The sequence below is a fragment of the Onychostruthus taczanowskii genome, unplaced genomic scaffold (assembly GCF_017590055.1).
Source record: "Onychostruthus taczanowskii isolate IOZ18803 unplaced genomic scaffold, ASM1759005v1 scaffold52, whole genome shotgun sequence".
NCBI classification, from domain to species: domain Eukaryota; kingdom Metazoa; phylum Chordata; class Aves; order Passeriformes; family Passeridae; genus Onychostruthus; species Onychostruthus taczanowskii.
The window spans coordinates 1,672,795-1,794,476 of record NW_024502791.1 but is presented as its reverse complement, the minus strand read 5'-3'; the positions used below and the strand labels follow the sequence as shown (position 1 = coordinate 1,794,476).

General features: G+C 38.9%; 1 protein-coding gene across 3 annotated transcripts; it reads right to left on the bottom strand.

Annotated features, from left to right (window-relative positions):
- Window positions 1-35,655: 35,655 nt before the first annotated feature.
- TTC39B (tetratricopeptide repeat domain 39B) lies at window positions 35,656-107,246 on the bottom strand. Of its 3 annotated transcripts, none has more exons than XM_041416541.1 (19): window positions 107,082-107,246; window positions 86,390-86,424; window positions 60,447-60,551; window positions 59,053-59,184; window positions 57,180-57,256; window positions 55,989-56,056; window positions 53,968-54,032; window positions 53,699-53,804; window positions 52,284-52,349; window positions 50,631-50,739; window positions 49,724-49,791; window positions 49,577-49,636; window positions 49,115-49,276; window positions 47,950-48,041; window positions 47,545-47,665; window positions 45,544-45,655; window positions 42,199-42,316; window positions 40,989-41,105; window positions 35,656-39,962 (listed from the first exon to the last, which is right to left on the bottom strand). In XM_041416541.1, the coding sequence occupies exons 1-19, from the start codon at window positions 107,130-107,132 to the stop codon at window positions 39,866-39,868; spliced, it is 1,761 nt and encodes a 586-aa protein (XP_041272475.1). In that variant the 5' UTR covers window positions 107,133-107,246; the 3' UTR covers window positions 35,656-39,865. The 3 variants fall into 3 exon arrangements, with proteins under 3 accessions (XP_041272475.1, XP_041272476.1, XP_041272477.1); XM_041416542.1 differs by lacking the exon at window positions 107,082-107,246 and adding an exon at window positions 90,169-90,318; XM_041416543.1 differs by lacking the exons at window positions 49,724-49,791; window positions 50,631-50,739.
- Window positions 107,247-121,682: the final 14,436 nt, after the last annotated feature.

Below are 121,682 nucleotides of genomic sequence, written 5' to 3'. Positions count from 1 at the left end.
CACCAGTAAGTCTCATCTTTAATAACTAAAACTTAACTGAAATAACTGCAATCACAAGTGACTTTGAGCCATGTCTCAATGACACCCAAAGCCTTCATTGGGATTTGGATGAGACTTCAAGAGTTTCTCTGTGTGTGACAAAATCTCTGGTTACCTGGGATGTTTCCCTGAGCAGATGGCTCAAAATTGCCCTAATCTTTTGCAAAGCTGGAAGGGGATAATGGAGAATGATTGTTGTTGGAAGTTGGATTGATTTGTTTTAATGAATACCAGAAAAAGTTTGCAAGAAACAGAAAGAACATACAAAATTTTCTGAGGACAGGTTTAAAGAAAACAAGTAAGGGCTTTCCATGATTTCTACGAAACAAGATGAATATTATTACAGCAATTAAAATCTAGCCCAAGGCAATGAAAGGATTATGAGCTATTAAATCAGGGGATTGTCATTTCAGAACGTACACTTGGACTGTTTGCTGTTGGGTGCTTGGACATGTACCCCTTGGACTATTTGCTATTTAATGGTTTTGTTCCATGCACTACAAACAAGAATCGAAGGTCACCAAGAAGCTAAGTATTTGGCAAGGTATTTGCTGAGCTAAGGAATGGCAGATAACACCCTGTAAGTAGTTACACCTTGGACCCATGCCAACAGCAGAGATGAATTTTGCCTAAAGTAGCATGCAATCCTGAGTTAGCTGAGATTATGACTAGCAGAATTCTCTGACTAGAAAATATGTAACTTGAAAAATCCCCTTTTAATAGCCATTTGAAGAAACAATGTATAATTATCTGCAGAATTTGTTGGAAAATCTCAGCAAAACACAATAAAAGCAACTTATTCTTAAAAGATGATGATTCCAGACAAACAGGTAGAAATCAGCAGGAAATGTAAAACCTTTGTAAGCACACATGTGTTAAGGGACGACATAAACTTTTATGCATGCATATGAATAATAAACCTCTGCCTAGTTCAGTTGAATCAGCTGTCTGAATGAACATGAAAATGTAAAAGTGCTGACAGATGCCTATTGCAAAATAAGTGCACAATTTTAAAATATGCATTTTAAAAATAAGTTATCCCAACTAAATGAAATATAACCTTTTTAATGACTTACTAGTATCAAAAGTTTTTAGCATATATTTCAGTGCTTTTTATCACATTTTTTCTAGTGTCTCATTAATAAGACAACTCTAAGCAAACAAATTTTATTTAATTAATTTTTATTATATCTGATGAAAAAAGCCAGCATAGTTGAGAAATTTATATCAACTTGATTAGAATAAAGTAAGCTGTTTAGAATCCAGACTTTCACATTAACTTCTACTGAACCACTGGCAAAACCAGTGCCTGCTTTCCTCCAAGTTAGAACTGAGCTTTCATCCATCTCGAGCTCAAAAATTACTGTCTGGCTGCTCTGCTGCAACATTCAGCAACAAACTGAACTCTGCAAGCTGTTAAGCACTACTACAACCACAAACACCACAGCATTTGTACAACAAACTTGAATAAGATACTTACAGGTAGCAGTGTTTCTGCTGGAGGCTGAACATGAGATCATACTAGAAAAAGAGGAAAAATGTATGTCACTGACCCAGTAATTTCTGTTTTAAAAGGCTGGCAGAGAAAGAAATCCAATGAGTGAGCGACAGAGAGAAAGCAGAGAGGGGGAGGGGAGAGAGATGAAATTCCAGTCTTTCTGGTCAGTTTGGCTGTAGTTTTCTCTGTACCGAAAATCCACAATAAACACTCCTTGCTTGCAAGACTGCTCCAGACTGTAGAGTTACAAATTACGAATACTTTCAGGCTCCGTAGGATAAAAGCACTGAGATGCCTTGTAGTGTTTACATTCAGCAATGTTTCTGTGCTAGCCAGCCCCAGATCTTCCCCTTCTGCTAGTTAAGTCTGTTGGGACCAGAAACTAAGCTGCTGTTACTCATGTTTGCTCTTTTTTTTATTCCCCCCCCCCCTTTTTTTTTGTTTTCTTTTTTCCTTGGTTTTTTCTTTTTTTTTTTTTTTTTTTTTCCCCCCCCCCTTTTTTTTTTTTTTTTTTTTTCCCCCCCCCCCCTTTTTTTTTTTTTTTTTTTTTGTCCCCACTTTTGCCAGTTTATTTCCCTTGAAATGCACACAAGCACACCGCTACAGTAGTATTCAAATAATAATTTTATTTTTTTCCCATTCAGAACAGCAAGAAAGACAAAGAGTACAGGCAAAATCCTAGCAATTATTACATATCTCATAGGATTCAAGATATCTCTCCAGCTTTCTGTCATGAGATTCACATCAGATTTAACTGGCTGATGAGATTCTAAGTAAAATTTGCTATCGTGCAGTGGGTCATAAATGCACCCTGAGGAGTAAACCTGACAGCCCTAATTTTCAGAGCACAGAGACTGTGTTGCAAAGTCCCAATACAGGGACAGACTTCCCTACATCCACCTCAGCACAGGGACCTAAGGAGTTTTTTAAGTGTAGAGGACAAAAACTTTTTCAGCCCAAGACAGGGCATCGTGGCAAGGGCAAGAGGGACAGCACGGGGAAGAGCTACTGACTTCCAGGTTGCTTGTGTAAACAGGAGTGAAACCCAGCACAAGTGTAGTGCTGTGACATTGTCTCCCCTTGTCCTTTGAATAAGCAAGCTGACTTTGACCCTCATATGAAAACAAAACCACAACATAAAAATGCAAAACTGAAGTCAATGGGAAGAAGAAAAAAGAACCAGCAGATGTTCCTATGGCATGACTTATGTACAGATGAAGAAAACAGATGACTGTTAAAAATTAAAATTAACTCAAAACTACACAATGTGTATGATACAATCTGGCCTATATTTCCCTAGGAAAAAAACACCATGCAAAAAAAATTTCCTTGAGGCACATAGCTTGCATTACAGTAATGTACTGTCCTGGATTTCAGACCACACGTTTTTTCAGGTTCCAGAAAAACTTGCAATAAATATTTGTCTCCTCTGAGATGTGGAGATGGCTGTGGGTTAGCCTGTGTGTTTCTGGTTTTGCTTGCTGAAAATTAGCTTCTAATTCAGTGTGATGAATGGCCTGTCTATATTGTACAGTGGTCTGATTAGAAGCATCAGCATAACTGTCCTTACAGGCTGATTAAAACACTGGCAGCTTATTTTAAAGTCTGTGACACATTAATCAATAATATCATTACAGAAGCTGTCTTCAAACAGGTTTTATTACTGCAGCAATGAACTTAGCATCCCATTTCTTATTGTAACAAGATACAGTCAAAATCAACCACTCTTTTTACAGGCTTTTATTTGAAAAATAAATAAAAAGACCATACTTGAGGCACAAAGCAGGTAAGAGCGTACACACACACATACAGAGCCTGATCTCTGGTCTTTCATTTTGACTTACATTGATAAGCAAAGGCCAAAACCCACATTGTCTGATATCTGCACATTCAGGCAATGCTCCTGTAAGGAAGATGAGGTTCTCAAAGGAACAAAAGAGTTGTTGCTGTCCTAATCTGAAGGCTGTACAAGGAGATCTGCTGCATTTTGAGGGGAAAATACAATTATTTTCCAGGTATTCACTACATTACATAAACTTTACTGTGTGAGCAACAATACCTGATAGCAGCAGCCCATTCTTCACACAACTATTAAAGAAAACATTCTAATGAATCAGTGTCTTACATGGAGCACAGCTGTCAGAAGATCAAATGCACTGGGTCATTGCCAGCTGCTTCACTGGCAAATACATGCAGAGAATATATAATGGAAAAGTTCTTGACCAAAGACAAATTATTCAAAATTTTGACTGCAGAAGAGCATTAGGCATAGAGAAACGCATTACAGAAAACACAACAAGGCCGCACAAAAGTATTTGGTTTGTGTTGAGCAGATCAAAATTTCAGAATGTTGCCTGTCTGAGACAAATATGAGTGGCATTTCCAGTATAAATGAGTAGCTTCTTTGAGAAATCCATATTTAGTTTTATTATCTCTAATTTTAAAGACTTTGATATTTTCCCAGAACATTTTGCATCTTGGGCTAGACCCTCAGATGTTGCAGAGGACAGTGAAGGGACATCTTCAAAAACTTCGGCATCTTGGCAACCCCTGAAGTCCTTTGCCTGAATGTATCTGGAGCACACCACCACTGTAGCAGGCACAGGGCCTGCAAGGCCTCCTTAGAGGCCAGAAACTGAGCTAGGAAATACCGGGTCACGATGACTCAGGCCTTAGAAGCCCCTCTCTGCCACCTTTCGGACCCTACTTATCTCTCTGTAAGCCTATAGGTCACTTTTCCCTGACCCTTTCTATTGGACAGTTTTCAAAACCCCTATAGGGTATAAAAATCCCTAATTCTGCCTGGTTCGGCAGAAGAAGCTGTCACTGAGAACCTTCATGGGACACCCTAATAAAGAATCCTGTGGAACCTTACACAGCACTTCTCCTCTCTCTCCCTGCGTCTGCTGCCACGGCCACAAGCAAGCCAAAAGAGCTGATAATCACTAAGAGCTGAAATCACCTGAGCTTGCTTGGCTGCCTGCAGCTAGGAACGGCTTGGGAGATCGGACCAAGTCTGAGCCTCCGCTGAGACTATCCTGGCCTTGGCAGTCCACCGGGCACAGCCCGGCTGGAGCCTACCGGGATACACCACCAGTAAGGTTTCTTCAAATTATACATCCATAGGGATTAGCATACATGCTGTCAATCATAAAAACACCTCTTCATGGCTGTGGTGTTCTTTTCAGAGAAGAGGGGCTAGACTTAGCTGGATAGAAAGCAGTAAAATCTTCCCTCCAAGCTCTCCAGGCCTCACTGCAGCATGCATGGCCACTGAGGTTGTGGGACTATGTGACCAGAGAGGCTTGTCCCACAGTGGACCAGGGTAGTAGAGACACATTGCAATTTCGTAGGAAGAGAAGCTCAGCTACCACCATTCTGCAGGACACTTTCTGCAGCATTAAAAAACATGTTTGTGTGTGTAAGCTTCATCACAGAATTTCAATTCTAGAAATCATGAGTATTTCTACTTGTGCTTCCAGTGCCTATAAAGGTATTACTTCTTTGTCTTTACAGCTGCTGCCATATCCTTCTCATCTGCAGTAAAAAGTTTAATGTTAGGCTTTTCAAACCTTCAGGTAATATAGTATGAAATAGGTGGCAGCAGCTAAGATGATCATCAGCATTTCTAGCTTTTGAGGGTGGCTGGGGTCTGGTCTGTCACACAAATGTGACACATGAGGTCACAATAAACCCTTTCTACCTCTTCCTGGTCACAGAGTTCCTAGACAGGTTGAGCACCACGAAAATATTTAATTTGGTACCGTTGGAGAGCAGCACTCAGTGAAGACCTTGGAGGAACAGCAATGTCTCTGTGGTAGAGGAAATAATTATATTCCACTTGCAAAGAGCTGGCCTGTTCTTTAATGTACCTAACAAGGGATAGAAAAAGGAATTTTTCACACATAAAGAAGCATAGGAGGGAAAGGGTAAACACTATATGCTCAAAATATAGGCTCAAAAAAGGCTAAAAATAATCCCAAAACACATGAAGGACTGGCCCATGCTGGCAGTCTGCCCACTTCTTGCAACAGTGCTTACAACTGGGCTTCAAAATGCATGTTAAAAATGCCCATGTTTTCCCTCTTTTTCTTTTAAGTCTGTTGTTACATGTCCAATCATTCCACCAAAACCCACAGACCATGTGTCCTCATTAATGCAAAGGATGTTTCAATTGCAATTTACTTCAAACTGAAAGATTTTTAGGAATATTACCTTATTGCCATTAAAGTAGTTTGCACTCAGGAAATGTTCCTTAGTTGTTTTAATTAAGATCAATCAAAATGAATTTAATGAGACTCTGGGGATTTTTATCCAGTCTTTGAAAACTGAGCCTTTTGTGGTGCAGGGCCTTTATTTTGGCTTCAGGCTACGTATGGATTTAGACCACAGCTGGTACAAATGGATTTTCATCTCATTTCATGTTTCTAAAGTTTCACTGACTTTCCTTATTTAGCTCACTCTACCACTGACTATGAAAGATCTGAGAAAAGAGTTCTCCAAACAATGTCACAGATTTTATTTTTGTATTCTATAGAAGGGTGTAAGTTCTGCAAAGGCAGAATACATTTCAGAAGAATAATATGGCAGGTCTAACACATAGCAGATACTGCCTCTGACCTTAAGCAGTAGCTCCAGAAAACCCTTACTTTTTAGAATATTGAAAACATTCTATGCTTATCCTTGCACATCCTATGCAGAGCATGCAGGCTAAAATCCAGGAACGTTCATCCTTCTGAAGAACCTCTCTTGCCTATGAAGTTTTTACATACAGCAGTGCTCGTAGTGTGACAGCATATTCCTGAAACCATTTCAATCCCCAACCTTTCAGAACCATTAGTGGTTTAAGCTGCTATAATCCTCTAAAAAGATTACTTCTGAAGAATTTTCATTTCTTGGCATTCAGCTAAGGTATTATTAAAATGAGAGGTTAATTAAAGAAAATTGAAAGAGCCTTCTGAGACAGTAGAAGAAGAAAAGAAACCACACTAGTTTGCACCTGCTGAGAACAACTTAGGGAATTCTGTGAAGACGTGTTATTTTAATTCTAACAGCATCAGATCTCATTCTTGCTTGTAATGAATGAAACATAGCAATGGGAAAAATGGAGACTCCTCCAATATATCCCCACTGTACATGTGGGTATTCCTGTCATCTTTCTACTTTGTTATCAAACCCAGCTGTGGCACAAGCAGTACCCACTGTCATCTGGGCAGAGGCAGACCTAAGGAAGGTAGAACAGAATGGGCAACATGAGAGGTTTGAGAGACAAAGCCAAAAAGAAAAGAGGAGGAGAGAGTAAAGACTGGAAAGGAGAGCCTGAAACCCAGACTCCAGCTATGGCAAACAGCTTCATCTCACACAGCCGAAGGAACACCTTGGTTTCAACACTCCCACTCAACAGCACATTAGTGTTAAGACATGATCTGTTGAGGCCAAAGAAATGCTTCCCCATCCTGACACAGATCTGTATCTTTATGTGTACAAGCAGATACAGCTCAGCAAAAATTTTTTAAGAAATTATGCAAGTAATGCAATTAAGTTTGGTCACTGGAAGCAATGAATCCTATTTTCCCTTTCTTTTCAAGAACTCAGGATTGCAGTAGATAATACAAAGAAAAGGAGAAAATTCTTAAGCAAGAACCTCTAAATGTCTAAGAAAAAATCTTGAATAGGTGTTTTGAGTTGTGTTAATTTCATGAACTTCCAAATCTGAAAAAGGAAATGGCCGAAAATCTAAGAGTCCAGACTCATCCTTCGCAATCGCAGCCGCCCAGAACCACCTCTCTCCATGTCGGGGCAGAGACACATAACAGAGGACCCCGACAGCAAAAGACATCACAAAACACCTAGACATGCTATGAAGAACAGAGATTTTCTAAAAATTCAGCACCTAGTGACTGTAGCTGTTATATTTTTTTTTTAAAAAAAAAAAGTCAATTCTACCTTCTCTTTCTCTTTCACTATTTGCATTATTTTTTGCAGTCTTTCTTTTCTAAATCTTCAAATGACCAAATGTAGCTCCATTTCAATTACACCTGGCAGTGCCTAGTTTTTATTCACAGTGTCTGCTTCTTGCTTGAACCATCCTTCCTGCACTGGGCAGAGGATGAGCCCAGTAAAAAAAAAAAAAAAAAAAAAAAAAAAAAAAAAAAAAAAAAAAAAAAAAAAAAAAAAAAAGATGTAAATATACTTAATCTAAAATCTCTTTCCAGCTGAGGTTCTTTACAGAGTTACAGTGAATGATAATGTGAGGTGTCTTTTCTCTTGGCAGTTTGTCCAAACAGAATTTTAAATTAGCCAGCCTAGGTCTGAGTGAAAAAGCACAAAATCTCTTGAGGAGTGTAGGGTGTTGGCCAGAAAAACAGATGCTTGCAGAATGAGTGGGACATTGTTAAAGAATTGAAATATGAATGAGGGACAAAGAAAGTTGTCCTGTTTTCTGAGTTTCCCAAGACAAAGGTACTCAAGGCTAGATACAAACTGTGAGAGCACTAAATCACATATACTGAACCAGCTGCAGAATTTCCAGGCCACCAACAAGCCTCATGGAATTACAGGATGACAGAATGTTCTGGTTTGGAAGGGACCTTAAAGATCATCTATCCCAACCCCCCTGCCATGGACAGAAGTGTCTTTTACAAGATCAGGTTGCTCAAAGTCTCATTAAACCTCATCTCATAAGATAGATTGGGGCACATCTCAAGTGTTGTTAGACTGAGATATACAATAACTTTATTAGTGCAGACAGAAGAGAAAGCCTAAGAGAGGCTAGGCAGAGTGATTAGAAACCTACTCAGCCTTAACCTACAGTGTACATGGCTGTAATTAGGAAAATAAGAGATACATGCACCTATATTTGGACTGTGTGTCTCAGTTGCTCACAACTTCGGAAAATGGCATTTTCCAGACTGAATTAGATGTCACATTGAATGATCTGAAAAAAATAACCTACCTTAAATTCAAGAATGCTAAATTCTTTGAAGATGTGTGTGTCTGCAAACCCAAAGGAAGCTTATCCTGTGGGATAGCACCGTGCTGAGCAAACACTGCCTGGCTGGTGCAGGAGGGGTTCACTTTACACCCACTGATTTGTGGCCATGTCAACAGGGACCTTTGTCCTGGAGGATGTAGCAGTACTGAACTAAGGCACCACACTAACACTCAGGAGAGCTTCAGGGGCATCTGTTTGACCTCAGCTCCACTAGATAGTAATTATATTTGTCCAGAGCTCACTGGCCCTGAAGCAGGGTCATCAGAGGACGTGGCATCAGAGCTCCTCAGCAACTTCAGCGCAAGAACCGAGACAGCCACCAGACTGTTTTCAGCAACCATCTGAAACAGCTGAGGGTTTAGAACTGTAAAACAAAGGAATTAAGCTTTTATTCAAAGCAGGTAACTCTACTTGAATCTAAAAAAACCCCAGGGTTTTGATCTGACTCTGATTTAACCCTTACCAAAAAAAAAAAAGTAGTATTTTGAGTATATACAGAGTTTTTCAGTGGGTGAATCTTGGTTCATTTTCCAGTGAGATGGAACTTCTGGACTTAATTTTTTTATAGTTTTTGAGGAGAGATAATCCTTTCCTCTACAGATGTAAGAACTGACAGGATGTACTTCCTAGCAGTTTAGCCCATCACTACCTGCAGCAATATTACTGGATACTTAAGGAGACTTCAAACCTGAAAAAGACATCTTTTAAAATACAACTCAGTTTAAAAAAAGAACTTTTAATGTCACAAATGTATAGACTGCACTTCAAATTGCCTGGGACAATTACATAATTTTAAATTGTAAACAGACATATTTAAATGTGCATCATAGGGTCACCATTAAAAAAGTGTACCAAACTCCTCTTCACTAATGTTCACAGTTTGAACTAGGACACCAGCACTTACTGAGCTATTCAGTTTTGCAGCAAATTGCTTTATTATAACAAGCCAATGCACACATCAACAAAAACCCTGTTAAGAGCCTAGCCAAAAACTGTAGCTTGATCCTTTTAAGTCATGTATTCAGGTCACATCTGTAATCACACAGAAGGGAATTATACAAGCAGTATCAAAGGCCTCTTACCATGGTGACAGATATGATCTTGACTTATGGTCTTTACATTATAATGAATTTCACTATGTTGAGGCTATTTTATTCTGCTAATTTCTCCTTCATCCTAAGAAAAGGTAGAAAGAATGGTTTCAAAAAGACTTATTGATGTAGAAGAGTTTGAAAGCATAACACAAGAGAAGTTTGCCCTATTTTTAAAATAAACAAACATGCTCTTCTTTCTCTTCCCATTCAAGTAACATGAGAAATTTGAGCCTAGCTGCTATGTTGAGGAGAGGAGAAATATGTTCATAAGTGAGGGGATTCCTCAGTTGAAGCCACTTGTATGGCCATGCAAACACATGTTCAAGTTTACAGGAAAAAGCCAGGCAAACACCATTCAAGGATCCTTCTCTTGCTGACTGTTCAGACCACAGGGGTGCATCCATAGTGTATATCCTCCAACACTGACTTCACAGGGAAGTAGCACTGTTGGGTCCCACTGCTGGAAGATATTTTGTGCAGTGCCTACATCCTGGGAAAGCCCAGAACATGGCTGCTAGGGCAACACTTCAAAGAAATCAGACAGAACCCTCCTCCCACATGTGCTGCATTGGCTACAGACCAAAGTGGGAAAATCACTACCTCTGTGTTCACCAGATTGGGCACAGAGGGAGCTGGAGCCCTGTGATGAATACAGACATGGTGCCAGCTAGGTAGGACCTGGGGGAGCTCAAGGTGGAGGAGCAGGATGCTAGCAGAAATCCCAGCTGTGGCAGACCTAGCTCCTGTGAACGCCTGCAAACAGCATTCCTTCCTCAGGCATGGCTTGGGCTGCTCAGACTCCACAGCATGACAGGAAACCATTCTCTTGGGAACTGGCAGGTCTAACTGGGATGAGAGTGGAGTATGAGGAAACAACGAACAGGGCACATTTCTTTCCTTTCCCCAAGCCTATTCTCTCCATTCACAATACTGCCACAGCAGTAAATGCTATATTTTTCTTCTATATTTCAGCTCAACAGAAAATTGAGGTGTCAGGGAGACCTCATCCTACAAACATTTAGCTCTGATGTACAAGCCACGAAATGATATTTTGCTTGTAGCCAAAGAAGGCAATGACTTACATATGCTGTTAACTAGTTTGTGCTATGGTCTGAAAAAAATAGTGTAGAACAGTATGGTATTTAGAACCAAATAGCAAAACTACTGGATGGAGAGAAGGATCATTAGTACAACTGAGGGATGCATTGGTAAACTGGTAATACCTCTACATTAGCAAATTTTGGATTTTCCATATTTTTAAGAAAATTTTATTCTTTCCACATTTGATCTCTCCCTACTACTGCATCTTCCTAATATAGTTGACTTCCTCCCCAAAAGAGGCACTTGCAGAAGCAGGGAATTGCTTAGTCAAGCTTTTCTAGCCTTCAGGGAAGTATAACCAATTACATTTATGAGCAATGTTTAAGAGCAGGTCTTGAAGTTGAAGGGCAAGTTCTTGACCAGACCTCAGTGTTTAATGTAAAATATATGTTGACTTCAACATTCAAAGTAAGTTAGTGTTGGACAGCAGATACCCCTCACTTCCCTCACGTGCCTTTCCATTTTTCCTGGCTTCCCTTTTCTCTCCAGCACAATGCACAATACTGACCTACAAAACAATTGACAAAAGGAATCGTCTGTCTGAGAGAAAACATTATCTTGTCTCTACTACTGTGCCTTTATTCCCAAAGCTGACCTTATCAGGAGTGTTATAAACAGGGGTACAGGAAAGCTACAAAACCACAGAATTCTGGTCCACTTTGAGATAGAAGACCATCTCTGCTAAAATCAGTAAGACCTGCTACAATTATATGAGTTATTTTTACCTTTAGGACCAGGCTTTATGCCTTAGGATCCACAGATTTTTACTGAGCATAGAGAAGGTAATCTTGCAAATAGAAAAAAAAACTTTTAAACTTAACCAATGTTTTTAAAGTCTCTATATAAGACAACAGTCTCAGCCAAAACACATTTTAGATTGTATTTTTAAACTATTTGTATGAATAGACCAAACATGTTGTACCAATAACAGAAAGTCACTGTGCTTCAAACCAAAAAGACAATGGGGAAGATCTTACTGAAGTTATAATTTTAAAAATTAAAAATTCTTAATCCAAATTGATGACCTGTTTCTTCGTATTAATGTGTTCAGCACATGTTTTCTCCTTCCCAATCTTCATTCAAGTCATGGATTAAATCCTCTGGTGCCTCATTCCTCTCAATCCTGAACCTGTGTCCTGATAATTTTTAACATCTTCCTCTTTGCAGGATCTTGTCACAGTGAATCCTGCTCAGTTGTGTCAGTACCAGAGAGGGCCAGGAAATTCCCATGTATATGGCAATTGGCTGCCTGTGTTTGGATGTCCTCCTGCAATATACTGATCTGCAGAGGTGCTGAGCATCTGGCATCCTCCCCTTGCTGGTGCTAGCTGTTAAGGATTTCAGGTGACGACAGCACACCATCAGAGGCCAGACAGTAAGATCAGATGTAGTATTTTTAACAGTATACTAATTTCAACCATATTCTATCAATGTGCTTCAAAACCAGGAAACCAGGAAATCTCAGTTCTCTTGATTTTAAACACTAGTCAAAAAGCTACTTACCCTGCAGGCCAAGTACCCAACCTGTAATCCTGCAATGAATTATCATTCTGTAGGTGGATCTTTGAGCTCCCATGGAGCCTCACTGAAATAAATCTTGTTCTCCCTATTCAGAGTTTACCAGGGATCCAAAATTCATCATTTATCAACAATTCAGTAGAAGAACTATTAGCAAACAAAGCAGAAATACTGCCAGTGCCAAAACCCCTGCCAAATGGATTGTTGATTGCATTTAAAAATTGGATGCAACAACACAGCACTGTAAAACAGAAATGTCTACTTTCCTTTTCAGAGTGTGTTGAAGGATCCCCTCTATCCTAGCTAGCACTCAGCCAGGTCCCAGCAATGCAACAGTATATTCACTGCTCTCTCATTTTGCTAGGCTGAGCTCAGGCATGCAGGAACTTGAAACTGGAAAGGTCACCCCTTTCTGAGTTTGTTTTACAACAGATGGCTCCAATCAGCTTTTCCCGGTAAGCACAAATGAAGAATGATGTTTAAATTCTTAGCATCCTCTAGATAACATCTCATGTAAACAGAAGTAAATTGCATATAAGAAATGTCTTTAAATGTATTTAAAGGGACTACTGCCAGGTCAGCATTGCACTCTGAAACCAAGACCATGACTTCTTGAATATCCACAGTCCAAGGGGCCCCAAGTTTGTGTTCTGCTGTATTAGCCAAACCAGTTCTTGCTACAAACACTGCCAAATACTGGAGACAACAGGATATGGAGCAAGTATATCTCCCTTCATAAACAAAGTAAATGCCAGAGTTACTATTCACACTGGCTTTGCACTATAGAAATTCATTCTGTAATGAGAACACTCTCTCTTCACTACCTATACCAAATATTGTTAAAATCAGGAGGCCTGTGTTACCTCCATATGACTACTTAGCATGCCATTCTCAGCCTTGCTAAAACAGGAATACAAGGATAATGAAAACCATATTTCTGAAAGATAGGAGGTGGGAGGAGCTGGACAGGAATGTTCCCAAAAATAACAGACTGCTAATAATGGCAGGAGTCAAATAGTTGACACCTGTTACATCATTTACAGTTTAACAGCAAAAGGAACTGTTTGTTTAGAAAATTAAACATAATGCTACTCACTGCAAACACATTTCTTTGCTAATGCTGCTTTATAACCTCCTGCTGGCTACATTGCTGAAGCATTTGCTTACTTTGGAAGAAATTTCCTCCTTCCCCATGAGAAAAGTATTTCCTATAATTTTTGCCATGGGCAGAGGGAGCCCAGGGGTCAGGGGCCCATCCAGAATATTTTTGTAGGAAAAGCCAAGTAGTATTTTGCCTGCTAGCTTACAACCTTATTTTCTCTGTCTCTTTGTTCTCATCTTCTAGCTCAAATTTCCTTTAGGGGAATGTGGGAAAAAAATAGGAAGTTAAAAAAAATTGAGTTTTGGGATATCCTTTAACTAATACTGCAAAGATGCAAGTGTATAAGAGAGAAATAAATCTATTGCAGCAAAAACTCTTTTTTACTTAGGTCAGAACATTAAATCTTGACCACTTCAAATATAAGATATAGGGGAAACTGGGAAAGTTGTTTTCTCACTGGAGTGAAGAAATGGAAGGCAAAAGATATGGAGAGCCTGGAGAAATTCTAAGGTTGGGGTTTTTCTAAGCTTTTGTTCACAGATTTTTATCCTGATTTTAATAGTGGTTTGGCTAGCACTTTGAAATGTCTTCCCATCAGTCAAAGAATACATGCAGAAAACACATATGGTAGCCTTCTTCTGTGTCAGGACATCCTTCACCTGAACCAGCACTGAGCAGAGCAGCTACTTCTGATGCTTATCAGGAAAGAAAACAAGCAAAGAGACTATTCTTAAAATCAGAGATTTTAAGGTTGAGTAGAAAAGGCCAGCTATTTCTAACAGCCAGAAAAGTCAAAAAAGCAGATTTGAAAGCTCTTTTATCGGTTATATTTTGGTCCACCACAAAATAATATAATGATTGTAGCGTCAAACCTTTTGTTTCCTGTTCAAAACAATTAAATATTTACTAGTCAGATTTCACTGTATAGACTCAGTGCATTTTGTGTTTAAACACACAAAAATTCACTTGACTGAAAGATGCTTGTTTTGCAGCAAGAAAAATTTGTAGGTTGATAAAGTGACATGTTGATAACATGGCATGAAAAAGTAACATATCTCCTTTGTGTTTCTGAACAGTGGATGGATCTCTTCTCCCATAGAACAGGAAGAGCAGTTGTGTTAATTCAACACAAATGTGTAGTCTACCCTCTTGAAGAGAAAAGAAAAAAACACAAAAAAAAAAAAAAAAAAAAAACCACACAAAAAACCCACCAAAACACTTGCTAATAAGATATCCAGTTTAAGTGTGTACCTGCATGATACATGTGTTTCTTTTTTCAAAACCATGAGTAGGTTGAAGGAGTCATCATGTTCAATTAATTATTTCTATAGTAACCCTGGAAGTTTGAGCAAAATAAGCAGGGGGACAAACCTTAATCTAGGTGGTAAAAATGCTTGTATTTCACTTTCAGCAATGCTATTAATTGTTTCATCTTGATTCACTTTCCTGTGACTGGAAATTTCAGTTCCTGTTGAATAAAAAGACTCCTCCCATTTTTTCAAGTCATGCCCAGTTTGTGTGATGGACGTAGCTAGTCCTCCCCAGGACCATGGTCTGTCTCTCAGGGCATTGTATTGGTTGCAATATCCACATCTAGAGAAACATCTTCCTAAAAGTCTTAGCAAGTTTTAGAAGTCTCAACATACACCATGACTTACCTTGCCAAAAGATGAAACTGTGAAAAGTCACCCTATGTACCCCGAGCTACTAAGACTTGTCTGTGGCACAGCCACAGACAGCTGGAATTGAACAAACTGCACCGAGACCCGCTCTCACAATAGGCATCCAGTTAAGCATAATTTTATTGTTTCCCAGACAATTCCATGAAATACAGATAACCATGAAACATCAAGCACATCTCCCTTAGACCTTACATTAATCTGGTTTAATTGTTTTAGTCAAAACTGGCAGTTTTCTCAGTGTGACTGAACACATATGACTTCCCTGCATTGTTTTTAACACACTGCCCATTCACCATTTTCTCCACAGGTGGAAGCCAATGCATGTGTTTGGTAAGAGTGACACAGAAACAGCGTTACAACCTCTGGGGTAACTCAGCATACTGCGTCTGAAGGGAGTGAAAAAAGTTCAGATCCTTTGTTCTTCTGACAGACACTAAAAGTCTCATGATGGTCAGAAAATGTAACGAGTAAAACCTCCTTCAGTAATTTTCAGTGCATTGCATTTTATTAATAATCTTTTGTCCCAGGCAAGCATTTAAGTGCTGAAAAAAATATTCCACATTCTCTAAGACTTAACAATATTTATTCAGAGCTTTGTGCATACAGGAAAAAAAAGCTAAAATAAGACCCAGCACAAATTAAAACAAACCACAAACTGTATTCTCATCTAGACATTAATCAGGTAGAATTAGTTGAACCTTAATCCTATATTAATGAAGTACTGAAAGAAAGCAAAAGCCAACAGTCAATAAAATAATTACAAATTAACATTTGTCAGACTTACAGAAGACAATTAGACATACATGTACACTAATATAGAACACATACCTGTGTAAGCAATTATCTATAAAAAGTAAACCGCAGGTAACACAGAGACAATGCTGAAACCTTAAAGTGGCCAGAATCTGCCAATACAAGTACTCTTCAATACATGGAGTGGTCATGTCAGTGGTTAGACATGCTCAACAAGAGGATCCTTCATGATCCTTCATTAGCCTACATGAGCAATTGTCTCTCTTCCCAAACCTCCTTGTAGTTAAACACAAGTATGGCACAATGGTTGGTGGGTGTTCTGCAAAATGATTGCTGTTTTCTTTCTGAAACAGTAGAATTTTTAGTATGTTGGATTATTTTTGAGCTCTTAGGACTTTGCTTCCATGGAAGTGGCAGAGGCTACTGGAAATGGCAAGTTCAAGTAATGAAATTTGGATCTGAGTCTAGTCTTGGAGCAATGCAAAGCTCGTAGAGAGATACAAAGTTCATGTGGTCTCCAGCAGTCTTTGACTTACAGGGCAGAACTTCAGAAAGGAAGCTGAACAGGGAAGCAGCTGTCTGCTATTCTGTCCTTGGGAGCTTCATACCAGTTCCAGAAGAGACAACTGCTTTCCATGCCAACAGAGAAATCTATTCACATGCAAAGATTTGCTATTTACCTCCTATTACGCATGACATTTTTAGTCCATTCAAGCTTTAAAGGGGAGGAAAGAAATACAACAGAAACCACTTAGTTATCGCTGGGGAATGTGTTCCTAAAATATGGCTACACCAGTACCATACCACCAGCTGTGTTTTTAAGGAGCTGATATGTTCCTTCCCTGAGGAGATCACCACATAGGGGCAAACACAAGGGCTATATTCTGCCATCAAAAACTGCTAATCTACTATGCTCACATGGAATCTCAGTGTCTTCACTGGCTCTCTTATTCAAGTGCTTTATGTAGTACTACATAGATTTCTTACTGAGTTTATGCTTGTACAGAAATTCAACTTTTCTTTAAAGAAATTAGATGGAATGCTGCCAGTTTTAGTAGCCCAGTTCATTCTGACCCAAAATTGCTTTCCTCTACAATGGATGATAAGAAATACTATCCATTCTAATGCTAAAATGCAGCACTGCTACCAAAAAAAAAAAAATAGTTGACACAGGCTTCTCATTAATAACAAAAAATCCAGAGTAAGCATCCTAACACATTCTATGCTTAATGATCCTGAAGGCCACTAAATAAATCCTGTGAACTGATACATTTGCTTATATTTTGCTCAAATTTACAATTAAAGAAACACTTAGGAATACAAGAGTGAACCAAAGCTAATAGTCATAAATTGTCTAAGGCAGTTATATTTTCATCCCCTTTCACATGAATCTACATACATACATGAGATTTTTCAAACATGGACTGTACAAAAGCATATCAGGTTGACATTTCTGCCCATAACTTGTCTGGTGCAGGGGTAAAGCAATTTGTTGAGTGTCAGTAACAGCATTCATGGCTGATAAGGGAGCCTAGGATGTGATTTATTCCTAGAGCAGCTGAAGATGAAATTCCAGCTGTGTTACATTCTCTTAATTAAACCAGCTGTAAATTACAGCCAAATCCCTGCAAAAGGCAGAGAGATACTGAAAAGATGAAAAAAGGAAGCATCTCCAGAGACAGTACCTCGCAGGGTCCAGGGCACTTGGCAAAAGGTTTGGCCTGGTTAATGATCTTCTGTGTGATAAGGAACATATGGCTTTCACACTTAAAAAACTTTTCTAAAAAGCATCTCAGAGAAAGGAATATTGAACCTCAAGCAGCTACATTTGGTGGAGGGCAAAGGGAGAGAAGTGCAGTATCTTAGCCGGCAAGAGCTAAAACAACACCAAAAACGCTTACTAGATCTGGAAACTGAAAATTATAGATAATGGAAATAAAATGTTATTGCACTGGGCCATATATTCCCACTCAGAGAAAAATTCTTCCAAGAGTCATAGAGTTGGCAGAAAAAATCCTCTGACCCTGTGGTGGGTTTTCACACCTTCCCAACCTGGTCAACTCAGGCATAAAATTATCGTCTGTTTATCAAAAGTATATGGCCACACTGCCTTTAGGAGCTGCTAAATATAAGACAGAATTTGCAGTTGTCAGTTATCCATGGAAAGCTTGAACACAACAGAGGGCAGGAAGAGGAACAAAAAAGGCTGAAATGTATAATTGCCTCTCTTTTCTACCCTTCTTCCTCAGCACCCGCTTTTGGCACTGTGGGAAGTACAGCTGAGGATGAAGCCCTTCAGAGACTCAGTGCAGATTCATTGTAGTTTTGCAATCTTTTGTAAAATACACATTTAAGATTAGAATGAGAATAAAAATATCTCCCAATAATGGCATTTATAACAACAATTCTATTCGTTTTTTATTAAGGTCAGAGTTTGTTCTGTTGTAGAAAGAGGAACTTCAGCCTGTGTCTTTTAATTTCAAAAGATTCATAAGATTTCATAAGTCTTGTCATTTTTATGGAGATATTTCACATCTGGAGATGTAGCTGCAAAGTCACATAAGCATTGTCTAGTTGCAGTAGTTATCCAATACAGAATTTCAGAACTTTTTTACTCTCCGAGATGAAAATAATTAAAACAAACAAACAAATGAAACAAAACAAAAAACAACAAACAAACAAGCCCAAATGAACAAACAAACAATTTAAAAAACAAAAACAAAAAAAAAAAAAAAAAAAGAAAAAAAAAAAAAAAAAAAAAAAAAAACCAACACCACCAAAAAACCCTTCACAACTCAAGTAAATTGCAACTGAATTATTTAACACACTGCTTTTGGCAGTGTTTAACTGATTATGCTCATTTTCAAGATTCTTTTAGAAAAAAACAACAATTTTTCTCTCAATTTCCTGTTAATCTACTCGTCTCCATTCTCCAAGCCCTATTTCATTTCAAAAATTATCTGCTGAGGTTAATCACAAGGAAAATCAAACTGACAGAAAATTACTAAACTGGAACTACAGAAAGATGTGCTTTTATATGCAAACCTGAGTACCATTTCTTGTCTCTCACCATTATTTGACCAGTGTCAGGACATGTTCATTTGCAGAACTGGCTACATTTAACTAAAACTGCTCCAAAACATGAAGGATGCAGGAAGCAAATGCAAGAGAAGATTCTTGGAATCTCAACCCCACCCCACCACTCTTGTTCTCTGTTTTGTGGACACGGCCAGACACAGTGGTAAATAGATTCCAGTATTACTTAAGGGTAATATTTTTACTGTAATAGGTTCAAATAACCCCAATGTATGTTATAAAATTTAATGCTATTGCCTTAAGTTTTTCTCAGCTTTTCCAGATGGGTATCATTGGCCAAGCTCTGAATAACAGGTACTATGCAAATACCTTGAAAACCCCAATCTCAAGCTTGCTCAGAGACAGCTAAGAAATTGCCACTGAAAAATCTTGTTGTCCTGAAAATTTCTGCATGAAAACTCCAGTTGCCACTTTATCTTCTGAAGGCATAAGTGAACAGTGAAATATCTGCCATTAATAAAAGCAACCATCGGTGGCAGACCTTGGAATGAATGTGTTTTACTTGATATTATAAATTTTGGTAGGCCCAATAATAACTTCTGTAAAAGCACCTCATTGGAGGGTCAAGCTCACTATATAGCAAAGATTTCATCAACTGATGAACAGATCCTAACAAAATTACAGGGCACTTCCTAGAGGCATGCAGTGAACAAAGCAAGAACTCCCACCTTACCCAGGAATTGGGAAAATGTGTGAGACAATAACACCTCCAGATTGTAATGAAAAAACAATACCAAGACTTCCTCCTCCTCCACTCTGCAGACCAGAAATTAGCTAATCAGCAAGACCTCAGTGGGAGCTGAGGGAGTAAAAGCTGCAAAATTGCATTGCCAGTCTTCCTGGATGCCTGAGCTTGACTGCTTAATAGCAAATGGAAGTCTGATTAAAAGGAATGAAAGACTTATGGGTAAACAAGTTGAACTCTGGCAAACAAAAGGCTTGTTGGCTATAAATGTTGTCTTCATATCTGTGTTAAGGCATACACAATGGCAGGACGTCAGAAAACTATAAGCAGTCAAATCTTACAAAGTCATTATCCTGCATTTTACTATGGCAAACTGGGTGCATGTTTTTCCTTCATAGCAAATTTCAAGCAAAATATACTGGTCAAAATCAGAAGGATGAATAACACTGAATGTGAGTTTTATCTCACTAAGGCACACAGGTTAAAAGCTCCAAAAAAGTGTTCATATATTGACTGTTAATTTGTGAAACTATGATTGTGAAGTTTTTCTTGCAGTAACTTCCCAAACTGAAAGTGCAGCTAGGCAAATCAAATTAATATCATAGTGCACCAACACTAGTTTAGCATTTTGTCCATAAAAAGCACCTGTACAAGTCTGCCTTTTGAGTAGTGATCCCTGATATACTCCACCTGATACACCTCTAGTTCTAAGTGTAACATTAACTCTATTCCCCAGGTCTTTCCATTCAAACCTGCATATATTTTAAATAATTACTAATTTGAATAATTACTAATTATGAAATTTTTTTTCAAATTTTCTAAATAATCTAGGGAGGTTCACAAGAACTGATGCAGACAATTCACACAAAGGTTAACAGCAAAAAGTGCAACACATGGAAAACTGTTGCTTTTTACCAAATGTGTGCTGAACAAAGCCATTCCAGCGGAATTAAGTTGCTAGAACTCCTCTTCCCAGTGAAGAAATTACTGGTATTCATGGGAAGACATTTAATTATGTTCTTTCTGAATTTATATGTACTTCCTAATTCCTCTACAGATTTTCTGCAAAGTGACTTTTTCTGGTCTTTGTATGAGCGAATGAAATAATTAAATCCCACAGACAGCTAAGAATGTTGCTTACGAGCCTTCTATCTAATAAATGACCAGCCAGGTGCCTTGTGAATGTTTTCATTAGTTGAATGATGCATCTTTTTCACTAATGGATGAAGAGCAGTCAGTTGAGCCATGGATAATAACTACAACTCACAAGAGAAATTACAACCAGACTAGCAATAAGTTACTTGCAATTGTGCTTTCATGCTTTAAATTCCAACAATGTAGCCAGATCAGATTTCCAAGTGGGAGAGGAAACAGGATCATGAAATCCCAAGAATGCCACAGCAAAGGACAGGAGGCTTTCTTGATACTCACAGGGAAAATTTGCAATCAGTTACTTGCTGAATTTGCAGATACTGCACAGCTAATAGATAAACTGAAGGATGAGGATTATCTATTAAAAACAAACAAATAACACCAAACACAATAAGCCAGACAAAATACATCAGAGCTTCTGAAAGTCATATAAATTAAAAATACTACTTTGAAATATATTTGAACAAACATCATAGATGGTAGAAGGCAGATACAGGTATATAAATATATTCATTTCCACTGTTTCTCTCATACCGTAACACACAGAGTGGAAAAGAAGGCTTAAATACCTGGGATACCACTGAGACATACATGAAGAGACTATCTGCGTCAGAGACAACAGAGTCGTCCAGCTATGTGTGGCATTACACACTGCCAATCACATGGCCACAGTAAGGCAGAAAAAATCCTCACTGTAGTGCTAGTTGCATTTTCTGTGTTTAACCGCCATGGAGCCAGGCCTAAGCATTCCATTTCTCCAGCAGGGACCTTGTCAGATTGCACAGGACGTCAGTAAACACCCGTCAGCATTTCTCAAATGTTCCTTCCTTTGGTAAACACTTGGCTTCACCAGGACAGCATGCAGAAGGAGATCCTGGCCTGTGGGAGCAGTGCATATTGCTTCAATTTCTTCCACCAACAGGCACAGGTTGAATGGGCAGGAACCACACTGTTGATGTCAGCTGTAACAATCAGCCCAAAGCCTGTACCACAGTAAAGGGAGACACAGTGAAGCCAGCCCTTTGTGAAGCTCTGGGTGTCTTGACCAGTACAACAGATCATGGTCAGTGTGACAGGAGACATACCTAGACCCTTGAAGCCTGATATGGCTTCTCATACGGCAGGGAACATGGGACTTCAACTCTGGAGCAGTCTAGGTGTGCTGATGGCTCCTGTAGCCATGAGGACTATGCCATGAGGAGCTGGGGCTGCAGCCTTGGCACTGTGCACCTCCCTTGCTCCCACCACTGCCCCACAGCTGGCCTGTGTGCAGCTCAGTGTAGGCACATGTGGTGACGGTGGCTGAGCTGGGGTAAACCTCTAGTCAGCACAGTCCTCAGCCCAGCCCTCTGAGGGACCTTGGGCTGTGCCTGAAGGGACCAGAGAGGGAGAGAAACCAATTACTTTTGGTTGGATATCAATGGGCAGGTGAGTACACTTCAGCTGACTCCTCAGGAAAATGTCCTCTACCTCCAATGGTCCCCACCATCTCCTTCCACCCTATAAATCATGTTGTATTTCCCAAGACAATCACAGCTGGGCTTCCCACAGGACATGGTTCTCTTCAGCATGAGCTCCACAATGGATGCGCCTCCTCACCACCATCTTTCTCAGCATTCTGTTTGACACATGTACCTCAATCTTCTTCCACCCTCCCCTGAAATTTACCCCAAATATTTTTCCAACTCTTTGCCTTTGATGCCCATTTGCCTCGTGCCTCTTAAGCATCCACTTCGTCTTGCCTGACAAACTGACTGCATGTGCTAAGTTTGAGCCAGATGGCCCTCCTTTCTTCTTCTAGAGCTGGCTGCAAGGGATTGCCCTGAAAAGGACACAGAGTCCCTTCTGGCTTGGTGTCCCAGAAGCTTGTGGACATGTCAAGCCCTTGATATTCAGGCATCATCTCTGCTTTCCACTTTTTCCCCAGGTGGTGAGTTATAAAGTTCAAGCTTTCTCATTCTTCTAACAACAGAGACAGACCTTAAGGACCATGATTGCAGAACCTTTCCCCATTTCTGTGCTTTGAGTCTCTCTAATTGATTAAGAGAGGAACATTTCCTTTGCCAATATTATCCTGCACTTGTATTTCACATACAATACTGTTTATTCCTTACCGGAATGCATCTTAGTCTTCCATTTTAGCCCCAGTAGAGCTAGTGTGCTAGCACAGACCCCTGTGCCTCCTCAGGAAGGCTATGAGCTCCTACTATTTTGCATTGCTTTGTTATAGGGGCTGGTTTTCCCCCAGGACATATAACTGCCACATCCTAAACTGAGGGCATAAGTGAAAATATGAGGAGTTGGTTGTATGCAGAAAGTACATGGGGAAAAAGAGAAGGAAACAATAGGGCCAGAATATGGAGAGAAAATCTTACCTTAAACCTTGGAAGATAACATGATTAAGATGAACACAAATTCAGACAGGACCAAGAGGTTATATGGGGAATATGCATCATATAGAGAGAGCACAAATGAGGAGATAGAAAACAGGGTATTGTATAGTGAATATGATCACACCAGGTGATTATGTTAATAGATCTACTGAGCCTGCTGGTTAAAGGATGAAGAAGTACATAGTGGAGGAGAAGGAGGGGGCAGACGAGGGCTGCAAAGGAGAGTAAAGGCTTGATCCAAGTATGAGAAAAGTATTAACAGAGTTCTCCCACAGCAAGCCAATATGCTTTCCTCAGTTTAAATGGATGCTGTAAGTTTGGGTTGTCCAGTCCAAAAAGCAGATGTTAGGTTTTAAAGCAACTCCCATCATTGCTTCAGGATCTCATGGTTGGAAACACAAATAAACATGCACAGAGTAATGAAATTATCTGCCACTAGATGCATGGCTTGTCATCATTACCACTCAGAAGAGCAAATTCCAGCTCAGACCAATGTGACTGTTTTCAGTTTTTTCCTCCCAACACACTTCATTCTTGCTAATGAGGAAGCAATCTCTTTTCACAGACCCAGAAACATTCCCACAGAGGACTTGCTTGCAGTGGAATAGAGGGCCTTTGTTCTTTGTCTAAATTCAATGTCGTTAAAAACAAGCCGAACAGCTGCAACAACAGTTTCAACCAAACAGTCATCCCAGGGACTGAATCTCCCTGATTCTTTTCAGATCTTCATTAAAATCTCTCTATTGCTTCTTGTTTCTTTCCATAGTTTTCTTCACTGCCTCTTCCTAGTGAAGAAACACCAGAAAAAATAAAATCCACAGAAAAAGTATGCGCATTACATGCACAATGTCTTATACTGTGAATGTAATCACAAATATTTCCAGGATGTTTGAAAAGAGCCAGGTCACAGCCCTTTATGCTTTCAGCTCTTTTCTTGGTGTTCCTGTGCGTCAGATATTCACTTTTTTTCCTTCCAACTGCTCCTGAGATGCAAGTTGCTCTGCAAAGCCCATAGATGGTTAGCAGAAATGTCACTGGTCCATCCCAAGGCATACCCTGCTCTCTATTTCACCTTCCTACTTACTCTGTGTCACTGCTTAAATTGGATTCCAGGGTTCCTGAGACACAGGAGTCATTTTTGTTATATGCCAGAGGGACCTCTTAAGTTTCTTGAACATTATCCTGGTTTCTGTAATATGAATAATTTCATGTGCTCCCTCACACTTAATGATACTAAAAAAAAAAATTGGTAGCAACAGAGTATACTTATTATTAAAAAAAAAAAGGCAGTGCTTTTTTCTTATTTTAACTAATGCTTCATCTGTCATATCAAAAAACCAACAAACCAGGCCTGTATTTCATATGGATATATTGTTTTTCCTTTTAAATAATGAAAAGGGGAAATTTTGCCAGTTGCTTATTTACTAATCTCAAAAAGCAGTACACAAAGAGGGTAAATACTCCATTGCAGCAGCTATACATTTTTTCACAGATCAGTTCAGAAAAGAAAATGTTTGAATTAGGAGCAATAATGGCTCCTTTTTGGCAAATGAAAGAAGGCAAATATTATTTGGATGAGGTCCAAGCAAAGCTTTCCCAGTACATGTTATTTTATCTGTGGTTAAAGGCCTGCAAAAAAAAAAAAAATCCACCCAGCTACAGCTTGTGAAGTTTGCCACCTACTGAGGAAAGTACAGCACAGCAATACCAGAAAAAACAAGGTGAAAAAAAAATTAATTGTGCTGAAGCTATTAGATATTATAGACATATTTGCTGTCATAGACTATTCATAAAGGCTTCTTGATACTTCTATACAGCTTCCAAAGGATCAAATAAACAACAGAAATACTTCTCCTCCTTGATACATAAAGCTTTAGTGTTTTACCCTGAATCAGTCCTAGATTTTGCCTTACAAACCTAGAAATTACTAAAAAAAATTACTCCCAGCTTCAGCAAGGAACATAATTTCTCAGCAATCTGAGGTGCTGGCTTAAATATCTTAAGTCACAAACTGCTAGGTAATAAAAAGTTATGCTGTAGCCATTTCTAGAATTATATTGGTAATTTCTATTTACCTCACAGGCCCATTAGAAGTACTCTTGAGAAACTAAGAGTCTGCATTTGCAGCAGGAGCATTGAGAAATACTACCTGTTAACAAGTCCAGAAAGATCTGTTGTGGTTTGGAACGATCTCTCAGTGTGCTTTAGTGTGAAGTGCATAGAATATAACACAGCCCTGGAGCAAGGCAGAGAGTGCTCATACAGGATGTGGACACATCACTGAGTGTGACAGGGTTGCTTTCATTTCACATTCACTTAGGTAAAATATGTATAAACACAAAAATGCTATTAATAACCTTAAGAGCCATGGGAAAAAAAATCAGAATGTAAAAGGTGCAGAAGACTCAGAGTCCATCTTAGTTTTCCTTAGCACATGGTCATGAGGGTATAAATAAAGCCTCATCAAAATATTATCTCCCTGCTAACAGATGAGTTCGCTGCCTGGCACAGCAGAGAGCAACATCTCCACAGCAGATTTCATCTGCCTCCTGTTGGCACAAATCATCAGCCCTGGCTGCTCACAGGTGGGTGTTGTGGGTGAAGTGGGAGCTTTAGGCAAAGTCTATTAAAGAAGCCCTGCCACTGAGACACAAGGTGCCAAGAAAACCCCCTTGCATTCTTAACTCCACCTCCGAGAGAGGAGTCTTGAGGCAGCTGGATCTCATTTTAGCCTCAGACTGTCAACAGGTTTTTTTTTGTAACTATGTCCCACAAGTTTTAAAGGTGGCAAATCAGATATATTTATAAAAGAGGAGCTATTTATTAAAAGAAATTAACAGACAGAAGATCTCTATCAGAATTATTTACAGTACAAAAGCTAAAAAAACTAGTAATCTATGACATAACATGGAAAAATGCACTATATTAAAGCAACTATTCATTAAAGCTAGCAAAAGAAACTTTAAGTAGAAGTTTTGATGTATCTCACCACAGTTCTTTTCATGGAATACTTCTTTCTCTTTATATAAATCTCTGGGAAGCAACCATGAAGAGGCATCCCAATCCATGGAAGAAACTTCATATACTTCACATGGAAGAATCTAAGTGAATGAAAGTATGCTGGACTTTTATAACATAAAGCATTTGGCTATGAGACATATGCCTTCAGGTCAGTTTAGCATCTTATCCATCAAACCTTACTTCAAAGCATTTGAAGACAATAAGCCAAGTAGGGCTTTCAGGACATCCAACACCAAAAATTACTGGCAGCTCCAGTAGCTCACCACAAATAGTTTGCATTGTTTGTATCTTCTGACTGGATTCCAGGCCAAGCAGGTAAGCTTTGTCAGGGTGAAGTATTCTGCCCCAAACGGCACCTGTTTGAATCTAGAAAGCAGAACTGCCAGGGTCATCCTGCACCAGAAGCAGTCACACCTCATCAACAGCAAATAAGTCCCTCTGCCTTAGCACGTGGCACTGACCCCACTGCCCTCTCAATGGAGGGAGTCAGCTGGGCTCACCTCCCACATCAACCTCTCTGTGCTAGTGCCTGTGCTGCAGCTGCAGAGCAAGCATCAACGCAGGAGAAGTGTTCTCCCAGCATACAGAAATTCATAATCCTAAAGCTGACACTGCTATGGGAAATCGTGCCTAAGTGGAATACTTATTAATTAATTTTAAATGAATGTTTAAATAGCGCATATATTTATGCACACATATATATGTATATATCTGCAAGAATGTGTATATATACACCATGGCAACCAATGCCAAACAAATACATTTTAATAGAGATGTACATGAAATACGTGTACAATAAAACAAAGATGCTGAACAAAGTCCCAGATTCTGGTAAATGGGTAACGTCATTCAAAGTCTTCACCTCTGACAGAAATGACTCTGCAGAATAATACTGACATGGATAAATATGGAGATATATTTCATCATACACAGATAGAAAATCTGCGTTTGGCTGGTACAACTTAAAACCCAGAAATACTTCTTGACAAAAAAATTGTTACTACTGCAAGGCTCCGGGAATGGCATATGCAACTCTACCAATTACTGCACACTCAGTGTTCTTCTAGCCCCACACAAAGGCTAGCTCACTACACACTGAGCTGGTGTCCACTGCTGTCACCTTCTGTGTCAGTGCTCTCAGAGCCCTCCAGTCATCAGGGCACTCATCAGGGCTGCACAGAGCCTATGGGGCTCTGACACACGCAAGGCAAGAGTACTCTGCTTGCCAGAGCACCAGTAGAAAAGAGTAATTGCTGATCTTCCAGCATATACGTTGAGAAAGTGACTGGTTGAGTGAATGTCTTACTTTTTCAGGAGGCAAACTGAATCCCCTGCTAAGATGTTCCTAGTCAATCAAACTGTAATGCCAGAGCAAAGCTGACATACTCAGATCTCTCATACTCATCTCTTCAGTGATGAAGAGAGCAGTGGTTTCTGGAAAACTTGCTCTAAGGAAAATTTATAACATTGGTCCTTAATATAAAAGTAATTAATTAAAAAAATTATTGGTTTCAGTGCAAGATTATGATATAGATTTGTACATGCTACAATTCTTTGGATTTCTTCCTGGTGGGATAATTAAGTTAGGGGAGAATGTTTTGGTTTTCAAGTGCATTAAAACCTTTTATGTACAATTGGAAGCAATTTACCACAGAACATCTCATAAAATCAGCTGCATGCCCATCTGGTTGTGGTGCTTTATTAGCTAAGATTTCTTGTAGGTCTTCTTTATTTCTTCCAAGTCACACAGCTTGGTTCTCACAGCAAGAGCAGCAAAGAGCAGTCAGGAGATACCACCTCTCTAGTTACTGCTATGCTGCCCTCCATGCCCACAGCACGCACAGCTCTTTTCTCAGTAGCCCGTTTTACATTCCTTTCTCATTTTCAACATCTATCTGCAATGCCTCAGCAGGAAAATTGCAGATTTGAAACTGCAATGCTTGCTTTCTCTTCAGTGGGTGGAGCAAGACATCTGTGCATCAGGAACCTTAATCCCAGTGACAGCCCCAGGCTCAGTCTCTATATGTCCACCACAGGTGCACTCCTGCTTTTCTCCAAAATGGGAACAGACCCCAGGTGTGAACCGCATGAGATCCAAACAGGCAATGCACAAGATTCAGAGAGGTCTGACAACAATTAACATCCAACTGTCTCAACGCCTCCTCCAAAGTTATTTTACCCTTCCACCCTGAATGTCCAAAGGATGTCCAGCCCCCCATAGCAGCTCCATGCTTTGGATGTCATGTACTGTACCTACGGACCTCCATTTCAAAGTGTCCTCTCAGCTGGTATTTTGGCTGTCTGTCATGCACCTGCAGGCAACACAGCCAAAAAGGCAATGATCAATTTACCAGTTTCTGGAACCCCAAAGCCATGACACCAGTTTTTAAAGAAGTTTTGATTGATTGATACCAATAGCAAGCTTTCAGTCTCCAAATCTTGCTTTTTGCCTTTGAGACTACTGTTTCCTCTGTGAGTAACCTTTCTCAATAACCTTCAGATGTCTGTATTCAGTCCTCCAACTGATTCTCCAGCAATTAGATTGTCCTCAGTAACGCTGCAAACATTTCTCAGTTTCTGCTAATCTTATTAGAGCTACAGCTATTTCTTTCATATCCTGGAAAATAACTCCCACAGCATTTTGTATTCCCAATTTTAATTAGCTCCTGTAAAGAACACACCCTTTTTTTGGTGTAATTTCAGAATCCTGTGTCGCTTGCATTGTCAAGGGCGAGGTTAGCTTCTGACAGCCAATGCCCTCCCTGAGGAATAGAGTCTTTCCCTTCCAAGAAGTGCAGATCTGGTCATTTAAGTTATTTTCTTGGAATAATATAAAGTTAGTAGAGGGGAAGAAAAATCAAGAGGTTGAAAGATCCCATTATTATTTATTCCAGAGTTATTCCAGAGTCCCTGCCCAGTCACTGCAATTCTGGGGCACCACAATAAGCCTGCAGTTTCTGCTGTACTCATACTGAGCAGCATGTGAAGAGGTCTGGAACATCTTAAGCTCAAGGCTCTGTTTTTACACACATGAATGTGCTTATTATTTTCACATAACCATCAGTAAATATTCCAATTACAACCAGCTCCACCTGCAAATTGTGAGCAGGGATCAGCAAGGATGAACATTTTGTCATTGAGGACGCTGAAACTGGGCTCTGCTGCTGTCTTACTGTCCTGGACACAGAGCTGAGGGACTGTGACTAGGTTATTCTCACCAGTGGTGGCTTGTCTCACATTCACCAGGAAAGCTGGTTTTCTCTGCTGACCTATGGTTCTGGCCATCCTGTATATCATGCTCTGCAGTTGAGCAAGCTCAGTGTTATTTTTTGCTACTGCATTCTCATTTTAAGTGCTGACTGTGAGAAATGGCTTATGTGATGCACCTCACCTCCAGGCAGGTGCCAAAACAGCAGTTCAAGACTGGAGAGACTGCCAGCCTAGGGTGCTCTAATTAGAGGAAAGTTTCCCCGTAGAAACCACTTAGCCCAGCTCCCAAAGTGCACTTTCTAGCCAGCAGAAGTGACTGTGATCCCCCAGGTGCTAGAAGGCTCACTCGATACTAAGGTTTGCAGCAACCTCCCTGACAAATAAGCCAGTCTTGCACATGTTGCTGCCAAAACCAGGTCTGTGATGGAGAACACAGGGTTATTGTTTGTTGGGTTTTTTTCTTTTCCAAGGGCACCTTGCAGGGTTTGGCAACTTCTTTATCTTTCCACTTGTCCCTGCTCATGTTCACCATGTAAGGCTGCCATTAACCAGGGTCACTTCCACACACAGTCAAGCCAGAGGTAATGTGAGCCAATAGCAGGCAAAGCCCAGGATACGGGCTGCTCCCCTGGCTCTACATGGTACCCCTGGTGCACCCATCTTCAATACACAGCACCATTTCCCTGCTCTGCGAGCTCCTGGACTGTGCCACTGTCTGCTCCCCCCATTCACCTGGCAAAGAGGAGAGAGAGCTAGGCGGAAACCAGCTGATGAAGCCGAGTTTTCACGGAGTTGGGAGAACAGAGAGAAGATAAACTAGGTCCTGCTAAGGGTGGGCAAAGACAGTGGAGTAGAGGAGCAGGAAATTTTCTTTGAGCAAGACCACCACCCCTCCCAGCTTCTCTTTTCCAGATCTGAACCCTGGAAGATCCATAAAAGACACCAGGTCAAAAAAGGGTGAAATCTACAAGTGATGAAGGGCCTGTTGTCTGCTACAGAAGATGGACAGGATGCCTACAAAATAAGATTGAGTAAAGAAAATTTTGTTCTGTAATAATTATTTTCCTGCCAAATACTTGTATCCTTGTATCTTCTGTGCAGTCTGGTTGGATTGAATTGCATAGTGCCCAAACTTCCACCTCAAGTCTCAAAAAGAAGGATTTTATGTGGCATGTGTTCCTGGTCAGCTACCATTATGGCAGTTTCACATTGCAAATAAATAAGAAGCAATGAACACTATTTCCACTGGTGTTTTATCTTACTTTGTTTAGATCATACATGCCTTTCTCGCATCTATGAGAGACAATTTTAGCAGTTTTGAAGGAATCAAAATGCATATAGCTGTGACTTGAATTTGGTCCTTAAAACAGTCCTAATTGGGCCCCTAAAAATTCAGACACAGTATCATGATAATTAATAAACAGCTGTTTCAACAAACGCTGTTGGAATCAATCCAATATAAGAAAGCTTTTGCTGATGGTATATTGTTTCCTAGGGCCTGACTGCCAGCAGGGTACTAAGGGAGGAGAAAAAAAATCCTACACCAAGAAACTGCTAAATGGCACATAAGGACACTCTGGAACTCCATATGATGCCACCACTGCAATGGAAGCTCCTGGTTTCTTCACAAGACATTGCAAGATACTTCCTGGGCCTCTTTAGTAACCAAAACCACATGTGTGTTTTGCAGTGATACAGTACAGCTGATCACAGAAGACCAGTTAACAGGATCAGATAGTCAAGCTGCACCAAGCACACTGAAATCCATACGGACACACTGGGTAGACAATGGTGGATTGTTTGGCACATACAGACTAGGAGTTATAATGCAGTCTTTTCTGTGAGATCTGACAGGGCTAATGACCCAGGTTACTACCACGCAATTTGGGTAGCAGCTGCCAATATTTAGTTAGGACAGTTTAAGTGTTCTCTAAATGCTCCCTAAGAAATAGCTGGGAGACAGAGCCTACAGCTACACTGATCTATTGTCTCACAAGCAATGCTTTTGATTATAATAGTTAACAATAAAATTGCTATAAATTTTCATCTATTGTCAGAGCCATGCTACAAAAACAACATTGTAACTTAAGAACTTCCAGATGGAAGAGCTATTTCTGAAATTGTGTAACACCCCTGCAGGTTCTCCCTATTGCAAAGTGAGCAGTCTGGGGCTTTTTGGTTGGTTGGTTTGATTTTCTTTTTGGTTTTTGTTTGTTTAGGACATCACCATCTCTGGATAACAGTGCCTCCATTCAGTTAGCAAGTGAGTACTCTGCACTATAATTTCTCTTTCTAGACACCTTTCTGTCAATCCTTGTGATAGAAGTCTTTATAATTTCATATTATTTGGTCCTACAGTCTAAGGTGACATCAACTCCTACCCAACACATTCTTACTTATCCTTCACACACGAATTTCTCTTGCATTTTCTCCCTTTCCTAGTGGCTCTCCTCTTTCCCATCTGAGCAGGGGCAACTGCCACACAGCCAGCAAAGACAAGCAGGTATCTCAGGTGCACATTATTCCAGGGAAGCATGGAGCTAGACACTCATGAAAAACAAAAGGTTTTTCTTTGAAGACTCTTACCAATTTCAGACAGTCTAGCAAAGAGGTGAGAGTAGGAATCCAACTTGCTGTCCTAGGAAAGCAGTAAAAAATTCAACAAAAAAAAATAAAGGAAAGTTCCCTTTTCCGCTGCAGAATTCTCCAGAAGGAAAACAGATGCTGACAAATTCTCACTGGGATTTCATACACCAGAAACACTGGGCATGTAACAGTTTCCAAAGTCCACCAACACAAAATTTCCAGATGACACATTACAGGATATTCAGATTGGTAGACTTAATCTCATTTAGCTGGACAGGTAAGATTCCCAAAGTTAAGGAAACTTGCTTGTTTCAGAAACCAGAATTCTGGTCAATCAGTAAAATTTTAATTCAATTCTGCAGTGAACTCAGTACCAAAACTGCTATCTTTATTGCAACATGTTCTTTGGTAACATATCAAATACACAGAGAAGCTCTAATAAAAATTAACAACAAAAAGGAAAAAAGATAGAAAACAGAACATTCATAATGTAAGGCCCACCAATTTACCAAGCAGCAGACAACCAGAAGTGTTTAGACAAGAAAATATATAGCTTGATTTTAAATAGATTGCTTGACTCCAAACTCCCAAAGGTATCAGTGGAGACAGAGATCTCCTAGGGAGAAAGACGTGAGGGGATGGTTGACGAATAACTTAGCATGAACTGGCATTGTGCACTTGTAGCCCAGAAAGCAAACCAACCCTGGGCTGCATCAAAAAAAGCCTCCTGGCCAGCAGGGCAAGGGAGGGGATTCAGGACCTGTAGTGACAGAACAAGGAGGAATGAGTACACATTGAAGGAGGGGAAATTTAGGTTAGAGATTAGGAAGAAACTCTTTACTCTGATGGTGGTGAGGCACTGGAACAGGTTGCCCAGAGAAGCTGTGCCCATCCCTGGTAGTGCTGAAGGCCTGGCTAGAGAAAGCCTTGAGCAACCCAGTTTAGGGTGAGGTGCCCCTGCCCAGGGCAGGGGATGGGACTGGTGATCTTTAAGGTCCCTTCCAACATGTAACATTCTATAAGAAACTTTTCATACATAGCACATATCCAACATCTTAAGTTAGCTTATCTGGATCTTTCACAGATTTCCTTAAAAGACTGACTTGTTCAGTAAGAAGAACTGTTATTACTCAATGGCATATAGTATTTTGGGTTGCAGGTTTTATTTTTCAGGCAAGGCTTATTTATTTTTTTTTTCTGCCTAAATTATTAAAATCTTAGCTTGTAGAAAAACAGCCCATAATTTGATATTCATTAGATGTATTCTCATAAGCCTCCAGAGCACACTGCATTTAAAGAAACATCTTGATGAAACTGTTCATCTTCTAAGGCCCCTCTGATATCCCCACAACACATTTCACTTTCACCTTTTTTCCTTTTCAACTCACAAAAATCTTATTTAAAGCAGCTTCTACTTCAAAGATTCATTATGAAGCAGACACAATGATTATAGTATTATTAGTATTATTGCTTGCAATAAATGAAGTTGCTTCCACAGCATATGAACAGTCTAATAAAATTAATGTGAACTACAGGAGGAGTACTTTCCATTTGGGTTGTGAAAAGAAACTGATCTTGAATTTTATGCATATTACAGAAACAAAATCTAAATTTTCTTCAAAGTGTAAGAACAATTAATACTAGGTGATGGAACATCTGACATTCTTTCATTGGCAACAACAAGTTTTCAATGTTCCTATGTAAAAACTATTACAGATGGATTTGAAGCAACTTTACCAGTATGACTAAAATTTGGAGATTTGAGTCATGCATCTTTTCCAAGTAAAGCTTGAGCACGCATATTCTACACCACATGAAATTTTTAACTACAGCTAGATTCCTTTGTAGAATACTGCTTGCATAAGTTCATCAATGCATGCAATACAGAACCTCTCTAAAAAGAGAAAATCTAATCAAGGTGAGTGGGGTGTTACACATCAAAGTTTCATATCTGTACCAAATATATGTAGGCAATGTGTTTTGCCTAGATGTAAGTTCCATGACCTTGAGCAAATCTTTAATGAAAATAAAATCATACTTAAATTCACATTGCTCTCCTTTCTACAACCAAGTGTAATTCTGAAGATCACCTAATGCTCTGGAACAAGTAAAGCCTAACATAAGCTATAAAAATAGCATTAACCTAATTTTACATATCCTTCCACCCTGACTAAATACTGATGTAACATGTCATTTAAGCACATCAATAAAATTATCCTTATTTACTCTTATATCCACTGTACAGTAAGAATATTGAGTTTTGAGGTCCACATTGACATGCTCAAGCAGGTAAGACCATTAACTTATTGTCATGGTTTGACCCGGAAGTAAAGTTTTGGGAAGTTATAGTCAAACCAATCAGTGGCCAAATTTCAGATTGGCACTTAGTATGGCCACTGGGGACTTGAATACGCCTCTGAGAACACACAGGGGTTAAAAGCAGAGCACTCCTAGAAAAACTTCCTATTTAGAGTTTAGCAGGTGAGCAGATCGGATCCTCTCCCCTGCCCAGCTGCATCTGGGTGGGGAAGGGGGGAAGGCCTGCGGCCTGAGGAAGGGAAGCCGGAGCCACTGCAAGATGCAGAGATGGAAGAGTTCTGGGAGAGGCGGTTGGCCAGACGCCAAGAATGATAAAGCCTCAAGGAGAAGCCGAAAAAACAGAGACTGAGGGAGAAGGGTGTGTTAGAAGTCTCGGCCTTCAACGAAGAATCTCCGTTCCTGAGCCCCAAGCCCCAAGAGAGTGAATATGAGGGAGACAAGTGTCCCTAATGGTAAGAGGTGGCCACGTCTTAAAACTAGGCGAAAAGCATTCTTAAAAAGAACCCAAGGAGTAGTTCGGATCCTTGGACAGTGGTGAGAGCACTGGACATGGAAGAAAAATAGTCACCATAGCAGATTTCTCTTCGAGCAGCTGCCGTGTGTGACATGGAAGCACAGAAGTTCTGCTGTGTTTCCGAGAGGAAGCCTATGGCACAAGAGGGAGGCTTCTCTCTCTCTCCTGATAGACTGAGGAGTGCTTGTGTGAAAGGAGGGTATTGGGTTGAGAATTAATGTGTTAGAGGGGATTTGAATGTTAGAAGACTGGGGGGAGGAGGAGGAGTGTTTTAAAAGTGTTCTATTGTGAATTGTTGTGTGTGTGTAGTTTTTCCCTTTCCTTTTGTGTCTGTGTAGATTAATAAAGTGTTGTCTTTTCCCTCCATTCCCAAGTTAAAGCCTGCTTTGTTCTGTTCCCAGATCACATCTCACAGCAACCATTTTGAAAAATACACCTTTCATGGAGGCACTAACACTGTGCCAAAGTCAATCCATAACACTTCTCAGGCAGAATTTTAGTAAAACCTTAACTTTTCCCAGAGTCACATGACATGAACACTAAGTATTTTTCCATGCTTCAATGGCAGAGATATTGAATCACAACCACTGTAATTTTCATGGAACAGAAGACCTGACACAGAAAACAGAAACATCTCCTACAGCTTATGTGTTTGAAGAAGTTCTCTCTTTAGGTAAGTTTCTAAACCCAGGAAAGTGCTCCTGCATGGGATTACTAGTTGACATGTGCTTCTCTACAGACTGGAACTACATGCTTAAATTACTACTACAAAAAGGAAAGTATTTAATCTTGCAATCACGAAGCATTAAATTTGTTATGTTAACCATGAACTCTTGACTTTTTTTTTTTCCAGAAAGTACTCTTCTACCAATTGCAAAGTTAAGAGCCACACTGTTTCTTTATGAAGCTGTCCTACAGCATTTATTACAAGATTATGCAAAAAAACCAAACCAAAACGCAAAACACAATTTTCAAAAAGTCCCAAAACACAAGTAGCATTACGAAAACCCCGCACCTTGTTTTATATTTGCTATCTACATTCAAAAGACTCTTTATTCACTTGACAGCTTTGTACAACCTCTCCGTCTGGACAGGTTGTATAAGAGCTCTACGCTTCAGGTAGTATTTATAAACTACAGATCAGGCCTTTTTTGATGACAATGCTTTGGAAAATCTCAGCTGGAGGTTCCTGATGTACAACTAGAACACGGTGCCAAATTCAGCATTCGGTAGCACAAGCGTATGTGATTTATTCCTCTGAAGTGTAAATCCATTCCGGTCCATCATAATGAATATTTCTACATGCTCTTTAAATCAGAACATACTTCATTCCTCATTTTCTGTTTTTCTGCCCTCACTGTTTACTCATCAAGTACCAGATAAGAATATGTGCAAACCTCAGTAGATTAGAAGCAAAGAGACTGCAGCACCAGGGCAAATACAAACATTCTTTGTTGCACTAAGCAGTATAAGAATATACAGAAACAAAAGACATGAAACATGAGGATTAGTAATAAAATAACTGCGAAGTCTAAGTTGAATTTGTTACAAGAAATTACTTGTTTTACACATTACCTTGCAAGGTGTTTTAGAAACATAGCAAGATCTGATTATTATACATTTTTCTGGCAATAAAGTGCTACATACAGCTGCTACCCCATGTGTACTAGAACAGATATAACAACCTTGCACCAGCTCTCTTTTAACATATATTTGCTTTCAATTTCTGTTAAAAACAGAAATTTATTCTTTATTCTGATTAATCAAGACTTACAAACTGTAGTACAATGTTCTTTCAACAGATTAAACATGTGATTGATATGCACAGACATGAAGTTTTTGGTAATAGTTTCTAAGTAGGCAATTCTTAATCAAAAAGAAGCTTTGTCCTATAACCAGGCTAATTTATTATTGCTTACCCACATATATTATCAGAAAGAACTAAATGACCTTTTGTCATAATGTAACTGTAAGCTCAGCCTTTCTTGCTTAAACTAGTAAGTTAAATTTGCTCTTGTATGTATTATAATTCCTACTATTATCAAGAGAGGCTATAGCATCATAGGTAAATGATCAGCTTTGCTTAGTTAAGTCTCAGCACAATATTCAAAATTCCCGTGGAGGATGAGCATATGCGGTGAATATTATAAACAGCAGTTAAGACTAAATCAGAGCTGTTTAAGGCCCAGTAGAGAATACAGCAGATTTTAAAAAAAATTTTAAAAAGCCACAGACCCTTTGTCTGAACTCTTAGAAATTACTCAACTTGGGCATAATGTCCTAAATAATACTGCATCACAGATGCATTGTGTCAAGGAGACACGCACTTTTCTGCAGCATTTGGAAAACTAAGCATCTCTTGCAGCTCTGTGGAGACCTTCCTTAACTGAAGGGTTACAAATCACTCTCATACATTTATATGTCTGCTGTTAACAACTTGGAAAAAACATGTTTGGAATAAAGCTTAAAGTAAGAATTCTGATCAGTCAATCTTTCTAGCAAAGTCTGGAACAGCAGCACAGAAAGAAGGCAAGTTCTAAATAGCACTTAATCTTGGGTCCTCAAAATACTACAGAGGGTGCTGGAAATTTGTGTGGATGAGCCTGTCCTCTCAGGACAGGCAGGAGTGCAAAAAGGCTGACCCCAGAAGAAACACAGTACAACATAACACAGGGAACTAATATTACCTTTGGAAGCCTGAACTGAAGAAAATATTTCTTTTTACTCTCTCTTCAGTCAGTAACATCACCCATGGAAAAAAGTACACTGCTCTTGAAGCTTTGTACTAAACTTTGAAAAAATCAGTTCCTAAGGAACATCATTGTTCATTTTTTGTTAATTTTGATTTCTATCTCAAATCACCCCCAAAATATTAGCTTTAAGACACTCCCCACAAAAACAAGAGATCAGAGACTAGATCATGCTTCGCCCTGAGAGTCTGTAGTCCCAGTTACAACTCTTCTAAAGAGAAGTACTGCTTGGAACACAAATTACAGAAGTTTTACTGGCAGTTGTTCCCATCACCTTCTATAGAAAAATGAAGCAGACCCCAATCCAATAATCAGATTAAACCAAAATAATCCTAAACTGAACATATAATGCCCACAGATGCATCAAAAGTATTTTCTGAAAATATACGAGTTTATGCTCATACAGTTTACAATCAGATACATGTAAATGGGTAAATCCTTAGAGAAGTCATTTGACAGCATAAGCCAATCTCTGTTTTGAGGTTTAGCTACAGTCAACTGAATATATTTGAAAATAAACATGCATATTTTATCAGTAATTCAGTGTCTCGGGTATTTAAGCTTCAAAGTTACGTGTGTATAATTTTACAAAATAACTTAAGTTACACATGTACAACAGGCACAAATTCAAACAAAGAAAGACTTTGGATCAGGTTTCCATTTTGAAAGACCCATTATGTTTATTTAGCTAATATTTTTAAACTCTTACTTCTGTAAATATACCATTCTATTACAGAATTATAGGCAATTAAACAACCCCGATACTTGTAAGTCATAGAAGAAAGCTGTGTTCTCAGTAACCTGAGAAGAACTGCTATAGCATTTAGATCATACTGACTGCTTAATTAGAAACTTCAGTTACTCATTTACTGAGTAAATAAATAATAATTTTTAACCTATTTCTTTCATCCTGATTTTGCCTGGGTGGTATTTAAGGGCAGTGAATCACATACATGAGCACAGTTACTATGAATTTACTTGCAGAAGTAAACATACTGGACATGGATAAAATATGGAAATGGCAAGTTTCGCAATAGCTAGTGAAAGAAGAGTTATTGAGTGTATATTTAAATAAAAATAAAATATATTTTTATTTTTAAGAACAGATAGCTAGAATCTGTGTATCTAAATAAAAGGGAAATTAAATTTGATACTGATGTTTGCACAGAAGCATGAAAAGAAAAATGCACTTATAAGTATCTCAATTTTACTGCACATTTTTGGTAGAAATTAGACTAGAATATGCACATTTTCTTAACAGCAAGTTTAAAAGTGGATTCACTTTTTGATGCACAATCAACTTCTGTTAATAAGAATTCTAACTCTTATTAGGAAAATACATAAAACCATCAATATTTTGTTTATTTTGTTTGGGATCCAAGAACAGAGAATACCAAATAGGGTGCTAGTCTACAAATACTAAACGACTTGCTTAAAAAAGAGAAAGAACAATCCTTCCTCCAGATCTGTGACAGGGAAGATGGGGAACAATCCGTTTCAGTTGTGTCAAGAACTATTTGGGGTAGACAAAATTTCCCAGTCTTTTCTGCCTGGGAAAGACATCCTGTGCAAGTTCCAAAATTACTGTTCTTAGTGCCTTTTTTTTTGTTAAGCAGGTGAAATAAATCTGTCAGGATCAACTTAAGACAGCTGATTCTACTTTAGAACAAGGACATAATGTCCTTTGTAGCTCTGCTTTTCTGTTTTTCAAGTGAAAAATATCCCCTATATGCACTTCTTTTAACTGAAGCAGACCTGCAAAGACATTTTAACTGTAGCCCTGCTTAGCTTCATCTGAAGCCCTCTTAGCTTCATCTGACAGACTAAAAATATTGCACTTCAGACAGGTTAATTCTGTTACCAAAATTAAGTCAATAATTACTAATTCTTTCCTCTGGAACACAAATTTCAGAATATGGTACGCCAAAAAATTTGGTAAGGTTATCTGCAGACATTGCATTTTTGTTCCAGAGGCAAAAAAAGTCTCAAGTGCACTGCAGAAAATAAAACTTTCCAAAAATGCAGAAATTATCATCAGTTTCACTGCATAACCAGCATCTGTTCTTATATAAAAAAAAATAAAGTATTTTCATTAAATTTTATTGCACCATCACCTTTTTTTTAAAAATATCCCCCATTCAAGTCAAATATTAAATTATTTTTATCAACAAAATATAAGGTCTTCTTTAACAGCATGTAGATACAGTATAGGCGCTATACAGAAAAGTCTAAAAGAATGACATTAAATCAGAAGTGACATAAAACAATCATTATGTTCTCCTCTATGATTAAAAAAAGATTGAAAAAAGATTGTGTAGGCTATTTATTATTGCATGCATGAAAAGCATCCCTCCTCATTCAAGGTGTTGAAGCGGGTGACACCTTCAAGCTGTCAAGTGCTGCATGAATTCTGAAGTGCAACCTGGACTCCATAGAGTATTCCTTATAGTTGTTTCTGCAAAACAGACAACTTATTATAATAAAAAGATGTTTGGATTGAATTGTTTCTACTTCATATGTTCGTAAGTTAACAGTCTTTATTCCTTCAACAGGAAGTGGAGACTGACACACAGTTGAGTTACGAGACATTTAAAACTACATCCACAAATTGAGCAAAGAAAACTTAGACCAGTACTAAAATTAAATGTCTTGATACAATGAACTCATGTCTTAGCATCTCTTTCACTTATTTTGATCCTTTTAACAGCCCTCCCAATTACTGAAATTTGCTGTGAAAAGACAAGCCAAAATACTACAGAAAAGGTGTTGGTAGAAAATGTACGCTTCAACTCAGAACACAATTCAGCCAGAGTAACAATAAACATCATATGTATAGAAATCGTAATCTGTAAATTCCATCCCCCCAAGCAAACAAACAAAACCCCATGAGGGGACAATACTACAAGACTGGGCTACTTCTCTCTAAACACAAGGGACATTCTATCTTACGCTACAATCTACCGATGATGCAAATATGCTGCTCTACAGTAAATTAAACTCTCAACTGGTCTTCTACAACACCATGTGAAAAGAAAAAGGGGTGTAGTCAGACAGGTGTACTGGCTTTTGAACTTCTCTAATGAACACCTTTAGTGGAACTGATTTAATTCCCACAGCTGCCCTCCGGGACAGAATGGTACATATCCATTCCCTAGACTCTCCAGCTTCATCCATGCATGCAGTGGACCCTCAGCATCTCTGAAGCCCACAAAATAAGGAAATATTTTCCCTTCTTACTGTGCCTTATTTGAAGTTGAATTTCCCTTCATAGTGTGTCTTATTTGAGTCTACTCCACTGTGTCTGAACGGCAGTTTCATGAAACTGCAAAATTCAACTATATAGGACAAGTCCCACATATCAAGAGCAGAGGTTTATAATTACTGGGATTTTGCAAGGAAGCTGTCAGGAAGAAAAAACAAGTGTCCTAAATGCTACAGAGTTATTCTTAATTTATAAGGCAATAAAAAAAAATCCACTTACTTTGCAGTTTCTATGTATCTTATTGCTTTTTCTCTCTCATCCTGTTGTTTGTACAGAAGACCCATTTCATACAGTGTGAATGGCACCAAGTAACTGTCGTATTTTATTTGCTTCTCACTAGAAAACCAGAAAAATACAAAAATGGTTACTTACAACCCTGTCCTGAGTGACCAGTTAACTTTAAAAGCAATCACTGCCTGTAACAGCACATAACCAGAAAAAAACATTCTGAAGCCTTTTTTACTGGTTAATTCTGAACACATTGGGAAAGAGACTTTAAGCACCATAGCAGCCCTAACCATGCAGAAAACAAAGTTGAACAAAATTTATGTACTCCATGCACCAAAAAACTTTTACTCTCATCCATGCAAAACATAAACTTCATGAAGAACTGCTGTCTTTAGATTTTTAAAAATACCTCAGCTATAAAAGCCTGCTCGTTGCCAACTACCTTTGGAAAAAGATGTTCCAGAAATAGCATTCCTTTAACTTGCAACCAACCATGCCCTGTAACTTGCACTGTGCTTGACTAAAGTCACACAGGATCTTAGAAACGCTAAGAGAAAATAAGATGGCAAGAGAACTAAAGCACACATAATTCTCAATAACAAATTCTATTATTAATTTTTCTAAATCACTTGCTAGAAACATTGCACGTGTAACTATGCTTCTTCAGCCCAAATACCTAAAAACTTAAAAGAACTTTTCAACTATAACCCCCAGTACCTGACTCATGTTTTATACAGAAAAGCTATTACAGCTGGTATGGAGCTGACACCTGAAAATCCGGAACACAGGAGAAACCAGTCTTCAACTGAAACATGTAACAACATCTCATCTACATGGGGAAGCATTAACTACTGAAGTACTAAATACTGAATTAAAAAAGAAATAAACCAAACAGTAAACCTATCTGTACTGTCCTTAGTTACAGGTAGCTCTGCAAATACAATTCCTATTGTATTTGGGTATGTTACTTGGTAGTTTGATTTATTTAGCCTCAAACAACACATATATAAAGCTACTGTAAGTGTTCAACTGCTACAGAAAAATACAAGCAAAGTTTTCTGGTTTTCTGAGTACTTTCAGATGTATTTGAATTCCAGGTCCTTAACACGACGTTTAATCATTCAAAATTCTAACATGACAGCTGCAACAGGAGTATCAGAAATGTCACCAAAAGCTAGAAAATCTATTTATTATTTTTTACCTTTGAATTACTTTACTGAAACATAATTCAGCTTGCATGAGTCTTCCCAAGTGCTTCAGACAGAGGCCTTTCAGTAGCTGCAACATGCACACATCATCCACATAGTATTCACTGTGATCTAACAGTAAAAGTGAGATATGTCAAACAATCTGAAGACGTCATGAAAAGGAAAATTAGATTTTCAATAGGGAATACGTATTCAGATGCAAGATGCTGTTTCTCATGTTCTATACCTCAAACCTTCAGGCATGATTTAAAATACTGTTTACTAAAGAAGATGTGTCCATCCATACCTTTCTCTTAAAAGACAGGAAAAGAAGACATAAGAAATTGAAACATCCAATAAACAGGTATAAACTTCATTAACTGAAGATTAAACAGTTATTAATTAAATACATTACATTACATAAACAGTCATTAATTAAAGCTTTCTTACTTGCAAGAGCTTAAAGTACAGTGAGACAGAAACCATCATATCATCTTAACAACTTCCCCTGTTACAGAGCACTGGCAGACCTCCAGTAGCATCAGTAGCATAAAAAAAACCTGAAAAACCACACCATGACTCTCTTACAGAACTCTTCAGAAGCATCATTTTGCAGTACAAATTCAAGACACCATGTTTACTAGTATTTTTATCATCTCTAATGTTTGAGAAGCCTCAGTAGCAGTGTATATTTGAAAAATATTTGAAAATAAGTAATAGTGTATAATATTTGAAAAACTTCATTGAAAGTCTTAAGTTCAATATGACTAAAAATTCCAGATGAAGCAGGGTGTTTGAATCAATTCAAAATTTACTTAACAAGTGTGATCCTTTTTAGTTCCCTTAGTTTGTAACATTTGCTGAGTACAAGGAAGAAAAAGAAAGGAAAGAAAACACATATGGATAGACAGATGGCACCACATACATTAACAATTCAGGAAGCAAAACACTCTCCCTTCAGATCATGTTGTTTACAACTAATTACCAGCTCTCTAAGGTCACATTAATTTTTTCCTTAATAGTCTGCCAAAGAAATCCTACATAAACAGTTCTGAAACATGCAAGACTAATCCATTTTAGGATTCTGCAAAGTGCTTTGCCACCATATTCAGTTGTATTTCCGTCTGTGTTTAAACCCAGAAAGTCTTGATAGATTGTAACTGACAGACTGCGCTTTTAGTGATAGTAGAAGTGTAGCACATGTGTACTTTACTACTCTCTAGCCTGTTCTGCCAGGCTAAGGTGTTGGATTCTGTGACTGTCTTCTGAAGGACTCATTCATTGAAATTACTGGGGGCATGCACGGAGGTCAGTAAGGGTTCGCCATGCTCTTATTTCTCAAAAGAATAAAAGCTACAACATTAAAACATTAACACTAAATGCACAAACAACAAATGCACAGGCCAATTTAACACAGATAACCTTGCAATAAATATGGGAGAACCATCTTTGCAGCTACGGTGGTCTACACCAAAGGAAGTATCATTATCAGGACAAAAAAAAAAAAAAAGAAAAAAATTATTTTGTTCTTGAAGTTAAATATTCTTTTTTAATATACTGGAAATAAAAAAAAAGGATTCCCAGAAATCCTGTGGAAAAAAAATAAAACCCCATCTCTAATGTCTGCCATTTGTTCCTTCTACCATCTCTATTTTCAGATCTATACAACATAAAATTACTTTCAGTCCTTGCGAGATTCCATGCTGTGCCTGTTCACGTAAAACAAATGAAGTAAAAACCGTTCTATGAAGTATCAATCCCTAAGTGACCTTTGTGTATAATCAGCACCCTTTTTTCACAGTACCTTAACAATCCTTTGATATTACTACCACTAAAAACTGTCTCTTAAAATTACACCGTAACCTTGTCATACTCTGCTAGTAGCCTTAATCTCTTTTTCCTAGGAATTCAGCAGCAGCTCTGGTAATAAGTCTTTATTTGCACTGATTCTGTATCTTTAAAAGCAGATCAAGATCACATATGTGAAGTCCAGAATAAAATTACATCTGACTGAAGGTATTACTTAAAGAAAGTATATACACTTCCAGACTATATCCTATTTGCAAACAGTGAATTTCCATAAGAAAAACACAGTGGTTTTACTTCCATTGCTTTAGTTTTGGTACCTTGTATGTCTTTACTCAGAGATTCAATAGGAAATTTACTTCACTGCTACAAATGATGGGCACTTCTAGTACAAATCTCGGCACAATGCAGCACTGGATTTCCAACAGGTTCTGCCAGAACCCTCCATGTGGAGCTCATGGGATATTACACTTTTGTTTTAATATTACAACAAGAAAAAAGGAAAATGCTTGAGAGATTTAAGAAGCAAACTACTGATTGTACAGAAAAGTGAAGGGCAACACAGAAAATAAAGGAACCCTATTCAAACATGGCCATGCAGTTACTCTCATTTGGTTTATTATATCACGCAGATTTAACCATTATATATTTCTTGCACATCCCTGTATAATTTCTTATGCATCGCCTCAATTTACACTGTAAATCATACTTAGATATGTATTATGTTTCAGAATTGCTGTTTTAACCACTGCTAAATTGTTCATAAATGTGACTAGAATCTGGGTTCAATAGAAATTATTTTAGTGAATTATCATTTTACAAGTTTCACATGCAAAATGGTAATATTTATTCCAGAAAAACTCAAAAGAGAATTCTCCCCAAAAATTCACATGACAGGTAAAAGAACCACTCTGATAAAATCTGATAAAAATCACGTACTTGTGCAGTAAACCAGTTGTAATAAATGAATTTAAATTCTTTTAGGAGTAAATTATGGGCTGATTCTCTAAACATTAGGCCAAGATGTAAAATCATGGTCAAAGTTTATTTGTTAAGTAAGTTTCATTTTACAACTGGCAAATGTGTTTTATTTTGCCAGAAAATAAAACAAAAAAACAGACTCATTCATGCATCGCACTTCATTGTATCTTTCTTACTTTCCCATATTCTACGCAGCATGTGTCCTATGTAATAAAGTGTGATATAAATTGGTTTAGAAAAAGTATTTTTCAGACATCTAAGACATCAGCAGACTATGGTCCAAGAACACTCTCAAAGACAAGAAAAACTAAGCTAGACCAGTCATGTTCTGTAACTAATAACTTCATGTTCCTGAGTTTTCTATATTTGTCTGCACCATCAATCACACTGCATAAAGAACATATTGAAGAACCACTCCTAACTTTCACGAGGCTCCAAAACTTCCATACTTGGACTTAATTAGAAAATTGTCAAAGCCAATACTCACTTTGCAGAATATCAGAAGACAAAAGCATAGAAAAATGTCAGCATTTCTTATAAGATTATTAATTCCACCTTAATTGATTACTTACTAGTTTCATTTTGTAGAGCAGTTTCTTCTTTTTCAATTGTTACCAGTAAGTTTTCAGTGAGGTCTGCTCTTTTGCCCACAATTGCAAATCCATTCCAGACATACATCATTTCCTGATTAAAAAAAAACAAAACCAACCAACCAAAAGGTGAGAAAAACTCATGAAATTTGATAAATATTTAATTAAAGAGTGCCTCTGAAAAGGCTGCTGTGGAACATTTTTGAGCACATAAAAACACTACCAAAGCTTGTTTTGGTACAACACACCTATGAATAGGAAAGGAAAAATTGAACGTGTGTTGACAAAGTTAACGTGGGTTTCTCAGACTTGAGTGCTTTGATGCCTTTTTAATGGATTCTACTATCATGTATTTTCACAGATCTTCAGAAATTAAACTGAACAGATTTTATCAGGACAGTTTACCATCACCCACATAACACATTGGCAAAACTGGATGCTTTAGGCTCAACTTGTGGCCCCTGCCGCCTAAACTAAAGAAGGAGCTAAAAGTAGTTTCTTTCTAAAGGATGACAGGTAAATTTGGAGTGCATTTGAGTGTGTGCTTGTATATACAGTGTATTTATATAAGTATGCACCCAAAACCATTTACATATATATGACTAATCAACACACAATTACCTTCCATTCAGAGCAAAACTGGAGGTAGATATAACTTTATGGATAAAAATGTGATTCCAGTAGGCAGATCCAACATATGATTTTATTGTAATTTCTACAAAATTTTGTTGGGAAAAAACCAAAGCAAATCCTGGAAACATACCTTCCCGGAGCCTCAGTACAACAGTAAGCAATAAGCTTGTTTTGATACATTATCACATTTTAAAACTTGAGAAGAATGCTAACCAACAACGAGCTCTGCTAAGATCTTTACAACTAGAGTATCATTTGTTCTACTGTAATTGAAATTACACCTCTGAAATATGAAACCTAATGTCATTCTGAAGATGATACTTCAGAATACTTCATTGGTGAAATATTTCCACTTGCATTTGTACTGTAAACATTTACATTTTCAGACAGAGAAAATATCTGGTTGTATCAAATTCTGAAACAGTGTTATTGACTTAATTAACTACACCATGCTAGATTTGTTTCAATTCTGTAGTCCTGTCTAACTTACACTAACTGAAATAAACCATACACTATGTTTGGTTATGCTTAGTCCTTCATGAAAAAATTCCTAAATTAAAACAGAAGATACTAGATTTGACAGCAAGACCAAATATATATATACTCACAACTTGCAAGCACTCTGCTGTATAAGCCCAAGACAAACTTTACTTAGTCCTCTACATGCAATTTAACATAGAATGAATTTTAGAACCTGTGAATTAATTTTCTTTGGACTCCTCTTTCTGTATCAATGAGCTCTAACATTAGAAATTTCTTCTTCAATTAGGCTTGTCATGTACAGTTGGTAAATTATGCATGTACAAAGATTTTAGCATACACATATGAAAAGTATCACTGCTGTGCACACAGAAACACACTGTGCAATACTAATGACTCTGATGTTAAAATACGGGAAATCAGTATAGCATTCATAAAGTTACTTTAACTTCTGTTTGTTTTAGTCAAACTCAATACAAGGGGAATAAAAAAACCACAATAAAAACCGACCACCACTCTCCATTTTCATCAGAAAAACAGAAAGTACCAAAGTACTCTTTAACTTCCTAATGAGTCTAAAAGACAAGGATTAAACTCCTGTCAACCTAAAGAACATGAATGCAGTTTTCTGCATGGTGAACTTTTCACTTGAAAAATATGGCGCTTGTTTCAGACTGCTGCTTCGTTGGTAGTATGATCCAGTCCTTAACACTTTCCATGAAAATCACATTGCATTAATGCAGTACTTCTTTAAAAAATTTAAAATGCAGACATATAATACCTGACAATATTATTTTCCTTCCCTCTATAATGAACTACTCTGATTTCTTTTCTCTTTGAAAACAATGAAAACAAAGCAAGAACAAATACCAAGGCAGGTAATATCAGCTTCACTGGTTGAGGACATGCATAGCGTCGAGCTTTCCTTACTGCAAACTTCTCAGTCGGGATAGATTTTCCTGCAATTCTCTGTTTTAGACCATCCACTTGTCTACAAGAAGGGAAAATGGGGAAAAAGTTGTTTATTGGTATTTTTTTTCATCTCATTTCAGTTAGAAAGATTTACTGTTTTCCTCTGAAATATAACATCTTAAAACTGTTTTGCACCATGGAGACCAGAGCTGTAGGATGTATCTTTGACAATAAAAGCAATTCTAATGCTAAAGGCAAAGGGAAAAAATGGAAAGTTTATGGTTATAAGCAAGAAGTAATTCACACAAGATAAAGACATGGGGGGAGAAAGAGTGCACATTCAGCTGCTTTATAAAAGTTTACCTGAATAAAGACACTATGTCCTCACCAGTCCTCTTCAAATCATCCTCTGGAAGCATACACAGAACAGCTGCCTTCTGGAATACATATATTGCCTATTTCAAAAAGAAACAGCAACAGATTACCACATCTAAGTTTCTGTGTTTAATCCATACATTAAAGACTCAAATCTCTCACTCAATTGCTGTAGCAAAGTATTCCCATAATTCTCATGTAGATACAACTATAAAAGCAGAGTATTCCCTTTGTCACATAGTTTATGCTGTAACTTTATTTTCATGTATTTATATTCTTATATTAGTCAGAAAGTTAAAGGTATCTCCTGCAAAGAACAGGAGAATTTATTATGCAAACCACTGTCGAAGAGATGAGGTTAAATGACTCAACTGTTCTAAAGTCCATTACTGTTATTATATAATCTATTACATGTAGAGACATGCTTGGAAAAACAGAAGGAAATATCTGGGTACTGATTCAAGGAATGTTTAATAACTGGGTTTTGCAGAAGAAAAAAAAAAAAACCCATAATTTCTATTAAAGACACTTGCACTTCATGTTGAATATACTATTCTCTTCCTCTCTTAACAAGAATTAGATGTATACCCTTTTTCATTAAGAAAATAAAACAGTAATCTATAGAGGAACAGATGATAACAATAATAATGCATAAAAGGTTACTGGCACAGTGCGCTTGGTTCATACTCTGAAAAATGTTTTTGCAAGGAAAAGGTTATCTGATAGCCCAGCTTTTCTTGTGAGATCCTGTCCCCAGCAGCCTTTCTCATTCTGTGCCACAAAGCATCTGTTGAGTAGGTGTGTGTGTTTATAAACACCAAACACAGTTTCTTCAGCCAAGTTTTACTAGTGAATGTTAGAACTTGACTTGAGAGACAAGTTTATAGTTTTCCTATCCTTCTTCTTTCTCCCAACCCAGGTAAGTACCTCCATTTTTGGAGGGGCCAAAGCATTGCTGCTTACAGTTCTGCTGCTTCGAAACGTGAAATAAAAAGTCATCCTTAAGCAGTAAGTTAAAATATTTTGGTCCCATTGTGTCTTAGTTTATGAATATCTCAGGAAGGCAAACATTACACTTATTGTGCAAAATGAAAAGTAACTTCAACTGTAGAGACCACTGGTATATCACAACAATGTCCACCTGCCCATTTACCTTAGACCACCTGCTCTCTTTGCTGAGCAGGTCTGCATACCGATATGCTTGAAGCCAGTCCTGCTGGAAGGTGTAGCTCCACATCAGTTCCCAGTAACAGAGATGATGAATCTGTTTCCACTCTTGCTGGGCTGCTATGCAGTCTTGGAACCTCAACTGTGCCTATGAGTGAGTAGTCAAGGAAGAATGATGAAAACTGGCTAAATTACAGCTCCATGTGAGAGCCGTGTCTAATTACAGGACAAATTCTTACCTAGCACCCAGGTGGAAAACACCTAACAAGTAAAATTATATAAACTTCCCTTTCAGTCTCACTTAGAGAGAGGGCTGGAATCAACATTGACAGTGAATGTGAACAGGGATAACAGCACACTTATCAGTCCAACTGATATGTAGATGAATTAATTATTTTTCCTCCTCAGGCTAAACACTAAAAAATCTTAAAAAGAAAACATGACTTACTTGTTCAAAATTTCCTTTCAGTATATCTATTCTGGCAGCATAAAATAGAATAATGGAACCCTTGAAAAGATATGAGAAAAACAACAGTTACAAGATTGAGCATAAGGAAATAACATTTCTGTTACAAAATTTATTAGAAATACACACATTTGGAAATTTCTGGAGGTAGGGTTCAAGGAGACTGTCTGCTTCATGAAGGTTGGCTTCCCCTGTACCTAGAAAATGTAACAAACCAACTTCAATGTACTTAAAAGAATCCAAGTTTCATAGACTAAGATTTTGTTTTCACATCAAATTTGATAGATCAATAGATGACTGCTTTATCTGAAAGCAGAATTATTTCATCATATTGTGTAAAAATTAAAATCTTGTCCCAAAAAATTAAATTCTTGTCCCAAAGATACTGATTTAAAAATACTAAATGTCTGTAAGTAGAAATAAATTGGAATTATAGGAATATTTTTTAGACTGTTCCCTTACTGATCCTAGTTATATTTTTAAATCCCTTTAATTGCTTTAGCAAGACAGGAAAACATTCCTCAGCTGCCTCTTCTCCTAATTTTGAACTCAGTAATGAAATACAAGTGATACTGGAAGAAATGAAGTTCTCCTTAATTTCCTGATGAGCCTGAGGGACAAGTACTAAAATACTTAAAGAATGTGAAAATATACGGTAAAGAAGCATATAGAATTAATTATGACTTCCAACTCTAAATGGCAAAAGCAATTAATTCTGATTGTATAGCTTTTTTCTGGAGATAGTTTTCACAACATCTGATATTAATTTACAGATAATGACTTTCCTGAACTTAATAATGTTTTGCAATATTTTGCTGTTGAGACAGCCCTGCAAATGGAGCAAGATGTTGGTATAATGCTATCTACCCTCACTGTTTCTGCAGACACAGCTTTGTCATTGATGTAAATTTTAGATTATAAGTAAGTATACAGCAAAGTCCTATTTGGCCACAATTTTGAAACTCAATTATAAAAATAAATCACAGTATCTATTATAAGGTGTAGCATGACTGAAATGCTACACAGTGGGTCTCACCAAGGATTAAGGAGACGTAAGTATGATAAACCAACAGGGTGAAAGTACACAGAATGGCCCTCAAACTGCTGCCAGATGCGCCTTCCCGTAGTTGGCAGAGGCCCAACTCCTAAGAAATATCACAAACACATGCAGAATTAACTATGAGTATACAGAGTTACTACCAATTTTTTCTGGCTAACGAAAATTCAGTTTTCCTTTCAGATGTAAGTATTTCATAATTCAGTACTTATCTCAAATACAACACAACCCTCCACCAAAACATACCTGTCACAGCTAATAGCACTCACGAAGGAGAAGACTAATCTAACTCTTAATAAAATCATGCTTTTCAGTGCTCTGGTGAAATGGGAACAGCACATGAACCATGCAGACACACAGGTCTACAACCCTTCCCCATTATGTTCTGACTATGAGCCTTTCAGAATAACATCCTTCAACCTCCGTTCAGTGGGCAACTCTCCCAACTGCTCCAGTGCTACTTGTTGGTGTGAGCCTTCCTTCACAGAAAACCCTGGTTATCCTCAACTCTCTTCCATCAAGTCAGGCACTACTTTGAGGCTCTGACCAAAGAGCCTGCTGATACATCAATGTCTAAAGACAGATACAGATTAATGGACCCTTACACAGATCTTAACACAAGGCTTCCCTTATGTTTCTGTTCAGACCCATTACATAACAGCTCAACTCTTTGAGGGGTATTGAGCTCACAGCTTCCCTGATCAAAAGCAGTGACTCCCCAGAAACATAATTCTGCCTCAAAACAAATATTAACAGATCGGTTTTATTGCATACCGACTTGGTGAATTACAGGAGAATTCAAGCACCACACAAAAAAATTGTGATGATATTTCAAAACCATTCTTTTTCTTTCAGACTTTACAGCGTTTTTAGTCAGCGAAAAATGTGTCTTTTGGAAGAGCTTCAGGAAGAACCAGGTTTTTCAAAGGAAGAAATGGAATTAAGACGTCTCCACTGAAGTCTAATTTTACAGCAGAAGAACCATATTGTGGACAATCTAACAGCAATAAGACCATATGGTGACTGCGGCAGTAACAATCTGAAGTTCAATCGTGTATAGTTCTGTGGGTTATTTTATTACATTTTTTTACTTGAGTTTTGTTTGCATTTTTAATTTCTTATGGGCATCATAAACAGTTTTGAAGAGCTGTAAAATACTTACAAAACAAGTTACAAATATTTTTCTTATCTATGAGAGAAAGATCTAGATTCCAAAGTGACACATGATACTCAGAATTTTTTTTTCCAAAGAAATGGGCTAGGATTTTGGGTGGAAAAATGTAGAAATATGATTCTTCCCTCAGTTACTGGTGAAGAATGTCAATTTCTGACTACTTCAACTAGAAAAGAAAGCTGATATCCTCTACTTAAGGATCAGCAAAAGGAAAGGAAATTGCATTGGCAAAATCTCCTCTTAAATAAACTGGTCATTTCCCATGGATGTGAAAGAGTGGAGTACCACCATATGTGCTTTTATGCCTGTATCATCTAACCCATTTATCTCTTTAACAACACTAAAATACTGATAAACATCAATATTATATTTCTAGTGTGGAATAGATGGCATTAAATCCATCCAGTCTTTTATCTGAGAAAAAATTAATTTGAAAAAGCAAGTATCAAATCAAATACCCTATTGCCAGAAAATCCAATAAATTCTAAAAGTCGGAGGATCCTTCCTGGCAAAAGTGACAGCATCTGAAATACATTTAAAAATGAAAAGAATTAAAAACATGTACACTTTAAAAAAAAGTTACAATGTTATAAACGTGAACCAAAAAGGCCAGCTACTATGTTAAATGGTATTACAGATTACTAAAAAAATAAAACATGAAAGAACTTGAAAGTAAACATGCATGTTCAGAATTCTGATGACCATCCAGCATGAAAACAGACAGAGTCCAGCTGTGCTTCTTTAGATAATGACAGATGTTTTTATCTTCAGCTGGTCAGAATTACTTGAAAATTGTGAGTCTTTTGGAATGAAAGTCTTATATATTTTAGTATTACTTACAACCTACAACTCTTATCTTCCTATACCATTATTTTATTGGGAGTCTCAAAGAGGCTCTACTTGTTCCTCCTGTGGGAGCACTGAATCAGGAGACCAGTGAGCATAATGGTTTTAGAAATACTAGCTGTTGCTATCATCCTTTAGCCCTCTATTACAGGCATTTTTGTTCCCTCTGTAACTGTATCCTCCAAATCCTACACAACAGAAAATGTACAAACATCATAACCACCTTTTCAATGAGCATTAAGAAGCAGGTCAACTTGAGGGTCAGTTTTTAGAAAGCTCCAGTCACCCTAACATATCTTGCCCATCAGACACTTTTTCTGTTAAGCGTCCTACTGAGAAGACTCCATGAAGAATAGGAAAGGCAAGAGCACTTATGAACACAGGTGCTTGAATTTTAAAGTCTGGTGCAGATAAACCTGAGTTCTTCTGACCATTCTTAAAATTGGCCATCTCCAATCTAGAATGATACAGAAATTAACATACTGGCAGAAATCAACTTTCACCACTGCATGACAGATGTGAAAAGGTAACTGTAGCAAACTGTAGTAAACTGTAGTCTTCTTTATTGTAGTAAAGAAAAGGCAATTTTCTTTTGCACAAACTCAGTACACTGTTCATTCTTCTAACTGTAATTATCTATGTAAATCTGGAGTATGTCACTGAAGCAAAAGAATGGGATACATGGGGGAGTTCGAATTAATAGTCACTTCAGGCACTCTGTAACCACAGTGTAAGCATCTTTAAAAATTCTGCTACACACAGGTAGATGTAGCTGCTTTTTCACTTCAGAAATACATATATTAGATATTCCTAGAGAATGAAACAGCTCAGAATAAACTAATAGAAACATCCCAGAAAGTCTGCATGCCAGAAGTTAATGCTGGTTTCGTATCGCATAAAATCTCCAAACCCTGTATCTCTATTTTACAAATGTGTAAATATTAAATCACTTACAGTACTATATATACAAAGAAAGACAGTCCTACAGAATAACTCAATGGCCTTTCTGTAGAAGAATAAGTCATACCAAGTTGAATGCTCCAATTCCAAGTTTTACTCCTCCTTCAAACTGGTAGTACGTTTCATTTTTGCTTTTGTTCCCCTGAGTCGTCAGTAGCACCTGATGACATTCCCTTGTGATGGAGAAATAAGGAGGGAAGGGGAAACACAACACAGAAATTACTATGATTGATGACTATGATAGATACAAAAAGTATTCCTTTGTATTTGGGGGGCATTAATGCCACTCCAACTGCTTATATTAATGTTGAAGTCAAGTGTTTTCTAATAGCTTACTTGTATATTTGGTAACTTGTCCTAATTTTCAGGCCACCTTTGATAAAGTTGATCATATTTTCATCCTGGAAGAAAAAGATCTAACTGTAAAATACTGTGCATTCATATTACACATAACACATTGATAAAAATCCTCCAGCTACATTTACATTTATTTACATGATAATGTCGTAGGAAACACTGAAAGTGTTTTTCAGTCACTTGATGTGTCTCTAAGACTGATGTTAACACTTGCTCTAAGTTGTCAGGGAAACATTTCTTTGGTGCACATTACAAATTTTAAAACTGAAGAGAGAGGTGAAAAAGAAAGTCAAAGTGTTACTTATAGCAGAATTTACGATGTAGCTAAATGAACCAAGAAAGCTCTCCACCAGATGGTGCTGCAGGAACTGTTTCAAATATTTGGAAATGGCGATTCTGACATACACAAGGAAGCCCACAGAAACTGGCAGAAGACAAATTGAAGAATCCCCTGAAGAGATGAAATTCCATTGCTGATCAAAAGTAACTAACTGTATTACTCAATTTATGTGCTTACTAACCTCTAGAAAAACCAAAACAAAGCCACAATGTACTTGCCATCAAAACTAAATTCCTGAAAAGCAAGACATCACTTCAACAGGATGAATTTTTTTCTTCTAGAATTCACATAAAAGGGGAACACGCTGGCATTTTAGAAATGCAAATTTAAATATTTAGGAACAGTGGAAAATGAAAAAGCAACAAAAAATGGCCTCAGAACAATCAACCAAAGGAAATTCTGGCTTCCATAAAAAGACTACCATTTTAAAAGACCTCATCTCTCTTGTCTGCAAGTTTGAACACCCAAATGCAAGTTTTTCAGTACAAGAATTCTATTTCCCTCTGAGTGTTTACATTTTTGTTATCATCATCATCATCCTAACATGAATCGTGGTCAGCCAAAGATGAAAAATACGGGGCAGCACAGCAATCAGCAGAGTGGGGTATTACAGCCAAAAGCAATACCGATGGTAGTGTTTCAGAGAAAATATACATCTACGGGGTTTTTTATTATTTTATACAGTCCTAATTCACCTCCTTCAACAACTGTTTCAAAATTATTTTCATGGTTAAAACAGATCCCACCCACCTAATAAATATAAAAAGAGTTGCTTCCACATGGTTAGCAAAGGAGCAAGCCAGTTAGGAAAGACTAGCATTCCATTAATAGCATTTCCGGACACCTCTGGCCAAATCCAATAATTCATAAGTATTTGCCAAAGGAACTTAATCTGACCTTAGTATCCTATGTGCCTCGCTTCTTTCTCATAATTTATACTGGAAAATATTACCTAAAATATATTCAATAAACACTTGTTTATTGAATAAAAGTATGATGAACAACACCTGTTTTCAGGAACCAAATTTCAAATTAAATTTGAAAACTGTAGCACGAAGTCCCTGAACCACAACCTAAATCACTAGCACCACACACTATGAAATTCCAGATCTTTCTGTGAGCTGAATGGTTACCTCAGCAATGCTAAGCATGCCCATTTTATAAGCATTCATTACTGTATTATTCCTGACACCATGTGCATAGACAGCAAGGCTGAATGGGAAATTACATGTGTGTATCAGCTGAAGTTTTGTTATTTGGAAAACCATTCTACCTATTCATGCAAAAAATTACTTTCACTTTCAAACAACACACTTCCTCATACTTCCAAATATTTTTATGCAGGCACTGGACACTGTCCAATGTGATGCAAATCATTTAAACATACCACCTTGTATAATACAGGAGGTATGTTTAAAAGGCGATATGTTTATACCTTAGGGTAATACTTTGGTATCTGAATATCTTCTTCGGTTATTCATACAAACAGAGAACTTTGCTGAGCAGCTCAAGATTTACCATACTTTCAATCACTGCCATGAAATAACATTCACTAGCAAAAAATTTTGGTTTAAACATCACATCTATTGTTGGAATGATGTTTTATAAGTACTAATCTCTTTCCATTACACTTTCACACAAAATGAGAAATTGACTTTACCTGTACGAAGGTGAGAGCTGCTTTCTGTAATAAACATTCAGCATAGCAGATTTCAGCATGCATTTCCTCTATACAAGAAAGAAAAGTTATTTACTATCAGCAAAGTCATTGTCAATACTGTCTTCTTGGGGTCAATGGAACAAACAAAATGCTGCCAATTCACGAAATAAAAAATAAAACAAAGGAAAAAAAAAGGAAAATTCTACTGTTGCCATTTCAATAACTGCTGAGTAATAGCTGTAACACGCAAATCCCAACAGATTTCTTCTATTTCCCTTCTTCTCAGACAAAATATTGTCAGAGCTGACCTCAGTCTATGGCAAAAGCTACCTGACATTCTGGTAGATGGTCTCCTGTATTTTGCATTGATTCTAAGCTTAACAGCCGACAGCACTCTTTCAGGCCTCCTTCCATGTCTTACAAGAAATTTCTGTAAATTAACCTCACGAGGTTCAGGCTTTCCCTACATCCACTGAGACGTTACGAACAGGTTTTCACCAAGTCATGCTTAACAAACTGAAAGCCCCAGGCAGACTTTCTGTCTTCATGCAGCACTAAAATACATTTGATTTAACACACATGACACAAGTTGCTCCGCACCCATGCAGCAAGACCAGCTACATGCACAAGGCTGCTGTATGTACAGTGCATACGTGGTGAGTTTGATGTGTCCAAGTATTAAAGAGGATTCTTGTGCCAGGTTAGAAAAAAATGCATACTTGACTCTGCCTGAATCAGAAATAGGAGATCAGCATTTTCAGAGCCATGAACAATGTACTGATACCATTTCCCAAAACACCTTAAGGCAAAACAGACAAGCACAAAACTTGTTAATATATTCAGATTCCAATGCAACTAACGACAAGGGTGTACTCCTCCACATCAATGGTTCTTAAACTTTCGGGAGATCTCTTAAGTCAAAGAAAAGGAAATTTCCCTTCAGTCCTACAATGTGTTGTGAAAGGCATTCCTTTCTTAATTCATGCATGCTCAGAGACAAAAAAAAAATTAGGCTGAATTCTCCACTGAAGCTCAGCATTCAAGTTAGAAAATATTATATACATGGTTTGTATGTTTATTACTGTAAGACACTAGTAAAGTCACAGAGTTAAGCATATATGTACACACTGGAAGGGGTAGTTTTGAGCTTTTTTCACTTTTTTATTTTAACTGTATTATTTAACGACTTACCTTCACTCAACGGATCCACTGCCTGTTTAGAAACTAGACTGGACAAGGATTCCACCACTGTGTTTCTTTTCCTGAATCTAAATGGATTGCGTATGGAAGAAAAGAAAGCCATACATTTCAGCACAAACCTGAATTTAATAACTGGAATTCTTAAAAATTTCCAACCAAAATGTACAGAGATTCTTAGCAAAATGATCATTTGTCAACAGTTTCAATTCTTTCAGTAGTCTAAAGACTTGTATGCCTCTATGCTAAAGAGCCTATCCAACATTAAATGCATGCTTGCAACTTAAATTAATCTACATTAAATGCATGACAGCTTCAACCCCACTGCCACTCACCAGCTACAGAGCTGTCTCTGATGCTGGGCAAAACACTTCAACTGGACTTCTAAGTTTTATTAATTGCTTTTTTCTGTTTCTTAAACTTGCACTAAGAATTAGAATGAAAAAATGAAAAGGAGCTCTGGATTCAAGAAAATTATTTCAGTATTTTATGGTGGTTTATGTCAGATGAAATGCCAAAACAATCACATACTTTACTTCCAAGAGATCTCAACTGCATGTTTTAATTCAAAAAAATTCATTTTTGACAAAAAATTACAAACAACTCAGCTTTATTAAGAAGCTAGAGAAACAATTCTATATTCAGAAAATGAAGGCACTCTGTAAGCCAGGGAGTTACTGATTATAATAATAAGCATTAGCTTATCATTTTTGTTTACACTACACATTGACAATTGTGGGATCCTGAGAACAAGATTATGACACTATACATTACCATAACACATGCAAGAAAATAGTCAATTAAGACACATGTAGTTATGGTAATTATTCAACTTTGAACATTTAATTGCCTTTCTCTTGCATTTTTATGAGTTTTGCGACAGACTAGACCAGAGTACTTGTAAATTAAAGTTTATATTCTGCAGAGATTAAATCCTGCATTGCAGCTGTCTAGACTAGAGGAACATCTAATCTTCAGACACACTAAACACAGATGAAACTGCAAATTGACAGCACACCCAAAGAAGATACAGAAACTGCTGATCCCTTCTCTTCCTCAGATAGCATCTCATAACGTTTTCTCATTTCTTTTCTTTTCTGCCATGGCTAAGATGATGTTAAATGTCTAAACTAATATCTGGAAGTCATTTCTTGGGATATCACTGTGATAAAATAAAGAATAACCAATATGATGAAGAACCAGCATAGCAAAAGTAATTTCTATTTTTGTCAGAGGTTTGTTAAAACTGGCTTTCACAACCCATTTTCTAAGGTTTTTTTTTGCTGTTCAAAGAAAAGCAGAAGCAAAATGTTCAGTCCAGATAATTTCTGATGTGAGCAACAGAAATTGCTCTTTAAATTGTTAATTTTAAGGTAAGGTAAACCCATTTGTAACAACAACAAAAACTTATTTGGTTTTCAGTAGCAACCTTAGTACAAGCTTAATTGTATTAGACTATTGCTTCAACCTTTGGAAACAACTTTTTAAAGAAGACTGCTTTCATGCTGAGAGGGGAACATTCAAAATACAGGCCTTTAAACTTTTGGAAAAACAAGAAGTCACAGCTGTCAATGGCTCAGACAATTCAATTGTGCAATGTCAATTTCACACAGTGAAACAACCATTTAACTAACTGTAGTGGCTATTAACACCCACACAGGACAAGTCTGTTGTTGCCACAATACCATGTAGAAAAATATCCTCACCAGCAATAATTGTGTAGTGGGACTTACTCCACCTTTACAAATTTAGACAACTCTCATACAGACAAGAGTCAGCTTTAAAAGCATCCAGAGAACTGGGGTATTTCACAATGAATGCTTTTTGGATTTAGTATCTCATAACGGTTGGGCTTGCTTAGGCTTACCTTTGGCAGGTTTGCAAAGCATCCTTCATTGTAGAAATTCCCATTTGTATATCCTGCTGTTCAAAAGTCATTGCAGCTTGCATAACTAGAATAGTGCTGTATCCAAGTGCATGGTACATACTATCTTTGGACCTAGGGAAAACATGAATCTTGTGCATTTAAGCAACACTTTACATTGCAGTACAAAATTAAATGCAGAGGCACTTGTATTCATTTGTGAAAAGACAGAAGGATTAAGCAGGAAAGTAACAGATCTGAGAATATAACCTATAACTGTTTGTTGGATAATTGGGACTTAAACAGCCTTGAATAGACACTATTTTACCTCACTTTCTCTTCTTGTTAGAGAGAGCTCACATCTCGTGAGTTTGTAATAGATAAGGATAATAAACTTCAGAGTGAGGCTTCAAAAACAATGTCTCCTGAGTTTTATTCACCCTGCCCTTGCAGCAAGAAAGATCCTAGTATTTCCAACAGTGGTATCATCTTCCAATGAGCTTAACTACAACTAATTCTAAGAGATAATATCCCTGGCCTACTACCTTCCTCACATGAGCTCTCCAGAGCACTAAAAGCAAACACTTGACAGCTGTGTCATCCTTCTGATGTTTCATTTAAAGCTGTCCTTGAACTTGGTTGATATTGTATGAACTTATTCATACAATATCAACCAACACATCACTCTTAATCTGTTCTTACTAGCACTAAACTGCAGAGCAAGAACATTACTCCACTCTGTTAATATGGGCTACATATCCCTCTTGCCAACACATCCCTCAATACCACATGCTCCTTTCAGACACAGACAAGGAAAGAACGGCAGATGGGATTCAGATTCCAGTCCTAAAGATCAGCCACACGGACTGCCTCCCCATGAAGTCACAGATATGAGAGGTTTCACCTGTGAACTTCTCCATATTCTTTAATTCCCTACATCTGCACTGCCATGCTTTTCTTCTCAGTGGAGGAAAGGCAGGAAAATAGTCAGAACATAGAAAGATGAGCTTAAAGATAAGCACCAGACTCAAACATAATATAAAACATGACAAAAAGACTATTCTGGAGCTTTGTTCCAGCTTTTCTTTATTGCCAAAAGCAGTTTCATTGTACAAATTATTTGATCAAAGATGCATTGAATAAGGTCTTGCTCCCCAGCCTCTCCCCTCTGCATGAGGAAAGACAGCTTGAGTGATCAATTCTAACATAACAATTCAGTGTTCGATAAACAGTTTTTGAGATGGTTTTAATGACCCAAAAAAATTTTAAAAAACACAAATACAGAAAAATGCTTTCAGACAAAAGAGACTAAATTAAAACTACTATCTTCAGATGCTTTAAATTAATCTTCAGGTACTATCTGTTTACAACAACTTCAGGAAATAACAGAATCTCACCATGGACGAAGCAGTTCCAGCGCTTCAGAAAACTTATTGTTTAGAAATAAGTTCAGTGCCATTGAACATTCTTCCAGAGCACACTTGAGATCCATCTTGGATGCCCTAAAAAACAGATTCTTAGTTTACTCAAATGGTAAATATAAACAAAAAATTAAAAAATGTCTTTTCCTTATGTAACACGGAAGGTCTTTTGCAGTGATTTTGTTTTCAAAATTTAACTTTTCAAAACCAAAGCATGTGTTTAACATTTTATCTAGGTTACATAGGTACACCCTCTGCTTATTTAAGCAATGTTTATAACTTTGTCCTCCTAATCTTACCAGAGAAAATCTCAAAACTTATCATGTCCAAGCTCTCAATCTTTCCCATCAGTACAAATGCTGTTTCAGACTCTGTTTTCATATCAGAATCTCAAAAGAAGTCACAAGATAATATTTCATCAAAAAAAGCAGTAAACAGACTCTCATTCAGCAAACAGGTATACTACAAATAGTCCTGTCAGAAACTTGTAGCTATGCCAATAGCTTTTGTTTGTCCTAATTCACTTCAAGTAAAAGCACTTGCACTGGCTTAAGCAGGAGCCATATCAACAAACCCATTCTTTGGCCAGTTCTGTCTGAAATACTCAGGAGCTCTCACAAATTATTTGTCCAAATAATTCACCCAAATTATTGGGCCAAACTGACAATCATGGTAGTGACATACAGCTAGAGCCTACACAGCCATCAATGTGCACAGATGGATCTGGGAAAGATAATCTCTCTACAGCTTTAAAACAACAGGTTTAAACTAGATAATGGGCTTTCTCCAAGTACGGTTAAGCAGTGGTAAGCAACAGATCATGTCAATGAGATAAATATTTAAGTACTGACCAGAAGTGAAGAACTCTAAAGGAGGAATTTAAGAAGAGAACAACAGAAGAGTACAGCTGCTCTAAATCTAACAGTAACACACACACAAAACAAAGAGTGGGGTGGACATGAAAACAAGACTGGACAGGGGGCTTTTATGCCCTCCAAAGAACAAAGAACAGTGTTAAAACAGCTTATAAAGACCAAATTTTTCTTTAAACAATTCAATTTTATTAACTAATTCCAGGAATACCACATGCTAGCAAAAGCATTCCAAGTAAGTATTTTTTAGCTAGATTTAAAGGCTGATTTTTTTCCTAGTACACAAGAAAGGACCTGAGTTAGTCCCTTAATAACACATCATCCCTACCCCCTGTGTGTTACCATGCTTTTATATCTTCTTTTCACATCTGTGTCTAAGGAACCTCTTTCACTTGGTCCATGCCTAGTTAGATTACTCATTCCATTTGCTCTGCCTTTCCTGCTAGGAAGAATGGGTTAGTTGCTTTCAAAAGTTTTTCAAGGTGAAAAAAAACAGGTGGGAGGAGAGTGGGGGAGGGAATTTTTCCTTCCTTTAAATACCAAATTGGCACTAGCTGCCTATATGTGACCAAAGTCTGCAGACAATGCAAACAGTATTCCTTAAATTCATGTTCTCTGCACCAAGCATGCTTATGAAGTTACTCTGCCACTTCAGACATAAAACTTGGGAAGCTAGTTTTCTCAAACTGTTACTTCTGGTAAGTGAATCATATTTTCTACCAGAAAATTCCTCATTCCTGTTTCATTACTCTTCACATATATTTTCTACTGTTTTCCTACATCCTGCAGCAGAAGAACATAACCAGAAGGATTTGTTTCAATTCAGATTCGTAACTTGATAGCAGAACAGTCAGAAGAAAGGAGCACATCGACTCAGATGCAACTTGGTTATCTTTGCTGGCATTTCTCTGCAGAGGCTCAGAATAAGCAGATTTCCTCATCTACTCTCGAAACATCACAAACCAATCTACAGCAAGTTACCAGACCGGTGAACAGTTCAATCAGTAATGCTGGCTCACACTCTCTTTCCAAATCATGCTGTTTTCCTTCTATCTTATTTTTCTTTCCCTATCTCCACATAGTTTTCCTGGAATGGACAGGAACTTTATACATTTTAGCACGTTAGATGAACATATTCTTTAATTTAGCCCAGAGCAGATTAAGTTAACATTACTTCAGTGATATTATGGATTTTACACCTAGTGATATTACTATGGATTTTACACCTGGTGCCATGGTTTAACTCCAGCTGACAGTCAAGCCCCAAGCAGCAGCTCACTCACTCCCCCACCAGTGGGATCAGGGAGAGAACTGGAAGGGTAAAAGCTAGAAAACTCATGGGCTGAGATAAAGACAGTTTAATAGGGAAAGCAAAAGCCCCATGCACAAGCAAAGCAAAACAAGGAACTAATTCACCACTTTCCATGGGCAGGCAGGTGTTCAGCCATCTCCAGGACAGCAGGGGGCCTTATCACAGGTAACAGTGACTTGAGAAGACAAACACCATGACTACAAATGTCCCCCCTTTCCTTCTTCCCCCAACTTTATATACAGAGCATGATGTCACATGGTACAGAAAATATCCCTTTGGGGCCCAGTTTGGGTCACCTGCCCCTGCTGTGTCTCTTCCCAGTCTCCCACATACATGCAGTCTCCTTGCCATTATGACTACACGAAAAGCAGAAAAGGCCTCAGCTGTGGGTAAGCCCTGATCAGCAATAACAAAAACAACTCCACATTATCAACCCTATGTTCAGCACAAATCCAAAACACAGCCCCATACCAGCCACTGTGAAAAAGGTTAACTCTACCCTAGCCAAAACTGACACTCACCCACCCCTTATTCCATAACCTTTATGTTACATGAAGTGTCACACTTCCCAATATCCCTTCCCTACTTATTTGTTTTGATAGATATACAGACAGACATCATTCCCCTAGTCTGTGGAACACCTTTGTCAAGTGTTCATTAAACGTCCACAAAAAAAATTCTGCTGAATCCATGCAGTCTATGACTTTGTCCTTCACCCTTGCTAATAGCCTTTTGTCTTAAGTTGCAAATAACAGATGTGGCCGGGGGTGTGTACTCTATTGCCACCTGTTAGAGGTGGAGCAGTTATCTTCTGTTAACTGGGCCACTTGTTAAAACCAGGTGGGGCAGTTTTCTTTATCTCTTCCACAACTCATCCTCTCTCCAGGAAGATATCTTCTGTTAATGGGCCAATGATTCTCATTACATGGGTGATAAAATTACATCATCCCACTGTGAGATGCTCTGCCCAAGGGGAGGAGCCAAGCATTCCTACCTGATATAACCTGAGATTTGGAACACCACATGCAGCCTTTTCCCACTGGATTTCCAGAAGAAGACCAGGCCCATCTACACTGCCACTGGACCTTCAGAGGAAACCTACACCCTTCTACAGGATCATTGTTTCAACAGAACCACATCTGTCACTCCAGGAGGACTGCAACCACCATTTAATCAGATTGCTACCCACACCCAGACCAACAGGGTGTCAGGTTGTATTCTGACTCTGTCAGTGTTGTTTTATATTACTGCATTTTTATTTTTGTGTTTTTTTATTTTTCCTAATAAACAACTGTTATTCCTATTCCCATAGCTTCACCTGAGAGCCCCTTAATTTCAAAATGATAAAAATTCAGAAGGAGGAGGTTTACATTTTCCATTTCAAGAGAGGTTCCTGCCTTCCTTAGCAGACACCTGTCTTTTCAAACAAGACACCTTTCAACCAGGCAGCGATGTTTTGCCACAACTTAGCAGCCCAGATGGATTTATCCCTAGGTTGCCAGTTGTTCTGCTTCCATTGCTGCCACCAACCCCACAGGGCTACCACCCATGCATCAGCAGAGGTAAAAAAAAAAATTTAAAAAAAAAAAAATTGGCCATTTCTCTCCTTCAGCAATGTCTAAGGCCAGCTGCATGGCTTTCATCTCTGTTTATTTACTCAATTCATGTTCTCCTCCAGCAATCTCTGTGACTTGTCATAGGGGACTCCATACAGCTGCTTTCCCACAAGACAGAAGGATTCATCAGTAAACATGGCATATTGCTTCTCAGTTTCTGGGAATTTATTATATACTGGGGCCTCTTCAGCACCAGCCTGGTGACATTCCAAAAATCTTTGCCTTCTGGCCAGTCCATGATTAATTCTAAGTTTCCTGGATGACAAGGGTTTCCTATCCAAACTCTTTATGTGATTAATGCAACTCCTTTACTCCCTTTGAGCATCTGACTCAACACAGCTAACTGTAGTCTCAGAAGCTGTGTGTCAGTACCAATCATCTTTGAAAGCTGCCAGTATCTCCTTTTCAGTTAGAGTATAGTGGGCTTCAGATCCTCTGTATGCTCAGCTCCATAAACCTAGAGGTCAGTCTCAAAACTCCCCTGGTGCTTTCTACCAGATGCTCCAGGTAGGTCCATTCTCTCTAGCTGTAATAAAAAGCATATTTTTTACATCCTCCCCTGTTCAGACTGGCCCGAGGATGAACTATTTCCTACTTAATTTGTTCAGTGGCTTTTTGCTGCCCAGAGGGCTATTTGAAACCATTCTTCTTCCAGGTCACTTGATAGAGAGGGCTACAATCAGACTGCAAGTTGGAATGTGCATTCTCTAAAATCCCTCAACACCTAAAAAGTCTTGTGTGTTTTTCTTGCTAGTTGCTGGAGACAACACTGTTATCTTAATAAAAACCATGGGATCTGACAATGTCCATCTTGACATTTGATTGCTAAAAGCTGGATCTCTGTGTAGGTCCCTCCACCTTATTCTGTTTTATGGCAAAACCAGCTTTTAAAAGAACTGGATTATTTGCTTCCTTTTCTCAAAAACTTATTCTGCTGTATTTTCTCACAAAACAGTATCACTAACACACTGCAGGTGTTCCAGAGCTTCACCTTGTTCCAGTATTCATCAGTCTGTGGCAGATGGTACAGCTGTGTTTCCTTCTGACCAGCAGTTAATTCCAGGTACTGTCGACACAGCTCCAAACAAAAGCAAACAGTGGCCTGCACTCTACTCCCAAAGGGATTGAAAAAACACAATAGCAGTATCAATTGTGGCACCACATGGCTTTCTCTGACTCCAGCTCGTATGGAAATTCCAATATATCCAGTACACCAGGACTCAGAGGCGGTACCACTCCATTCAAGCCACAGTTTACTGTCAGCCTCCAATCTCCACTGGACTTTCACACTGGCCATAGAGGGCTGTTAAAGTTAAGCAGGTCTTGCTGATGACTCCTTGGCTCTCCAGATGACAAATCAGTTTATAAATGGGAATTACAGAGTCTAGATTGTGAGACACTGCTTCTGGTGGTGGAAACTGGTACGTGCAGCTCTTCAGCCTCAGAACAAAAGGGATGTCTGAAATTTCCTCAATCTACAGGGCAAGTATACCAAAAGCCCATCAACAGCCTTTTGAATCCTTGACATATCCTCTCCTGAGATAGTCTATGCCAAGGATGAATGGAGCCTCTACTCCTGTCAAGATAGGGTACTTCTGCCACTCATGCCAGTCAGGCTAGTCTCAGCTTCCAACACAGTCAGCTGTTTGTATCCCTCTGTCACCCCACAAATCCAAATTAATTCCATCCCTATGCACCTTGATGACATAAGGGTACATTGCGCACCAGTGTCTACTGAAGCCTTGTACTCCTGTGGGGCTCTGGTGCCAGGCCATCAAACCCACACAGTTCAATAAACCTGGTTATTTCTCTCCTCCCCCCAGGTGGAGGCAGGGCCCCTCCAATACTGGTCACAATGTTCCCCACTAATATCTTGCAGAAATGGACTTGTACTTCTCTCCATATGTTGTACTGCATTTAATAGTTTATTTAGATGTTGTTTTGCACTGTTTGGTATTTTGCACTGAATAGTATGTTTTTATCACATGGTTTGTTCTGTTTTTCCCCTCTCCCCCAAAGCCCCTGTGGTGGTCGTCTCTCCCCAGGTTATTCCTTCCCTCACCCCTCCCATCACGTGTATCCCATTGGCTGTGGCCCCTCTCCTCTACCCCACTTCCCCCGGGTTTAAAGTCTCCTGAAACGAGACCCTCGATCTCTTTTTCTCTCTCCTGGATCGGTTCCACAATAAACATGGGACCTTCATTCTGAGGAGAAAGAGCACCTCCATTATTTTGCTTTTGTCCTTGTGAGATTGTGAAGGACCCAGGGGTCCAGAGCTAGCTGGATTGGACTCCCCCAAGGCCCTGGGTCAATCTTACATCCATAGAGTCAGTAGCATGACTGGACCTTTCAATCTGCCTGAAAAACTGTTCAGTGGGGACTGGAGCAGCAACTTCAAGTTATGGTTGTTTTTCCCTGCAATTCCCACACCAGTGCATCTCACAATCAAGGTATTCCTATCCATCCAACTTCCTTGTATCATCTCCATGATTCTGCAGGTAAAACCATAGGGTACCCCATGGTGTCTATCTTCTATATCCCCTCTCTCAAAGGAAGAAGATACCTGCTGTCAGTTATTGAAATACAGGCTCACACACATGGGGAGTATGACATATTCCCTCTGAATTGCTGGAGCTCCTGAATCAGTTAATTGGTTAGCTTCTCCACAGATGGTATGATGGAGGAAGGAATACTGTCTTCATATTACCCAAGCTGCCAAATTGCATCAATTGCTGTTGGTGGTGCATCATCTTTCCAAATTACTGTTGTCAAGGGGTTTCATTTGCTGCACTCTGTAGAAATTTCTGCAACATGGGTAATTGACACAAGATGTGGTCTGGCTCTGTGGGGACCTGGACATTGTCCACATCAAAATACTTCATTTCTTGTACAGCTAATTCCCTTAGGAAGTGAGTCACTTTCTGTACTGCAGTTCATCTGCCTAAATTACATGGAATATTATCTTTACAGGGATATCTTTCCCCCTCATACTTGATAAGAATCGCCTCCAGAGACCAAAAATTTGTCTTTTTTCCCATTGCTTTGTCATTGTCTGGGTCCTTAGCAAGTGATCTCAGCCTGGCTCCTTACCCTCTCAATCCACACTGTTGGCTCTATTGTCCCACCAGCAGACTAGCCAGGCAGTAATACACTCATGGATGACTGCTGAAATCTTTTCGTGTCTCCCATAGCTCACTCAGGGATAGGGATCAAGCCATGTCTCTTATGTCTCCTCTTCTGGTTCCTGTGATGGCCTTGAAAATGGCTCTGAAAAATCACCCCTGTGATGGTTCTGCTTTGTCATCTTCACTTTCCTTGTCACTGACTGTTTTCTGCTAGAGCTTTCTGACTGGGTGATTTTCATGTACATTTCTTCTGCTTCTATTCAGGATCCACTGCCCAAGCTGATCTCTGCTTCAGGGTTTCAGGGGCATTGCCACAGTCGGTGGGAGTGGAGCAGTCACAGTGTCTTTCAGGTGGCTGAAGCAGCTGCAGGGCCTGTTGTCATCTCAGTGTCATATTTAGAGACTTTCTTTTCCTCCTGCAGGCACTAAGCAGTGTTGAACATCATGAAAGAACAACTTTTTTCAGTATTTTACTAGTTTTTCTGAATTCTGCACTTGTTCAGGAGTAAAGTGCAAGCATACTGAAGGTGCTCACTGCCCTAGGTATTGGCCCATACAACCCCAAACACTCTGCCATTCTGAATTATCCAGCTTTTGGGCTGATCTCATGTTATTATTCTGACCTTACACAAGACCTGAACCATATGCAACAACATGCTGGCTCCTAGCAAAAAAACCCAGGCTGATTTCAAGGTCAGTCAAAGGATACTCAAACATCTTTAAAATCTTGACTACCAGCCTGGAAGACAAGGAAGGAAAAAAAAGGAGGAGAAAAAGACACAGGAAGGTGTCTCCCTCGCAGGCGGAACAAACAAAAAAAAAAAAAAAAAAACCAAACAAAAAAAAAGATGTGATTATTAATTGCCCCCAGTAGGTGACTCCCAAAGCACAAAGGTGCCTGCAATCTTGAATAGAGACATACCAGATTGGTGACCAGCAACACTACCATGTGATAAGCCCATTCCATAAAATACACCACACAGAACATGTACTGCAAGTAAGGAATTATTTCTATAATACAGACAAAATACTACAAGTATGAGAGCAAGTAAATCCGCATTGTAACCAGAACTATTAAACCAATACAATGAATGTTAATAACAACTTTATTTTAACACACTCTAGTCAGATATCTCCTGATCTCAATCCTTTGTGCCCCACACTGAGTACCAAAAGAGACTCTTGTGGTTTAACCCCAGCTGACAGCAACGCCCCATGCAGCTGCTCACTCACTCTCACACTGGTGGGACCAGGGATGGAATTGGAAGGGTAAAAGCTAGAAAATTTGTAGGTTGATATAAAGGGAATTCAATTGGGAAAACAAAAGCTGTACAAACAAGGAATCAACTCACTTGCTTCCCACAGGCAGGCACGTGTTCAGCCATCTCCAGGAAAGCAGGGCCACGTCACACATAATAGTAACATGGAAAGACAAATGCTGTCACTCCAAATGTCCTCCCCTTCTTCCCCCCCACTTTATATACTGAGCATGATGTTATATGGTCTGGAATACCCCTTTAGTCAGTTTGGGTAACCTGAACTGCAGAATCACATAGATTTACCTAGGCTGGAAAAGGCCTTTGAGATTAAGTCCAATCTATGACTAAATAGCACTGTGTCAGCTAGGCCATGGCACTAAATGCCACACCCAGTCTTGATTCTTAAACACCTCCAGGGATGGTGACTCCAGCATCTTCCTGGGCAGCCCACTCCAATGCCGAGTAACTCTTTCTGTGAAGAAATTCTTCTTAATGTCCAACCTGGTGCAGCCTAACACTATGTCATCTTGTCAAGTCGGTGGTTGCCTATGAAAAGAGACTGATCCCCACCTGGTTACACCCTCGTTTCAGACAGTTGTAGAAAATTATAAGGTCACCCTCCAGCCTTCTCTTTTTCAGGCTAAACAACCCCTGATATCCCTCAGCCACGCCTGATAGCATTTGTGCTCCAGACCTTTCATCAACTCCACTGACCTTCTCCTAACACAATCCAGCATTTCAACATTCTTCCTAAATTGAGTGTGCCAGCACTGCACACAGCACTCGAAGTGTAGCCTCCCCAGTGCCAAATACAGGGGACAATCCCTGTCCTGGCCCTGCAGACCACACTGTTGCTGGTCCAGACCAGGATGACACTGGCCTTCTCAGCCACTGGGCACTGCTGGCTCATGTTCAGCTGCTGTCAATCACTTCCCAAGTTCCATTTCTGCCTGGCCACTGTCCAGCCACTCTGTCCCAGCCTGTAGTGCTGCACGGGGCACTGGCTGTTGAGGCCAAAGTAGAGAACCTGACACTTGACCTTGTTAAACTTAATTTTGTTGCGCTCGGCCCATCAATCCAGGCTGTTCAGGTCCCTCTGCGGAGCTCTCCTATCCTCCCTACAGCTGATCGATACTTGCATCCAATTTGGTAGCATCTGTGAATTTACTGCAGACATACTTGATCTCCCCATCCAGACCATCAATAAAGGTATTTAATGGGACTGGGCCCAACACTGATCCCTGAGGACACCACTAGTGAGCAGCCACCAGCTGGATGCAGCACCATTCCCCTCCGCTCTCTGGGCCTGGCATCCAGCCAGTTCCCAATCCAGTTAAGGGTGCTCCTGCCCAAGCCGTGGGCTGCCAGCTTTTCCAGGAGAGCGCTGTGGGAGACAGTGTCAAGGACCTTGCTGAAGTACAGGTAGACAATATCCACAGCCTTTCCTGCATCCACCAGTCAGTTCACCTGGTCATAAAAGAGACCAGGTTGGTCAGGCAGGACCTGCACCTCTGAAATACATGCTGGCTGTCCCTCTTGTGTGCCCTCCCAACATCCCATGCACTCCCAGTCTCCTCACCAATGTGGCATTACAGAAAGTGGAAAAGGCCTTGGCTGTGTGTAAACCCTGCTCGCCTGCTACAAAAGCATCTCTGTATTATCAATCCTGTGTTCAGCACAAACCCAAAACACACCCCCATACCAGCCACTGTGAAGAAAGTTAATGCTACCCCAGCCAAAACCAGTACAATCGCATTCACTTCAAAATGAAATAAACAGAAAAATGTGCTATACTGAATGTTACACCAAGACACTAACATTACATAACAAGGAGAATAAAATGCAGCTATGTTACAGTCCTGACATTTTAGGGATTTTTTTTCCCCAACACATAGCATTTTTTCAGTTTTCCTCTCACTACTATTTCAAGCTTCTTTTAGGAAAAAAGAGGAAATGTTGCGAATTCCAGCGAGTTTGTGTAACTTGAGCTTGGTGCTAAACTAATGACATTATTCCAATTCAGTGGGGATATACTGTCCATAAGCAAGTTAATTATTAGCACTTTTAAGGAGGTTCTTCAATAAACTACTTGGAACCGCAACAGAAAAAAGGCATAAGAATACAATCTGAAAACCCCCATACATATTGGAACCCTCACTTATTAGGATGACAGTCCTCAAGATGTACACAGAACAAGAACATTATTAATTTAAAACCAACTCTTTCTTGGAAGGGGATTCAGGAACCAGTAATGGGAAAACTGCAGAAAAAAATTTACCTGTAATCTACCAATGCTTTCCACCTTTTATATGAAATATTTAGGACTGAGTCACACATCACCTTATTAACATCAGCTAGACTCAAATGTTCAAGGAACACTTAGTATGAATAAGGATTGAAGAATTTAGTTCTTAAACTTTTAAAACATTTCGTTGGCTCTTTTTACAACACAGCCAAAATAACTAGCGTTATCTGATAAACAACATTGAATTACCAGCAAATTGGTTTCGTTCAGCTGTTCTTATGAAAGGAGGTCTCACTACAGTTACTGAAAATGTTTGTAATGATTAGTTGGAATAAAGTAAAATTTTAAGTAATAAAGACCACAAAAAAGTGAAACTAGCAATAACTGTTTTAAGATAATCATATTGAGATGCAAGTCTGACACAAACGAAAGAAGCAAAAATAAGACCTTGTAAAAAATGCAGGGAATATGGAGAAAGTGCTCTTTTGAGTACAAGTATCAATAAAACAAGATGTATTACAATTAAGAGAAAATCTTCCCAGAACATAAATACTTTAGCAAATAAGTGACCCTTAACATTTAGAGAAGCTTAATCAGAAGGAAAGTATTTTAGAGGCATTTACTTCCATAAACTTAAATAAGTATCACCTCATATGTGAACTACAGTATCGACAGGTAAGGCAGCAAGAAGCTACCATATGCATTACTCTTCTTGAACAACATTTATGCAAGCATCTGCTGGAGTATTTACTGCCAAACGAACGATGACAAAACAGCTTTAAAATGGATTGCTCTCAGTTGGTTCCTGTCTTCTGCAGGAAGATTGTTAAGTCAAATAGACATAATACGCTGTCAAAATCTGATACTGTCACTATACAGAATGTTTATATGCTTCCTGAAGTAGATCTTTCCCTTTGCAGCGATGAATTGGTTCAAGAAAACTCAATATTGAACAGTATATGTTTTACCATATCAAAAAGAGTAACTATCTCATCAGTCTTAAACAGCCACAACATGACTTAATGGGAAATAGCAGTTGATCCTCAATAGAATCGATCCCATAGTTCCATTTTCTTGGCTAGGCTATGACTATTTTTGTACACTGCTCTACTTCAACTTTACTGATCCCTTGGAATGTCCAAGAACAGTGGTAATTTTATAGCTTTTTACTTGATAGGATCCCTCTTCCCTTTTCTCCACATACCAAGGGAACTACGTGCAGACCACACTATGTTTTTTCCAGACGCCTGACCCTGTGCTGTGTACTTCTGTGCCTGCTTAGCATAAAATGAACTAAAATCCAGCCCTCCCATGCAGAGGTCCAAGGGTCACTAGGGCTGTAATGTCCTGTTGCCATCTTATTACAAAGGTTTCGTACCTTCTTGGTGATTTCTCATGGGCAGCTCTTCATAGCACTGACTCCTTCTTCTCAGCACAGCCAACAAACGCCATCTAACCTTCTCAACCAGCCAACCTACTCTTTTACAATACCCATCTTAACTGAATTCAGCTGTGGCCTATTAAGGGCAGGCCTGTTCCTAACTCTTGATAATTAGCACAGCTGTAACTCCTCAGGGGTGAGATTACCTTCACCACTATCTCTATTCTCCTACATTCTATCTATCCACAATATCCCAGCCCTAGAGAGGCCAAAGCAGGCAAGAAGAAACACCCCTCTAGTTTTAGGGTGAGAAGTGCTTCCCTCCCATAGGCCTTTGCAGGGACGTGTTAATGTCTTAAGTTCTATTGGTTTGTGCAGTTGTTCCTTCCACCCCAGTTCAGCCCTTGTTCATCATACTTGTATATTACCAGAATGTTCTCCCCTCTCCTGATCCCCACTGGCCCCAGTCTGTAACAGTGCTCCACTCCTGTTACCCTACTGATTCCCCTGGTTCACTGTCCCTCCTCTGCACCTCTTTCACCTGTTCCCATTGGTCCTTGACCCTCAGATCTACCTCTTTTTCCCCCGTATAAAACCCTGTGCCCTCAGCACAAATTCGTCTTTATCCCTGGACCACCTTCAAAACAATAAATGGCTTTCAGATCTCCAAACAAAGACCTATCCTTCAACTCTTCTGTCAGCCATTGTAGCAAGCGTGCTCCAGACCCTAAAAGCACTGGTCACTCTCAGAAGAAGCCGCCGAAGCCACTGCTTCACTCCCAGTCTCCTTGAAAGACTTCCCCCCAGCCAACATCAAAAGCTGTACTAAAACTACAGTATCAAAGGTCACAGTTTACATATCACAGAGACATTAAATCATCACATCATGTTCATGTCTTGCATAATTTTACATTGCCAAAATGCACTTGATATCCTCTAGCCTGGTTTTACTATATAGCAAAGATCTAAAACATTTGAAAAACTGTCACCACCATATTACAACTCTTTTTTTAGACTGAAATGACCCAAACACCTTGTATTACAGCAGTAAAAGTCTGTTCTCAATATAATTCTTTTTGCTGTGTTTTAATTTTAAACTATGCTTCAGATTAGCAGTGTCACTAGGACAAGAATACTAACATCCTTAATTCTGCAACATTTAAAAATCATACGTTAAGCAAAAAGGAAATTGTTAACAAGCAGGTTCTTTGTTGTTGATTTGTTAGTCCTCAAACATTCAAACACTGGTGGTCCTGTCATAGTCTACTGTTACTTCAGTCTCAGGGAAGTGGAAAGAGTCATCCTTTACTGTGGCAGAGACACTTTCTGCCCAGTTCTGTAAAATACCAGTACAAACCCCATACCTTTTATTTTCTTTGACTATTTTATCTTTCACCAATATGTGTCAATTCCTCTTGTGATTCAACACCTTTCCTCTGTAAGGTTTCATATTCTTTCAATAAACTGTAAGTAGAAAATGCAAACTGTATGTCTGTGGGTAAGAGGAAACATCTCTACCACGTTTATTTAAAGAAACACCAGTGAAGTATGGTTCTAAGTACCTATTTAATGTTCATCCAAATAGAGGGCAGTCTCCTATGTCTGAAAAGCTTGCAGGATTGCTTATCTCCTCATGAACATTTTTTCTGATGTTTTGTCCTTGAAATACCTATTTTAAGGCTGCATTTGATGTTTTTATATGCACAGCTAGTAACTGCAAAGATTTCAAATGTCCAGCAGGAAGTATTTTCACATAAAGACTAGCATACATCCATGTGTATTCACTGTATCTGAGCAATCATACAGACAACTCAAATATTACTTCTGCTATATGGAAATATTTCTTCAAATAACTTTCTTCATGTTTTGAAAGCACTGGACTTCTCACCACTAAGTTTGTAATTTGAAAAATGGCTTTTGCATCTTATCCCTCTTATGCATCACTCATGTACAAGACAATAGTAATACTCCAGTTTTCTGCCTAGTGCTGTGCCAAAATTTAGTTTCAATCCCTTCTTAAGGGACAGTATTAGCTGCTATCACTTTTTTTAGTCACTTGCACAGCTATAAAGTTGCAACACAAGTGATCAAACAGAAGGTGAGATACTTGCAGGAGTACTACCTACCTACCGCAGAGCAGTGGGGTTGCACTAGTTCTCATGGCAAATGCCTAACAAGAGCATCATGAAATGAAGCAAAACAACCTGTTGCAAAATCCTACTGAGATACTCTGTTAGCTCTACATTTTATGTTCTAGATTGCTTAGTGAAGGATGGCTGAAAGTAATGCAATCCACTGACACATACAGGAAATGTTCAAAAAAAGCAAATAGCTTTTTAGTTGTGTTGGATTTTCTTATACAAGGGATTACTCCTGTATCTCACAAGTGAGAGACTTCTGTATGATTTGGTTTTAAACAAATATAAGCATGCACAACCTTTAGGAACAATTCCTGTATCAAGTCTCAAACTAAGGAATTCTCATGAATGTGCATTATTCTGAGGGACTACTGACATGTGGAAGAAACTGCACACACACCTCAATCCCACACTATGCTAGAGCTGGCACATGTCTTTCTGTATCTTGTTGGACAGGTACAGGACTCCACCTCTGAAGGGGCCATTAGGCAAGCCTCATGAAGGTGAAATTGTATTATTTCGCCCATAGGCATACCTTTCACCCAGAGAATAATTCAGAAATGCAGAATCAAATTGAGTAACCTGTCTCACAGTTGAACATTTCTTGCTGGAAAGATATTAAAGCATATTACGTCCTTGACATTAAAGGGATCACAATATTTTTAAGCGGTCAATCACATCCAGTTTATGAACAAAAAGGATTCTTAAACCTTTTGCATTAGTTTAAAATAATCCTGGAGAAATATAAGATCACGTGAACAATACTTTTAAGATCACGTGATCAATACTTTTTTTAACAAAACCAAAAAAACTGTTGCAAACTTTTATCATTTAGTCTAAAATTCAGTGTTCAACACCACTTATGATCACACAACAGAAAAATGTCTGAATGCCATAAGAAAATTGCCTCAAGGCACACTGCTAGGCATATGAAATGATTTGCAATTTATATAAAGCATTTCCTATCCTAGGCTATTACCATTAATTTTCAGAAAATCTGAAAACTTCACTCAGCTGGTCAGCATACTAAATAGTAACTTATTTTACTCATGTATTAAATCCACTAGTCATACCTCCACAGCAAATTCTGCAATCATGATGCATACACCCCTTCTTATGAGAAGCATGAATTTCAGGTAAATAAAATATTTATGGTAAGCACTGAAAAAGAATTTCTTGCCAATGCAAGGCAGACTTTATTCCTTTGAAGGCTCACTGTCTTCACTGTTCCAGAACTTCACCAATGCATGCAATATTCTGTATGCTGAACATTAATTTAAAAAACCCAGCTGGCAGCAAAACTATGCTAGCCAAATTTTCAAACAGGCAGAAATTACTTTAAAAGCTCACCATAATAAAATGTATCCAACATCAGGCAAATTAGAAAATAATAAAAAATAAACAAAAATAATAAAAAACCCTACCAGAAAACACACAACTGACAAACAAAACACCCCCCAAACGGTCATTTAGTTTAAATTACATTAGGTTATGTAGGTTGGTATTCAGGCAAAACCATCAGGGTAACATACATATTTTCACTTATTCCTCCCTTAGGACTTCCTTACACTGTATTTGAAATTTTATTCTGTAGCAGAGACACAAACAGCATTGTTATTACCCAAGCTCTTCCTTGGTACTACCTTCCATTTGAAAATTTGCGGACAACTATCCACCCACTGAGCTGGTAATATGCACATGATGCAAACACCATGGTAGAAAGCAATTCAGATCAGTCTTGTTGCACCTTCCTCCTCAACACTACCTGACTATGAGATAGCAGCATTTAGCCAGCTAGTTGTATCTTTATCAGTGAATTTCTGGATCATTGCCGCAATACCAATGGACTTGCCTATAAAATCCTTTGAATGATCAGGCCAACTCACCACTAGGGCGTTTACCTTTCCTTTAATAGCACTGCGGGTTTTGTTTCATTGTTTTGGGGTTTTGTTTATTGTTGGGTTAGGATTTTTAAAATTACTTCTTCTTCCTCACCTTACAGCTGTGGCAGAAAAGATGATTCAGAGCAAAATGAAACAGTAGCTAGCTGATATTACACATTTGTATACATTAAAAGAAAGCATCGAAAACTATTTTTCAAAACAAACAGCTGTGGCAAACGAGTTGGAGGTCTCAGAAAAACAGACAAGGGAAAAGGTAACTGAGGGAGCAAAAAGGATATAGCTGCTCCTATTGAAAACCAACTGGTATTAAAATAATATACACCAAAATCAGCTGAGAATGACTTCACGGTTTTTATGTACACCTTAGCATTGTCAAAAAAAGGTGATGCTGATAGCTTTTCACAGACTACTGGAATTTCACTAGAGAGGATTTTAATTGATCCACTGCCATACATTAACAGGTATAATGTTACATGTAATGTAACAACAAGGCAAGGGCAAGGATGGCGGATACAGCTCTGTCCCACAGACAAGACGCTGGGTGTAGGGGAAACCTGCTAGTATCTTCGAAAGAGAGGACAAACACTTTTTCTTTTTAGAACTACAAGTCTCAGTCTTAGCTCTTCTAAACTAAACAGATTTACCTACAAGTGGCAATGTTCTATTTTAGGAATTATTACTGCTCACAGCAGCAGTAATGCTGCTGCATTTGTAATGCTGTCTTACAAATGAAATGCATTAAAAGACCACCAAACTAATAAAACCTTTCTATACAAACAAAAATTCCTTCTTAGAAGTCCCATCTGATCTTGAAATTTAAATGTTACATCACCATGTGTCAGGAGATGAATGTTTATTTGCTTTACATTCTGCAAATAAGATTTGTTTGCGATCCTCAACTTAAGAGGGCATGCACTGGGACTGCCTTCCAGTCAGAAAGCAGCCCAGCACCCACAGCGCTGCCTCACGGGAATCTAACAACTGACTACAAGAAAGTGATCAAGAGGTTTAACTGCCAAATATTTCAGTGACTGAGGGGGCGGGGATGGATGATGAGACAAGGAAATTTCCTGGTTGTCTGTCTTATTAAAAACATGTAGTTTGCTTATCTACGTATCTCTACCCAGCATCTGAACACCACAAGAAAATACTGATTGGCGTATCCTCACATAGTATTCTACAGGTGCAACAAAGGAACAGATAAAGAACAAAGGAGGAAAATCTAGGCAAAGTTGACCATCTGCTTGAATCTCAGGTGCCATAGGATACAGAGCCAAGACGAAGCTCATCTTGCTGGCTCACTATCAACCCACCATTTCAGAGTCTCCTACTCTGAAAATAACACAGGCTACATTTCAAGCCACTTTATTATCTTATTTGTATTTTTAAAAAGAAACATGAGCATAGCCAAATGTTCCAGTTTTTGACTGATTATTATCCAGATTCAGTAAGTCAATAATCAATTTATTTCAAATCAGGTGGTTTTTTATCATCTGAGAAACATCAGCAGCTTTGTATGACAACAAGTTCTTAAGTTCAACAGCAGACTGCACTGCAGATGAACAGAAAGAGAGACCCAAATTTCCAATAAGGACTCAGCCATATTGTGAATGCCAGACATGTCAACTCCTTAGGTTACTATTTTCCCACCTGAATAGGCATACACAGTTGAGCTGATCACTAAAATGATTACAAAATAATCCTATTTAAGTCTATCAAGCCACTCTAGCCAGAATTTGACCCTATATATGTGTAAGCTTAAAAACTGCCAACAAAACAATCAGATCACAGGCATTTAGAATTGACTACAGTCTGCCTGAGAAGGCAGAACAATCAAGTAAGTGTCAGTATTGGTTTGCAGGTAGAAGAAAAATCCAATTTAGTATTTCTATTCTAAATTTCTATTCTGTTCCACACTAATGGGAATACATAGCAGAATAAAAGATTATCAGATTTATTTATTGGAACTCAGTGGTTAGACAATATTTTTAGATGTAAGTTTTAACATGAGATCTTTGCAGGTAAACTGACAATTTACTATGTTTGCATACTCCTTATCAGACTAATAGTTTGTATCACATAATCAAGCTGAGGTCAATGCATGCAATACGGTGTACAAAAATATGAATATGGCAGAGAGTTATACTGCCAAAACTTAATATATAGCATGTAGATACAGACAAGTAGATGTTCACCATAAAAAATACATAATTTTGATTTGTTAAACATTTCTGCTAGAAAGTAGGTCCAAACAAGGCATGCTGACAAGAAAATAGGTTGAGAAGGAACCTCCTTGAAGAGCTAGCATATATGAATAATAATAACAGCTCACCAGCAGTTTTACATTAAATGAATAAAAATTTCACTTATCTTGCTATGGGAAAAAAATAAAGATCATGCTGCAAGTAGGACACCAGATAAGGCCAGATGTTTATGGGACTAACACTGCGTCACACAAATACTGGCCCGGATCCAAAGAGACAATTAGGACACCATGATCCTAGCAAGACACTCTTCCTAAACTTCAGACCAAATTATTTGAATTTATTACATAGTGAACTTACAGCCTATGCTGGAGGTATTCTGAAATAACTAAAGTCTCTAAAAGCACACTGCATTATACTTACCATGTAATACTTTGAAAGCACTGCACTGCATCCCATTAAATAAATTATTTATGTTTAAGTAAAAAATTATATAACCTCAAATGGTTAAATCAGCACAGCTACCAGGAGCAGAAGACAGTCTATAAATGGAAAAAGTAGCTCTAAGTCTGATACTGTCCTTAAATTACCACATTTTAAAGAATGGCATCCCAAAATACACACCTTGCAGTGCTCTACAACCTACAGTATCTGAGCTGATTAAGCCCTGACATCAGCAGAGAAGATTCTGCTCGCTAAACGCATTGTTCACCACTGCAAAGTGCAGAGGAAAAACAATTATTTCATAATCACACTGTGAATATATCGTTTTTGCTTTATCTTCAAGGAAATCTGTATAAAAAACCAATGTTGTACTTTGACATACATTCTAAAGCAAATTTTCACAGACAAAATCCCATAAATCTTACTACCACATTAATGATTTCAAGAACTATCAGGCAGAGATAATATACTTACAGGATTAATTCAGTTAACTTCAGGTATATAAATACAGTCCTTGTGTGAAAATAAGTGCTGCTTCTTTCACTCTTTTCTACCGTGAGTGCACACACACACACAGAAAAAAAAAAAAAAAAAAAAAGGCAAAAAGACAAAGAAAAGCATAAAGAGAAAAGTGATTCTGTTTTATTTCTCAGTATCCATGAGGTTTCATTAAGGAGTTATCAAGCAAAAAGAATAAAAGTTTCCGTGCCAGCACCTGGCAACAGAGGCACTCTCCATAGCCGAATTCAAAAGAAATGTCAGTGAGAGTGGCAGCAGCTACAGTCAATGCTGGAAGCTGATGCCTCTGCAGGAAGTGGATGCTGGGAGATTCTACCAATCTGTGCTGCAGCCTAATTCTAATCCATCACTCCTAACTGCAACGGGAAAATGGAGACATGAGGAAAGCAAAGTAATTTATATTTAAAGACAAAAAAGGAGTCACCTTTGTATTTCCTGAACACACACACACCAAAAGAAAAAAAAAAAAAAAAGACACAAAGTCAGACAGAAAAGGAAAAGTATGCTAATGAAACTGCAGTAAAGTATGTTAAAGCAACTGCAGGAAAACCAGATCAAATATATGAGAGTTCATAGCAAGGAACACTGAAGAAAACTAACTAGCTCGTGCTTGTTTTTCTTTATTTGACAGTACTCAAACATCACTTTTTTTAAATTAACCCTTCAACATTCTTTCCCACAGAAATCCAAATTTTTATCTAGAGTTCCATGACTAAAACAAATCATTAAGACAGAGAGCTGTTAAAAAACAGTTCTCTTCATGAATATCAGCTGCAATAGAAGAAAGCAGGAGTCAAAAGCAAAACAGCTACAACATAGATAGTTTTATCCCCCTTGGTCTAATCTCTTGAGATGAGATATGATGAAAGCTCAGAACATGGGAGTTAAGCAGCAGAAAATTAAACTATGTCCTCCATTATTACCTTCAAAAGGTATTCTCTGAAGCTGTACTAACTGAACTAATAGTACCTAGTTCTAGCTGTGTTTAGTTACAAACTGAGATTTACTACAAAAATGGCTCAAACAAATATTCTAAAGCAAAATGCAGGAAACCACAGGTTTGCGTTTACTTATTTCAGGTGCATGTGAAATAAGTATCAGCAGTAATACTTCAAACCAATTTATTTAAACAATTTACTTTTGTTAAAACATTCCTATTTGTAACATACTAGGAAAGAACTGCACAGTATTTTCTACAACACCTATGGGAACCAACGGCTATGATCAGATGAAAAAGGTTTCATAAACCTTCCAGAGATGAGATTGACACCTGTAATTTATGGATAACAGCATCTTTAAAATCGGGACATTCTACCTTTTCCATAAAACTTGACCCAGTAGTGTTAAAGACGAAGGAGTTCAGAGATACATCTCCAAGTTCTCCACCATGTCCACCATTTGAAGCAGTGCTTATGTATATTGTCAGCTAATATGCTAACAATATTAGGGGCAGGGAAAGTAAAATACCAGGATTTCTGTGACCGTGCCTACACATGAAGAATAGACAAGTTTCAGTCAAGGTTGCCCAATCACAAAGAAGTCAACTCAATTTCCCCATAAAACATACAGTGCTCTGTTTTTTAACACAGCGTAAGTTTCAGACAGTCCACATTTGATGGCTCAGAAACTACTTTCTAGAAAAAGCTGAGTGAGTCAGGAGAACACTTCCACAAAGCTGACAAAAACTTTCTGTCTGCAAATATCAGTCCATGCTCAAACGTTTTCACCTGGACTGACTTAAAGAAAAATGAACTAATACATATACACTAAACCTTCCACAAAGATTGATTCCCAAAACACTCTGTGATATTTAATCATTAGGGAAGGGAAGGAAGGGGGGGACATGACATAACCAAATCAAACAACCAGGGCAACACTATTAAAAACCAGGACTTTTTTTTTTTTTGATACCTTAAAATAAACAGGAAAATCTGTGTTTCAATCTGTTTTCCTTAAAAACAATCCTACTTCTCAACAAATTCTGACCAATTTATTCTTTTTCTTCACTGATGCGTTAAAACTCACCTTTCCATTTTCTCACCTAAAGCACTTACATCTTAATGGTTGTACCACAAATCCAAAACTCTACATCACTTTCCAAGTTTCAGAAGTTATTCAGAGAAGGCAATTCCTGAGCTGCAGGGCTACAAATAGTGTTATGCAGTCTTTATTAAAGCACAGAACAAACATTACATTCCTGAAAGACCTTTAAAGAAAGAAAACACAGTTATGATCACGTATTCCAGCATAATATCAAGATTCCAACACAACACTTAAATAAATTCCAGAAGTCTCCAGAAAGTCCCACCCTAAAAATATGTGAATTTAAAGCCACAGTGTTAATTATTTGTAATGAAAGGACAAGCCACAGAATACCAAAGAAATATTTATGCTCAATTAAGACAGATTTCTTTTGGTGAATATGGGATAACAGAAAAATATGCTGTGGTATCTTTTTTGTGCACCAGCCTTTCAGCAAAGGCTTGCAAAAAGACTAACAGGGTGTGGAAAACATGCAGAGTTTTGGGCACTTCTTGTACAATGTCTCTGAAATGGTTTGTTTGACTTCGAGTTTTTGTCTACCTCCTCTCCTCACTTTCTAAGGAGCTATGAAAACAAGTGGAAATGCACATTTCAAAGTGAACAGAAGGTACCAATACGAACAATGGCACAATGTGGCCTGAATCTTCTACTGAAATACAAGCATACTGAAATGAAGAAATCTTACAGCATAGGCAAAAGGTGTAGTGGGAATAAACAGGTGTTTACACATGAAAGTGTGTAACCATGAAAATGTGTAACCAATGGAAACCTCTCCATATTTAAAAATCTATAATCTTAGAACTGTTTGGGGTGCGGAAAGATTAGAGAGATAAGGGTACTGTATCATTACTGATCTTTCAAATCTTGAAACTCACAATATAGAGTAGGTAGTGCGTCATATTTTTATATTTATGCAGCTATGAAAATATTATCTTCTAGACACAAAAACTGCCTTTACTGGAACTTTTTTCCACTAACCTTGAGGGTCAAATGTAAGAAAATAAAATTTTCATCATTTCAATTGTCACAGCTGCTTCTCACCACCTCAAGACAATGCAAAAATGTGATGTGAAAGTTATGAAGACAGAAACTGTTCCTAGAAGTTGTTGGCTCCCTGAATTAAAATTTGAATTTAGAGCCATTTCCTTAACTGTTCAATTTCATTCACTGACAAAACACTCACATGTGCAGGTGTAACTGAAATCTTAACTACACATCTAAGATTACAAGGATAACCTGCTCTAACTTCCTTAAACACTTCTGGCCCTTAATCTATCACCCCAGTAATACCACACAGAGCTGCTTTGGCAGGATCAAGGATTAACAGTAAACAGCTTCGGGTAGGCAAAGAAAATGCAAAAGAGAATCGATGAAGAATGTTTCTTTTTGCTGAAATTGATAAAGACAAAAAACCCCAGGAGTTCCATTCTTGATCAAAAATCATCTGTCTGCTTTGCTCACAGAATGCAAGCTCCCACTTTTCCAATACTTCATGTTTTAAACATGTTTAAATGAGATCTCACTATCTTTCCACTGATGACATAACACAGGGTCTGGTGTCCGAAATTCTATAAAAATAGCACAACATGAAGACTTCCTCTGCACATGAGCTGCATGCAGCAGTCAGGCAGACTATTGTGTTTCTTCCCAAAGACAACTACAGAGCATCTTCATGCACAGCATCTACATACCCACAGACCTATCATAATATGTATCATAATCATTGCTCTAAATGCTGCTATTCATTTACATAAGCCTCTGATATTGGGTTAGTAAATAAAGGCACTATATTTGTCTTTATCTCAAAGAGAAAGACTGCATGGCAATCTAAGATTGCATGGACAAACAGAACAACTTGATGGCTTATTACTTATTCTTTTCACATACAGATGACATTTTAAGGAACAGTAAGTAAATAGGATGGACAGAAATACCAACAGAATAATATTTCATACATGTTCTAAACAAATTGAGAACTTCAGAAGATAAAATACATACAGAAATCAAAATAGCAATGGCAAGGTGAGTACATGCTAAACATAATACAGTAATGGTTAAAAACTGTAAGATTTAGGTATTGATGAGGCATTTTTAGTAAGCATAAACCACACAAAAATCTGTTCCATCTATGTATGTTTTTGTACCTGTAGCTGCTTGGCAGGCATTAGGTCAACTAGTCAAACACATCCAGCCAGCCCAAAATTTGGAAGCAGAAACTCCAGTGCAAAAATAGTAAAACGCAGCCTACCACCATAAAACTTCTTGTCAGAGGCTTGTTTCCACAACAGAAATCACAGTTGGCCTCTAGTTACTCAGTTCCTTTTACAACAGAATATGCCAATCAAGCTAGCTCTGAGTTAACACAAACAGGAAATGGTGAATTTACTTTGACATACACTTCACCTATTATCTTTGGAAGGTTGAAGATGGTCTATCAAGTGTTACTATCAAACCAGGATTTTGAAAACTCCGTTACTTTTGTTGGCAGAGAAGATATAAAATGCTAGTGCTTGCCCTAAGTAAAATAGCAGAGTGACCTACTGTAATAGCCCTTCTTCAGCTTTAGTACCAGTGAACAAAACTTACAGTAAATAACTCTATTTAAAGGTTTTTTCATGTTTCTACAAAGCAAGTATTTTGTGATCATTACATGTTTTGGAGTGCCTGTTTATATCTACAGTAACTACCATGAGTAGAAGATGACAAGAGTCTAGACAGAGAATCTCATAGATTTAAACCACTGGAGCAAAGACTGATTTCCTCCTGTGCCTGCCCTCAGACAGAACAGCCAGCACACGAGATTTAAGGAAGGATTTTACCATATTAAGATAACTTACTGCCCTTTCTACATCTAACCTACACAATCTGATATCTATCAGTAAGCAGAAATATTTAAAGAATAAAGCCAGTTGAAGTCAAGTTGGATTAGCAAAACCATTCACTAGCATCTACTGGTGCAAAATACAGAGCCATGTTACTCTGTACATATTTTACACTAAGAATTGCAGAGTGGTGTGTGAAATACTATGAAGATCTGGTTGTTACACATTCTTTCCCATTCCTCTAAACCAACATGATGATCTGAGAGAATCTGAACCCAAACTGATCTCAAAAGTAAACATGAGTCTTTGTTGACCAAACTCCCTATAAAAAAGGTCCATTTTAGTTAAACTAAATAGGATATAACTAACTGCAATAAAGCACTCAAACCAATGCCAGGTATATCATCACAGAGCTCTAACAATGCCGCCTTCCTATCTAAAATAAGGGAGAATGAAACACTGACACAGAAAAATTATGAAAGTGAATATTAACTACAGCAAAATCAAAAAAATAGACACAACTTCGCAGAAGATTAAACCTCTGGCCATTCATTGTTTCAATGTAGTAATGAAAAAACTACAATTAATTCTCAGTTCACAGATAGGGAAAGGTCAGGAACAACCAGTATGGCATTAGATTTACAAAAGGCTTTCCCTCAGGCAAACTACTAACATCATGTGAAAACTACAATCAAAGCATTTCAAGAAAGATTCCAAGATTTTTTCAGTTCCTTAGGAACATTTTTTTAAATAGCCATATCTTTGAAAGAATTTGAGAAAGGGGAGTCTAATCCAGTGAAGAATCCTGCCCAGATAGAATATACACATTCGCTATGTTCAATGTCATGTTAAGTAACAACACAACTTTTTGTCCTGTTAATATTCTCTCTACCATCTTTCACTGACTCTTCTATACAACGCTTATTGCAGATGGAAGCAATATCAGCCAGAATAAACTGACATCCTAACTTCTGTTATAAAAAGCGTATCTGTAAGACAGCTATGAACAGAGAAGAGATGCTCAGGAAGAACAAATCAAAGCTCTGCATGCCAAAAATAAACAATCATGCCCAGCTCAGACATCAACAGAAAACAACAAAACCACTTTCTCATAGAACAAATGAACATTGGATAAATATTCTCATACAGTATTTCAAAGTTACTCTTGTCCCTGTCCCATGGGAAAACAGCAGCCAAAGAGATAAGTTACCCAATCATAGACAAACTGCAAGGCAGGCAAGGAAGAATAAGCAAACTTTAACATAAAGAATTCTCAACTTGAACATATCAGGTTCTTGTTTCCTTCTGAGCGTCAAGAAACACAGTTTAATTTTTCTCAGTTCTACACAGATCAGACCTTACTATTCTAGGTTAGATACAAACAGAGGGTCTGGCAATGTGTAAAATACAATTTGCCAAGACCATGCATGTTTTGGCCATGAAGCTCAGTCCAAACCTACTGCTGGGTCTAGCAGTGTTTCAGCAATCTGAAGATATCAGCAGAAGCCTCCTCCTCATGTGTTTCATGGCATAAAAATGCAATAAAATTCTGGAGAAAAACTAAAACCAGTTACAGCATAATGTGTTTTCATCACATGTGTTGCTCCAGCATGAGATCTTAACCAGAGAAGTGACCATCTCAATTAGGGGAAAACATCTGTGCAGCAGTATATTATAAGACACGGCAACTTCCATTTGAAAATCTTGCTTAGATGGATCATAACATATGATCCAAAATTTTTCTAATTATGTTAAGTGTCTATATTTTCACCACACAAAAATGTCTAGAGCTGTCAGTATGTAACTCAGTTACTAGATTTCCTTACAATTTTCACATGTGTTGACAAATATTTCATCACATATATTGACCTAATTATACTTCTGTTTCTCAACTCTTAAGGACTTAAACTGCTCTGAAAAATGTGAATGTAGTCAGTGCATATAAAATTATGTTTCCCTGGAACGGTGTGCACGCAGTATTCTATTTCTGTATAAGGAGTTTCAACAAACACACATTTTAAAAAATTCTACTTACACAGGGATGTTTTCGTAGGCATCTTCAAAGTTTTCCTGCAGAAGGAAAAAAGAAGTTTCAATCTAATGTGTATATGTTTTGTAACACAGCAGAAATTTACCATTACCAGATAGCACTTACTTCTGCAACAGACAGTAATCATCAGAATAGTAACAGTCTACTGACGGTTTGCTAAGCTTTCACTGCAAATCATTATACAGAGAGATTTCCTAAGGGCCTATTACATCAGACTACAGCTGAATTAAACCAAAGATCTTTTCCTTTTTAGATTCTAAGCTTCCACTGTGTAAATCACAGAAGGCAATTCAGGCTTATGCCTCAGGAGTCTGTGCAGCACACGTCACATATTCAGGATGCACTAGCTGAACAGTATGATCTACACATGAAACAAAAGGTGTTCTGTGCATATACCTGTTATGCAGGTTGGCCAGAGTACATACAAGAGGTCTGGAATGCATGACAGGTAGCATGCACATACAGCCAGCTCCCACATTAAAAGCTGCTTAGTCCAGAAATCTAGAAGTTGTTTCTTTCCACCTAGATTCAGAGCTCTTTCAACTCAAGTTCAAATTCCAAATTGAAATAAAGGAAGAAATGCAAAAATGTGAAAAGAGCAGAACAGCTCAACGCCAAAATTGGGATCTAGAAGTGTGTAGCAAGGGTAAATGGCCCTCACATATCCCTATCCACCTCACACCTTCCAGCCTCTGGCAACTCAAGGTTTTCAATGCCTAAATACAGTCTGACCATCTTGTGATTTTCAGTAGATCTCTGTTCCAAATACCAGTCCAATTTCCTCAATCCCATACACAGACACTGTTTTATTCATGAGTTATAACATTAGTAAGGAATTCCATGAGCCTGACACCCATTTTGTGCAAAGTAAGAATTTGTGACTATTTTTTTCTCCTTAGTCTTAGCCAGGACTATGTTAAAAATTAATCAAAGAAACTGGTAGCTAAGAATTTTACATTTCAGGTCCACAGAAGTGATAACTTAAAATCACTGCGCATTTAAAAGTTACCAAACATTACAGCAATATGAAAGCTCTTAGAATATTACTCCCAGAATAATAGCCAAACAGCAGCATGCTATCTTTCCACTTAGCCAACTTGACTGAACTGAGAACTGCTAACAGAAGCTAGAAAACAACAAAGAACAGCAACAAAATTAGCGAAACTCCCAGATGTACGAATCAAGAAGACCCTTGCTCAGGTGAAGACCCATCCCTGTGATTATGTAACTTGTATGGAAATCACTAACTAAACAGAGGGGTTGTACTTGGGAGGTCGCTAACACTGAACTCTGTTCTAAATAAGAGCATGGAAAGCCTGGAAGGGCATGCTTGACTTGTGGAATGGCACTGAGCACCCAGGCTTGTGCAACTCTGAAATAAATAACTAATCAGTGTCTCTCTTGTGGAATTATTAGCCTGTTGCACATCAGTTAACGAATCGGATTTTTGTGGACAACACTCTGAAGCATCAAATATCAAAAATTGCTACTTCACAAAAAAGAATGATGAGATGAATAACAGAGCAACTAATCAGTCTTAAATTTCAAAAATTTAGCTTGTAAGACTGCTCAGTCCAAAATAAATACATTCAGCCATGAAAATTTGGTTTGATTCATCTGCAGTTAAGAGAAGTAGGGTAACACAGCTACACGAACTAAAAAAAAGAAAAGTAGTTCTGAGAACTTGACTTATGAAACGTAATCTGTTAATATGCAGGAAAGGTGTCCATAACAATCGGATGGAGTGGACAGAACAACTGTTGCTTAAATGGGCAGTTGCGTGAGAAAACCCAACTTGGGACTGCATATTTTTCCATATGTTGGGAAACAAAATACCCAGCATTACAGCAGGACCTAAAAGCTAATTTGTCACATATCACAGCTAATTCATAAAGTATTGATGCAAAGAATAAGTATTTTGATAAGCCAAATAAAATTTAGGTTTCATCTCAAAAATTTAAGATGTTTTTCACTAATATTTCTGTAGAAATATTTTACTAATATTTCTGTAGAACTGACAATACTCTGCATTATAAAATGCTTAAAAATCCTAACTTTTTAGCTACTGGTTCATTAGAGTTAATAGCAATTTCTTACAGAAAAGAGCAGTCTACTTTACAAACCAGTAGAAAATAAAATGGAAGATAAGCTACATCTTTATGTTTACAGGCAAAAAAAACCCAAACACAGGAGGGAATCATCATTTCAATGCTGTCTTGGCAGAGAAACAACTTGGGGGAGCAGAGGAAGGAAAAGATATCTCCAGCTTTTCATCTCTGTCACCTACACATGCTTTATTTGAGACTTCGACACCAGATCCTGGTATTAACAATTAATAGCCTAGGAACAGAAACAAATGAATAACGCTCAGTTCAAAGGGGAAGTAGATGATGAAGCTGTTACAAAACAGGAAAATTATTTCCCCTTTCCAGAGACAGAAATAGCCTTGAGGCAGAGGGAATGGAATGAAAATGCACAAGTTCTGCTCTACACTGTACAACCAATTTTCACATGAAAAGTAAAAAGTGAAACTAATTTCTCTGGAAGAAAACATGCACATATTTTTGTGCATATGTGGTTACATATTATTTCAGATTTATTGGTTTGAACTATAAACATAACTCATTTGCTTTTTAAAAACTCTCAAGATTATTTGCCTAAAATAAGAGTGTTTTTCCAGAGAGCTAAGTGGACAGACAGTGGTGGCTGTTTTGGAAAAGCTGTGTTTTCCACTGCAGCTAAAAAACTTCAGTAGTCAAAAGCCAAAGATCAGACTTGGTAATTCAGACTTACTTATTCACTCTCATCTAAATAGAACATGCCACATTCAAGACTTGGTTGGGAATCATGCTTTAGCAAAATAAAAGAAAAACAAACCACAAAAACAGCAAACTAAAACCAAACCACAAAAACAAAACAAGACACCAAATATCACAATGCCAGGAACACATCCACACACCAAGAAGAAATGAGGAACTGGTAAGGTAAAACTCACTTTTGCTAGAAGTTAGGTTAACTAAAGAGCTGATAAAACAATTAGAAATTAAATTTCAGTGTCATTTAGCTCAAAAATGAGATGTCAGTAACCACAAGAACAAAGGTTTCTCCATTACAGTCTGGAAGGCAATGGCCTTTTGAGGCTGCTGGTCACCCAAAAATTTCCAGAAGATACAAGAAAATTGAGTCTTAAAAAAAAATCTACCCTCCATTTTTTACACAGAACGGGCATTTGCAATGGAAACAACTGTTATAATTAAGAGCAGCTAATCAACATGTTACAGAAAGTGGACAGTTCCTACTCTGCCTTCAGCTACATGCAGCAGATGATTTTTAGACAGCCATACTGTATAAACCAGGGCAGGACCAAGAACAAACCTCAGCCAAAGGAACTGCAGTCATTCGTGTCAGTCAGGCTGGCTGCATACCAGAGTCAGCCTCAAGATGAAGGTTTTTCTGAACCTGCTTGTAAAGATGGGTCACCAGGCAGTCACATTTTAATAAGCTGATATCACTCTCACCTGCTGTGAACAACTGAATGAGTTTCTACTGTTTTAAACAGCACCCTTCCCTCATGACTGAAAAGTGGAAATCAGCAGATTCAGTTACACACTCACCAAGTAAAGCATTATGAGTACTTTAGATTAATTGACATACAAATGGCTGCTATCAACAGTTATCCATGATCAGATTCATATCCAACATGCTGCACAAGAAAGCAGAATAGAGTTTCAGTTAAAAGTTGGCTAAACACCAAGACTACTTACTGCTTACAGTTCCACCTTCTTGCTATTCAACAGGAAGCACTTCTAAGAGGCAGAAGAATAGGGCTGTAGCATAGAACTTCACTGCTGCAATAAAGCTTTGATCTTCCTAGCTGATCACCTTTTCTGTCTGTCTCACAAAAATCTCCTTGGGCACCTCAAAGACCAAGGGAGTGTCATGTAGCTTCTCTCTGTTTGAAAGTGGTACCAGAAAAAAAAAAAAAAAAAAACAAAAAAAACAAAAAAAAACAAAAAAAAAAAAAAAAAAAAAAAAAAAAAAAAAAAAAACAAAAAAAAAAAAAAAAAAAAAAAAAAACAAAAAAAACAAAAAAAAACACCACAACCAAAAAAACAGAACCAACAATCCACATGCTCAATCAGGAGTTCAACATTCAGTACATTTTCACCAAAGTGCACCCCTCGCAGAAAATCTCTACAAATATTGCACATTATTCTATTCTTTGGTGTCTTTGGTGTAATTTCATTACACAAAACTGATGGCCAAGTAATCCTAAACTGAAAGGCAAATACAAACAACCACCTTGTCTGGATACATCTTCTTCCTACTGTAGGAAGAGAGATTTCAGAAGAATGCAAAGGCATCTAAGGAGCCTGAGAAGACAGAAAGAATACACAAGCATTCTTCTCAAAACAGATACTACACAAGGGAAAACACTAAGCTTGTGTGTTCTAGCCACAAGAAAGATTATTCAATCAAATTAATTACTCTGGCAGGAGACAAGCCTCTAAGTATTGAAAGAACTTTGTGTCAAGCTCAATAGTTTTTGTAAAATTTTGTACCATCATTCAGTCATTCCACAGAAATTGCACAAAACACCACTGAAATAAAAAACCATTTTAGGATGCTATTTATTATGGTTATAAACTTAGTGAGAGTTCTACTACATCTTTCTAGTCCTAATAATTCTAACACCATAACCAATAAGTACTAGTTACAGCTGTACTTTCCAGGACACTGGACACAAACATGGATGAGATACCACTGCTGAAAGACCAATCTCATAAAGCTTTTCCTACTTTCAGTCACATGGCTTAACAATAAACTTTTAGTAAACTTCTGTTGGCTTCCAAATAAGAGTATTCAGTTATTGTTTTTCATTCGATAAAAGAGGCAGACACAATGTAATTTCAGAGACACAAACAGAGAGTACTTTCAGACACTAATGAAGGTAGAGCAGCAGAAACAGAGCCAGTGTTAACTCTCTTAACATAGGCAGTCAAGGCATAAGTAACTTGAAAGTCACTAGCCACACTGCAACTCAAACCAAAAATTGGTCTTTCCCAATCTGGCAAGGTTAGTATTTCCCAGCCAGTGACTTATCTATTCTACTTCAGAACGGGCTCTCTCTCACCAAGTTTAACCTTCCATGACTCAGTAACATTCATAGAAACTTCAGCTCAGTTTAGTCAAAGGATCATTAGACAGTTTGCTGATAACAAAATTTTATCACTTCAGGAGATAAAGGTATCAGTAGATAAGAACCAAGATACTTTTTGCCCTCACTTGAGTCAGCACAACCTACCAAATAAAATAAAAATTATGCGAAGAGGAAAGAAAAATATGATTGGAAGATCCATTTAACAAACAACAGAAAATAGAGCTCTTCTTGGAGGTAGAGTATCATGCTTCCTGTCTCACAAGGGTAGGTCAATTTAGCAGTCTCTTCTAACCTTTCCACCTTCATTCCCATACTTCAGTGTTTGTGATGTGACTGATGAGGCAGAACCTGACAGTTTTTACTTACACATAACTCACACATATCATGATGGATTAAACACAAAGACATAGTGAAAGTAAAACTGCAATTACGAGACAGTCTTAACTCAGCATAAGAAACAGACACAGCAGAGTCTACTTTCCACCAAAGTAAAATAAAGATAGCTAGAAAAAGAACACATTGTGTTGTCCTGGACTTTACTAAGCAATTTCATAAAGATGCTTGAACTTACCACTTCCTACAGATGTCTAAAGCTACCTGGAAAAACCCTAATTATGGTTCACCATTCAATTAATGTAGACTATGCAGACAAAATCAAATTACAGCTCCCCAAGAGGGCTATTTTGACAGTGTTCCAGAATGCTTATAAACTCCAATGTAATCAACAATCCAATATTAAATCTCATTAAAGACACATTACCTTGCCACTGGTGATATTAATACTTTGCAGAGATGACCCCCAAGCTGGGGAACAGAACATGTCTACCTCATATTAAAAACAGTCTCCCTATAACTAATAAAGGCCAGCTTTGCCTATAACTAATAAAAAAGATGAAACGGGCATTAAAATCAGAATCTTAGGTTTTAACCTTCTCCTGTCTTCCTCAGGTTAAGTATCTGCTTGACTATACAACTGATAATTCATTTGTAAAGAATGTGAATTGTAACAGCAGTTGCTGCATATTTAGCACCACAAGGTTCTATTTTATAGTGAAAAGCAATTTAAGTTATTTTTCTTAACTCATTCATTTCCTTTAAAAGAAGATCTTGCTGTAGTAACAGTAATTCCAACAACCCTATATTTAATTAAGTTGTTCTTACTTCAGAACTTCAAAGTCTCTATATTTTCTGATCCATTAGCAGTACTAACTGCAGTAACAGAAGAGACCTTTAGAAATCAACATTATCTAGAGTTAAAAGTGGCTGTAATACAAGATGAAAGCAGCGACTTTTGTCCAGAGCACAGCTTGTTCTCTCTGTGCAAGATTGGCTTCCATCTCTTCTGAAAACTATATATTTTCACTAACAGAAAAGCATTGTCTAAAGGTTATGGCAATTTAACTTCACTACTAGTATAAAATTAACTAATTATTAACTGCTTTATATGCATTCCAGGGAGTTCCTTCTTTCCACCAGAAAAAAAAGCCAGACACCTAACACAGAAATACAGTGTCACATTCAGACCAAATGTCACATTAAATTACACTAAGAAGAATCAGATCTTGACTTAACCAGCCAGTAAGCTAAAGTGTTAGTTCTTCCTGGGCTACTTACAGGCAAACACAAGAAGAACACATTCTCATTTGAAGTGACAGTAATTCTTAAAAGAAAATAAAACAGAAAAACCCTACAAGTAACACAAAAATCTCATTAACATTAAGTAATAGTTAGCCTATTAATTCCACCCTAGATTTTGGTAGTGTGAGAAGTGTCCATGTAAATTTACAGCTTTACTTCTTCTGGCATGACTCCCCCAATGTCAATTCTTCATCGAAACCATCCCCAAGTAGAGCATGGTATTTCTTCAGGTATTGCAGGACAGCTGCAGGATCCAGAATAGACATCAAGTGGACTACACAGGTGCACTGAAAGCAGCATGTGTTTCCCAGCTGGAAGTTTCAACATTTGACTGACAGTTGTAGTTCCAGCCTCCAGCATGCACACCCCCTATTACAGCTTACTGACATCATGGGGAATTTATAGCCTTTGAAAATTCTATCTGGCATGTAATAACAAGGACAGGATTAATGCAGAGTTGTTTAATGTCAGGATTAATGCCACAGTTTTGTCACTCCTTCTACCCATAGGGTCACTTTAGCACAAATGTAAGTTTACAGTATGTCAGTGCCTCTAGGCAGCTGTTCATGCACACATTCCCTCCCACTCCCACTCCGGAGTACCCATGGGCAATCAGAGCACTGGCTCCTCTGCAGCAAGCCCACACTGCAGCAAGAGTCTCTGGCTCTTGTGACTCATACATTGCCAAAGGAAATCCTGCGCAACCACACAATGGTTCAATCCAAAGCACTCTTCTTCCTTCCTCCAGCAGCCAGAGACACAGAACAGAAAAAAGCCAAAAATGTTACATGAAGTGTAGAAAACTTAAATTATGGAAAGGGAAGTAGCAGAAAATTTTCCAGGCTGCCAGGAAACTACTTATGTCATAGCTGATTTCTATCTATCGGTTGTATTCTTATCCATTTTCACTTCAGCCCACAGTCATTATATACTAGGAAGTTTTTATCAATTTGTGGATGCTGTTGCAAAAGTTTTTGAAATTTCACATGGATTGTTTAATTACTTATTCAGACCACACAAACACTTAGGGGTGAGTATTTCTTAATGTTAAAAAGACACCATTTAGGCCAAATTCTGCAACTATTAAAATCTAAAATCAATAGCTACCAGACCTCACATACATAAACTAAAGAGACCAAGTGCTATGGTATGATCTACAAAACTACAAACCACAAAACTGATGAAGCTGCTTTATCTCACCTACAGCAAGGAGCAGACCTAAAACAAAGAAAAAGCATCAGACACAAAACTTTCAGTCAAGGACAAGAGGAGCATGTTTCAGAGACAACAGCCCAATATCCTTGGCTGCCATCACAAGATGTAACCTCAGCTTCCTCTTCTTGCACTCCACGTGTCCTCCTACACCAAAGGACTTCCACAAATGTCAAACACAAAGCAACATGTTATGAGGGCTTAAAAAATAAAAAGAAACTAAGCCAAAATATTAACCACACTGGATGTCAGCTCTTTCAGTGATTCAGCTGACTTCCTTTCTCTACTCCACCAGAACACACCCACACAGAAACACTGACAGGAATTCAAGGCAACTGTACAAATCCCATTGGCTAAGACAAGCTGCTTTTTTAGAGAAACTAGGTAACACAGGACCACAGACTGTGTTCCATGTTGCAACTCAAACTATTCAGAGAAAGCACATAAGCGACTTCTACCACATAATCTCTAGTCTTTGTCCCCATGATGTTTTCTTTACAATTCCTTCAGTTGTGCCCATGCACAGCTACCTGTGATGACATGCCCCTAAGATGAACATCCTGACTGATTCAGCATGAACCAGTAACTTCAACATGTATCCAGTAACTTCTTGTCTACTTTGCCTCACAGACCTGAACATCCTCCTCTCTTCACTCACACACATTACTATTTAAAATTACAAACACTTTTTCAGTACTGCAGTCTATAAATTCACAACAAGCACTAACTGAGAAGGCAGTTAGGAGGAGTCTTTCACAGTGGAATTCTGAACTGCGGAAGACAATAAATACAGAGCATGATTTCCAAGAAGACCCTCCTATGTGGGACCTGATTTGTGACACTGACATGACCCTATATTCCTGTTTCCAGTTCACAAAAAAGAACAAAGCTGGGAAGACCTGCATTTAGTTTGCACTTCCAGTCCCAACATGAACTCAGTAGCTAAAAATCCTGCCATTCAAATAAGTAAAATGGACTTTTAAACAACCTACCTTTTTTTTTTTTAACTTGCATTTTAAGACTCCTTTGGTGTCACTTGCTGAGAAATATGTTCACTGTGAAGCTTAACTACACAACTTCAGCCATGCCTTCATCTCAGCGTGACTTGAAGTTACATAGTTCACATTTTGCAGAAGACACAGCACTCTGGCAAAGCATCAAACCAAGTATGCCATCTTCTAGAACTGAATGGCCATGAGCTACCCCCTATTTTCAAGAGCTATAACCCTGTGTGGCACTTTAATCCAAATGACATTAAAAAACAGGCACTGAGCTGCTATTGAAAGTCTCTTTCCCAAGGTTTTAAAAAAACTTTGCTTAAGCTCAGCAGACCCCCGCTTAACAAAGCCAGCTACTTCAGTGGTGTCATGTGAGACTATATAGGCAAGTATGTTTAACTGGATTTCTCAGAGTTGCACATGTTTTTTCTGCTAAGATTTTCCATCTGGACATGGCACAGATTTAAATATTCTTCAGCAATATGCTTACATCACCAAGTCTTACCTTAAAATTCTTTCTCTGGTCCAAACCACACACTTAAATTTAGGCAGACTGCTTTGTCTCCAAAGTTTAGTTCCTACACTTTTCACACTTCTCTTGAAAAATAACATAATAATTAATATATTCATCATCTATTAACAATAATATAATATTTAGATTAAAATGGCTCAAACACTGTCATTCTTCCTCAATGCAGTTAACAGAATTACTTTTCAAAATACTTTTCTTACTGGGAAGAGCCAAAAAAGCTGTACTTCATGAAGTATTCAGTTATGCTACAGTTTCAAAAAAGTCAAAAAGTACTTAAGTTTCACATCCCATATTATATACTACTTTTCTCAAAGTCATTATTTTAAATTGTTTTTGTAACAAATTACTGATTCCCCAATTAAGGTGGGAGGGTTTTGTCAAAAATGAGGATTACTTCAGTTTTTGCATGTTTCTTCAGCTCCTTCTAGCCAGCTGAGCTAGAAGAACCTTGAACATCTGTATAAGACACCTCACACTGCTGTTTTTGGCTGGGGTAGAGTTAATTTTCTTCACAGTGGCTAGTATAGGGCTGTGTTTTGGATTTGTGCTGAACACAAAGAGGTGATACTATAGAGATGTTTCTGTTACTGCTGAGAGGAACTTACCCACAGACTTTTTGTTTTCTGCTTTTTTTTCTGCTTTTTGTACTCCAGTTTGAGGAGGAAGCTGGGGGTGCATGGGAGGTTGGGAGGGGACACAGCAGGGGCAGGTGACCCAAACTGACTACTCTCCTGTCAGTGGCTGAACACCTGCCTGCCCACGGGAAGCCGTGAATTGACTCCTTGTTTTGCTTTGCTTTTGTGCACTGCTTTTGCTTTCCCTGTTAAACTGCCTTTATCTCAACCCATGAGTTCTCTACCTTTTACCCTTCTGATTCTTTCCCCAATCCCACTGGTGGGGTAGTGAGCGAACAGCTGCGTGAGCTGGGCTTAAACCATAATACACACCTAAAAAGAGATGGATTTACCAAATCCACAACTGGTAATTCTACCTCTCTACCATATTTCCTATGGTAAGCTCAGGTTTTGCCACAGGACCTTGGAGTAGCTGTTTAACCATAAATGACTATACATGCTAAGAGGGGGGAAAAAAAGGAAAATATTAAATATTCTCCAACCCTGGAAACAGTAAGTTTGCAGAAAAGAGGGGAAAAAACCAAAAAACAAAACAAAAAATAACAATAAACCCCAAAAATTAACAACAACAACAAAACCACCACCAAACCACAAACAAAAAACCACCAAAACTGAAAAACAAGAATGAAAATGACATAGTCACAAAGCCATTAAGTTTAACCAACTGCCCACTGGACTTGGTAACAACAGTCCTATGGGAGAGGATCCAGATAAAACACCTTCATCTTAATCCATTATTTCTTAGTGAAAATAAAAGCCAGTGTGATATACTCTATCATCACTATAATCCCACTTTGCTCAACTAAAACTAATAGAAATATTTTTCTTTCCTATGGCCTGCTACTAGTTACAGACAAGTATTCCTACTCACCTACCCAAAACTACGCTTTTTAGAAGAATCAGTGTTGCCAAGAGTTGACAGACATACCATTCTTTTCAGAAACAGGTTTTCCACTAACCTCCTCTGTTTGGATGACAGACTGTCCTCGTACACCCTCCAATAAGAGGATTTCTGGAGAGCAAGGGTGCATGTAAGGTTGACTTCTGGGGATGACAAGAAATCAAAGGAGTGCTGCACACCCAAACACTGGCTTGGAGAAATTTATATATCACTCTGTTGCAAAGTGAATGCATAAGAGAACTGGAATAAAAGCATGATACATTCACTGCATCAACAAAAAATACCATTGCTACTAATATATTAGATTATCTTGCCTTAGTATGGGTAACCGCATTACCTCCTTACTCCAGAATATGACAAGCAAGTCTTTACTCGCTTGATAAGAAAACTTTACCATTAGTACTTGGTGTTTGGGCATAAGTCCACATGTCTGTGATATTTACTTACTGTTGACTGAGCAGAAACCTTTATTTTGAACCTGAGAGGCTTAGAAAAGCAGAAGGAATTTCCAGCTCTCACAAATTCTCCCATTTCTGACTATTTAAGCAGACACTTGACTGTGGCACTCAGGTCTTGGACATGTCCAGACTCTAATCAGAACGCATTAGAACACTAACAGCAATGTGTGTCCAACTCTCAGGCTACTTCTCAAGTCTCTAGCTGCACAGTTTTGGTCTCTCTTCAAAATGAGAGCGGTGATCCACCATTTCTGTTCCTTCTAATACAATACTGTTTCTATTAATCCAGAAGAAACAGCATTTGTTAAAATTACTGCCCACCAGATGGGCATGGTGTGCTGTATTCCTGACAGCCTGTCACCAACAAGTGTGATCTTATCTCTACCTCCTGTGCTAGTATCACACAGGAAAAGAAAGATGTTCTAGTTGCAATAGCAAGGAAGGTTTCAAGAAAGCCAGACTAGTTGCAATAGCAAGGTAAGTTTCAAATATGTCCTTATGGTCAGGCAAGCTATGGGAGATTTACTTAAGACAGGAGGCACAAGATCAGACATGTCTATCACCTACTCCTATGTTGAATCATCCTGGTCCATGCTCCTAAGTAATGTATGGTCTGCCAAGAAGCAACTAAGATGCTTTTCTCTTTCAACACACTTTGCCAAGAGAGGGGCCCAGCAAGAACCTTTTTCCAAGGCGTCAACTTCTGGCACTTTCAACAAGCTCATCAGGTCTACAGGTTTTTCCAAGCATATTGACACCAATATGTCAGCAAAAAAAGAACAAACATTCGCAGAATCAAACGTGTTTCTACAAAGTCTTAGCTCTCACACAGATTGACTGGAACTGCAATAAGAAAACCATCCCCCTTTAAGCTTATATATGAAACAGAACTGTCTTTCCATGTGGGCTGTGGAAGAAACAGTTCAGAACTGTCTTTCTTGAGTTGTGAATAGCTTGACCCTGGCAGTGTTCAAGGCTACGATGGACAATGCCTTGAGCAACCTAGTCTAGTGGGACGTGTCTCTGCCCTGGGTGGGAGGGTCAGGTCTAGATGATCTTTCATGTCCATTCGATCCCTTAACATTCTGTGACTCTACAGTGGTTGGCAAATTTTTAGCTACAATTACCAAGGCAACTGTACAATTTACAGCTGTAATGACAGTAACTTCCACTGCTCCAAGAAAAGGCTACATTAAAAGATATTGGATGCTACTTCCAGCACCAGAATAGCACCAAGGTACAATCTTCAATATACAAAGAGTACGCAAAACCTTAAGAAAAAAATCTAACTCTTTCTTTTGGTTATACTGTTTTCCATTCATATACAAGTAAGCATTTAAATATCACCACCTCATAACCCTCCTCCAAGAAAAAAAACCAAAAAAACTAAAAACAAAAAACCCCAAACAAACACAACCCAAAAACTAAACCAAACCCCAGAAAAGAAGCAAAAGCAAAATTTACTTCCCTTTTAAAATTCACTTCATAGACACATAGCTTTCCCCACTCACATCAGCTCTGCTTCCCTAAGAGGCACATGGTGCTTTCTACAGTGACCCAACCTTCTCCTGTATCTTCTGTACCTTTTATCTCTTGCTCTGAGGAGAAACAGTTCACATGTTAATAACAGTGTATATTGAAGAAGAAAATTTAATTGGAATACTGAATACTCCTTTTTCCCCTCCAGTAAATCAATAAAGACTCAGGGTTTTTTTATCTAATCAGCTTTCAAATTTGGTTGGAGTCAACCAAGGAACGCAAATGCATGACTCTAGGAAGCAAGTAAGAAATGGAAAAACGCAAAAAATAAAAGTAAGCCATCTCAGGACAACATGGGTAGTATAAAATTGGAGTACACATCCTTATTTTGCATAGTAGTCACAAGGAAAAACAGTACCTCTCAAGGAAACAAAATCATACAAGTCAGATGAGGATGTTTAAAAAAAAAATTATCCTTCAAGAGAGAAAGCACCCCCACTACTTCTTCCCAGTTCCGTATTTCTAACTCATTCTAGTTTTTAAGGTGAAAAAGGCACCACAATAGCTTGCTTCCAGTTTCTCAAAGTCTCTGTGGAAATGAAGCTACCACCATCTCTTACCACAGAGACTGCTGAAGAATCCTCAGCATAAACATGGGTGAGAAAATAGCCAGTGCTGCACATTCTATAATTTATTCTAAAGTGCATTATTATATTAAGCTACTGATGTAAAGAAGCCTACCACTAGGAAGTTCTTTAATCATAAGTGCAGCAGCTGCTGCAGCAGTGGATGAAACTCTTGAGTACTTAAACCAAGTACTAACCGGCTTTTGAATTAAAGACGAGGCTGGTTTCATTTGAAATTAGCTCTGAAGATAAACTGTCCAGGCTGGTAAAGCCAGCCTATACAGTGTTTATCCCTGCTTGGGCAGTTCAAGAGAGTACAACATGCATCATAAGACCTTCATTACCTAAATTTTCCTTAATAGCTTAGTTTAAAGATGAGGCACAGATTAGCTGAATTGGCCAAGCTGTCCTTAATACAAGCCTGTCATGGCCTGTACCTACAACTAAGCCAGCAACTAAATGCCAGGCAGATGCTCTCTCACCCCATCACACCTCACATTCCCCACCCCATCCCCCCGGGCAGGGCTGTGCTTCAACCCTGAGGCAGTCAGTTCCAGGTGTACTTGACACCTCTCCAAGCAAAAGCGAACTGTGGCCTACACTCTGCTGCCAAAGGCATTGAGAAAAGTGCACTAACAATATCAGTTGTAGCACCACTTGGCTGCCTTTGACTCCAGCTGTTATTGAAGTCCCAGCATGTCCAGTAGAGCAGCACTCAAGAGCTGGCAGGACTTAATCAGGCCACTGTCAGATGCCACTCTCCCTTTGACTTGACTGCTTATATGGTGCTACCAGAAGGTAAGTGAGTCATGCTGATCACTCCTTGGCTCTGGAGTTGACTGATCAGCTTCTGGGTGAGAATGATGGTCTCTGCGGGTGCTAGACAGACACCAAAAGGCCATTGGTACCCTTTAGGCCCTTGAAATGTACTCTCCTGAGGTAGCCTGTGCCAAGGATGCACAGGGCCTCTGGGGCCATCACAGTAAGTTGCTTTTGCCACTCATTCCCAGTCAAGCTCACTTCAGCCTCCAACAGTTAGCTACTGGGATGCCCTTGTGACTGCAAAAGTACAAATGAGTTCCTTATAGCTTGACTCTGCACTGGTGTCTGCTAGAGCCTTATACACCCATGGATCTGACATGCTAGGTCATCGGATCCACGGAGTCTAATAAACATGGTTGTCCTTCTCCTCCACCTGGCTGGAGCAGTGCCCCTCCTCAGTCCTGGTCACTGGACTGTCCACTTACTTCATATAAAGAAAATGAGATTAGAATTGCTTTCCGAAAAATCAGAGTAAAAGAAGACCTTCCACTCTGGTAAACTGCCTACTGGAGACTGCAAGAACAACTTTCCTGGTAAAAAAAACCATCTGGGATTGTCTTTCTCTACAACTCAGGTACCAATGTCTCTAGGGTTGAAGGTAGGTTATCGATCCCACTTTCTTGTGTCTGCTCTGTGATCCCTCAGATAAGTACACAGAGCACCCACTGTGTCTACCCTCTATATCCTCCCCCTTGAGCAAAGAACACTTACTCTTAATAGCAGAGATACTGGGCAATACAGATGGGGAGTAGGATCTATCTTTTTTTTGTTGCTGGAACTTCTGGAACAGTGTTTCCCATTTCTCTACCAGTTTTTCTCCAGCAAAGTCATAGGAACTCAGTATTGCCATAGCTGACAAGCCACTTTGCCCACCACCACTGCCTCTTTGTCTCTTCAGCTACCCAGCTTTGTCTCATTACCATCAATAAACTGGCACACAGCAATGGTGCATGGTGTGCTCCACTCATATTACCACCCCTGTGGGTCATGCACAGTGGATTTCACCTGGATCTGTGGGTAACTGCATATTGTTTTGGTCACAATAAATCACCTCTAGCATGGCTGATTCCCTCAGGTACTGGACATGGTGGTCCACTAGTCTGGGTGGCACATTTCCCTTGATACCTCTCCTTCACACTTGACAGCAGTCACCTCCAGAGGCTGATGACTTGTGTTCTCTTCTTAACTGCCTTGGTAATGCCCCCTTCTGTAGAAAGAAATCCCAGCTCCTTCTTTACTCTAAAATTGCAGGCTACTTGCCCTGTTATTGCAGCAGCAAAGCAGGCAGGTAACAATGTGCTCATCTGGAGGATGGGTGAAATCTCTTCACAAGTTCCACAGTTCACTCAAGGATAAGGTATTGAATTGTTGTCTCTTTTCTGTCTTTCCCCCCTACTCTTGCAATAGCCCTGCTTCACCCTACTCTACTATGAGCTGACTTCCGTGTCCATTTCTTGTTTATATGAATGACTGATATCTGTAAGGGTTGCTCCAGCTGCAGTGCCCATCAGTAGAGTTAGAGCCTGTCACCTTCTTGAGATATTTAAAGACCTTCTCTTCCTCTGATGGTACTGAGCAGGACTTTCCCTTCATGAAGCCATACTGCCTCTGACTGATACCTGCATTGTATTTGGATGTTTTTCAATAATTCCCAGAATAATCTTTTCCACACTTTTACTGGTCACTGAAGCGAGACTGAGTAGTTTCCAGGTTGACAATTGCAGTCCCTTTTCTTTAGAATATGCTAGCCAGATTGCAACTGACTGGGACCTCTCCAGATTACCAAGACCATTCAAAAATCATTGAAAGAGATCTTGTGATGAATGACATCATCCAACTCTTTTGAGTACTCTTGGCTGAATCCCATCAGGCCCCACAGACTTCTGGGGATCCAGCTACTTTTTCATCCTCTTAGCCATGGAGGACCTTTAGCCATGGTTCTCCAGCTCAGGGTGCTGGGACAGGCTTAGCCCATTTTCAGTGTTGACAAGAGAGGCAAAGAAAGCATTACACATCTCTGCCTTGTCTATGTCCCTGTTTGTGAAGTGATCGTCCTCGTCCTGTAATGGGCCAACGTTATTTCTGCACTGCCTTTTGCTACTGACGTATCAAAGGAAAAACATTTTTTTTTCTTTTTGTTCTGACAGTGCTGGCCATCTTCAACTCTAGCTGAGCTTTGAATACACAGATTTTCTCCTTACAATGGGGAGCAGCATCTCTGTATTCTTCCTATGTCACTAATACAACACATGCTTTTAAAATTTTTTTCTAACATGTTCTAGTCAGATTTGTTATTACCTGAACTCATCATACCTACTACTTGACACAAGAAAAAGACTGTCCTGGTTTAAAACCAGTCAGCAACCAAGTGTCACATAGCCACTCATTTGCTCTCCTCTCTTGCCAGTGAGACTGCAATAAGATTGGGCAGAAAAGGTAAAATCCATGGGTTGAGATAAAGACAGAAATAAAGCAAAATTAATAACAATAACAACAGTATAGAAAGGAGGAAAGAGAAAGGAATAAAAACCCAAGAGGAAGGAGTGATCCACAATACAATTTCTCCCTGCTGCTGACTGATACCCAGACTGAACCCAGACAGTGACTGGTCCCTTCCAGCCAACTCCCCCCAGTTTATATATTGGGCATGATGTTCAAGGGCATGGAATATACAGGCCACCCATGCTGGCCATGGTCTCTCACAACTTCTTGTGCACCTGGTTGCTGGCACCACATGAGACATTGAGAAGGTTTTTGGTTTAGGATAAGCACTACTTCACAACAACTAGAAATCACTGTTATTCAAAGGATGCTCATACTAAATCCAAAACACAGCATTGCACCAATTAACTCTATCCTAGCCAAAGTCAGGACAAAACCTTAGAGTCTACCACAGCAAGGGCACCAAATCACCTTCAGATCTGTAAATAATCCTTAGTCCAGCTCCCTTCAGCCAAGCAAGGAATTATTTTAACATCTAGATGCTTCTTGATCATAAACCTTTCTGTCTAGTCACCTTCAGATGCACAAGGACCTCGACTGGGTTTGTGGGTTAATTTTTTTTTTAATTGATAGGGAATCCCCAAGTAACCAACTAAGCTGGCTTTAAGACTTTGAAAAACCAGGGCAGCAAAGAGTGAACTTAATGGGAAGCAGATCTGGCCCGCTATTTTAAGTAATCTTTAGACAAGGGGGGGGGGGGGAATGGGAAAAGGGTGAATGGGGAGAAGAATTAAAGTTTTACTCGAAGACTCTCCAGTTGCTGGGAATGCTGCTTTGCCCTTAACATCTAGGACATATATCTGTCCTAGATTTCCAACTCATTCCAAAGGAATACCAGTGTGAATTATTTTAGTGTCATATAGTGGTGTAAGTGTTGATGGTGTATCAGGTTTGAGTTCGCAACTGGCCACACCACAGGTGAACACTCTGATCACATAGTAATCAGGAAACTGCTTCCTAATAGAGAATGACCACAAACACACTTCAACACCACAGAAGCAACACTGCACTCAGGAAAATCCTGAGTTTAACAGCTATTTGTTTTCCCAGATGGCATATCCATAACACTATCTCATTTATACAGCCTCTTAGTCTTAGGTCTCTGGTTCCTCTTGGTGGGTTTCTTTTCCTTTAAATAAAAAAACATCAATGGACTAATACACTTATGTTAGTAAAAAAAAAATCCAAAGATTTATTTACACTTCATGCCGTTTGCTCACTGTTCCCTCTAGAAAGCCACAGCTGCAGCCAATGAGACAAAAATCCGAGGGAAAAAAAAAAAAAAAGAAAAAAAAAGGAAAAAAAAAAAGAAAAAATAAACCAAAAGAAAAACAAAACAAAACAAAAAAACGCAAACAAACAAAAACCCCATGGTATCTGGCACTTCCTTGAGCTGCAAGAAGCATCAGGAAAAGCACAAATTTTATTCAGGGACAGACTACAGCAGGGGGCAGCTACCTGGTACCTTATGCTTGGACTTTAGAAGAAGGGTTCTTGCTGGTCTATGTTAAGCAGGAAACAACTTCAAGGTTTAGCTTAACATATTCCTCTTCAAAGCTTCAGGGGCAAAGAAGCATTCACAAGTCCCTGCAAAGCAAAATTCTATGCTAAAAGCTATGTTTATATAGTACTAAGCATGCACACTTAAATCAGGAAGCAGAGCTCCCATCTGCCATGTTCTATGTAAACAATACTATTTAGATGCCTATAGCTCATAAAAAAAAAGGCCTATAGACGTGTTCTGCTACCTCTGTATCTCAGCATCACAGCCACTGCAAAGACCAAAAAAAAAAGCTAAGGCCCTTAAAAAATTACCACGTGCATAAAATCACAACAAGCTTATTAGTAAAGAGACTATACTGAACATATACTGACTGGGCAAAGACAGTCTACAGAGGTCCAGACAATTTTTGTTACAAAAGCAGTGACCATCCCCAAGATAACCATGTGCCCTCTTCTCCTGAACTCTGGAATCTGACCAGGAAAAATTGAAGTACTTTCTGCATGACCACTACAGGTCTGTTTCAGACTCCAAAGAATCAAGCACTAAGAAAATCAGACACATGCAAAAAGCATGAGGTATTTTAGGCTTATACTGAGAAAACTACACTTTTTGCAAAGTATTGCTCAAATAACGCCTCTTTCATCGGCTTTTATGCCTACCTTTTTTTTTTTTTGCACGGCAGCTTCTTTTCCTCAAAAAAAAGCATTAACATTTAACACTAAACTCACTGAAGTTCTTTCCTACTGTTCATACAGAACAGCTGGGCTACAGCAAAGTTGCTGAATACCTGTTTCAACAGCTGTGCATTCCGACTATTTGCTGACTGAGAGAGCTGCAAGAACTAGTTAATAACTTTTTTCTCCCTACTCTGGAAAAAAAAAAAATCTCAGCTTCATAGAGATTACTCTATCATTTTGCAGTGATTCACTCTGGTATACAATGAAATTCAAGCATTTCACATCCTCTTCACTGCTGCCACATATAACCTTGGGAAGTAAAAACTTTCTCAGCATGCTCTGAAATACAGGCTAACATATATTCCCATTCCCTAACCAAGAACAAGCTAGTTCCACTGAACTAACTACACAGCACATCAAATCCTACGTACACATTAGTCACTTGCCACATTGTACAAAATAGTGCCACAACTCACACACTGGGTGCTGAAAAAAGACCGAACGTATTAAGTATTCATTCATAAAGCATCTTCAGCAAAATTTGGGCAGACTTGCCTTGCCAGCCTTCCTGAAGGAGCTGCTGGATGCATGCAACACTAAAATCGTTCACTCTAGACTGTGCAGTCAAAAATCAAGTCTATAGTCCCACACGCACCTGCCAGGACTGCGTGTATCTGTGTATCTGGGTATCTGTGTTTAAAAGCACGCTCCAGTTAAAACTGCCCCACGTTGACAGTACCATTCTCAAAAGCTCATCTAGGACAACACTTTCCAATCACCAGTTTCTGAGAGGCGTTGTCAAGGAATCCTGCTACCGTGTTCTCCTAGACTGACGGTGTTAACAAGGAAAATCTTCAAGTTCAAGGGATCGTCTGAAGGGATTTCTGTCTGGGCTGTTTGAAGGACCTTTAACAAAACAACGGCGAAATTATCAACGCATCTTACACAAACTACAGCTCTGACCATCTGCATCTCCCAGGTAGAGGAAGTGCCCATGGAAGACCCCAAGGACACGGGGCCCCCTCGGACACGCCGACAGCGAGGCCTCGGCCAGTGTGCCCAGCCGGGGGTGGCCGCTGCCCGCACACCTGTCCCTCGGCACCCTGCGCGGGCTCGCTGCCGCCCGCCCGCCGGGAGGGACGCACACCGGAGCGACGGCGCGGCACGCTCGCACGGAGCAGAGCAGAAGCTGGGGTTAAAGAAAAAATTAAAAAAAAAAAAAGAGAATGAAAAAAGAAAAAAAAAAACACCAAACAAATTACGGGGATGCAGCGAGGGGCCGCTTGCGGCCCCGCTGCCGGGACAACTCTCCCCAATTTCAGACGACGGACTCGTCCCTAGACCGGCGGTCAGGCCTGCCCCTATCCTGTCCTGCCGCCTGCTCATCAGCCCCCATCGCGGAGCAGGTGGGCGATCGGGACGGACGGTACAGAGAAGCCTCTGCCCACATCACCCCGCCGCCACCGCGCCGGCGGGGACGGCTGCTCGCTGCCCGCACGCCCGGAGCCCCTCGGCAGTAGCTCTCCGTTTACCTCCTCGCCGCCGCCGCCGCTCTCCTCCGTGCCGTTTCCTACGCTCGCCATGTTCCCTCTCCGCTGCCCGCCGCGAGAGATCTCTGCGGCCGCCGCGCGCCGTCCACTGCTCACAGCCCAGCGGCAGTGCCGCCCCACGCCCTTCCCGGCCGCCCCCGCTCGATCCGGCCCAGGACCCGCCCCCGCCGGTCGCGCCCCGATGGCCCGCGGCGTTGGCGTCCGCCCCCGCCGGTCGCGTCCCGATGGCCCGCGGCGTTGGCGTCCGCCCCCGCCACACCGCCCGCTCTGCCTCTCGGCCGGGCCGGCCTGAGATGTGCCGAGGTTGCCGGACTCGAGGGCGGTCGGAGAGTGCAGCTGGACAGGTCGGAGCAAGCGGAGCGCCGTCCCAAACTCGTACCGAAGCCCCGTCCTTCCCCCGTCCTTCCCCCGTCCTGCAGCCCCACCTCCAGCCACGCTGCGGCTTCGCGCCACCGTGACCGGTTTCACTGACAGACGTGCGGTAAAGCTTCTCGCAGTCGTTCCCGCCGTGTCCTTTCCGGTGCCTGGGTTACCTGAGCGGCAGCCCGGGCCGATTCAGCATACCTGAACCAACAGTGGCGGACTGGCGGTCTGTGCCGGGTGCCAGCAGCCTGCTCCGGGATCTGCCGCGCCGCCCGACCAGCTGCTCCAGGAAAGGGCAGCACGAGCACGAGGGGCCTCGCGTGGCACTGCGTGCAGACCCTGCCACTCCGATGTTGTCAGTGACCTACAGGTATTCAGTATCTGATGTCCGGGAGAAACTTTCTCTTACAGTCCTTCAGCTCCTAGTGGCCCGGCTCTGAGGAAGAACGGCTTCCTCACCATGCTGGCTATCACTTGCAAAGTTCACAAAGCAGCCACCTTAATGAGAACTCTTATTAGAGTCCCCCACCTCACCTTGTCCTGTCTTTAGTTCACAGTATCATAATGCTCTGTGCTCAAAATGTACCAATTTCCACTTTTCTGTATTCTGCCAGCTAAGGTCAATGCCAACTAAAAGGCAGGTAGGGTAGCATGATGCCCACTTCCTACTGCTTAGTTCTCTGTCACAGCCATTGTTAAAAAATACATACAGTTTTGATAGTCCGGCTTCCTTAGAACCAGATTTGGGAATATAGTCTAGATAGGTCCTTAAGTCTAAGAACAGGGAGAAGTACAGATGTTCAATGTAGACTGACAACTGAAGTGTCCCTACTAATCTTTCATAGACTGCTCTGCAATATCTGCTATTTTTACCCATCTCAACTAAGTAAAAAGGGGAGGGGAACCTAACATAAATATGTTCATCTTTCCTGCAAAATTCAGTTAGGGTACCACAGACACACTGTTCTCTCATTCTCATATTGCACTTTAATGAGTTTCTTTACTGGCAACTTGTTGGAAGATACTCCAGTGATATTAATATTTTCCAGGATTGAACTGAGGCACATGAAATATACCAGTCTTGCAAAAGAGAAGACAGGCTCATACATGCTTTGTATTTGACTCACAGCACAGTCATGTCTGCCCACATGTCAGCTCCACCTGAAACCTTTTTTATGCTGTTCACAAGAATTATTCTGCAAGTTATTCTCTTTTGAAGACATGATTCTCTTTCTGTTTTTCAACTTCACAGGCAATCCCTTTGAGGTATCCTTTAGGCTGGAGCAGCATACTACCTCCTTTTCAAACCCAGTTTTTAACCACTATTATTATTTAACAGAATACTGTGGGATATGTGTTATATGTGGAGGATAACAACTAATACATATGTTCTGGATGAGTACTAGTTATGCCATTCAGTAGAAGCCACACTTCTAAGCAGTTATGCATTAGCAACAGAGAATAAAAACTTAGCATGAGCATGATCACTTAAGTTCTTGTGTAAACTGTTAATGTACTATAGCACAAAAACCTCTAAAGTTAGGCTGGGGAAATCCCATTAATGTGCAGAGATTTAAGTCATGGGTGGTTGGTTACTCTGTGTGTGGAAAACGTAGCTCCATGAGTCAGAGGTTCAGTTAATGTACTCAGCAAGCTCAAGATCAAGGACTAGTTCATTCATCACCATTTTGTCAAAATTGGCTCTTGATAGGTTTCATTTATATTACTGCATTCTCTCTTCCCCACCAAGTCCTTTAGTTCACTTATACTCTTGGGCAGATTGAGGGTGATATGTATCAATGGCCTTTCTCCAGTCAGAACGAAGATGTGTACTAAAATAATTGTGGAGGAGATGACTGCATCAAATCATGTCTGATCGAGGTAGCTAAGGCATGAAAATTGCTACTGAAGTCTGAATACAAGCCCTGGGAATGGTAGAGCCATTACTGAGTTTTTCTTGGTCTTTTCCACAGGCTCGCTTTCATTAAAGGCACAGGCAACGGGCAAGCTTCCACAGTGCTTGCTTTTACTAAAGTAATTTAATAATGTAATAATAGTCAAATAGTCAAAAATGACATCTCAAAACCACACCCCAGTTGGCTTTAATCGAGTTTAATAATTCCTCCCCTTCTCACTTGAAATGTAAGCGTTAAATAAAATCCTTGTAAATTCCTCTTATGGTTTTCCATTTGTAAAAACAAAAACAAACCCTCCATTTCTGAAGGAATATGAACAAGAATAACAGGTCTTAATCCTCTGAGAAGCCTGCAGCAGTTCTCAGCCAGCTCTAGTTTCTATCCATTTGACTGTAGGTGTCTTGCAGCAAGAATTAAGAAGATTATGAGTTGATTACTAATCTTTCAAAAAGTATTCAGAGAACATTCCAGTGGAAGTGTTGAAAGGATTTTGCTGTGATCTGACAGAGGAGGCAAGACCTTGAGAGTCTGTTTTCCTCTGTCAGGTAGCTGGATAGAATTCCCACACAGAAAAAGCTACGTCTTCCCCATTTTCACAGCCATAACTTGCATGCTTTTGTGTGTTAACACTGTTTGGACATTTGATAATTCTTCTAGAGTATCCCTTCACAATATAGCTATTCACTATGAATTTACCTCATTATAAGAATTCATGGGACAATTTGGAAAAATAAGTATCTTTCTTTTTCTATTGTTTTGAGCTTAAGCAATTAAATACAGCTCTTACAAGGATGAAGAGTCCTATTCTGCCCCGTATGATTAGATAATATAGAATAATAAAATCCACTTCACCCTTGGTACTGATACAGTTTTCTTGAGGACTAGAAAATAATCCTTGAGAATAGAATCTCTGTAAAGGAAGCCTAGGAAATTGCCCTAGCAGTCCTACAGCTACTTTCTTCTATGGTTACTCTTAGACTCAAACAAACAGCAAAGCTGTAAGTAACACTCATTAAACAATTAGCAGGTTGCCTGATGGAGTTAGGGCAAGTAAGTAGGGCAGAAACCGACTCCCGCCTAGTTCTAGAAGTACGGTTTCATACACTACCTATTAGAACAGTGAGTACTCTGAGCAGTACAAACTGTATGTGACTCTACCCACAAAAACACCTTGTGAAATATTTTTTGAGAGAGTCAGAATCACCATATTTGAGGAACACCTTTCAAGATCAAGAGAATGAAATTTCTTACTGTGGCACTGAGTTAGAAGCTGGCAAAAAAATTAAAAATAAAAAAGCAAACCACAGACAGATATATTTCAAGTAATTTGTCAGAGATACTATTTTGTAAAAAAAATAAAAAGAAAGAAAAGGCAAGATGTAACAGCCAAGAGCAAAAAAATTGCTTACAGTGTATCTCCCTTTGGATTATAACTGCTATGCTATAACCTCTAGGCAATTAGCGGTTTTTTAACCAGCACTTATTTGCCAATTGAGGTAGCAACACCTCTTCTTGATGGGAATCAATATGAAAATATTATTTCTTTCCACAAGCTGAGCTAGTCTGTGACACAAACAGTGTTTCAGCCATTACTATAGCAACAGCAGTAATCCCTTTAGAATTAAAACACATGAGAGTGCATTGATGCATATATGTAGTGGTATGAGAAGGCTAAGGTACATTCTGAGATAAATTCAATTCCTCCACATACACAAACGCACTACCCAATACTGCAACAAGTTTTACCCTAGGCTCTAGGAGGAATATTAACTCTTAAGTCCCAGCACCATTTTCCCACATCCAACTGAAAGGAGGGTGTAGCAAGACACAAAGCAGCCCACCTAGCTAAGTAAATGCAACAATTAAAAGCACTAGAGTAAGGCAACTCAGTATGCTCAAAACACGTGGTCTGGCCTTGGGCCCCAAGAAAACCCCAAAAGGAGTGAGCTAAGGACCTGAATCAACACACCAACACACAATTTTTATGAAAGACGTGGAAGAAAGTTGGCTTTCCAAAACACCTGGCATGCATGGAGGCAGTACTACAGCCTAGAGTACTCGTGTTCTGCAAATTACAGATATGGACATCGAGTAAAGCTTAAAGTACTGACTTGTTAGACTTAGGAGTGAAAGTGTTCTACAGTAAGCTGTTTCATCTAAATGCTGTTTGTTAGACCTCTCAAGAATTTTATTTGGAAGTGAAGAACCAAGGTGTTATTTCTTTCACAAATACAAATATGCAGAGATTTTATTTGAGTACTTAGGTTTTCATACTCTGCTAGGCATTCTTTTAGAGAACTAAAATGGTTTCAAACTCCCAGATCTTGTTTCTATATTTAACAAATGGATGGTGGCTATCTTGAAGTAAAGCCTCTTCTTTTTGTCAAACAGACATATTTGCCTTCACTCACCATACTAGCATGAAGCAAATATTGCAGAGGTGGAAAGACATACAAAATCCTGAGATTGTGAGAGAATGATCAGGCATTTCAGCACAAATAGGATCTTGAACAAGACACATGAGGAAGTCTCCTCTGTTCAGGGAAGCCCTGCCTCTTTCACAAAGCCAGAGTAAGGACAACAATGAACTGTGGACATGGTACAGAGGTTTACCTTGGTTACCATGTGACTTGTTTCTGTATACCTAAGCCAGGTTGTATTAGTGATCCTCAGTGAAAGCATAATGCAATTAACTCACACAGATTTCAACTAGCAGCCTCTAGTTCTTTTACCAATGTATCTACACAGACATTGTTTGCATAATAGTTCCTATCAACATTTCTATAGGTGCCATCTCTAACTCACGGACTATATTTGGATTATTTTCTGTACGCCCTTATAAGCTTCCTAAGGGAGAACCATGAAAGATGCCACTAAGAAAGACTACTTAAACTTTCTAGCCCTAGAAACAAACAAAACAAAACAAAACAAAACAAAAATTTACATACATTTCTCCTGCTCCAGGTAGAGTGAAGCTGTTCTTAGGCTGACACCATTTAAATTGGATTTATCCACAGCCAATGGACAGCTTTTCACAACAGTGTAAGTCAGAGGGTATCTGATCTACCCTCTGCTGGATGTACAGCCAAGCTCAAGGTTAGAGAAGGTTGCACTAGAGACATACTTTAAGAACACTAATACACCATGTAAGTACAGACCTCCCAGCAAAACCTCGGAGTACTAGGTCAGACTCAACAGGGTGATACATGAGGAAATCAATAAGCCATGCAGAATACCAATAAACAAAAAAAACACCCAACCAAGCAAACAAACAAAAACACAAAACAAAACACTAAAACATTATTATATTTTAGAAGGCTTAAAAGTATCTCTGTTTTCTGTGATTTTAGACAACTAAGCCAAAAATCTACCTGGCATTTCACTACATTTCAAAGCACAGGTAAGCATCCTATCACCTACACTTCTCCTAACTTTACTGGTCAGCATTCTCTTCTCAACATGCTTATCCTGTTCCACCCCACTCCCACTCTCTGAAATTCCATTCTATTTCATTCTATTCAATTCCAGCACATTCCAGCAAATTCCCTTTACCCCATCCAAAAGAAAAATGAGAAGTTTCCTTTGCTTTTCTATGTTTTTGTATATTTTCTTTTCTGTTTTTCTCCTCTTCTGCTCATTTATCCCACCAAAAGCATTTTTTAGTAGAGGATTAAGAGGCCTCCCCTTGTATCAGGCCAGCTGATTAACCTACACCTGATGGAAGTAAATAACTTTGCATCTTGGTATGTGATGTCTCATCTCTTTGCAGTTTTCTCTCCTCTCCTCTCCTCTCCACTCCTCTCCTCTCCTCTCCTCTCCTCTCCTGTTTTCTGCTATTTCAGCAAGATATTCTTTGTACTTCTCCCATTCTTGCCTCTAAGCCTCTTCCTGTTCATGATCACATTTCATCTCATTGGAAGTATTTTGATGTTCATTTTCCCAACCTCTTGTCAAAGTGCATTTTCACACAATTATAGATTGATACTGTGACTGTTCTCACCCAGCTGTCCTTTTTTTTAAGATATAAAAAATTAAAGATATAAAAAGCCACACTACATTATGTTACTTGTTTAGAAAATAAAATACATTAATGTACCCCTGACACTAACATGATGCTTGATGTTTGAATGCCATATTGTAAATGATAGAACACCTCTTCCTGCAGAATGTCTTGTTAAATAAACCCTTAAGGATGTGCCTGCATTGCTGCACCAAGGTTAATTTTTAATCGGCTCTTTTTTTTCCCCTTTGAAACCTTTGGTCCTATTAACAATCTAAACTGTGTTTTGTCATTTGATAGTTTTATTAGCTTCAAGAAATGGAGGAGACTTCCTGTAAATCCTGTAATAACTGGAGACAATGACATCTTTAAAATTATATTACTTATGTAGCTGAGTCCTTTCCATGTGTTTTTTCATCACATACTGTACTATTTGAAAAGCAATGGAAAAAGCTATTACTGCACCTTACACAAGTGTTCTTTGCCTTAATGACAAAACTTGCCAGAAAATATGTCACATCTTTTGTCTATTCATTTTGTTGTTCTTTCATTGCTCTGAAGACAACATGTTCAGGATTGAACCAGCGGAACAGATGGTTGCTACATGTCCAAGTCATCAGGGAATGGAAATGCCTGAAAGCAACCCCTTCCTTCCCCCCACCAAAATATAATCACTGAGACAAAATCCAAAATATCACATATACAAATCAATGTTCTTCCTGCAATTTTGTTAAACTGTAGGAAGAACATTGATACAAATCAATGTTCTTCCTACAATTTAACAAAATGCTCACTAGCGGAGCATGTTGTTAAATTGTATTCAAAGGTCTTCCCTTCACATTTTTGGAAAATACATTTATTGATTGATTTATTTACATACTTGTATTTTAAATCTTGTTAATTGACAGATTATCCATGTTATATATGCTTTTTCTAAAAAACACAGACTGCAAAACAGACATGATTCCTTCCTCTTGTCATGTGGGCTGCCATGTTCAGAAGCTCCTACTGTAATGCTAGGTCTGGTCCGTCTTCAGTGAAGGGATTTTGCTGCTGTTTGGCTAGGAACTGTCTCTGTATTTTGCAGCCAAATGCAATACATTTAGCTGAGAAAAGCCTAAGGTGTCTCATCTGAGAACATAAACCTTGTTCTGTATATAACAGCATCTGGCTAGTATATTAGTAAGAGCTCTTGAAGGTTAAATGTAAGTGTTCTGGCTTTAAAATTCTACATTAGCCAACGGAGAGAGAGACATATTAAGAATAATGTGAATTAGTGTATTCTCTTACTAGTATTTATTAGAGTGAACAGTATCCATTAGTAACTTAAATACAAGTACTGTAGGTTTCAAGAACTTTGTTTCTTAAGTTTACTTTGAATTTTAACTGCACCATGATTTAATTAGCACATTCAAACTACCAGTTATTTTAAAGTCCTAAAAATGCAAGACTTGTATAACAAATTTCTTTAAAATGTTTTATTTACTTTGTTAGTTAGAATTTATTAATAGATTTAGAGAATGGATAAAGTTATAGATGAATCCCAGCCTGCCTTGTTCCCATTTTTTGTCGGTTGTATCTGATCTGGCTCTAATCAAGAGCCCAGTAGGCATGTTAGTATGATGCTGTGCCCAAACTAATATGCTTCCATGCCACTCTGGTGTGCAGCAGTTTTCCACTGTTCCTCTATTAGGGTTGAAAGTAAGCATTCTTTATCACAATGTTAACATAGTACTTTGTGGGAGCTCACTTGCCCACTGATTTGGTAGACTATCTGGAAGAACTGAGAAATAAATACTTCACAAAGGGATCTGAGGATAAGTGGACTTGTGGAGGACTATGCAGAAAAAGCAAGCATCTGGCGAACTTACAGTCTTTTTATAGCTAATTTTGGGTTTCTGAGACAAATTAGCTAATTACATCTTGTAGAAAGCCCTCCTGTACCTATGCTCTTTGTGAAAATACTTCGTTTAGCCATATGCCAACTAGGGGCTACATGTAGACCCTGACAGGGAAATCAGTGTATTATGGGTATGTATTTACTTTGATTTGAAAAGCCATGAAACCATCAGAAATGCTCATGGATGAACGGAATTCACATGGGCACTTCTGTCTGCAATGAAGGTAAATTCAAGTAATTCTGGCTTGATTAATGTCCTCAGCTTGTGTGGCACAAGCCCAGGAGATGTCAAAACATCAAACAGAGGTTAGATATTTCCCAAATGAGCATTTCATTTACTAGCCACATATAACCTAAAGAAAATTTTCTGTTCACGCATCAGCAAAATACCAAACGTTGAAGAGCATGTACTCAATAATTAATATACAAGAGAATGTTTTCTAAAGAGAATGTTTCCTCAGTGTTCCAAGTTTGGTTTACAGGCAGATGAGAGGAGAAGATTTCATCTGAGCAATAAACTAGCTGGGCACAGAGGTATTCTGACAAAAAAAAAAAAAATGTTCTTGTAGCAAGATATGAGATACTTTGGGAGATAAGGTGATTTGTATTCCTATCAATTATGCAGAGAACAGTTTTTTGGTAAGAAAATTAAGGGTCATACGGAAAAAGAGACAGCTCAGACTTTTCATAATGTTTACTGTTTCTATTCAAAACCACAAAACTACTTTTATTTAACAAGGAGATTTTCTACTAGGACAGAATAGGTTTGGTTTTCTGTGTTGACGCAGAATGAAAGGCATGAATAGACCAGATAATATTTTACCTCTTTCTAGTTTCTATATTGATAAGCTAAAAAAGCTTTCAAAATTAATTTTTAAATGAAGAACATAATAATAATTAAGAAAAAGAAACATTTTCTCTTTTTATTTCACTTAGAAGACAAAGTTTAGAGTACTTCAGATCCTTTCATTAACTGATCCAATCTCATTTTCCACTTTTAAAAGCCCTGAATTTACTTTTGGATATTTACTATTCAGTATTTTTTCAGGGTGCTCACTCTGAGAAATAATTCAGCATCATGTGACTGAGCTAGGGCAGGCCTTTTCCACTCCGGTACATGAAGTGCAGACTCATCCTCAGAATATGAGTGCACTAACAAGATTCTGTGAGATATGAATGCAAAGTGAGTAGTTATTATAGGACTACCCATCCAGACACTTACACTTGTTGAAACTGCTGGCAATTGCTTTACCAACTGGTGAAGGCCAATAGGATAAACAACTTCTGATTCTCCATTGCATAAGTTATTGTTACCTAAAATATTATAAATCATCATAGATTTCTTTATTGTAATTTGCTTCCATTTGTTTGATGTGTCCTTTTCTCTGTCCTGTTTGTTGGTCTATCACAGAATCACAGAGAATCACACAATCATTTAGATTGGAAAAGTCCTCTGATATCATTGGGTCCAAACTAAACTGAACACCTACTCTCAAGTCAGCTAGCCCATGGCCCAAGGTGCCACATCCAGTTTTTACTTAAAGACCTCCAGGGACAGTGACTCCACCATCTTCCCAGGCAGCCCATTCCAATTTCTAATCACCCTTCCTATGAAGAATTTCTTCCTAATGTCCAATTAAAACCTCTCCTGGCACAACTTAAGCCTGTGTCCTCTTGTCCTAGTGCTGATTGCCTGTGAGAAGAGACCAACCCCAACCTGGCTACAGCCTCCTTTCAGGCAGTCATAAAGAGTGTTAAGGTCACCCCTGAGCCTCCTCCTCTCCAGGCTAAACACTCCCAGCTCCCTCAGCTGCTCCTCACAGGACTTGTGTTCTAGACCCTTCACCAGCCTTGTTGACATTCTCTGGACATGTTCTAGCACCTCAGTGTCCTTCCTGAATTGAGAAATCCAGAACTGGACACAGGATTGGAGGTGTGGCCTCACCAGTGCCAAATTCAGGGGACAATCCCTGCCCTGCTCCTGCTGGCCGCACTGTTGCTGATGCAGGCCCAGACGCCATTGGCCTTCTCGGGCACCTGGGCACAGCTGGCTCGTGTTCAGCCACTGCCACCAGCACCCTCTGGTTCTTTTCTGCTGGGCCACTTTCCAGTCACTCTGCCCCCAGCCTGTGGCACTGCCTGGAGTTGTTGTGGCCAAAGAGCAGAACTCAGCACTTGGCCTTGTTGAATGTCATGGGGCTGGTCTTGGCTTATCTCTCCAGCCATTTCAGCTCCCTCTGCAGAGCCTTCCCACCCTACAGCAGATGGATACTCCAACCCAACTTGGTGTCATTTGCGAATTTGGTAATGGTAGACTCAATCCCCTCATCCAGATCACCAGGAAACATATTAAACAAGACTGATACCTGGGGGACACCACTAGTGAGCAGCCACCAGCTGGATGCAGCACCATTCCCCTCCGCTCTCTGGGCCTGGCATCCAGCCAGTTCTCAACCCAGTGAAGGGTGCTCCTGTCCAAGCCGTGGGCTGCCAGCTCTTCCAGGAGAGTGCTGTGGGAGACAGTGTCAAAGGCCTTGCTGAAGTACAGGTAGACAGAGCCTTCCCCTCATCCAGGCAGGTCAGCGGTTATAAAAGGAGATCAGATTGGTAAGGCTGGATCTGCCTTTGCCCATTCTGGTCAGGTCTGATCCCTTGGTTGTCCTGTATGTTCCATGTTATCACTCTCAAGATGATCTGCTCCATAACCTTGCCAGACATTGAGATCAGGTATGTCTGTCTGTCTATTTGTTTATCACATGCCCTTGTACCTGCTCAAGATTTAGGGCATATTTGGTCTATTTAACCAAATATGTAATATTTAAGGTAATTCCTAAGTGGTTTTCATATTTCATTAGATTCGTAGTGCTTTATTCTCAGTATACTTGGGGGACAAGAAATAGTTAAGGCTTAAGCAGGGCAGTTACATTAATCTTATCAGTTCAAGGAAGCCAAAAATGAAGCGTGTGGTAAGCAGGCAACAGGCCCTGCAGTGCTGTTCAAAACCTTGACTTTCAAAGCAGATCAATCAATGCTTGGAGGTCACAAAAGACTTAATAAAAAAAAGGGAAAAGTTGGCTGACAGCAATCGGTGAGTTTCTCCCCGTGCCATCATGCATAATATACACTTAGAAAGATGTCATGGAGATGTTTTGCCTTCAGATTCCCCCTCACCAAATGCCTTGTCTTCTTCCATGGCAGCAGCAATTCATCTCCTGGCACTGGGAGTGGTTGTGCAGTGAATAGGAATGCAGAACAATCCCAAGACTGCTTCAGGAGCTGCACATGGCCATTAATTCTGTGATGTAAGAATGTGCTGGAATTTCTTCATCTTTTCAACAACCATGGAACTTCCTTCCCTGTTGAGTCAATTTTCTTTTGGGGCAATGTGTCTTTTATGAACAGGGATAAGCCCAAGAGTATTTCCTTGTCCTGAAGGTCATAAAATGTTAAGAATAGCTGTGCTTTACGTGTTCCACAAATGTGTCCCTGTATGATACCTGAAATGTGGGTGTGCTCTTAACACCCTTTAAAAAGTACTGAGTCCTACTTGATCTGAATTCCATTCTTTGCCAATGACATCTATGGGGTTAAATCTTGGATTTTATGTCTTTTGCATAATCATATTCATAAATATATATGTAGGCTAGCAGAAACATAACAGAGTTAAAAAATAAGTTTTGTGGCTGTTCCTGGTACCAGTACTGATTTGAAAGACAGTTTGATTACAGGCTGAAGTCAATTGACATGGACAAATAGAGTTTCCAAAACCCAAATGGAGTTCCAACCCCCGAACACCCCTCACACGCTTGGGAAACACATGAGTTTCACTGGCATTTTGACTGGGTCTTGAATATGTATGAATATGCAACCACTGCCACAGGGTTTTAGGCAGCTAATAAATGCTTCCTTAGTACTAACAACAACCAACTAGCAATTATTTCATTTACTAATATTGTAAAGGCATCTTTGAAGTACTAGCTCAGACCTCAAAAAAAGGTGGTTTTGCAGACACTTACGTCTCCTGTATGGAGACACACTGAAGAGGAGAGTATATATGGAGAGTGAAAGAGAAAAAAAGAAAAACTTTGGGGTTTGATACTGTTTACAGACTAATGCATGTGGGCGATGTCTTACTGTAAACACAGATGGCTTGAACCACACTAGGTCATACTGAGAAGCCAAGCATATATTTGCAGGCTTTTTATTCTCCACTGAAGCAATGATTACTCAGCAGAAGGACATATATTTGTAGTCCTTAAAATAAAATCTTCTTGATTAGACAATTTTAGATTAAAGTAAATTATAGATCCAGCAAGTTGAAGCTTAAGAATGGTGTGTCTGATCATGTTTTCTTTACAGACTGCAAACAAGGCCTGCAGATTTAGGTTTTGAAATTTTCTTATAAAGATGGAATAGGAAATGCAATGTTACGGTTCAAGTATTTGCAACATTTTATGCCTGCTTGAACCAGTATGCAAGGAAATCCATAATGGAAAATAAGGTAGAAGCACTGGGATGCAGCCACATAAAAAGGCAGATGGATAGAATGGACAAGACAGAAGATAGAGAACTAGTATGAAGCTTGGGTAACTAGTTCTACTGCCTGTCCAGGTACATACTGACTGGATGAAATTGTGCTGGCTGCCCCGGCTTTCCTGCCACAGCACTACAACATGAGATAACAAAACTAACGTGCATAAGCAGGATGTGATTAGGTTTGATACTGTCACAGGTATTTGCATAAACACATAAGACCATATAATTGCCTAGATTATATATATATACACTATCTGCTTATAATAGGTCTGTGTACAGATAGCACAACCTCCAAAGGTCAATGGGCTTATCTCCAGATTAGTCTTGGCCTGTAACTACATATTCCTCTCACTGGGAGCTGTGGGAGGTGAGGAGACCACAGAGACCACAGAGACTCTTGTTCTACTGACAGTTTTTCCCTGGGTCAGTCAAACCACAGCTGCAGCCTTACTAGCTAATAAAAATCAAATGTCTCCTAGGGAGCAGCAGTAGTACTTAAACCTGTGTTTAAGTTAAACCACACATTTTAAGTTAAGTTAATGTTTCTGATATGGGGACACCATAAACACGTAGGATAGCTGAGATGGCAGCAATTAATTTACATGTAATGGCTGCAAAAATAAGATGCCATCATATGAGGTTTCTACAGCACAAAATTGTTTTTTTTCCATAATGGAAAAAACAGGAGAGTGCAGGGAAGCAGTTGACCAAACAGTGGTGGTTTATTTGTTCCTTTCCCTTGCATGGCTGGGTTGGTCCATGGGTCAGAGGAGGATGTGGAGAGCACCATCAGTCAAGAAATCCTGTATGACGGAGAGCCAGGCTCAGCTGCTGTCCAGAGGGCACGTTGCCACAGAGAATGTGGACAGCAGACATCCTGGGAACCACAGAAGTGGCAGTACAAATGCAGCCAGGGAGAAGAGTGTTTTGAGGACCAAATTAGAGTTATTCTTTGAGGGCACAAGCCATACGCAACCATGCTCCTGTTCATACTGCTTATCTCAGTGTCTACTTATATACAGTAACTCTCAAATAATTCAATAAGTTGAAATTGTCCATTTAACAGAATGCATATTTATTAGCACAACGAGAGATAGTTAGATTGCATTAGCTGTAGAAAATCTTATTAATTGAAGCTTCACATAGGTCTCCAAATTACCACTGGTAAGAAAGTGAAGAAGCAACTTTTCAAGACACTATGTAATGTCCAAAATTTTCTGTAACATCTACAAAGCTTACCTGAATGATCAGTGAAAAGAGGGGCACAGAGAATGTTCTCCTTGAATTCTTTGCCTAATTAGGCCTCCCTTGAGGCCTAACAGTGATTGAAAACTGCCTTCCTCCTTCCTATGCATTCCTCTTCTCTCCCTTTCATTGACAATAGTGCTGCTCTGATCATGCAGTAAGATGAGCTCCATGTTCCAGATGAACAGAATGAAACAACAGCAACAAAACCCACAGGAATTAAAAACAGTTTCCAAATGTTTCACATGGACTGCCATTTCAGATTCCAGCTGTGCCATCTGGTCTCACAAAAGATCTGATTTCTTCCAAAAATGTCATGCAGCATAGCTTCCAGGGTAAAAATGGATTATAACAACTTCCCTTTTTCCTTTGACCTAGTCTAAATCTCTTCTACTATTTTTCATCTGACATTCTTTATTTTAACAGGCTTTAGGGCAACACTTCCTCCTCTGCCACCTTGACTTAAATTTTTTTTTCAGCTTGAAATGTGTGTAATGTGCCTTTGAAGTAAATATAAAACAGTACAAAACTTAAGCAGTCCAGATTTCAGCTACTGAACACTACTTTTTTCCTAACAAAGAGTCATTGTTAGAAGTTAAAATAAAAAATTTAACCTTCATATC

Excerpts from the sequence above, each read along its gene's own strand:
- TTC39B (XM_041416541.1), bottom strand. The coding sequence starts at position 107,132 with ATGGCGAGCGTAGGAAACGGCACGGAGGAGAGCGGCGGCGGCGGCGAG. Across the intron at positions 48,042-49,114 it reads AAGAGAGCAGGTGGTCTAAG|GCAATATATGTATTCCAGAA; the intron begins GTAAATGGGCAG and ends TTTTTGAAATAG. Across the intron at positions 39,963-40,988 it reads AGATACATAGAAACTGCAAA|AAACAACTATAAGGAATACT; the intron begins GTAAGTGGATTT and ends TCTGTTTTGCAG.